Source organism: Pteropus vampyrus, unplaced genomic scaffold (genome assembly GCF_000151845.1).
Source record: "Pteropus vampyrus isolate Shadow unplaced genomic scaffold, Pvam_2.0 Scaffold335, whole genome shotgun sequence".
NCBI classification, from domain to species: Eukaryota; Metazoa; Chordata; class Mammalia; order Chiroptera; family Pteropodidae; genus Pteropus; species Pteropus vampyrus.
In genome coordinates this window covers 4,369,033-4,494,343 of record NW_011889116.1, presented here as the reverse complement: position 1 = coordinate 4,494,343, position 125,311 = coordinate 4,369,033, and the positions used below count along the sequence as shown (strand labels likewise).

Below are 125,311 nucleotides of genomic sequence, written 5' to 3'. Positions count from 1 at the left end.
TGTGTAGTCGACTGTCTCCCGCGCCGACGCCTTGCCCACCTTCGGGGCCCCCTGGATCCTGTCGTGGCTGGACCGCGGCAAATCTCCTTTCATCTTCCATATTACCTTATTTAGTATTTAAGTGTCAATCTTGTTTTTACCGTCTCCAACAAGATTAATCTAAAAATGACTAATAAGGTTTAGTCAATGCCTATTTAGATTTATGAAAGTTTCAATAATTTCTTTGGTCACCATTGCTTCTTGCACCCCACTCCTTTCATATAAAAAGCACATCTTTTTTTACAGCTTTATTGAAATATAACACAAAATGAGATTTTTTTCAATTATAGTTGGCATACAATAATATATTACTTTTAGTTGTACAGCATAGTGATTAGAGATCTATATAACTCACAAAGTGATCACCCCACTAAATCTAGTACCGCTTTGCCTCCTTACATATTTATTACAATATTATTGACTATATTCCTTATGCTATATATCTCCATGACTATTTTGTAACTATCCTTTGGTACTTCTTAATCCCTTTGCCTTTTTTAACCAAAACCCCAAACACGCTCCCATCTAGTAACCCTCAAAATATTCTCTGTATCTATGAGCTTGTTTCCAGTTTTTGTTGTTGTTGATTTTGTTCTTTAGATCCCACATGTACGTAAAATCATATGGCATTTGTCCTTCTCTATCTGACTTACTCCATTCAGCACAATACCCCTAGGTCCATCATGCAATATCTTTTTCCATCCCTTTAGTTCTAGTCTGTGTGTGCCTTTAATCTGAAGTGAGTCTCTTGCTGTGCTTATAGGTGCCTCAAGCAGCCATGCCAGAAACTGAGGCCAGATGCCTCCAGTGTGGGGCTTGGGGCTGCTCAGTAAGGGTCACAGGGCATGCCAAGTATACCACTGGATGTGGCTTGGGTGGGGCCACGAGTTGGGAAAAGTGAGGTTTCAGGGAATCCTCTGGGTGGGGTGATTTCTAGTATTCCAATTTGATGATGTCTTGTCTATGGCAGTACCTGCTTCCACATGCTGGGAGTGTGGAGGGCTCAACAGAGGAACAATGGATACCACCAGCACTTCTGCCTGGGTGCCTGGGTGAAAGCTGTGTCTCCGGCCCTCACTCCGAAGCCAGACAACAAGTGGCCTCTCTGTATGTTCCTGGCACCCCTGAGCAGCTGACCCAGCACTAGAGCTCAGAATGAGTGAGTCCGTCACCCTGAAAGTCCAGTTGCAGTCATGGCCCCTTTAAGAAGAATGTCTGCACCTACTGGCTGCAACTGCCATTGCCTCTGTCTCGCTCGGCCCACATAGGAATGGGCAGCCTTGTCTCTTCCCCCTCCTACTGTTGCAGGGTGATTTCTTATTTCTCTCCCTAGTTGTAGTACCTCAGTTCATCCAGACCCCAGGCAACTCTGCTTGATGTTTGCCCCGTGGTTTTGTCACAATTCTGGTGTCATCGCAAGAGGAGATGTACAAAGCCTCTATACCAGCGGTCTCCAAAACTTCTGACATCAGAGACCAGTGCTCCTATGAGAATCTAATGCCTGATGATCTGAGGTGAAGCTGATGCGGTGATGCTAGCTCTGGGGAGCGGCTGCAAATACAGATGAAGCTTCACTCCCTCGCCTGCTGCTCACTTCCCGTCGTGTGGCCCAGTGCCTAACCGGCCATGGAATGGTACCAGTACGCAGGCCAAGGGTTGGGGAACCCTGCTCTATACTCTATGCCATCTTGCCTAGTCTCATAAAAAACCACATTTTTAATGGTCTGCTCTGCATCAATAAATTACAAATTAAATGAACAGAATGTTTCTGGTATTATAAAAAACCCAATTGTCCCAAAATACACATCCTTGGATGATAAAACCTAATGATCAATTCTATGTAGGAATTGTATATACTGGTCTAGAACAATCAGCTTTTCTAGTCTACTTCAATTGTGAAGGAAATGATCTGTTTATTACTGCCTAAATAAGAGTATGTTAAGGCGAATACAGGATCCACGTACTTAAAGAGTCTTGAGGCTTTCATGTTACTCTTGTCTTTGGTTAAAATATTTGATCAAGTTATATTTAATTTCCTCTTAGAATAACCAAATGCAAAACCATGTTAAGCAAGACACTTGATAATCTTAAACCTTTTATAAATTATAAAGTATATTAAGAATTTAATATTTTTAAAAGCTAGATAAAAGGAAAAAATGTGCAGTATCTTTCTGCCTCATAATCAGAGCTCCTTAATTCAAAGATGAATTAGAAACAAATCTTTAAAATATGCTAACTCTACAGACTATTGCAGCTAGTGTTTTAAGATAGAAGCCTCATTCATCATGTAGATCTGATTCTAAGAAAATTTGCCTTCGTTTTTGTGTTGTCTTTAAAAATCTAACAAATTCCATACTGTCCTTGTTAGGTATGTTAACCATTGTGAAGAATTTTGAGACGACTAATTATCTTTAAAAGTATTTTCACAAAATATAAACATACCAATGATTTAAACAAATCAACAAACAATGGAATTGATGTCTTTGTACTTAATAAAAATTTTCTTAATTGTCTGCAAAATGTTATTAAAAATAACTTCTGACATCTAGTAATTAATCAGAAGAAAATACTTTTTATGCACAGCAGGAACTTAATCAGGACAAAACAGTCAAATACCTAAAAACTCACTCTTTGATATTTATATTGTTTTCAACTTAATGCCTCATTAGCTACTTAAGACTGATTAAGAAACATGAAGAAGATTTTACCTCTATGTTAATGGACACACAATGTATAACGAAGTAATTTGTGACAATAACTACATAAAGGAGGAGGGATGGAGGTGTATAGGGGCAGAGGTTTTGTATATTACTGAAGCTAAGATGGTATTAATTTGTACAAGTCTGTTGTAAATTTAAGATAGCAACTGCAATCTCCAGGGTAACCACTAAGAAAATAACTAAAAGATACACACACAAAAAAAAAAGAAATGAGAAGAGAATCAAATGGTATATTACAAAAAAAAAAATCAAACACAAAGAAGGCAGTAATAAGGGTATTGAAAAACAGAAAAAATATGAGACATATAGCAAACAAAAAGCAAAATGTCAGTTCTTTCTTAACAGTAATTATGTTAAGTGTAAGTGGATTAAACTCTCTAATTTAGAAAGGCAAAAGTTGAAAGAATGGATAAAAAACATTAACTATAGGCTGTCTATCAGAGACTTACTTTTGATCCTAAGACATATATAGATCAAAGGAGGAAAAATGGAAAAAGATATTGCATTCGAATAGTACCCAAAAGAGAGCTAGGGTAGTTCTACTAATGTCAGACAAAACAGACTTTTAAGTAAAAAAGTTGTATTATTACAAGAGACAAAGAATAACAATATGTATTAAGAAGCCAATCCATCAAGAAGATAAAACAATCATATACATACATATTCTGACAGAATCTCAAAATATATAAAGTAAAAATTGACAGAATTCAAGGGAGAAATAGACAGTTCTACAATAATAGTTGGAGAATTCAATACTCCACCTTTCAATAATGGATAGAACATCAAGACAGAGATTAATAAGGAAATAGAAAACTTAATACCATAAACCTATTTGACTAAACAAACATGTGCAGCACACTCCACCCAAAACAGCAGAATACACATTATTCTTAAGTCCGCATTAAACATTCTCCAGGATAAATCAAATGTTGGGCCACAAAACAAGTCTCATTAAATTAAAAAAAAAAAAGCGAAATCACACACAGTATCTTCTTTGACAAGAATAGGACAAAATTAAAAATCAATAAGAGAAAAAAAAACTGGAAAATTTCACAATATGTGGAAATTAAACACACTCTTAACCAATAAATGGAAGAAGAAATTAGAAAATATTTTGAGATGAATAAAAATGAAAACAACATATCAAAACATATGAGATGCAGCAAAAGCAGTGCCCAGAGGGAAATTCAAAGCTGTACATGCCTCACTAAAAATAAAGTTTTTAAATCAATAAGGTAACTTTACAGCTTAAGGAACTAAAGGAAAAAAAAAAGGCAAACTGACCCAGAGCTAGCAAAGAAAAGTAAATAAAGATTGGAGTGTAAATAAATAAAATAGAGGACCAAAACCCCACCCCCCCAAAATCAAAAGTTGGTATTTGAAAAGATCAACAAAATTGACAAACTTTTAGCTAGACTAAGAAGAGAGTAGGCTCAAATTACTAAAATCAAAAATGGAAGCAGACATTCCTATCAACTTTAAAGAAATGAAAAAGAATTATAAAAGAAGGCTATGAATAATGGTACATCAAGAAATTAGATAACCAACATGATATTGACAAATTCCTAGAAACAAAATACTAAAACTTATTCAAGAAGAAATAAAGGTAAGAAACCTAAAAATGGCATAGATGACAAAGGCTTGGTTCATCCCTCTTGTGACCACATCAAAGTTGGGATGGAAATGGAGAAATAAACAGCAAGCAGAATCAACTGGGATCTAGATGTACAGAGCCCTACAACTAGGGAGAGAAAGGAGAAATCACCCTGCAACAGTTGGAGGTAGGAGGGGGCGAAGCTGCTAGGCTGCCTGGTTCCGAGTGGCTGAATGGAACAGAGGTGACGGTAGCTGCAGATGTCTCTTAAAGGAGCTGTGCCCACAATCGGATTTTTGCAGTGATGTACTTGCTCGCTCTGAGCACCAGTGCCACGTCAGCTGCTCAAGCGGCACCAGGGATTTACAGGATGACACTGAATTGTTGGAGCAAGGGCTGGAGGTGGGTTTTCTCCCAGGCAGAAGTGCTGGTGGTATCCATTGTTCCTCTTTTGAGCCTTCCCCCTACCCCCGCCTCCCACCCCAGTGTGTGGACGCAGTGCCGCCATAGCTGAGATGTCATGGAACTGGATAACAGAGGTCACTCCGCCCAGAGGACTCCCTAAAACTCCACAACCCCCAACTCGTGGCTCTACCCAAGCCACATCTAGTTGTATCTTTGGTGAGTCTGGTACTCTTTACTGAGCCAATCCCAAGACCCACACTGGAGGCAGCTGGTCTTGGTTTCTGGTGTGACCTCTTGAGGCAACTATAAGCACAGCATCTGTGGATTGCTTGCAAATCTTAACAGGTGGCCCAGATGGGCACAGGTTGGGACTAAACTTGGCCTGCAGCCGAACCTCTCTCAGGACTGTGACACTGGACACCTACTACACAAAGCCATGCTAATAAGACTGGGAGACTTAGGACCTTTGTTTAGTACATAGAAACAGACACGGAAAGAGAGCCAAAATGGGAAGACAAAGAAGCAGAAATCATATGAGAGAACAGCACAGAGATCCAGATATAATGGAGTCAAGTAATCTAACAGATGCAGAGTTGAAAACACTGGTTATAAAGATGCTCAATGAACTTAGGAGAAGTGCAGATGAACTCAATGAGGACTTTTACAAAGAAATTTAAAAAAAAACATAAAAATGGAAATGGAAATTATAAAAGGGAACCAGTCAGAAATGAACACATTATCTGAGATGAAGAGTATATTAGAAGGAATCAACAGAGTGAATGAATAAGAGGATTCAACCACCAACACAGAGTATGGGGAAGCCAAGGACACCCAATCAGAACAGCAAGAAAACAGAAGCCAAGACATAATAATAATTTAAGAAGCCTATGGGACAAAATTAAATGTAAAAAATATCCAGGTCATAGGGGTACATGAAGAGAAACAAGAAGTTAAAGAGCTATTTGAAGAAACAATGATGGAAAACTTCCCTAACCTAGTGAAGGAAATAGACATAAAACACAAGGAAGCTCAGAAAGTCCCCAGAAAGATGAACCCAAAGAGGTCCACACCAAGACACATCATAATTAAAATACCAAAGGTTAAATACAAAGAGAGAATCTTAAAAGGAGCAACAGAAAAGCAGTTAGTTATCTACGAGGGAACACCCATAAGACTGGCAGCTGATTTCTCAAAAGAAACTATGCAGGACCGAAGGGCTTGGCAGAATATATTCAACATGATGAAAACTCAGGATCTACAACCAAGAATTCTTTATCCAGCAAAGCTATCATTTAGAGTCAAAGGACAGATATGGATTTTCTCAGATAAAAATAAGCTAAAGGAATTTATCACCACCAAGCCAGTATTACAGGAAATGTTGGAAGGACTTCTTTAAGAAGAAAAAAAACATGTATCAAAAACAGGAATAAAGAATAGTTACAACTACATTTTTATCAATAAGTACCTCAAATGGAAAAGAATTAAATGCTCCAACCAAAAGATAGAGTGGCTGAATGGATAAGAAAACAAGACCCCTACATATGCTGCCTACAAGAGACTCACTTTAGATTAACAGACACACACAGACTAAAAGGAAGGGGATGGGAAAAGATATTGCCTTGATAGACCTAGAGGGTATTGCGCTGAATGAAATGGGTCAGATAGAGAAAGATAAATATGCATGATTTCACATAAATATGGAATCTAAAGAACAAAACAAACAACAACAACAAAAAAAACAGAAATAAACTCATAGATACAGAGAATATTTTGAGGGCTACTAGATAGGAGGGGGTTGGGGGGTATGGGAAAAAAAAGGGCAAAGGGATTAAGAAGTACAAATGGATAGTTACAAAACAGACATGGAGATATAAAGCATATCAAAAGGAAAATAGTTAATAATGTAATATGTAGGAGGGAAGAGGAGTACTAGATTTAGTGGGGTGATCATTTTATGAGTTATAGAGATCTCTAATCACTATGCTGTATAACTGAAGCTAATATATTATTGTATGCCAACTATAATTTTTTAAAAAACTCATTGAATTGTACAATGTAAATACAAGCAACTAATTATCTATTATATTTAAGTGAAGCTGGGAGAAAAAAAAATCAAAAATCCAAACTGAAGAGATTGAATCAAAAATCATAAACTTCCCCATAAAGCCCAGAACCAGATGGCTCCACTGGTAAATTCTATTAAATATTTCAAGAAGAATTAACATGAATCCTTCTCAAAGTCTTCCGAAAAATTAAAGAGGAAGAAACACTTTGTCTCAGTCTATAAGGGAAATGTTACCCTGATAGCAAAGCCAAAGACACCAAAAGAATACTATAGACCAATATCAGTTATGAAAATAGATGTTAACAATCCTCAACAAAATACTAGCAAATAAATCAAGCAATATAGCAAAAGGATTATACACCATGATCACGTAGGATTTATGTTAGTATTGCAAGGGTGGTTCAACATATGAAAACCAATCAATGTAATACAGTACTTCCCCTTTATCCCTGGGGGATATGTTCCAAGACTCCCAGTGGATGCCTGAAATTGGATAATACTGAACCCTATATATGATTTTTTTCCTATACAAACATATCTTTTTACTTAAAGGATTTTATGGTTTCTCTTTGGCATATCTGAATTGCCAGAATCACTACTCTTATACTTTGAGGCCATTATTAAATAAAATAAGGGTGACTTGAACACAAGTACTGCAATACCATGATAGTGGAACTCATAACCTTGATGGCTACTAAGTGAATGACAGGTGGGTAGCATACACAGTGTGGATACACTGGACAAAGGAATGACTCATGTCTTATGGAGGGAGGGAGCAAGATAGTGCAAGATTTCATCATGCTACTCAGAAAGGCACATAATTTAAAACTTACGAGTTGTTTATTTCTGGAATTTCCCATTTAACATTTTCAAACCGTGGGTGACTCTGGTAACTAAAACCATGGAAAACAAAACCGCAGATAAGGAAGAGGAAACTATTGTATACCAATTTAATAGAACCAAGAAAAACACTGCATGATCATCTGAATTGATGCAGAAAAAGCATTTGACAAAATGCAACATTCTTTAATGATGGAAACACTTAAAAACTATAAAGTTTTCTATTTATAGTATTGTATATTTATATTCCTCAACATGATAAAGGGCATATATGAAATACCCATAGCTAATATACTCAATGGCATAAGACTGAAGCTTTCTCCCTAGAAGAGGAACAAGACAAGAATGCCTGCTTTACCCACTTTTATTCAACATTGGATTGGAAGCCCCAGTCAGAGAATTTGGACAAGAAAAAGAAATAAAACACACCTATATTGGAAAGGAAGAAGGAAAACTATTTCTTTTCTGTCAACAAAGATGCTATATATAGAAAATCCGTAAAAATCCACAATATATTAGAGTTCTGGTAAAGATAGTGGAATAGGTAAATGCTGTGCATGCCTCCTCTCACAACCACATCAAAATTACAACTAAACTACAGAACAACTATCATTGGAAGTCTCCTGAAGTATAGCTGAACAAAAGTCCTACAACTGGGGACACACAGAAGAGGCCACCTCGAGACTGGTAGGAGGGGTGGAGATGTGAAACAGGCTGGTTGCGCACCTGTATGTGGTGAGTGAGAATTGGAAAGGGTATCTCAGCTCCCCCAGAGGAGTGAGGGGTCCCAGCCCCACACCAGGATCCCAAGCTCAGGGTACCAGTGCCAGGAAGAGAAATCCCCACAACTTATGGCTGTGAAAACCAGTGGAGATTATGGCTGAGTGAGATGAAGGGTGGCTGAAGTCCCAGACATTCCTCTTAAGGGGCCCACACAGACTTACTTGCTGATGGACTCACTTGCTCTGAGCTCCAGCACTGAGACAGCTGCTCGAAAAGAGCCAGGGACATACAGAGAAGAACTGGGTTGTCTGGCTTCAAGGCGAGGGCTAGAGGTGCAGCTTTCTCCTAGACAGAAGTACTGGCAAAATCCATTCTCTTTGTTGAGCCCACTCCCCTTCCTGGCCTGCAAATTCAGGCAGCCACCATATCTGAGTCTCTATCAACATAACACTGGTCACCCCACCCTGATGATTCCCTGAGATCCTGCCCCACTCAACTTTCAGGGCCATCCAAGCCACCTCCAGTGGCTTCTTCATTCAAATGGACTGACTTGGCTCATGCTGTGGACTTTCCTAAAATTTCTCAAAGGTTCACAAAACCCAACGAAGCAGCATCTGACTTTGGTGTACTCAAATGACTTGCTGAGCAGTCCCAAGCCCGGCACTAGCAGCGACAAGCCTTGGTCTCGAGGCACCTCTAAGCCCAGAATGGGTGACAGCCATGTTAGGACTGCTTGGCGACTCCTGCCAGGTGGCCCCAGGCAGAGCACAGGCTGTGGCTGAACTTGCCTGCAGTGGGGGCCTCCAAGGAGGCCCTGGAGCTGGCATGCCTGGTAGCTGGCTTTTGACCAAGCCAGAGCATTGCCTGGGGCTGCTTCTGTAAACGACCCACCCAAAGGGCAGGCTGGGCAGGCACCAGAGCCCTGCTAAAGTGAACCTTGCTTCCGAGGGTCAGCCCCTCACCATCCAGTCCTCACAACCATTTAACCTGCGGGTCAACATCTCCCACAGATGTGCAAACAGCAATCAAGGCACAACTACAATAGGAGGGCACACACAATACATACAAGAGACACACCTGGAGCACCAAGCTCAGGTGACCAGTAAAGACTGAGCCACTGGGCCCCACAGGACACCTACTACATAAGGCCACTCTCCTAAGACTGTAGCCCTAACTAAGATACAGTAACAAACACAAAACACAGGGAGGCAGTGATCATGGGAGACAAGAAACATGTCCCAAATGAAAGAACAAAACTCTAGGAAAAGAACTAAACAAAATGGAGACAAGCAATCTACCAGATGCAGAGTTCAAAACACTGGTTATAAAGATGTGCAATGAACTTAGGGGAGGAGTAGAGGAACTCTGAAAATTTCAACTGTAGAAGTGTAGATAGAAAACATAAAAACCAGTCAGAAATGAAGAATACAATAACTAAAATGAAGAACACATTTTACATCAACAGAATAGATGAAACAGAGGATTGAATCAGCAATTTAGAAGGTAAAGTAGCAGAAAACATCCAATCAGAACAGCAACAAGAAAAAAAGATCCAAAAAAAAATAATAATTGAAGGGGCCTCTGGGACAGCATCAATTGTACAACATTCGCATCATAGAGATATCAGAAGAGAGAGCGAGCAAGGAATTGAAAACCTATTTGAAGAAATAATGATGGAAAAATTCCCTATCCTGATGAAGGAAATAGACATACAAGCCCAGGAAGCACAGAAAGTCTCAAACAAGATGAACCCAAATATACCTACGCCAAGACAAATCAACATTAAAATGCCAAAGATTAAAGGCAAAGGGAGCATCTTAAAAGTAGCAAGAGAAAAGCAGTGAGTTACCTACAAGGGAGCTCCCATAAGTCTGGCAGCTGATTTCTCAACAGAAACTTTACAGGCCAGAGGGATTGACAGGAAATATTTAAAGTGATGAAAATCAAGGACCTACGATCAAGATTATTCTACCAAGCAAAGCTATCATTTAGAATTGAAGAACAGAGAAAGAGTTTCCCAGACAAGAAAAAGTAAAGGATTTCATCATCACCAAAGCAGTATTACAAGAAACGTTAGAGGAACTTCTTTAAGGAAAAAAAAAATCAAAATTATAAATAATAAAATGGCAATAAAATACACATCAACAATTGCTTTGAATGTGAATATATTGAATGATCCAATCACAAGATAGAGTGACTGAATGGACAAAAAAACAAGACCCTTACATATGCTGCCTACAACAGACTCACTTCAGATCGAAATATATAAACTGGTAGTGAGGGGATGGAAAAAGATATTTCATGAAAATAGAAACAAACAAACAAAAAATCCTGGGATGGCAATACTTATATCAGACAAAATCGACTCTAAAACGAAAGCTATAACAAGAGACAAAGAAGGACCTAGTAATTGCACTTCTGGTTATTTATCTGAAGAAACCCAAAACACTACTTTGAAGGGACATGTGAATTCATATGTTGACTGCAGCATTATTTACAACCTCCAAGATATGGAGGCAACCTGGGGGTCTATCAAAGAATGAAGAAATGGTACATATTTAAAATGGAATGTTACTGAGCCATAAAAATGAAATCTTGCCATCTGCAACAACATGGATGGATCTAGAGGGTATTGTGCTGAGTGGAGTCAAGACAGAGAAAGACGAATGTCCTATGTAGAAACTAGAAAACAGGATAAACAAACAACATAAACAAGGTCATAGATACAGAGAACATTTAGATGGAGGGTGGTGAGATGGGTGAGGTGGGGAGGGGATTAAAGTTTATAAATCGGTAGTTACAAAATAGTCATGGGAATGTAACATATAGCATAAGGAACATAGTCAATAATATTATAACAACTCTTTATGGTATCAGATGGGTGCTAGATTTATCAGGGTGATCACTTCATGTTATATAAATGTCTAATCACTATGTTGTACACCTGAAGCTAATATCATATTGTATGCCAACTTAATTGAAAAACAACAACAAAAAAGATATTGTAAAAAAATCCTTAGTATATTAGAGCTAGTAAATAAATGTGGCAAACTTGCAGGGTACAAGATTAACACACAGAAGTTGTTAATTAGCAATGAAAAATGTGAAAAGTAAATTAGAAAATTCCGTTTACAATATCATCAAAAAGAACACATATGAATGCATTTAACTAGGGACATGCAAGACTTGTATAGCAAAAAGCATAAAGCATTACTGAAAGAAATTTTTTTAAAGAACTAAAACAAATGGTTTTAAAAAATGGAAAGATATTTTGTGTTCATGGGTTAGAAGATTTAATATTGTTAAGATGGTAATACACCCAAAGCGATCTGTAGATTTAATGTAATCCCTATTAATTCCCAATGGCCTTTTCTGCTAAAATCCATATGGAATAGAGGGGACCTGAATAGCTAAAACAATCTTGAAAAAGAAGACTCACACTTCTCAATCTCAAAACTTACTAAAAATCAATAATAATCAAAAGTTTAGTACTGGCATAACAATCAATATATAAATCAATAGCATAGACTTTAGAGTCCAGAAATAAACTCAGATGCCATATACAAAAATTAACTCAAATGAAATTAAAGACCTAAATGTAAGGAATAAAACTATAAAACTCTTACAAGAAGATATAGGAGTAAATCATCATGAGTTCAGATTTGATGATGGTTTCGTAGTCATGATACCAAAAAGCACAAGCAACAAAAGAAAAAAAAATAGGTTAACTGGACTACATTAAAATGAAAACTTTTGTGCATTAAGACACTATCAAGTCAACTAATATTAAAAAATAAAATCTGAAAAAGATACTTTCAAGTGAGTGAAAAGACAACCCATGAATTGGAGAAAATTTTAGCAAACCATTATATCTAAGTGTCTAGTATCGCTAATATATAAAGAACTCTTACAACTCAACAACATAAAGACAAATAAATCATTTTTTAAGTGGCCAAAGGACTTGAACAGATGCTTCCCCAAAGAAAATGTACAAATGGCCTTCAAATACATGAAAAGATGCTCAACATCATTAGTCATTAAGGAACTGCAATTCAAAACCTACTTCACATCCACTAGGACAGCTATAATAGGAAAAACAGACAGTAACAAGTGTTGATGAGGGTGTTAAAAAATTGGAACCCTTGTTTATTGCTGGTAGGAATATAAAATGGTGTAGCTACCATGGAAAATTTTCGTGGTTTCTCAATAAGTGAAGCATAGAATTATCATATAAACTAGCAATTCCACTCCCAAGTATATACCCCAAAGACTTGAAAACAGGGAATTGAACAGATTCTTTTATACAAATATTCATAGCAGCTCTCTTTCCAATTGCCAAAAGGAGGAAACCACCCAAATGTCCATCAACAGAAGAATGAACAAAATGTAGCATACATACATAGCATTATTCAGCCATAAAATTAAATGAAGTACTAAAACATGCTACATCATGGAGAAAACTTGAAAACGTCAAGCTAGGCTTAAGAAAACAGAAACAAAAGGTCACATATTGTGATTCCATCGATATGAAATATCCAAACTAGGCAAATCTATAGAGATTAGAAAGCAGATTAGTGTTTTCCAGAGGCTGGGTAGAGGGGTAATGAGGAGTGACTGCTTAAAGTGTACAGAGTTTCCTTTTGGGATAAAAATGTTCTGGATCTAGAGAATGGTGATGATTGCACAAAATGGTGAATGTACTAAATGTCACTGAATTTGTATTGTACACTTTTAAATGGTTAAAATGGTAAATTTTACATTATGTGTATTTTACAATGTTTTTTTTAATTAAAGGGTTTTAAAGATTTTATTACAAGAATTAGAGGATATAAGGAGGATCTGTTTTAATAGTTTGCAAAACTATTAAGTTCTAATGTGTCTCTGCAGCACTCTTATATTCTACGTCGAAAAAGGTCTACAAAAGAAAAGTTAGATTTAATTTTTTACTATGCTAGATATAAGTTCTAAGGGCTGTTAAAAATAAAAGTATATTACATATCTGTTCAAAAAAAGAAATAACCTTTTTAATAGCAAGGAAAAACGTAAAGTACTTGAACAAAGTATTAAATTTGAACCAAGTGCTTCCAGGTGAATGAATCTGTTCATTATTCACACGTGAAGCAAACTTTCTTTGTAGGAAACTGAAAAACATTGATTAATGAAGCATCAGCATGGATACCATATAAAGCATAATTATGCAAATTCCCATTAGCAATCCTTATTTCTTTTAATAAACAATGTTTTTGGTAATTTTACGTAGATGAAAGAACAGAACATGTTTATAATACTCCTTTCATTCAGAGCAATAAACAGAATGATCTTTGAAACAAAAAATAGCTACCGTAAAAAACAAAACAACAAAAACAAAAAAACAAACTTATGGTGCTAAAATTTAAAAGAGAAACTTCTGAAAATTTTGAGATAGATGCCTAAATAGAATAAAATGATTTTCTGAACTGTACACAGATCAAGAGCCAAAAAGGGAGATCAAGAGCCATAAAAACAAAAGTACTTAATCTTTTATTTTCCCCTCAACGTAAATCTAGATCAGTTTCATAGTGACTTTATGCAACTATTTGACTTTGAGGATTTGAATGAAACAATGTTTATACTTGTACTTGATCTAAAATGACATCAAAGAATAAATATCCACCTTGAGGATTCCTGGGAATTTTACTCACCCTTTACCATACCCTCCTCCTTCTTCCACATTCCTATAGCATTATCACTAAACCACTACAAAAATAAACGAGCATTTTAAAAAAATAACAAAATCGACAAAAGCGAATTCAGTAAAATAAATCATTACAAATAAGATTTTATGGTCTATGGTTTTATAACTTTTATAACATTTGAATTTTAAAGGTCTTCTCTAGAAACTTTTTTTTTTTAAATAAAAGTTTTATTGGAGAAAAATAGAACCACCACATACACAGGGAAAAGAGCACAAAAATTCAACTGATACAGAACAACAACTGAAAAGTCACAATTATCCAATGTTGTTTGCAATTACTTTTCAATTTTTAAACAGCTCCCTTCAACTTGTTTTTTTAATAGTCTTGCCAATTTTTCACCTGACACATCAAGTTTTCAAAAAATTAAGAGCCTCAGGAAAGGGACCAGCTTTCAAGATAACAAGAGTGACACCAAGAGTCTCCTAACAGGACCAATTCTACCTAAGAATTCCTTAAGAGTAACTATCAAGTCTTGTGGAACAATTTACATATCTCAGAGACCATTGGGGATGAGTTAAAACACTGATATAGATGGTCCAGTATGGAGAAAGGGCAAACAAAACAGTTGCATTTCCTTGTCAGATGAGTTCATGTAAGGAAATACCAGAGGAGCTGAGAAAATATAGGTAATGGCTGCTCAAAAAGAAATTAGGAAGGCATTTGAAACACTGCATATATTTAAACAGTGTACACATTGACAAAATTAGAGAGGAACAGACAATTTTGTTTAAATAGCTGGTAACAGGTCTTTGAGAACTCAAGAAAACAACCAGTAGCAGACACAAGAGCCAAGTCTCCTCAGTTGACCAGCTAGGACCTAGGTATACTTCCTAATGGCTCCAAATAGTCAAGGAAATATACCGCTACAAAAAGCATTAAAGCAGTTTTGATTTTAAAAAATCAAAACAAAATTTTCTGCTTCTCCTCCAAGATCAATTTCCTTCAAAGCTTCAAGGATAAACGAACAAGGAAGAAAAAATATACCCCCAAACAAAAAACCCACATAAACAAGAAAACCACTGATGGTAAAGAGAGGCTTTTTACTCACATTATCAATTTGAAGAATAATACTTTTGTTATTTTCTATGTCTGAACAATCCTACATAGAATTGTTCCTACATAGAATATTGGACACTCCCCTGAAAAGTAGGTGTCCAGAAGCTATGAGAACTCTTACATTCAAGCAATTTTGAAAGGAATAAGATCAGCATGATATAGAATTTGAAATTCCCAACTAGGGGTTGTGTAGAGAAAATGAGGGAGGACCTTTACATCTAGAGCTTTAGGAAATTAGAATAAGGATGATAGGAAAGGCTTGTTTACCAATAGTTGGGATGCTTCCAAAAAAAAAAATGGTAGAGAAAATAGGAATGCTAAATTCTAAAAGCTTGTAACAATCTATAATTGGTCCAAGTTAAAGACGAAACTGTCCCAACAACATTAAAGTTTAAAGGAAATTGAACACTAGCTGAATTTTCGCTCATGTAAAAATTTACAAAATATGTGGGTTTTGGTCTCTTTTGCGATGTTCATATTGTATTCATTTTTAATATGAAAAAAGAGTTGGACTTTTCTCACCTACTGTGTTCTTCTAGGACAAATGATCAGCAATTTTTCTATTTCAGCTATTTTTATAAGTACCTGTTAGTCAGCACAGTAAACTCAGGGCTAAGCCATACATACACCTCCCATAGCCATAAATGGAACATTTGAGGATGGATATATACAAGAGATTATATAAGTAACTGTCCCTCTACTTGAAAACTTGTTTCCAAATAATTTTTTTCAAAACATCCCTTTCAGTGTAACAGAACATTATTTAGTAGATTATCAATAGCTATGACAACTTATTTTTCTTTTCAAGGGAAATCACAAAACAGGTGAACAACCAAGTCCAGGGTGGTTTTTCTATTTGATAAATACATCCAGAACTCTGTACAGTAAATAAAGTTTCCATGCAGTTTAAGTATTTAAATGACATTTTAAGCAAATAAACCTTTGCTTCATAATTAATGATGTATAAGAACCCCCCTTTTTTAATAGCCATAGGGACCTCTTCCCCAGTTCCAAAGAAGAATCATGAAGACCAGGTACTTTCTTAAGAGCTTTCTGCACATCATACTAAATAACATGCAAAGAGTTCAACAACATTCTTCTTAAAGGTAAGTATTACTCTTTTAATGGGCATGTTAACCACCGAAAAAGTCCACTCCACTCAACTATTTCCATTAAAATGCTTCATTTCATTTGTTCATCGGTAGTATAAAAGAAGTCAAATAATATAGGATCGACAGGTTAGTTTATCCACTGGCTACAGCATGAAGACACAAAATGCTCCAAGGCCAAAATTTTATGCAATATAGTTGTACTGGTTTGGGTTTTCTTTATCTCTTTCCATGTAGTCCCGGTCAATTAAAGATTCTATTCTCTTCTTAAGATCAGCAGGCTATAAGAGAAGGCAAATTTTCAATCCAAAAGCTCATATTCATTGGCTCAAGCCCATTTACCAATATCCCATTAAAAAAGAGCAGTTTTGGCTCACTGATTTAATGTATTTAAATTCCTTAATTTTTAATTTTTTTATATTTTAAAATATCCGTAATTTTTTAAAGAGAAAGTATAATGAAAACAAACTAGGTTAAGAAATGTTTTTATACTATACATATACTGTCACACCTTGTCATATTATTATACTATTACTTTTCTAGTTTAACAAGGTCTTCTAAGAACCAGCTATTCTCTGCACAAATACAAAAGACTAACTCATACCTTCACATGAGGAACACATTGTAAAGATAAAAAGTGTACTGCAGAAATCACTATTTATAAGGACACTGCAACAAATGGTTCGATAAGTGAAGTATCATCTAAAAATTCAGATATTCATATTCCAGGTTTAATGTAAGATTTAACTGTTACCTACTATAAATGATTTTAATTTTTGAATCCTACTTGTGGTTAAAAAAATCACCGTGAAAGCTGATAAGCTTGTTCTCATGACTGTATTATTAGCTCTTGAATGACAAAATTCCACTGCCTTTTGCATCTAGCCAATAAAAAGAATATAATCTTGCTTGCTAATAGCGTTTTTCGGATTGTGTAAAATGGCCACTTGATCAACAGAGTTAGGGAGAGTAGTCTGATGGGGTAGCCAAAATTTCAGCCATCATATCACCCAGTAATTCCGAGGTTTGAAAATCAAAATGGCTTTCTCTTAATTATGGTAAAAGACCTAGAATATCAGCATGATATTTATTATAGTGATCCTCTTATCTTCTCTAGCATCAGTGATCTCTCTGGCTGGAGGTGAAATGATTATTAGGCAGAGCATGAGAGTGAGCATGTGGTAATGAGGCAGTATTAAGTTTGGCAAAGACAAAAAAACCTACCTTATTATTAGCAATAACAGCTAATGAGCACTTATTATGTGCCAGGCTCAGTGCTAAGTTTTTTACATATATTTTCTCATTTAAGCCTCACAATCCCCATTTTAAAAAGAAAAAAAAAACAAGCCCAAATATCATGAGAACCCCAACAGCCAAGAGTCTAGCCAAACTCTATCAAGTATTTATCCAAAGGTTTGGGAATCTTCTAACACTTGAAAAACGGTGCAGTACACCATCACACTGTCTATGCCTCTTTATTATTGGGCATTTACACTGGAATGTCCATTTAACAACCAATTTCAGTTTGCCAGAACTATCACTAAACTTTTCAAAAAGATGGCTAATGATGGCTAATTATCTGTATAGTGTTTCTAATGGACACCTATAGAAGCTAACAAAAGATTTAATTTAAAATAACCAAATCTGTCAAATATCAAGGTATTTTGAGAAAAAGAAAAAACAAGCTCAAAAAAAATAGTGTCTGAACTTGAAATTTTCAAAGACTCATTTAGCAGCTAAACTTTCAGGTATAAAAGCTTTTTAAAATTGTTTTCTTCCTTTTGTCACAGCTGCCCACATATGCCAATAAAGGTTCTTTTAGAATCATATATATGAACTTGAGAAATTAAAACTGTTCCTCCAAATGATCTTGAGGCTTTATTCTGTTTGTAAGATTTCTGTTTAAAAATCTAATGTATTCAGTCCCTTTTATAGATAACAAGCTCAATGTAAAAACACAAAAGTACCTACCTTTACTGGAAATTTCAACTGGTTGTATACTTCTGAAACAAGGAGATTGTGGCTAAGTGTCTTTCTCATCTTCATAATTCGAACAATTGCAGCATCAATTTGATACTGCCTGTCTTGAAATACTCTTTCTGTAGTGCTTGCTTGTTCTTCGACCTAACAAAAAAGTTTTAAACTTAGGAAATGTACCTGACATGGAACTTGCTTACTTACAGAAATTGTACATTTTAGAGACATGACACACTGTTAATGCTTAAAATATGCTGAATTCTCTAAAGGAATCTTAAACATACAGAAAACGACAGAAAAAAAAACCCTACTAATGTAATTCCTTTCTGTCCTAATTTATATTGCCCGGTACCTATGCGGTAATGCCAATATTAGTTAATAGAAAAGAGCTACTTTTCTAGAAATAGAGACTAGCTGACGCTGAATTTATCATTTTCTTTTACTCTGTTCTTGAAATCTTCTAAATATGTCACAAGGGGTTATTATTGACTAGATTTCTGTCAATAGCTTATCTCTAAAAATGATTGACTTTGACCTCTGATTCAAAGTACAGTACTAACTAGCTAAGAGAACCAATTTTTTTAAAAAAATATTTTTGTACATATGACGTATTACTGAATTATACACTTGAAACCTATTTGAGTTTAATGACCAATGTCACCCCAAATTTTGAAAACTAAATAGAAGAGCTACTTTAAAAATAAAAAAAAATGTTAATATGTATATCAGAAATGCATACTGTTAGTGCTTATATTCATTCAAGACTAACAGAAATTTAGATGTTTATAAGTCAGTTTACCAATTTTAATGCTAAAGCAAAAATATTCATCTTTAGCACCTAGAATAATTTGGGCTTTTTGCCATCGGTTTTTTTTTCTGTTACAGCATAAATGTTTTAAAAGGACACAGTAATCTTCTAAGGGAATGTCATGCCTTTGATGTGAATGTGAACAAGACAGGACTTGTCTGAGATACTGACTTCTGTCCCACATTCAAACTTTTTCTCAAGCCCTGCATTAAATCTACTGGAACTGAAACCAACTGGTTTCAAGAAATGCTGCAGTTCTTGATTTTCTTAATAAAAGTCTCTTACAAATTCAAAAGGCAAAAACCAACAAAATATTCACTGTTAATCAAAGAAATAATAAGTCATTCAGATTTTTCATCAAGCAAGTTGGGAAGATTTTAAAAAGAAAATATCTTTAGTGCTGGTAAGGACACTGTTAAGACCCGCAAGTCATGCTGCTAGACAAAATGTAAATTGGTCCAGCCTTTCTGGAATACAATATGACATAATGTATTAAGACTCTTAAAATGTTCATACTTTTTGACCCAAAAGGTCTACTTCCATGAATTTATCATAAGGAAAGTCTCAGAGAGATCAAGATTTAGGTACAAAGATTTCTTGCAGTCCTATTTATAATACGAAAAAGTTATGAATTTAATTGTCCAATAATGGACACTGGTTGAATAAATTATAATAGCCATGCAAAATAATATTGTGTGGTCATCTGCCATTTTATCAAGATATTTAATGGCGTGGAAAAAGTCTAAACATTTAATGTTAAACAAAAAAAGCAGAATATAAAACTATTGAGTATCAAGCCCAACTATGTCCACCTCCTCCACAAAAATGTGAAATCAAATACTGAAATACACTGAGCCAGATATAGGCATGGAAAATAATGTTAGTGGTAGTATTCTAGGTAGGCATAAAATCTTCTTTATAAATTTTATTATGAACACAATTCCAGTGTATTAGGACGAGGAGAAAGCAAAAGATATACCGTTTCTTTCATCTGGATTTGATTGATTTTTATCCTGAAAAGTTTGTGTTTGAAATCATCATTACAAATGAACTTGTCACCATCTTCGATATCTTTGCCCTTTGGATTTTTTGCCAGAACTCTAGCCTTGCCACAGGCCAAAGACTGCAGTGTTCTCCTTAACTCTCCATCCTCTGAAGAAGAAACAGTGGCTTAGTTGTTACTAGCTCATCAACAAGAACAGCTACATTCAACTTCAATCTAGCTTCAACCCCATCCCTCTATTAAAACTGTCCCCACCACCCCCCAAGGTCACCAATGACTTCCTCTTTGTTCTATCTAATGGCTTTTTTTTCCCTGGTAATCCTTTAACGGCTTCAATCATCATTCCATGTAGATAACTACCAAATCTTCAGAAATGACATCTCATTTCTTGCCACTCTCACATTTAAAGGACACCTTCATTCACTTTGTTGTTTTATTATCATCACTCCAGTATGTTCAAAGTTTTATTCATTATCTTCCCCATAAAACGGTGTCCTCTTTCCAACTGTTAGTTGTGAAGCTACCAACCTACTCAGGTGAGAAACCCTGGAATCATCTTTAAATCTTCCTTCTCCTTCATCCTCCAAATACCTAGTAAGTTGTTACTTCCTTAGAGATGCTCCTTCTCCATTCTCGCTGGCCTCATTTTAGTCTAAGCCCTTTATCACTTTATGCCTGAATTACCCCACTAGGAACCTCTTCATCCTCTAAGCTGCCCTATTGTCTATTTACCTAATTACCTATTCCAGGTTAGTTGTCCAAATAAGTCACTTCCATTATATCACATGCTTGAGACTCTACAACGTAGGTTTCATGTGCTAGATTTGTAAGGCTCTCTATGATCAGGCTCTACCCATCTTATCTATCTTATTATCTCCCTGTTCTGTGCTGCAGCAGTTACTCTTCATGATTCCTGCCCACATTGTGCTCATACCTGCCTCGAAGCCTTTTCTCACAATATTTCCCTTGCAACATATGCCTTCTCCTTAACTCAAGTCCCACCCTTTTCATGAAGGCTTTTCCAGTGGTGCCAGTCCACAATGATCTCTTGCTTTGCTGAATTCCTAACACACTCCTAGTCAGCACCACAGATTGGTACTTAATGGCTGTGAAATTATTTCAAGTGTCATTTCCCCCTTTCCCAGTGGTTACATTATGAGTGCTGAGGAAAGGGATTATTCCTTTGTATCCCCCCAGAGCTCTTAACTTAGTGGCGTGTACATCATAGTGGACACTGAATAATGCTTGCTAATTAACTGATTCAACACAAACCTATTCCGGTAGCCTGCTTGATCTCTTCTAAACTGAACTCCTCTCCCTCATTAAACATTAGCAGCACCAGTGTTTGAAAAAGAGACACCTGGAGTTCTTTTTTACCCTGTTGGAGAAACAGCAGTGTTTAGCCATCATTTAAAAAAAACACACATGAAAAATTAATCAAATGACTAATGTCTTATAGAAAAAGCATTTTTTCAATTAGCGGATTCAATTAGTGGATTCAGAAACATGGATTAACATCATCCAGAAAAGCCAGTATGTTCGGTGTAGGGCTTAGGTGTGATCCTACCTAAAACAGGAGGAAGGATCGGGTTACCTTTCTACAGGTCTTTTTTTAAGCCTTTTAATTAAAACTGAACAACAAAGTAATGAAAATTAATAACTTAGCCTTATGTGTCATTACAGATGTTTATTATGAACAGCAATGAATCACTATTTCAAATACATTTTTGACTTTTTTGATTTAGGTAAGTCATGAAAAATTGAAGGAACTCTTTGACATTAGATATGAGAACTGTTCCCCTTAACACTTACTCTATTCTCTAGCCCCTGTCAACAAGAAAAGAAGTTTCCTGCCCAAAAGAGAGCAGTGTAAATTCTGCATCCACAGGTGGGAAAAGGGTGGGAAAAGGGTGGGAAAATGGGTTATTGTTTTCAGTTTGCGCCAAGGCCAAATCAGCCGTGGAAAAGACCACATTCTTATAATACGTAAAGCTGTGAGAAGCTATCACTGTCAAGCAGATATTTAGGATAAATTTATAAATGAGTTAAGAGCGGTGACCTCAACATCAAAGACGAAGGTGAAAATTAAGTTTGGGGAACATCCACTTACCTCTTTAAATTCTGCCTTTAGCACACAGTGTCCTAGAGTCGACTGCCACTGAAGTTTCCTGCCACTGTGTTTGCCTAGGTAAAATGTCTTGAAAATCTCCTGAAGTTTTACCATCTACGGTAAATAAATTAAAGCTTTATTTAAGCTCTGTATCCAATATTGCATTCACCACTCTTTATATATACCTCATGTATAATAATTTCTGGACGTTTTTAAGACCACTCAGTAGGTCCACTGATCACTGCTGTAAGGTAATGATCTCCCAACTACCAAATCTAATGGCATTTATCATTCTTCACACTCTTTACTCTCTCTGCAATATTTATTCAGCGCCTTTATTAAAACATTCACCTCAAATGCCTTTTGTGCCTCTGCACCATGCTGGTTCCTTTATCTCACTATTGCTTCTTCATTGGTTTCCTCCACAGTTTCCTCTTCCTACCACCTGCCAAATGTGAGCCCTTTCCAAAGTTCTGCCTCAGGCTTTTTCTTCCTGTTTCTATATTTTTCCTCTTAACAAGGGAGATCTACTTCCTGGGTGCCCATGATTATCTCCATGGAGGATTCTTAGTATCTGTCTCTCTAGCCTTAACCCCTTTTCTAAGCTTCAGTCCTGCATTAGACAGTTCCCCTCATGAATTAGGATAAATTTATGCAAGCACTCATCACTCAGCAATCCAACCCCCAGGTGACATATGGGCAAGAATTTGTGATAGCTGGGCAGAGTGGTGAATACAACCTGGGGAACTGAAAGAAGAGTCAGGGAAATTAGCCCTGAAGCCAGAAACTTGGCATCATTAGCTATGCTGTAATGATATTAGTATAAGAGTAACATAAGTAGAAGAGTGAATTATTAAAACAGTCGGCATTTGGTGTGGGTGTGCTTACTGACACAAACTTTCAAAAAGTATCTATTTTTCAATGACAAGCAAAATAGAAGTGTCGTATATTTCTATGCTTATAACTCAAGTCAACAATCAGCAACTCTTACCTCTGGTGGTAAATGGACTTCCATAGGCACATATGTTGGCCAATAACCCATTGTCAGGATATTCACAGTTAATTCAATATTCCCAGGTACATTCTGGTTCTGCATATACTACAGTAAGATCAAACGCACATACTGAGATCTTAAAACTAAAAGTGCATACATTTCATGTCATAATAATGATCCATTCAAAAAGTTACCCATTATACAATTATATGTGAATACTGACCATCTCTAAAATAAAGGTCAACTATTAAAAGGAATATAAATGAAGCCTTTATTAAGTGTATTAGAAAAACGTATTGGTTACCATTTTGTTACAATGGCACAAAAGGATCACATGACCTCATTAGAGGCATTATCGACAAGTAATTTCTCACATATAGCTGGGCTGTTATAGGATCTCTTCTCCATTCTTTTCCCCATACCACCTGCAGTCTCCACCTTTAGAGACCCTTATGTGGCTTAGAACACCTAGCAGCAACCCCCATTCCTCGCCCCACCAGCCAGCCCAAGTATCTGGTTTTTCATTTGCTCCACTAGCTGTTTGCAGGGGGTGACCTGAAGTGGGGGAGAAAGAAAATGTGGAAAGGGCAAAGCAGATAAACCCTATTCTGTAGCTACTATAAGACCCATGATCCCACTGACCCTCATCTTTCTCTTGAGTCTTCTACTTTCATTTCTCACCACAGCAATATAGTGGTAAAGAAGTCATTATTAAAACCCTGAGAGGAAAATCTAATTTGCTATCACTATATCTATTCTCTTAAATATTTCAAAACCACCTTCTACCAACATCTGCAAAACTATGGATCTAGCTTTTCATTTCCAATGTCCCCAAAGGCTGTACACAACCACTCTATTGCTTCTCCTCATTCTTCATTGCCACCTTTGAACATGCAAATCATCAACAGTGATTAGATGCTGGAGGAAGCCCTGTTCTCACTATCTAGTTACAGCTTTTCTTGCCCTGACTTCAGTTCAAAACATTTTATTTATAGTTTTGTTACCTTGGGTGTACATTGAGAATAAATTCTGAAGTAGGTCAAATATATTTACATTTCATCAGTGATTTTTTTCTCTATTGTGATTATCATCTAAGTTGCTATGAAATATTTACAACAAAACATGCTTCTATTTATCCTCTTCAGTACAAAGGAGATAACTAAATACATTTAAGTTCAAGGAATTAAGTAAGAGGTTAACTCGCTTTTACCTGTTTGAACTGAATCATGATGTCTTTAGAAAGTTCCATGTCTTTAAACATTCCTTCAAGTTTGCTGGTGAAAGCAGCTCCACATTCTATTAAAGATGTTTACACATAATATATCAAAGTGGTTAAAAATAGAGAATTTAAAATTGAAAACATGAAATGCAAAAAACTTACTTTAGCATGAAATGTGATCTTAACTATTCCTAAGAATAAGAAAATCCTTAACCAAAAGTGTATGCCCCCACTAATTCAGAGTCAAACTCTTTAATCTTACAGTAACCTTAGTTACTATTTAGGCATAACAAAAATGGGAAACTTTTATACAAATAATAAAAACAAGAACAATGCTTTACTTTTTAAAAAAATCACAACAGCTCTGGATATGTACAATAGGTTGGAAACCTAATGAACTTACTCAATTTATGTTTTCATCATATGAACATACAGTGACTGACAAGAGTCAAAATTAAGCTAACACATTTTCTCTCAGAAATCAAAGAAGGAACGTAAAGAATGAGAAACATACCATGTTTAAGTTTGGACAGCATTGATTTTTCAGCATCTACAGATGCACTCTTCCCAACTAACAGGCGCTTGGCTAAATCTTTCTTATAGAAGGCCTCAAAAACATCCTTGCCTATGTTAAATAATAAAACACAACTTCACAACATTCCAATAAAAAGTTCTGACAAAACTGCTCCAAAGTATTTAATAAATCATACCATTACTCCAAGTTATTTAAATTCTTACATTTTATCCAAGTTTGTTAAATATAAGAAACATCAGAGGCAGACTTTTGTACCAGACATTTCAAAAGTTCTTTGCTATAAAAAATTAAGAGTGCATAAACTTTGCTTTAGAAAAGCTTTAGTCAACCAGTAGCTTTAATGTCAATACTCTAGGGATTAAAACAGGTAACAAGAAACGAGGCTTTTTATAGTGGAAAAGTCAAAACACAAGGCAATTAAATAACATTCCTCAAAGTACCCCATTGAATTAAATGCAAGCAATATAATAGAATTTTAAATATTTAACTCCCAAATAATACTTCCTCCAGGTTGATTATACTTGCTAATTTCTCTGTTGAGTGCTTTGTTTTAAAAGAAAATATTAAAAGAAAAATAGACTTACCATAGATAAATCTAAATATGATCATAATTTTATCCAACATTTTTTCAAGTTCCTCATCTGTAGCTTCTTTGTTGCCAGCACGAAGCTTTGAATCTACATACTTAGCTAAAATGGGGATAAAGTTTGCTGTTTAGAGATCATGAGTATCCATGAGGTAATGAGCATTACACTTAAACAGAAAGAAGTATGATATACTGAGTATTTTCAGTGCTTTAGAGGTATATATGCACTTTTTAAAGTCTCCAAAGTAAGGCAAATGAAATGACTTGTTCAATGTCACAGAGCTAATAAATATGAGAGCCTGAACTCAAACTCAAGTCTTCTGGCTCCAGATCTAATACACTTTCCACTAGGGTATCCATTTTACAATGATGGTAAGCAATCTTAAATACTACTTTTCTATTAAAACAAACCAGATCCATTACAGAGTTGGAGGCAAAATCTGCAAAAATATTAAGGATAAGCAGTACACCAATGAAATTTCATCTTTTTTTTTTTTCCAGAGGATGATAGACCTTCTCAGGGTACCTCCTCTTCTGACATTAAGGGGTACTTGGGTAAGAATACCTGAAAAGCATTACAGTATATAACACTCTTACACTAAATGGGTTCAGACTATTAGGTTTGTTTTTGTCCTGGACATTTTCCCTGTCTCACTGGAAACTGTAATTTCTGCTATCTTTTCTTGCAGCCCTAAGTGTGGCCCTCTAAAAAGAGCACCCTGCCTCACCTCTAAATTGCTGTAGGCTTATAAAACGGACCTAAAGGTAATTATAAATAAAAGTAAATAGTGTCCAAGGTACTGTCTTATAGTGAAAGAACATTACGTTTAACAGGTGGGCTTTAGCTTGAAGGACTTATCCAAAGTTTTTAGAAACTACCAGCTAAGCAACCTGGAATCAATGAGGTGTTAATATATTACAACCCTGTTGAAATTTCAGATTAACTGAGAATGTTATGAGTAAAAGAAGACCATTAAAGAACTGGAAAAAGGGACTGGAAAAAATACCTATAAGCTCAGCAGGTTTGTTTGGTCTTTTATTAATGAATGTTTCAAATGCTTCTTTCATGGCGTTGATAAACTTTTCATTCTTCAGAAAACAGATATCAATTATATGGTCAACCTTATCTTTAAAATCCAGCAATTCTTGAACCATGGTTTTATCTTTTTCAGGATTAATAACAATAGTACTGCCAAATGCCTAAAAAATAAAAATTACCACATTTTACTAGAACTGAAATATCTATGATGAAAACAATCCCCAAATCATATTTTTAAATAGGTATACATATTTTTTAAATCTCAAAAAGTAAAGTAAAATAAAGCTATTTTTGAAATCAGGAAAAGAAAGCGACAAAACATCCAGACTGATACCATTCATCTATAAACACGAAATAAGGAATGACCACTGGGTATACAATATCATAATGGGATATAATTATAAGTCTCTAGGCTCTTTTCCCTACTTTTAAAAAAGTCAGCTTTGACTTTTTAAAAAATGACAATCTGGCTTCTATGTAAGATTTAAGAAGGGAAAGAAATTTTGGATCCAAAAAAGGTTCCCTTTATTTTTCCACATTCACTGCTATAAGTATTGGAGCTAGGAATCACAGCAGACATCAAGAAGGTGTCTAATTGCTAATTTGCCACACAGTTATCATTCTTAGGTTGACTGCTCTCAAAACTCTCATTATTTAAAAAAAAAAATGGATCTAACAAGAAATGTTTGCTGATATGCACTCTGGGTGTACAGATTATAAGCCATGAACGAGAAAAAAAATTCAGGTTAATTGTTAATACCTTAATGTATTCAATCCACTGCTGCAAGAGAACCTGAACTCCACCTCGAACTCTACTGAAGAGCTGATACAGGAGAGATAAATCTTGAATTCGGTTTTCATCAAGAAGGTTATTTAAACCTGAATTTTAAAACATTTTGGTATTAAAAAAGTAAACAAAAATGTCAGGTATTTTAATGAAAATTAAGTTAAATTATTATTGTAATACTAGTCTGAACTATGACTAGTCTGTGAATTTTAATAAAGAGATTTGCTTTGAATTAAATCCAAATACATAATCACCTTTCCAAGTGAAAACTAAATATAGGGAACTTAAGCCTAATTAAAAATAAAAATAATTGTCTAATGGTTTGTACAATTTAACATGGTAGATCAGATGTACAAACCAATTTATAAAAACTGGTTTACATAAGTACATATTACAAATATTTCATATGTGCAGCCATGTTATATCTGGCATTAGTGTACATAGCTATATTTGACTACTGGATATGGGCTGTGATATAGTAAAACCATACATTAATAGGCCAAGTTTAAATGAGGTTCTAATGTATTTGATTTTCGGAATGAAATAATAGTATAACTACAACAAAGTTCTAAAATATACCCATTTTATACAAAAGAAAAGATGGTTTGAAAGAAAGGTAAGACTTTTGCCTATTTGTGGCACGGTCAAAGTAAATGCAGGGTACATTCTAAGATCACTTAGAAATGCTTGGTAGAAGTGCTTGGTTTTATATGCTATAAACAAAACATTTTGGTGCAAAAAGGAATGCATTTCTTTACTGTAGTCTTACAAATTAAGAATTCCCAAATTCCCTGTTTCTTTATTGTTGTTGGTGGACCCCTCTCATCTCAGTTCCTGTATCTTTAAGTTAAGGAAAGAGGCACCTCTTTGAAAGTTTACTGTGATGAATAGGGAAAAAGGGTTGTGTCCATCCTCAGAAATGCAGCCACCACATGCTATCAAGCTATTAAAAGGGAAATCTTTAAAATTTGTTTCTAATTGTTCCCTGTTGCCATTTTAAAAATAATCTGATTTAAAAGTTGCCAATTACCTTTCTGAAGAATTGCTGTTAAGTGTTCACCAAGAAGTTGTTTTTCTACAGTAGCAATTAATGACTTCCTACAAGGAAAAAAGTTGAGAATTATTGAGATTTGACTTTGCTGAAAATTTAAAGCCTCTTCCTGGCTTCAAATAACTTGTTTTATGTTCACTGTAATATTCCTATCCTGTGTATAAATTTATTGGTGCTCAGAGTTAATCTATGCCTAAAAGAAGAGAAATAGTGCATATTCCAGAATTTGATTTACATCATGAAATAAATATTTCCAAGGTCTTCCCATGACTGCCTTTATCTAAATTTCTCTGCTTTTATTAGGAAGGCAAAGAAGTTACTTATGCTGCTTACAGGAACTCCTTGTTTGGTAATATTTAAGAAAGCACAAAAACAATTTCTCCTATGAACATCCATGAAATTTTAATTGGCCTGAAAATTTCAAAGATCACATCAGTTTCTAATACTATTTTTAATTACATCTTAAACACATAAACACAACCAATAATCAAATCCTTGATCAAATCTAATAAGCTAGGGAAAATAACAACTTGAAGTATGCATTATGAAATCAATTGTTAAAAAATCTCAAATCACACCTGAAAATAGTTCCTAACACATTTGGGGAATGCCTAAAATGCCTTAAGCGATTCAACGACACAGGTTAAGGCTATTAGGCAGAGCATGTAATACTTACTGGGTAGTCTGATCTAAGTAAGTAATAAGTCTGTCTGTTTCTTCTTCTAGACGTTTGTTAACATGATGAAGATATTCAGGAACCTACAAAGATAGTTTTTTATATTATTGTTTTCCTCCCCATAAATCATTCAGAAAATGTCAAGTCCAAAAGATCCTGGGAGCAGCCCTGTCAAATGTGACAGGGTTGAATCATATGTAAAATTATAGGTAGAGCTTATGATCCAGAATTCTGGCCTTTAAGAAGAGAGAAAAGAAAGGAGCAGCTAAGTGAGAGAAAAGCATCACAATGTTGGGAAGATAAATGCAAAGGGCAGCTTATGTTCTATAAAGTTAGGTCTATTGTGAGACACAGTGGATTTATTAATAATGATTTTTAAATACCTCTCTTTCCTGCATTAATTTTTGGCCTTCAGCTGCGTAAAGCCGGTTAGTTTCTTCCAAAAATCGTTGTTCAAAAGAATCCTGATAAATCTGGGAAGGAGAAACAAATAAAGGAGTTTATTTATTTATTAATTATGTATTAAATATCCTCCATGTGAACATCACTATGAATCTGGTTTTGAACATCAAACTAGGGATAGCCATCAGCTCTGTAGTAACTGAATTAGTTAACTTACTTGCAAATCAGAGAGCATGCTTAAAAGGCTTCGGAGTAAACTTCTATCAATTGCTTCACCATTTCTTTCCCTCTCAATCAAGAGAAGAATGCCATCAATTGTCTTATTCTGGACTTTCTGATCACTTATAATATGAGCCCTAAATAACTCCAGTCCCATGTCCCTAAAATAAAAAAATATATATATATAACCTAAATTAATTGACAACAATACCACTTCTGGAGAGGCTTAACTTCTCACATGTTAATTATGACTCCAGGCTTTGAAGCAGCAATTGTAAAATAATAAAATCCACACATTTAATCTTAAATAACATTATTAAATTAAAGCATGTAGGAAACTCATTTTTTTTCTTTAATGAGACCTGAAGCTAAATTTCTGTCTTCCTCCATAACTAAGTTTTTCATACTGTCTCCTTTGGTGGATTTCTTTCTTGGTCAATTTAACAGACAAATTTAGTTCTAAGTTAGAAAATGGTCTTCATTGTGCTGGTAACAAAGGCTTAATTGGTCATTTGTTATCTGGCTTTAGTACTCAAAAATAAGCGAGCTCCAATAATTGCTATAGGTAGATGCTAAGTACGTGGTGGGAAGAGCTCATTATACTATTTTTGTATCTACATGGACTTGTCCATAATAATGTTAAAAGATGAGCAAACTCTTCATCAGCAATAAAATGTTATATACTCATATAGTTCAGAGCTAACTTTAATTCCCTTAGCTGACAAAAAAGAAAAAAAAAACTTCATAAATTATTATGGGCTCAGAGAATGTTAGCTATCTCCAACGTGAGCATAGGTAAAACATAAGAAGGTAAAATTGCTATAAACATAAGTCTAGAAGCCAAATGTGAGTTTTTAGGAGAATACTCACAGTATCACTTACTCTCTTCAATTAGTGTAATTAAGATTTGACTATGATTTGTAACAAATCTTTTCATATGTTTTTTTCTGGCATATGCTTACCAAATGGAGGGTAGCATTGAATTCTGAAGAACGTAAGTTCTATCCAGAAACAAAAAAATGCTCCTGATCATGATCTGCCAATGAAAAACAAAATCAAACAATTTTTATATTCTGTGAAGCTAAAAAACTGCTCTCGATAAAATAATAAAATTGCAGGATTCACTTGAATATATACTAGACTACTAGGATCAAACATAGAGATAAACAGATCTACCCGAGAATATGCCCACACCATTTTTTATTAAACTACTGTATTGTCTTAATCCTTCCTGTACTTTCCAGAAAAAGGACACTTAAAATGGTCCAATGACTTCTCTGCATCTTGAGAAGTAACTGAAAATAATAATTAAAAAAATAGGGAATCAAGGGGGCACACACACAATTCTTCCTCAGCAACAGGGCTCAGAGTGAAGCTGCCTTAAATTTTATGTGTAGGGTTTTGGGCAGGGGGGATGGATTTAAATTTTTTTAATTTGCAGAACATAAGGTATAAAGTAATACCAGATTAGGGAGAAAGGAAAAGGTCAGGATGTGAGTAAGCTAAAATGTAGGACCATCAGGCACCTTTACAGGTAATCAAATAGTGGGTGGGATATTCATCATGACTGGATGTAACACTTTTTGGTTAAGTGTGGCAAAAATAAAAATGATCCTAAGGTGCTACTCATTCTAAAATGCTTGTTTACTTATGACTTACAGTTTTAAAATAGGAAACTCAACCAAAACTAGTTTCCAATTCTGAACAAGAACAGATAGTGAGGCAGGCCCTTATCACAAAACTTTTAAAATTACTATCCCTGTGTTTGAAGAAGTGTATTTTTTAACTACACTATTTAGCTGAAATGCAATACTTTTTACAGCTTACCATTTGTCTACAATGGTTCTGCCAGCATCTATCAATCTTCTTTAGAAAAAGAACACTATCCAATGAATCCATGAGATGTGCGTCAAGGATATCTTTAAATGTTTAGTACAAGTAACATATGCAATGTAAGAGCACATTTGTCTTAATTATGGAATACTCTACATACTTAATATGAAACTAAATAGCACTTAATTATTTAAAATATGCTATTTCTTAAAATGTAAAAAAAATAGATCCACACAAAAAATACCTTTAAAAACAAGTCTTAGACATAACTGAGCATTGTTTTCAGTTTATGATTTCCCTTAGAAGATTATCTTTCCTCAAATGGAAATTTGTTAGGACAAAAAGGATAAAGATGTATTTACTCTAATACCACAATGTTGATTAAAGCTTAAAAATCAAAAATTAGTTTTTTCTTTCTCTGGAAGCAGAATGAACAAAAATAACAAACCTATAAAACACAAGTATTCCATTTCAAGCTGGATTAAATACTGAGGGATACGGAGGGAGGGCAAGATAAAAGTATATGATGTTTTGTTTTTAAAAGGATATTCTCTGAACTGATGAATTTGTGCTTTGATGTGATCTTCACAAATCTGTCTCAGCTGTTTGTACAAGTTTGCAGAAATCTTGTAAGAACAGAGGTTTTCTACAGCCTGCAAGATTAAACAGACACTTGCTTAAGGAAAGAATGGAGGAGGAGGTTGTCAATTATCTACATCAAATTCATATTATTTTGGTATATCTACCAAGTCGGCTTATTAAAAAGGGTTATGGATCCATTTAAAACACAAAGTCAAACAACAAAATATCAATGTAGATGGTGAACATTTTTATAGCCAATGTACTGTACAAAAAAAAAAAACCCACAAAAATTCACGTATTGATTACGGCTGTAAAGGTTAAGGATGGAGGCAATGAAGCCAAGTTCTCCCTGTGAAGACACTGAATTTATAACAACTGCTACATATAAATGCTGCCTTGTTCTTAAAATGTTAATTGTCTTCATAAGCGGAAGTCCATTTTGAGTTTAAAAAATAATTTCACCAATTGTCCGACCACCACTGAATTAAAATTTATACTTTCTTCGGTTTTCCTGAACAGAACAATGCAGAAATGATTGCTAACAGGATTATAAGTATGATATAATTAAACTCGAAATATTTTTCTCCAACATTTCAGTTGGAGATAAATATAGGTTTTAAATTTGTACAACTGAATAAACATTAATTAGGAAAGAAATGACTATTTTTACTTAATTCTAATAGTTGAATTTAATAGTTGAATTGGTCTTCTTTTATACTCAGATCCCAGAAGGGCAAACTTCAGATTTCAGTGACTTTTTCTTGGTATGTATATCAAAAGACTTTCAAATTTAAAACAGCCAGTAAAACTCCTTGGATGAACTCTGATATAATCTACAATTCCAACTAGCAATGACTTAAGTATAACACCAGGATTCCTTTCTCACCACAACAGAAGGCAAAAATTCCATTAAAACTGACTGTGAGGTAGCATGCAAGTTCTGTTGGTCGAAGTGGTTTTCATAAATATGTAGTCAGAATATGCAGGTCCAGTACATGAAATAGCAAATGAAAAGAAAGCTTAAAGGAAACCGCTTATACTATTGGAGGAAAGACGTCACTACACCATACCAGAAAATAGCAGGCCAATTAGATCCAGAAGCTAAGGAGGAATAAGAAGGCTGTTTCCAATGGCCAAACTGGTCACTTTTCATGGAGCCTTTGGTTAGGCCACAAACACCTAAAAGGTGTCTTTATGTTGATTTCATGTGCCTCTGTGTTCACTCTGTGCCTCTGGTCCTCTATGGACTATCCTCCTTCTTCCTTTAGTATTCTTCTCATGGTATCTCAATATTCCTTTTGTGTGACTCATTTTCTCAGCATTTGTCATTTCCCTCCTTAGAGTCTGTTTTCCTACTTCATCTCCACATTTCTCACTTCCAGTAATTCTCCAAGTCCTACTTCCCCATTCCCTTGCACTGTGTTCCCCTTTCTCCCATCTAGTAGTTCTGAACGCATCTATTTATCTTCTCAAACAAGATACCATATTTCCTTACCATTCATCAAGGGCCCACTTCTTCCATACCCTTTCCTTAATTGCCTCAGCAACAAGTGACACTCACCTGGCACTATCACCAATCATATCACACTGACTTGTCACTGGGTCAACACTATCCCTTTGTGTATTCCGTCCCCCAATTCTCCTTAATGACAGAAAAAGACCATGTGCTCAATTCTCTCTATCAGGGGTTCCCAACCCCAGGGCCATGGACCAATACTGGTCCATGGCCTGTTAGGAACCAGGCTGCACAGCAAGAGGTAAGCAGCAGGCTAGCAAGCAAAGCTTCATCTGTATTTGCAGCCACTCTCCAGTGCTAGCATTACTGCCTCAGCTCCACCTCAGATCATCAGGCATTAGATTCTCATAGGAGCACTGATCCCTGGTGCCAAAAAGGTTGGGGACCATTGCTCTATACATTCTTTAATTCCTTTTAAGCTTTGAACCAGGTGAATATAGTACATGCTCAAAAAAACTAACATACCTATAACTAGCAACTGTCTTGTACATAGAAGGGGCTTTTATAGTATAAGGAAAAAAACTAGCTAGAAAACATACAATATACTGTTCTAGGTGCTATGATAGAAATAAGCAAAGAGGCAAGGCCCCTAACCCAGTCTTTAGGGCAGGGGCAAGACAGGAAAGGCTTCCTGAGCAGAGATAAAGAAGTGGAGTCCCAAAGATCCAGAGAGAAATGGATAAAGAACTAATGGGAAAAGTGAGAAACAGAGAATTAAGCTGGGGTTTATATACATACAGCATAACCTGCGTTTACTTGGAGGATGGTTTAAGATGTCTGAGGAAAGAAAAGTAGGAAAAGCAGGCGCATCTAAGGTTAATTTTGAAGGTCAAGTTGGAAGAGAACACTCTGCTTCTCTAACTTAGCCTTGACTGCTTCTTAACATATAGACTAGATCTAGTTCCTTCCCCAACAACCTTCCATCAAGCTCTTCATGTACTGTTATGAAGAAGTCCCATAATTGGTATAAAAAAATACAAAGGTCTGAACAGGTTAATGTGGTGCATGGTCTACTAAAATTTATATAAAAAAAGAGAAAATGAATAAAAACACACAAAGTTGCTTTTACATTCATAAAACATCTCTGGATATCCCCCAAACTAATAATGTTTGTGGAAGGGTAACTAGCTGGGAATTGTAGGATGGGGTGGAAGTGAAACTGTTTACTACATGCTCTGTAAAATTTGGGGGACTTTGAATCAGGTAAACCTATTAAGTATTGAAAACACTTAAAAACTTGCCTTGCCTAATAAAACCCTTTATATCTTTCCCACCACCACACTTTTTTAGCATAGCATTCAAGGCACAATCTTACCATTTTAGTTTCATGTCTGTTTATAATCTTCTATACACCTGTGATCTAAACACTATGCTTTCCTCACTTTTAAGCAAAGTTTGTTTGGAGCAATCATGTGTGCCTAAAACAGTGGCTTCCAGAAAATTCTAACAAGCCACAGTAATAAATACATTTTGTCATAATCCACTGTACACAAAATAAATTTATGTACCTGAAACAAAATCTTCATGAAACTACACTTACCATTACTATGTTTGATATAATCTGATATTTTCTATTTTATTTCTTAAAAAAAATGCTGGTCATAAACTACTAATTTCATGAATCTCCTAGATTATAAGCATCTTAAGGGCAAGCACTAAGTGATCTCTATATGCCAATGGTTTCAATCCAGCTTTGCACAAAGCAGTCACTGATTCAACAAAGATTGAGTGTTTACTAAATACTCAGTATCCTGTTAGGTGCTGGGATAGAAACATGAATAAGAAAGTTAAATCACTACTTAGGAGTTTGAGACAAGCTGTATTTTATTTTTGAAGTGCACTTTTAGAAATGTATTAATTATTTTGCATTTCACTAAATACTTTAAAAATCCCTGGAAGTCTGATTTAGTATAATACAAAAATAATCTCATTTCACTTGTAACTATATGTATTAAACAGATTCTAGATAGTTACGCAAGTCTCTCAAATAAAACAATCTTTTTACTTAAGCTCACGATCATTACTGGTAAAAATGCTACCTTAAATCCTTTTTGAAGGTAATCAGGTATAAAATGAAAACATTCTGGAAAGGTTTTAATCTTTATTCCTCCAAATCCCAGACCCTCCTCTCCAAAACCCATACATGTCATATCAAAAACACTCCAAAGAAAATATAAACATGTAACAGATGGAATACAAAACTAGAGATCATGAAATTTGATGCTTTGGGGAAGAAAGAATTTAAGAAACAGGAAAGGCACAGAAAGCTGCATTCATGACGAGAGAAGGAGTAGAAATGAGGGTAAGAAGACTAAAATAAAAAATTAAGAAGATTAAAATAAGGATAGTCAATACAAAGTGTAAAAAAAAATAAAGAATTAAACATGGTAAGGTAGGAAATTTAGAAAATTTTCTGATTTAACAATGTCAGACACTAGGAAAGATATTAAATTCCCACCAGGGTGCTGAACTCTGGTCGTTGGCCTAACAGATTGCATCTTATTTTTCAAACCATATGCTTAAAGAAAGAAAACACACCACAAAACTGTTCAACAACTGACACGGCAATAAAATCTACATTAACTCTTTTTACATCTAGTAAAAATGGCTAAAATAAGATATTCAAAATATATCAAAAACTAAGAACTTGCAAAAAAGAAAGCCAGACAATGAAAACTAAATTATTTTTCTTTTTACAGCTGGTAAAAAGAGCTTAACTAAGACTGAAATTACCAAGGCCTAAGTATCTGTAGTTGTACATCTTTTAAATAGCAGAGATAGTACTGATTAACAATTTGGTAAAAAGAAGAGCGATACATTTATTGATGGACGCCTACGTTATTTCCACATCTTGGCGACTATAAATAATGCTACAATGAACACAGGGGCGCACACGTATTTTTCCAAATAAATATGTTCATTTTCTTCAGATAAATACCCAGAAGTGGAATTGCTGGGCTGTATGGTAGTTCTATTTTTTAAGTTTTTGAGGAACCTCCAGACTATTTTCCATAGATGCTGCACAAATTTGCAATCTCCCCAACAGGGCAAGAGAATTCCCTTTTCTCCACATCCTAGCCAACACTTGTTATCTCTTTTTGATGACAGTCATTGTGGTTTTGATTTGCATTTCCCCAATGACTAGTGATGCTGAGCATCTTTTCGCATGTAAGTTGACCATCTGTGTGCCCCCTCTGGAAAGTGTGTGCGTGCGTGCATGCGTGCGTGCGTGTGTATGTATACCAGACTACTACTCAGCCATAACAAGAATGAAATCTTGCCATTTGCAACAACATGGATAGACCTAGAGGGTATATTATGCTAAGTGAAATAAGTCAGACAAAGATGCCATATCATTTCATTTGTATGTGGAATCTAAAAACAAAACAAAACAGAAATATACCTAGGTACAGAGAACTGATAGTTGCCAGAGGGAAGGGGGATTGGGGATGGCTAAAAAGAGTGAAGGAGATTAAGAGTTACAAACTTCCACTTATAAATAAGTCACAGGGATATAATGTACAGCATAGGAAATATAGTCAATAATATTGTAATAACTTTTTTTGGTGATGAATGACAACTAAACTTACTGCGGTGATCATTTCATAAGGTATATAAATGCCAAATCACTATGTTGTACATTGAAACTAACATATTATGTGTCAACTATAATAAAAAAGAGGAGCAATACATAATGATAGACTAAGCTTAAAAACATCAACAGAATGATAACAGTTAAACTTACATAGAATACAATATTCATCTCTGCAAAGAATTTAACTGCTCTCCTATAATCACTGACTGCTTAATTAAGCAATGATTTTACAATGGATAATAACCTATAGTAAGATGCTTTATTCTGTGATTCATCTACTCAATAAATGAATCATTAATAGAAAGGTTTATTATTTAAGATTTATTTCACAAAAAGCTAACGAAACAAGATTTCCTATTATTCATACAGATAAAATTCTTTTCATCAGAATTGAAGTACAGACTAGGGTTGCCTGCAAAGATAATAGACTGACATTTATGTTAAGAATAAATGTTATACTTTCATATATAAACAAACATCGAGCTACAAAGAAAGGTAGCAGATTTAAAAAGATTACACAGCTATCAGAAAGACTGAGAATATGAAGAAAACGATCCTATAATTTAAAATATTGCTTAGTAAAAAAGTCACAAGCCCAACACCAAAATTCCAATTATTAAGCTACCATATGTAAAATCAAGATACACTCTTGAGATGGTGCAGAAGGACAATATTCCTAGAGAGTTCCTCTTTTTTTCTATTATTTATTTCAAATTGGTTAATGGTGTCTACTAATACATATTTAGAATGTAATCTATCAGCCAGCTGCTCTGGCTGATAGAATTTAAAAACGTGTGGCTTTGAAGCTGTATAATAAAACATAATCTAAGATAAAAATATCTTTATTTAAGACTCAAATATTTATTACCACCACCAGCAGTATATATAGCAGGCTCTGTGGTAAGTACTTTTCTGTATTTTATTTACAACTAAACCCTGCCATATAGGTAGTGTTAGTTTCCCCATTTTGCAAATGAGGAAACCAAGGCTTAGAGAAGTAACTCACCCAAAGTTATCACAGTGACAGACTTCTAATCTAAAGCAGTCCGATCAACTCAAAAGTCAGTGCATTTAACCATATTCCTATCTGTAGTCAATCAAAAACAAGTAAACAAACAAAAATTCAAACCAAAACAACATTAACTATTGCCTCACTGATACAGGATTTCAAAGTTGTCAAGGAAAGATAATTTTTAAACTCATTTTAAACTATTCTCATTTAAAAACCACTTTTAAAAGACAATCTTTGCTTACTACAATTGTACTCAGAAGAGCATGTTCTATTCTAAAAATTTAAAACTTAGGAGGCAGTACATGCAATCCACACAAGGGACTTTCATGCTTAAACTTTAAAGTGAAATGGTCTTGCGCACACACACAAAAGTCGAATATGCCAAATAAGTTTACTTCAGGGATAACGGATTGGCTGGGAGAATGAGAGATTTGGAGAACTTTTGTTTGGTATACTACATACTTTTTTAAAAACTAATTTTTTTTTATTTTTCAATTATAGTTGACATACATTATATTAGTTTCAGGTACACAACAGTGATTAGACATTTTTATAAAACTTACGAAGTGATCACTCTGATAAATCTAGTGCCCACCTGACGCTGTACAGTTATTACATTAACTATATTCCCTATGCTAAATTTTACATCTCAATGACTATTTTGTAACTACAAATCTGTACCTCTTAATCCCTTCCTCCTTTTACCAATCCTTTAACCTCCCTCCACTCAAAATGTCCTCTGTATCTGAGTTTGTTTCTGTTATGTTTGTTCATTTATATTGTTTTTTAAAATAACACATATAAGTGCACTCATGTGGTATTTTTTGTCTGACTTATTTCACTTAGAATAAACTCTAGGTCTATCCATGTTGTCACAAATGTTAAGATATTGTTCTTTTTAATGGCCAAGTTAACACTGTGTTATACATATGTTCTACTTCTTTTTTATCCAGTCGTTTATCGATGGACACTTAAGTAGCTTCCATATCTTGGCCATTGTAAATAATGGTACAATGAATACATGGATGCGTATGTCTTTTCGAATTAGTGTTTTAAGTTTCTTCGGATAAATATCTAGAAGTGGAATTACTGGGTCCTTCTTTATCTCTTGTTATAGCCTTTCTTTTCAAGTCTATTTCATCTAGTTTAAGTATTGCTACCCTAGCTTTTTTTATTCGCATGTTTCCATTTCCATTTTCCTGAATTATCTTTTTTTCCATCTATTTTATTTCACTCTGTGTGTTTTTCAATCTGAAGTGAGTCTCTTGTAGGCAACATAGGTAAGGGTCTCGTTTTCTTACCCATTCAGCCACCCCATGTCTTTTGATTGGAACGTTTCATCCACCTACATTTAAAGTACTTATTCATATATGGAATTATGGCTATTTTATTATTCACAATTTTTCCTCCTCCTCCTCCTTCTTCTCCCCCTCCCCCTCCTCCCTCCTGTTCTTAAGTCCCTCCAACATTTCCTGTAATACTGGTTTGATGGTGATAAAACCCCTTAGCTTATTATTGCCTGGGAAAGCTCTTTTATCTATCCTTTGATTCTGAATGATAGCTTTGCTGGGTAAAGTAATCTTGATTTTAGGTCCTTGCTGTTCATCACTTTGAATATTTTGTGCCAATCCCTTCTGGCTTGCAACATTTCTGTTGAGAAATCAGCTAGCAGTCTTATAAGAGCTTCCTTGTAGGTAACTAACTGCTTTTCTCTTGCTGCTTTTAAGATTCTCTCTTTGTCTTTAAGCTTTGGCATTTTAATGGTGACGTGTCTTGGTGTGGGCCTCTTTGGGTTTCTCTTTTTTGGGACTTTCTGCTTCCTGGGCTTGTGTATCTATTTCCTTCACCAGGTTAGGGAAGTTTTCAATCATTATTTCTTGAAATAGGTTTTCAATTCCTTGCTCTCTCTCTTCTCCTTCTAGTATTCCTACGATGTGAATGCTGTTATACTTGATGTTGTCCCAGAGGCCCCTTAAACTATCTTTTTTTTTTTTTTCGATTTTTTGTTGCTGTTCTGATTGGGTGTTTTCTGCTACCTTATCTTCTAAGTTGCTGATTCGATCCTCTGCTTCATCTCATCTATTGTTAATTCCTCCTAAGATATTCTTCATTTCTGACTGGTCCTTCTTTATGTTTTCTATCTCTGTTGAAATTCTGAGTTCTACTCTTCCCCTAAGTTCGTTGAGCATTCTTATAAGCAGTGTTTTGAACTCTGCATCTGGTAGGCTGCTCATCTCCATTTTGTTTAGTTCTTTTTCTGGAGCTTTATTCTGTTCTTTCATTTGGGACGTGTTTATCTCATTTTGGCTGCCTCTTTGTGTTTGTTTCTATGAATTAGGTAGAACCACTATGTCTCCAGGTCTTAGTAGAGTGGCCGTATGTAGTAGGTGTTCTGTTGTCCCAGTGGCACAGTCTCCCTGGTCACCTGAGCTGAGTGTTCCAAATTTGTCCATTGTGTGGGCTGTCTGTGTCCTGCTGCTGTCATTGAGCCTTGGTTGCTGTTTACATGTCAATAGTGTGGATTGACCCATGGGCTAATTGGTTGTGAGGACTGGCTGTGACTACAGGAGAGGAGCTGTTGTACAGAGCAGGAATTTGCTTTAGCAGGGCTCTGTTGCCTGCTGAGTTTGTCCTTTCACTGTGTCATGTGTGGAGTTGGTTGGGTGGTGCTCTGGTGTGGTCTGAAGCTGGCTGTTAGATATGTTGGTTCTGGGGCCTCATGGGCAGTACTTCCATGCAGGCCAAGGTTAGTCGCTGCCTGTGCCCTACATGGGGCCACTTGATATGAGCTACAAAGTGAACTGTAGATGGGTACCACTTGTGCTGGGCTTATAGGTACCTGGGGGAGTCTAAGATGCAAACTGAGGCCAAATACTGCTAGTACTGGTCTTGAGGCTGCTTAGCCAAGAGGTATGAGCCATGCTGAGGCCAGATGCTGGTTGTATGGGGTTTACGAACCTTTGACAGATTTTAAGAAAGTCCAAAGCATAAGCCAAGACAGGCCATTTGCATGACAATGCTACTGGCAACTGCTTGGGTAGGTCCTCAAGTTTGCTGAGATAGGGTCTCAGAGAATCAGCAGGGCAGGTCAAAAGGTATTAGCTAGGTTAATGGAGACTCAGACTGAGGCGGAGGAGGGCTCAACAAAGGAACAATACCCTCTGCCAGCACTTCTTTCTGAGAGAAAACTGCCTCTCCAGTCCTCGCTCGCCCTGAAGCCAAGACAATTCAGTTCCTCCTCAAATGTCCCTGGCACCTCTCGAGCTGCTGTTGGAGTGCTGGAGCTCAGAACGAGTGAGTCCATTAGCAAGTCTGTCCATGCCTGGTCCCTCTAAGAGGAGCACCTGAGAGTCTAGCAGCCCTCCATCTCACTCAGCCATAATCACTGCTGTTTTTCACAGCCAGAAGTTGTGGAGACTTCTCTTCCTGGCACTAGAACACTGGGCAAGGGAGCCTAGTGTGGGGCTGGTACACCTTTCTCCTCCAGGGGAACCTCTGCAGCTGAGATAACCCTCCCAATATTGAACTGCCACATGTGGGTGTGGGATCAGCCTTTTTCACATCTCCACCCCTCCTACCAGTCTCTATGTGCCTTCTTCTGTATGTCCTTAGTTATAGGACTTCTGTTCAGCCAGACTTCAGGTGGCACTCAATGATGGTTGTTCTGTAGTTTAGTTGTACTTCTGATGTGGTCATGGGAGGAGGCTAGCACAGCTTTTACCTATTCTGCCATCTTAACCAGAACCTCTTGGGAATCATCCACTACATACTTCTATATTGCTTCAATTTTAGGAGAGTACTTTAAATTACATTTCAACCAGTCAAAATCAAACAAGCACCTGAAATCTAGATGGTACAAAATAATTTTACACCCTTTATCCTTTTACCCTCATTTGTGAATTTGAACATCTCAAAATAATCTTTCTGAGAACAATCCAAAAGGGCACTTATAAAATTAAGATTACAAACAACAAAAGAGCTAGAATCAAATACTTCTGAATTTATTACAGCAGATGTAGTAAGAATGAATAGTTATAACACTGATTTTTGGCTAAATAAATATAATTGCGTATGTCGACTATACTATAAAAAATGCAACCGAACAACAGCAGGTAATAATTCTGAAGTACAAGAAAAGAAAAACTCAAAAAATGTAAGTTATGAGCTTTTGAAACATAAATGAATTTAACAGAATCAACTAATCTACCAAAATATTTTAAAACCCAAAAACTCTAAAAAATATTGAAGGTAAAGTAAATAGGGTTCATTAACCACAATCAATGTTATGAATATGAAATAAAGTAGCACATTATTTAAATTAAATATACTGTTCTCCAGTGTATTCAAACACTCTATATATGCACAGATGAAAAAAATCACCTTCTTTGGTGACAAGATTTTTTCTCCTAAAGGAAAACTATTTATTCACTTCAAACACCACACTACAGAGGTATCTGAAGTGCTATGGTGTATTAGTGAGACAGAAGGAAGGAAAAAGTGCCCTGAACCAGAAACTTTGGCATCTCAGTTTGAGTCCCCTACTCTGCCAATACATGAGTCTGGACACGTAATTTAATTTCCCTGAGACTCAGTTTCCTCATTAGTATAATGGGGATAACAACTATTACCCTATTTACTTCATGAAGGGTTTCTATAATGCTTAAATGAGATAAGAAATTAATCTTCTTTGTAGGCTGCCACATACACTATACGAAGAAAAAATATTGGATCACTTGATCTCTTAAGGCCTTTCCAACTTTAAGTCTGTAATTCTACTTTTATTATCGTACAACTTGGGAGCCATGTAATATACCAACCTAGCCAAATCAGGTGGGTTTATCCTGAAATAATACCTTAGGTTCCACTGCTACTTGATACTTACATAGCATTATAATGCTTATGATATTATCAGCATTGTAATGCTTATGATATTACACAGGCATTGTTCTGAGTGTTTTGCATGCATTGATTCAATTTTCATAGCAACAAAAACTGGTGATCTCAATGGACAAATTACAAGTGAAAAAGCCACACTGTGGCTTATGAAAAAGTTTAACTCACATTTCTCTATTGTAGTGCTTCAAGATGTTTTTCACATTTTATTTGATTCCTTTAAGCAATCCCATGAGGTAAATAGGGCAGGCATTCTTTCCCTATTTTACAGAGGAGGAAATTGAAGCTGAGGGAAGTTTAGTTCCTTGCCCAAGATCACAAGGGTAAATAGCAGTCAAAACAAGAATCTAAACCTCTGTCTTCTGACTCCTTATCCAGGGTTTGTCTATTCCCATACAACCTCTGCAACTAAAGTAAATAGATGAAATATACAAATTCTGATAAACTGAACCAACTTAATTCCTTACAAAGTACCCACCAATATAAAAACTCAAACTATTGGACTCTGACATATTTCTTTTTAAACGAAACTGCTGACGCTAAAATGAAAAGTAACTTCTTGAATCGATTGTGTCAAAAATACAGTAGAGCAAAATATCTTGGTAGCAAGAAGTCTAAATCAGTAATTGTCCTTAGTAGTGTATTTAAATTAAATACTTCAAATACAGACCTAATTTGTTGAGCAAAAGGAACAAACCTGAACCTCAGACCAAGTCGCTGGACTACAACCCGCTGCTCAGTTTTTGGCTAAGGTGTGTCTTGTAGCCCAGGAGGTAAAACAAACATAAATAGAAAAAGAAATAGAAAGGAGGCAGAATAAAGTATATGGAGAATATCTGCATTTCTTGAGACCTTTCCTATAGGTGAGTAACACAACTTAGCAAGAAGTATCACAACAGAATGACATGTCACCAGAAATCATCTTTGGGATTCAGGCTATAGGATTCTGTTATAGGTAAAACCTCTATAATGCCAAGGTACGTCCTAACTGTAAATTCTAATTAGAAGGGTCCAAGTCAAGTCCAATTTATACCAACATGACTGTACTCACAGTTTATTAAAGTGTATATAAATTAATCAAGAAATTGTAATTAGATGGGAACCAAAAGTCTACATAAGGACCCATTTTCAAAAAGTAAAAGCCATATACATTCCACTTCAATTTATGCTAATCAAATCTGGTTATCTACATTAATACATACCTGATAGAGTTCTTCTAAATTGTACTTAATTGAAGTACTATTCTGGATAGCTTCCACTGCTTCTTTCAGTTTTTGCCATGTTTCATCTGTGTAGTTTTCTGGTAATTTAGGCTTATCTAGGCAGTACGTAAAAGGCTGATGTCAGAATAATATGTAGGATGCAGCAACAGAAAGATCCATAAAAATACAATAATATTATTACTGCTTTTTAAGGATAAATTGTGATCTTTATGATGATTATACCAAAATATTAAAGGAACCACTGCATTTAGGCTTAGTATAAATAAAATTTGAAATGTCAGAATACTATTTAAGTCATTTTGACTCACCTATTAAAATTGAAGGTGAGGTTTTTTTCTCCTATTGACTGTATTGCTTCAAAAAATAAAAATTCAAGAATGACAGATAAAAAATAACAATCCTGATCTTATTCCATCATATGTAAAACCGAAGTCAGTCAACATAAATTTTACACCTGAAATTTCAAATACTGAGTACCTACTATGTACAAGGTACTTTATAAACATCTTAATCTTCCTAATAATGTCTTGAGCGAGGTATTGTTATCGCTAGAAACTGAGGCTGGAAGATTCATTTAGTAAGGTTTGCCCAAGGTCACTACAGCTAGTTAGTTGCAAAATTGGGATTCTAATCCAGGTATGTTTGACCCCCACATTTATGCAGCATCTACAGAAATGGAGAGAAATGTTCTTAATTCAGGTTTCAATTTAAGCTACATTTACGAGCAGAGTGAAATTTTAAAAATTAAAACACTCAAGTGACTCCAGAACCTATGTAGCATTTTTAGAATGTAAAGGAACATCTTAATCCAGTCTTTAGATTTCCTTGACCAGCAACGAATATTTTTTTAATTAAAACATCCAAATGCCTTGATAATAGGTTTTTAGTTTAGGAGAAAGAGGAAAAAAAAACCCAAAAATCTCTGAAACCAGTATGCAAATGTAATTAGGATCATAGCTCATCTCCTTAAAAATCCTTTGCTATTAAATTGATATATTTTAAGTGAAAGAGTGAACATATTAGTCAATTACAATTTATGTTTACTTCAGAAAGGTCTATTATTAAATCAGAAATATTACAACACACTTGACAGCCTGGGAATGGGAGAGGAGTGATAGAAAAACGAAAAGGTTAAAAATAAACAACACTATAACCTTATGGTTGAGACAAAATAAGAGCATATTCCTGATTTCCACACTAATGCTGAAAACACAAGCATGAAAAACCTAATTTTGTCAATATTGATATTTAGTCACTAGGCACTTATCTGGTAAATACTACTTTAGTTCATTCATTCTCTATTTAATAAACCGGTTAGCATCTATTACCTGCCAGTTCACGGCGTTGAAAAAGTCAGAAAAATAGAAACACAGTCAACAGATAAAAAGTAATTCAGCTCAATTAACATTTCTTAAATTCCTAATTTTACATTTGCATCAATGCATTCATAACCCTCTCAATCACATATCTCAAACACGAAAATGAACAAATTTTCCAAAAAGCTACGGGTTGATACTTTAAAAACCATTTAGTGATAAAATATAGAAGTAGTAATTGTTCCTATCTTTAGACTAGTGGTACACAGAGTTACTACTTCTGTGTATACACAGTATTTTTTCACTTCCAACTCCTACATCTGGAAAGAAATGCAGAGGTCATAAACATTTTTCTCCAAATATTGCATCCGCGAGTTTCAATAATATAGTATTGAACATTATAAATCTAACTATAACTCTTCTTTGAGCATGAAAAGATCACCATTGCTACCTGCATTTCTAGAGACTGGAGAACATGGCCTACTGAAGCATAAAAATAAAATTCCCGGCAGAGCCAAGGCTCACTATGCACCCGAAATAAATAAAGCTCTTTAGAATACAAATTTCTCACCTGTAAAATCCGGATCACTCATACCGATTGTCAATGTTATAAGGAATAACAGATTAGATACAATAGGCTGAGACAGATCTCAAAATATTGCACAGAAATACCCAGTGTATGCTTCAGCACAAGTATACCATCCAACCACCCCCGGAAAATGAACCCTCTACCCAAAAAAGGACCTCCCTCCACCTCATTGATTATGCGTAAAACATTAGGCCACCTCTATACTGTTTAATATATTTACATAAATAGAGCACGTGACCGCTCAAGTGTCAAATCCTTAGTAGGTGATTATGAATTTTGGCCTTGGTTACCTTTAAAGTTCTTGATCACTAACTTCTTAGCAGAGCCAGGCTTGCTGTTAGCAAAGCTAGAGACGGTGGTAGAAGATTTGGCCAGGCCGTTTGCGTGATGCACCGAAGCCACAGAAGAGATTAATATACTCTTATTTTTAAGTTGCTGCTGCTGAGATGTTGCAGCAGTTGGTGAAGATGAAGAGGAGGAAGAGGAGGATTCCTCAGCCATCTTTGCGTCAAACCCTACAAACTCCAGGGTGTCTTCAAAACGCAGCTTCTTCTGTATAGGTACGTGGCTGGAAGCAGCCACCGAAACCCCCAGGCAGGAGAAAGACGAGGTTGAAGGGGATGCCGAATCCCTGGGTTGTAAAGGAGGAGTGGAAGAGGAGGAAGAGGTGGAATCAAAGTCTTCTCTCTCGTTACTACTGTTACTGCTGCTACTGCTACTGCTGCTGCTGCTGCTGCTGCTGCTGCTACTGCTGCTGCTGCTGCTGCTGCTACTGCTGCTGCTGCTGCTGCTGCTGCTGCTGCTGCTGCTGTTTAACTTTCTCTTCTTGGCAGAGGTGGGCGGAGTGGTGCTGGTATTACCATCAGTGGCAGATCTGACCTCCTGAGCAGCAGCAGCAGCTGAGGGATTGGGGGAAGAAAAACCTGTTGGAAACATGAAAATAGCGGGGTCAACAGGCAGAGGAGCATCAAAAATCTACGTTTATATGCCTACGTGCGTGTAGGAGAGAAGGTGGCAATGCTAGAGGGGGAAGGGAAGAAAGAAGAGAGGAGAAACACAGAGGACAAGAAGGAAAGTGAAGGGGGGGCTACACTGGGGGAATGGGAGGGTTTGGGAAGGCGGATAGGCTGACACCAGGAGTGAGCAGAACAAGGGGGGAGAGCGAATGAGGAGGCAGACAGGTAAACGGCCGTGCCGTTCCCCTTTCCTGCTTTTCGGTCTCTCTCCCCCCTTTCTGCAGGAGCGACTCAGTGAGTCTGTGAGGCTACAGCTCCTCCTCCTTTTCTCTCTCTCTCTGGGAGGGGAGATGCCGTGTTTTGGGGGGAGGGGGAGAGAACCAGGACTTGTTATTGTCAATAGCACAAGAGACTAAAGATGGCGCCACTTCCGGTCACGCGGCGGCGAAGGCGGGGCGGTGTCTGTCCTCAGGAGTGGGGGGTGGAGAGAAGCACTGTGGGCGCCCAGTGGGGCGGGGGAGCAGGCTTTGAGGGGAGGTAGCGGGAAAGCGGCGGCTCAGGCGCCCCAGACACTAGTGCTCCAGGTCTCTCGCTTGCTCTCCCCTTCCCTTTCCCGCTCCCCTTCCCTGGCAGCGCTCTCCTTCCCCGACCCACCGTAACGCCCACCCCCTCCTCGAAGGTCCCGCGGGAAGCTTCTCGCCGCATCGCCCTTACCGGAAGTGACTGGGCCGACACTTTTCATAGCGCCCAGATCCTGAAGCCCCTTAGGTCTGCAGGACTTGGGGGGAGGGAGGGAGGGAGGGGGAATGAGAAGTGGACCAGGAACAGGGGGCGGGCCTTCGAGACACCTTTGGAGCTCCTGATTGGAGCTTTCTGACGGCGGGTGAAGGGGCGCGGAAAGGTAGTGGGAGCTGGAGCGGGAAGGAGCCTGAAGGGGAGGGAAGGTGGTGACGGTGAGGGGCGGGGTGAGCTATCTGGGAAAGAAGAGGAGGAGGGAGAGAGGGACGGAGGAAGGGAGGAAGTAAAAAGTAAGGGAATGGAGACTGGAAACTTTGAAAGAAAGGAATAAGGAAAGGTTGCAAGACGAGGGGAGTAACCCGTAATGGAGGAAAATATAATCATATCATTATGCCTACTGCTAGTGAGGAACGTCATGAGGTTAAGATAGAAAAGGAAAAGAAAAAGAGCTTAGATAACAAACAAAAAAAAGGAGTTTTTGTTTCGATTGAGCTATAACTTGTTTCCTTTTTATGTCAAGGACACCATTGACCCAATATTGAATAGGGCCTGAGTTTTGATCCCTTTTTCAGTAATGTAGCTACAAGTCCATTTCCCTTCCAATCAGAAGCATTTTCTAAGCTGGCTGGCCAGAGTTAAGGGTGCATTCTAAGGCCAAAAAACAGGGAGGCAATTGACTCTCCCCCTCCCCCCCGCCACACACACACACACACACACACACACACACACACACACACACCCCACAATTCCCGGGACCAACCCCGACTCCATCAGTCATTAACCCAGTAATTTAGAGACTAACCAAAGCCACTTCTTTTTTTTTTTACCAAATCTCAGCTTATACACTTTGTCTCAAAGAAGACATTTTAGGATAATGTTTGCAAAAGTCAATGTTTTCTACCAATGTATTCCAGGAGTCCAAATTTCAAAATGGATTACTCATAAGAACAAATCTCTAAATTTGGTCGAATTAGCAACAATAAACCTTTTAAATTCCACTGGGAATTTTTCTTTAACCCGAGGTCATTGGGGAAGGGGCAGAGAACTCAATGTCGAATGAAACTACGTTCGCCAACCTGTTGATCATTCTAAGTGCAGAAACATTCAACAAGCATGTATTAAAGACTGTATGCCAGACACTAGACTAGGTCCCTGTCATCGAGAAGCCAGTGGGGGAAGATAGTTACAAAACTAATTTCTATAGCAGTACTATAACAGATGTACAAAGTGCTGTGGAAACAGGTGAAACAAGAAATTTGGGGGGATTGTGGAATAGTCAGAATTTCACAGAGGAGTCGACGTTTATGCTGGGTCTCAAAATGGGAAATGCCAGAAAGACAAGCTAAGAGAGGGTGAAAGGCATTCTGAGTAGTGGAAGCAGGCAAAGCAAGGAGTTGCAAAAAGGCCTGGCCTGATTATAGAAATATGGAAAGTGCGGTGAAGCTTGAAATTAGGATGTCTGGTTGGAAGTAATGAAGATGAGGCTCAAGAGTGCCTGACACACAAAGACAAAAATTGTGGTGTCTACCTTGTAGACAAAGATAGACAGCATGGACATCAGCAAGCAAGCTGGGCTTTTAAAAGCAGAGGAGTGACAGTGACAGAATTATGGGTGGAGACAAAGCAGTTTGCACCCTGTGGTTTGAGATAGAACCCTAAGAATAAACCAATTTTCCAACTTTGTTTACACAGGCCCACTTTGTTTTTGTCTTGAAAGTCCTTGATTAAAATGCAAATCCTCCTAGAAAAGCTACCACCGTGGGCCATTACCAGCTTAGTGCTGTTTGATGACAACCTGCTGAGAATAAGGCTCTACTGGAACTTAGGCTCCAGGGCCACAAAGAAGGGAGATAGAGGCCTGAAAGGGGGGTATGATGGACTCCTGTCTATTTTTATTGTACCATATTCTTGCTGCCTAGTATGAGACTGTAAACTCTTAAGACCAGAGAAGGTATCCTAAAATATTAAACCCTCCCATATTGTGTCTCACAATGCACACGATGCTGAAAAACTGTGTAAATGCAGAGTAAATACTTATTGAATAGAATATATCATTGAATGAGAATAAAATGATGCCATGCCTTTATAAGGGAGGATTAACTGGCTAATTTTCAGGATTTAATGAACAAGGTTGTTCTAATTCATGTAGTTATATTACTAAGGGTATATGGATGGGACACTTGATAATGGCCCCAAAGTACCTCCTCTAGGAGGATTTCCTTTTTAACCAAGGACTTTACAAGACGGGGAAAATGGGCTTTGCTCTTATTCATGTAATTATATTCCCTAGAATGATGTATGGAAGTGCTAGCTATTTTTAAAATTACAAATATTAGTGCAACTGAATGGCAATGGACATAATGATAAAACTGCTTTTGCCATACAAAGATAAATTTTTATAATAACATAAAGGATAGCTGAGTCCTCATAATGTTCAACTGCATTCTAGTAATAATAGCTCTTAATCTAACATGGTTATCTAAGCCCTTCACTCTTTCTAGTTAAATGTTAGTTCTAAAAGCACAGATGCTTGGCTCTTGATCTCTGGCTCACTTTCATTGGCCAAGTAGTCCAACATACTATTTATGTTTTCTATGACATATCCTCAAGTGAGTTTTGTGGAAAAAGTATTTTTTTTCTTAGTGATTAATAATAATCTTCCTTTTGACATTTTACAACCTCATTTTACTTTGTGCCACGTCAAGCCTTGCTAAATAGCACATCTTAATATGGATATGTAATTTTAAGAATGGTTTTTTAATTTAACATTTACATTGTGTGGAACAAACCAACTTAGATATTATATGTGTGAGGACAAGAATGCTGTGTCTTCTTGGACCTTCAGACCTATTTAAAAGAAGAAAAAACTATATTACTTTGTAAAAGATCATTTACATCAAGAATCAACTAATTGGGGCTAGCTAAAACATAAGCATATATTCTGTACACCCAAATGTTTGCCAACCAATGTTAAACACATTCTCAATATAAAAATACATTTTAAAGGTTGAACTCACTGAAACAACAATAATTGAGGCATGCAATGTAGGACACCATACAGTTATGACCATTATCAAACTGAAATAGATTGAGCACTTAACACATACCCCATATATTAGAATCTTTCATCTTGTGAGTTCAACACATATCTTTGAAACGTTGATTAAATTTTACAATGCTGCCAAATGAGGTATAGTTATGATTGGCTTTTTAATCAAGTAAATAAATAAATCTGTAGCTATTTATAAAGGTAAACATGTACATAAAGGAAGAAATAGAAACAATGATAACTAGTTTTTCTAATGTCCATTCCCCTATTTCTGTAGGCATCTCTCTAAAAAGGTGGTGTAACCTGTTTCCCTTTTTTGATCACAGGTATTTCCCTGGGTGCTTGGTTCTTCTCCAGACATGTCAGAGCAGGGGCTTATCAATGGATAAACACTCCTGAAAACTTTGTTATCCATCGGTGGGATTTTCCTTTAAACTGGGAGATACTGCTTGCTCAGGAAAATACCAAAGATGTTTCTGCAGCAAGCATTGTTTAAGAATGTGTACAGAAAAGACTACTGCTAATTGAAAGGTGGTCCATGTTCTCTAACCACGTTTCTGAAGGATCACCTTAGAAGCAGGGAAGTACAGCAAAGACAAACCAAACAGTGATGAGAAACATATAATGAAGGCTTTGTTATGCTATCAACAGTAAAGCCCTGCTGTGGGATGACCAAGGAGGCCAAAGTTTAAGCAATGTAAACTTACCCTTTACCCATCCTGGAGTTGCTTTATAAAGCAAGGAACTAAATAACAAATGCTGAACCTACGATGTTTAGTAAAATGCAAATAAATAACACAGATCTCATATTCTTAGCAAAATCATTTATCTTCTATGTAAAATTATCTCATCTACTGGAGACTTACTTACTTGGGTACATGACCATTTGAGGACTTAGCTCCATAGCTCAGAGATTTTTATCTATTGTCATACCCAGGAACCATATGGAAAGCAGATTTAAGGACCAATAGTTAGGGCCAGGCCATTTTCTCTGGGGATGTTGGAGTGGGGGACCAGATCAGCCACAGATTGCTTCTTCCTGTGGAGCTGTCAAGCACTTGCTTATTATGCAGTTGCTGGGCCTATTTTTAACCTGTTCACCTTATCAATGATTCTCACAATCCCTGCAACCCCATCCTGCTTTAAGGTTTGATCTTCCAAGGGCATTCAGCTTTTTTCTCAAGAGCTGGGACAATTTAGATTTAAGTCAGTGGTTCCCGGCTTTGACTGCACAAAAGAATTGCCTGGGTAGCTTTAAAAACAACAACAACAACAACACCAAAAACCACCTAAGTCTGAACCTAGTCCAACTGAATTAGAATCTCTCTGAGTAGTGTCTCAACTTTCAGTATTCTTAAGGAGCTCTCTGGGTGTTTCTACATACCTCCAGGGATGAGACCACAGATGCAGGTGAAGGTGAAATTAGTCCCATTGTGATTTAAAGGGAGTTGATAAGCCTTTGTACTCTAATGCCTGAAATTTCAATTATTCATTCCTTTTGATAAAAATAGCCTCCTTCTCCAGGAATCCTTTGAAGTGCAAATTAGCCAGGGAAACTTTGTTCCTGATTCTTTAAGGTGAATGCTTTTTGGAAACAAAGGTTAATATAAAAGTGCTAAGTGCCTAGAGGTAAACAGAACAGGAATTGGCTTTGCAATGGAGAGTTGGGTGGAAGGAGGAGCCGGGGGTGGGGGGGGAGGGGAGGGATAAAGTTACCATCAAGAGAAGAAAGGTTACTGAGAGTACATTTTGCTGACCTCACAGTATTGCCTGGGGCCAATCCAGCTTCGTGGACTGTATATTTAAGATCTAGTCAAGTTTGACAGCTTACTTTAGCCGCCCAAATCATGTTACAAGAAAATTTAAATATGTTTAATAAGTAAAACAAAGAGCAGACATTAGGAATGTAGGTTTGGAACTATCCATAAATGCCCAACTTCTGAATTATCACTCACCATATGGATGTTCCTACTGCCTCCCACCCCCCACACACACTCTCTTATTTTGTCCTCATAACCACACTGTGAGATAGGTCAGGTACCATCCCATTTTACAGATGAGAAACAGGCTCAGGGAAGGAGATTAAAATGACTTACCAAAGTTAAAAAGCACAAAGACTTAAACCAAACCCAGTTTTTCTCTAATTCTAAATAGAGTATTTCCCATAGTCTACAATTTAGTAAGGAAACGTGCCATAAAATCATCTCAAGTAATAGACAAGTTAGAAAAAGATGTTCATAGCCCCACTTACCAGGAGAAAAAACATGAGGAATAATAAAGCAACTCTTTTACTGAGATGAACCAAATCACAGCGCCCAAAAGGAAGCCAAGCTTGGATACAGTTCAGGCCATCATCAAGCGAGCAGGGTGCAGCAGCAGTGTACATTCAAAGAGAGAGTGGCAATTTGGTTCTAGAGAATCATCAGTACCTTCTCTGGCTGGACCCTCAGCCAAGTGGCTGATCTTCACTGTAAGTAGAAACCAGCTCCTTCTGCTAGCCAAATCCGGGCAAACACTGAATAAACCTTGCCTAAGGACCCGTTATGATCCTGAGTATACAAAGACAACCCTTGCCCTCAAACAGTTCTCAACTGGCCTAGTGGGTGAGGCAGACAATTACTGAACCAAATTTAGATAAAGGCTACTAGAGGAACACAAAGGAGAGATACCCGCACAGTCTAGGAAGAAAAGGTGCAGTCGGAGTGGAGAAAGTGTAAGGGTGGGGAGTTACTAAAAGCTTCCAGAAAGAGTAAATCAATTTAAATCCCTAAGGGTAAGTGAGAATTAGCCAAGCAAAGGGAGTAAGAGGGAGCAGGGGCACAAGAAAGAAAACAAGGAGCACATTTAAATTCTGAAGATGAGAGAGAATAAGGCATATTCAGGAAATTGCAAGGAGACTGGTTCTCAGGGAATAGTTTCATTCCTAACCAGAACTCCTGGAGTGCTAAGGAGGGAAACTGAGGCAGCATTCCAGTCTCAAATCCCATACAGCAATTCTTAGGCCTCTTAGCACCAGGCCTTACTTTACTCCTATACCCTACTTGTTGGAGTCGTGGCTACTGGTTATAATTCTTGCTTTGAGCCACATAAATTCAGGAATTGAACTTACAGGTTGAGTTTTTATTAGATACAGGAGCTCAGAACCACAAAGGTGGGGAGGTGTGATGAGGTATGAGAAATAAGGCAATAAGAAAGAAGTGAGATAATACAAATGCACATATGACCACAAGACTGGACAATGCTACAGAAATTCAGATGAACGAGAGCAGGGTTTGGGAAACGACGGCCAGTGGACCAAACCCAGCCAGCTGCCTGTTTTAATAAAGAATGTTTTATTGGAACACTGCCATCTTCATTCATCTATGTATCTTCTGTGGCTGCTTTTATGCTAAAACAAGAGAGTTCAGTAGTCATGCTAGCCCTTATGGCCCACAGAGCTGAAAATTTTTCCTATCTAGTCCTTTACAGAATAAAAATTTACTGACCCTTGCCCTCGAACGTACTAAGTGCTAAAAACAGAAATATGGAGAATGTTTAGTGGTAGCATATAAAAGGAAGTAATTCAAAACATGCTAAGGATTTTCTGCATTTTCTGAGACTGGATAGTCTGCATCACCTTTGATATAGTCTTAAAAGAATGGCAAGAGAATTTTTTTTGATAGAATGGCTAAGTAAATTGTAGTATAGTCACACAATGAAATACTACACAGCATTGAAAATGAATTCCAACTACATGCATCAATAACAGAAATAATGTTACATAGAAAAAGTAAATCACAGAAGAATACATGCGATTTGATAAATTTTTCCCCTTTAAATCTAACTTTATTCAAGCTAAAGGAACATAATTTCTTCTGAGATGAAGGTGATAGAATGTGATAATTTATTTTAAGAATTTATTTGGTTGAATAAAATTTTGTTGGCCAAACCTGTGTTTATACCTCAAGAATTTTTGGAAATGTTACTAGTTAACGGAATTCAACTCTGGTAATCTTTGTGATGAGGACTTTGGTCAACAAAACTTTTTACAGAGATTACAGAAAGTTTTAATATAGCATTTGAATTTGTTAAGCAATTAAACTGGTAACTAGGCATATACATACAGATTAACGACTCTTTAGTGCCTAGAGGCTTAATGATAACTATAAGATTTCAGTTATTTGTTTTGTTAGTTATATATATTAACTTTGTTGCTACATGATTTCTTGTAGGGGATCTTACAGTTGGGGAGTGAGGCTCAGTCACAAGTGGTCTGTTTTCATGTGTTATGGGTGTTATTGTTCAGAACTGTTCTATTATGGATGCTGTTACTACATTTCTGTCATCAACACAGAATGTACACATATCATTAGGTGATGACAGAAGTGAGTTTATCTCTGGGCACAAAAATTTTAGAAATCTGATGTTTAATCTCCAAAAATTAAGAAAATATTTTTGTAGTTTCTGAGCCTGATTAGTCTTTTTTTTTCTTTTTCTTTTTTTTTTTTCAGTTCAAGTGCTGTGGAGTGATATACTTCACCGACTGGTTGGAGATGACAGAGATGGACTGGACACCAGATTCCTCTGATAACTTTTTTGTAAAGCTCAAAAATAGGGAAAACTTATGGGTATATGTGGAAAAAATATTAAAATATAGAAGGGAAAGAATAAACACAAAGTCCAGGAGAGGGGATTTCTCAGGGGGAAGTAAAGGGGAAGAATTTAGGTAGATTCAAAAGCATTGGTAATGCTTTAGTTCTTAAGCTGATAATGGGTTCAAGAACATTTGTTTTATTATTATGCTCCAAAAATACATCAAAAATATTCTTCTGTATGTATTAAAATTATATAAAAAGTTTTAAAAATCAAAGACAGTAAGTGGTGATTTGTTGAACTCTGGAGCATAGCAGTTTGTAGAAAATAGCTGGCAGAGACAGCAAATGACAACTAGGATCAATTTTTGGAACTTTTAAACATTTCTTTTGGGTTCCCTGAAATTGCTCAGGGGCTGGGGGAAGCACCCTCCAACCTGGCTGAAAAATAGACCTCATGGTCCACAGCATGGGGGCTTAGAGTTGTCATAATTTGTATATTAATTATATAAATCTGAACTTAGTTTACAATTTTGGGATGTAAGATCTGGAGACCTGTGAGATCCTTGAAAATGAGTAGAGTTTGTACAAAGACATGTAGGTATGAGAAAAATCATGGCCGATTTAAACAAATTCAGATATTATCATGCCATGTGACTGGCTTGCAGTAGGCCAGTGGAGGGTATGGTGGGAGATAAGACAGAGAGGCAGGCAGGAATCAGATCATGGCAAACATTGTATGCTATGTTCCAGTTTGTATTTAATCCAGCATTAAGGGCTTCAAGTAAGGAAAGGAGTAATATGATCACCTGTACATTTAAAGATGTCCAGGTCTAACCTTTGACTACAAAATAAGGTAACATCTCTCCTCACTCTTTGCCCCCCAACGAAACTCACTCCCTAAAGGTAACTTCAGTTAACAGTTTTCTAACTAAAGATCTTCTTTTATACATTTAGCAACATGCAGAGTTTTGGCTTTTTTAAAAAATGGATTATACTATATGAATTGTTCTGTGACTTTATTTATTTTGCTTAATAGGAGATCATGGACATCTTTCCTTGTCCGTATACATAGATCTCTACCTCACCATTTTTAAGGGCAGCATAGTATATTGTATACAGATGTACATACAGCTGTCAATTTTAAAAAAAAAATCTAATTATAACACTTGATTGTTGTTTCTTTTTCCCCTTACTTTTGCTGGACTGACTGAATTTCCTTTTTTCCTTTTCTTTAAACTATTAGTGGAAGTTGTACACACTCTTTACATTCTATTGATGGTTATTTTTCAGTTTTGTTTACTTATACAAATGACACAAATACACATCTTTCTTGTAAAAAAAGACAATATAGAAAAATAGAGGATAAAATATGAAAGTGTCCCTTCACTGTTTAGTACAGTACATAGCTTTCCTCAGCATTTGTGTGTGTGTGTGTGTGTGTGTGTGTATACACACACACACACACACACACACACACACACATATATTATGCTTTGGAGAACTTTCTATGACAGTACATAGAGATTTATCTCATTCTTTTTAAGGATTGCATACTACATTATATTTAATCATTCCCCTATTTTTGGATATTTGGTTATTTTCAATTTTTTGCTCCTACAAACATGTAACAATGAACGTCCTATAACACAAATCTTTGTGCCTGTGTAGAAGTATTTCTCAAGATATATTTGAAGAAATAGAATTGGATCAAAGAGAAGGTATATTTAAAATTTTGATAGACTGCCATATTATTCTTCAGAAATGTTGTGCATACATTCTCACTTTCAGAATGACTGTTGATTGCCCACACCATTAGTAACACTAAATATTATCAAACTTTAAAGTTTTTGCCAAAATATTACACAAATCCATTCTCACTATAAAATAACCACAACAAAGAAAAAGCAGAAGTGCCTTTTTGACCACCATCACCTGATACTTCTTTCAGGAAATTTATTTCCACCTAGCTATTAATTTTTTACTAATGGTTTCATTATGCTTGGTCTTCTTAGGAATAATTTCTTAATAATTTACTCAAGCTTCCTAGATATGTTCTTAGTAATTATTTGGACTTAATTCTAAGTTTTATTAGTTCATTGACTCACCATTGTCTTCTGTGAAGGCCTCATCATCACTCTCATCCCCTGATCTAGATGACTGTGACATGGTCTATCCTTGGGAGGCTATGTTAGAAAACAGAGAATTCACTTTTACAGAGGCCCTCTCCCATATCTGCATGATGTTATGGATTCATTGATTCTGGTTTCTCAACCAACTTTATCCTATTTGTTTCATATCTTCAAGAAAATCCTCACAATTTTGACCGGCTAATCACATCCTTCTCTGTTATCCCTTGTGGTTATGGCTCTATTCTTATATTTATTTTCTTCTTTCATTTAAAGCTAATTTGGGGATAAAAATACATTTGTTTGCACTAACACCTTAAACTAGTAATCTGACTTGCCCTTTAAAAATTACCTGCTGGTTTAAATACCAAGAGATAGTTTCTCTTCAAAGTGTTCTCCAGCTATTTTGGAGGGTTCTCCAAAGTACAATCTTACTTGTGATCTGAACCAGATCTTTAATGATCTTCTATTTTGGTCTTTTCATCAGGCTACAGTGCTATGGTTGCTGAGATTCCTCCTATGGTCACCACTTTGCTGGGGAGGGTTTTCACAACAGATAACTATGGCTCTAACATGATTTTTCGTAAATTCTCCATATCACAGGTAAGCAAAAGCTATAACTTCTAACATACCTTTTCTAAAGTTTGGGGAATAATGAAAGGAAGTACAACATAGAGAATAACTTAAAATTGCCTAAAGATGTGGTGTCGCTTAAAGCCTTGGTCAATAAGTTCCTAAAAATACCCTCCCTGCGTTTCACCCTGTCCAATGCGCCCGGCGGCTAGCTCACCGTCCCAGGAAGAGCAACAGGATTTCTTTTTGTTCCTGTTGTTCTATATGTAGTCCAGTCTGAAACCAGAGGGCTCAGAAGAGCTTTCGTAAACAATAAACACTATAGCAACGCAGGCGCCCTTTCGTCATGAGAAGTTCTATCCATGGATTTCTTGTGTATTTAATAGTTTTCAAGAATGAGTGACGGCAGGTCTGACCAATCCCTTCAGGGGAAACCCCACTCGCCTACCAGGGGCCTGGTTCGCGCCTGAAGCAAAAACAAAACAAAACAAAACAAAACAAAACAAACAAACAAACGAAAAACTCAAAACGATCTGAAATTGATACATTTCCTATAATCTAAGTTATTCTAGTTTTAATAAGACCACCCATGGGACATTGGCAAGTCATCCACGGTTGTTCTGCACCAAGACTGGCACAGTACCTATGCTGACACTACTTGGGACTCCCCTGCCACTCTGACACCACTTCAGAGAGGAGGGGTTGGGGCTTCAGTCTCCCCAAGTGGTTTCCAAGAGAGTAGGGGATGGAGATAGAAATGGGAGCCCGCCAAGGGTGGAAGGTCTAGGCTCTCCACTTGGCTATTCCTGGAATGTGTGTGTGGGGGGGGAGGGGCGGGGTATGCATTGCCCCCGCCCCTGCAGTGAGTGGCTAGAGTAAATCAGTTATCTAAAATTTCTTACTAGGTTGCTCCTTTCCTGATTCTTTGTCTAGTGAGAGCAGAATTTTGTGGGGACTTTATTTGTCTGTGCTGGTTAGTGTTTCACACATCTCTTTTCCACTATTGTGAATGGAGTACATTTTTTTTCTGCTTCTATTTCTGTTATTTCTAGACTAAAAGAAAGTTACCGAAATATAATAATAGAATGTTAATTGTAAAAACTAGGTGGTGGGTTTATTGGTGTTCACTGTAAAATTCTTTTTTTCTTTTTACAGTAGAAAAGAAAAGATTTATTAGAAGGGAAAGTATACTTCCAGAAGTGGAAGTGGGATTGAGCAAGAGAAGCATGGCTCAAAAGGCCCATAAAATTCTTTGAACTTTTCTGTATGTTTGAAAATTTTTATAATAAATGTTGGAAAATAAAATAAAATAATACTTTTTCAAAAAAAGAAAAAAAGAGAAAGCTTTGAGATTCAGTATATCTTACATGCAGCTTGTATCAGTTAAAACTCTTGTTTACAAGTGACAGAAACTCAATTTGCATAAGCTTAAGAGGAAAATGGAGTTTATTGGTATTTATAACTGGGAAGGACAGGGCAGATCTCAGACACACCAGGATCCAGAGACTCAAATAGTATTGGCTGTCACTCATCTCTTTATGTCTCTTCTTTGCTTCTCTCTCTTCTGCATTGCCTCATTCTCTAAGATTCTTCCACATGGTAGAGGGAGAGCTACCAGCTGCTTTGGGGGTCACATCCTTAACAGTTCAAGATTCAAAGAAAAGAGAAAGCTACTTATTTACTTCTGATTTGAAATATTTCAAGGAAGGTCTTTTATTTCTGGCCTGGGTCATATGCCTCCCTCTTGGAGCTGCCACTGTGTCCAACAGAGTTTGATATTATGATTAGCCCAACCTGGGTTAGATGCCCAGCTGTGTGTGTGTGTGTGTGTGTGTGTGTGTGTGTGTGTGTGTGTGTGTAGGGTGGTGTCATTGTCCATTTTATCAGGACTATATTGAAAAGGTAGTGAAAGAGGAGCAGCTCTCCAAAGGAAAAGAGTGCTATTATCAGAAGCAGGGAAGAAGGAATGCTGGGCAAACCCAAACAGCAGATGTCCACTACATAGACTTCTCAGTTTTAATAGTTTTTAAATTGCATTTCGTGGATTCTCAATGCATATAATCATACCATCTGCAAAAAATTATACTTTTTTCTCTTTTTATGTTCCTTTTAGATTTATACAGCTAGTTTCTTGGTTTATTACATTTCAGGATCTTCAAAACACTATAGAGGACATCTTGTCATTCCTGAATATCATGAGAAATGACTTGATTATGATGCTTGCTCATGGATTTTTGATACTCTTTAGGAAGTTCTCTTCTATTTCATTGCACTTAGAGTTTTTATAAGGAATAGCTGCTGATTTTATTAATTAATTTATTTTTATTGAGGTAACATTGGTTAATAACATATAAATTTCAGATGTAGCATATTATAATTCAATATCTGTATATTCTATTGTGTGCTCACTACGAAAAGTCTAGTTTCCATTTGTTAGCATATATTTGACCCCCTTTACCCATTTTGCCCTCCCCTAACCCCTTCTCCTCTGGTAACCGCCATTCTGTTTCTATCTATGAGTTGGTTTTGTTTTGTTACATTTGCTCATTTGTTACTTTTTTATGTTTTATATTCTACATATCAGTGAAATCATATGATTTTTGTCCTTTTAAAATTTAATTATATTATTAGTTTCAAGTATACAGTACATTGGTTAGGCATTTATATAGTTTATAAAACGGTCCCCCCAATTGCTCTTTCTTTCCTCGGGTTCTCCACCCAGCCATTACATTAATGCTGACTGCATTCCCTATGCTGTACTCCCCATCCCTGTGTCCATCTATCAATTACTAATTTGTACTTCTTTAGTCCTTCACCTTATTCACCCAGGCCCCTAAACTCTCTCCCCTCTGGCTATCACCAGATTGTACTCTATATTTGTGAGTCTGTTTTTGATTAGTTTGTTCTTTATGTTCCTTAGATTTCGCATATAAGTGAAGTCATATGGTATTTATCTTTCTCCGTCTGACTTATTTTACTCAGTATAATAACCTCTAGGTCCATCCATGTCATTGCGATTGGTAGGATTTCATTTTTTTTTAATGACTGAGAAATATTCCATTGTATATATGGGCCAAACTTCTTTATCCAATCTTCTGTTGATGGGCATTTAGGTTGCTTCCAAATCTTAGCTATTGTAAATTGTGCTGCCATGAACATAGGGGTGCCATCTGATTTATTTCATAGCTGCTGATTTTTATCCAGTACCTTTTGACCATCCACTGACAGATAAAACTACATAAAAATCAAATATTTTGTAAGGAGTACATAAGTGAAGTATAGAAACCACCCAAAAGCAATAAGGAAAAGGAAAGACTGGGATGCAGACTATACCTTCTCTGAAACTATAAGATAAATGCTACATGAGAGCACAACTTATGAAAATGGAAAGCAGGTGATCAGGTGCCTGAATGATGATAGCTAGCACTAGTAGAAGCACTCACAATATGTCATGGACTGTTTTAGGTGCTTCGTGTATGTTACCTCAGCAAAAATTTTTGTTATTTGTAGAAATTGAACCAGAGAGATCTGAATGCTCATAATACAGCCGGTTCTGCTTTTGAGAATTCATTGAACTATACACTTATCATTTGTGCTTTTCTGTATTTATCAATAATAAGCCTTTAAAGTAGATTAAAAACAATTAAATGAAAATGAACCAGAGAAGTTATAGACTTGGAGACAAATAGGGGTAGTAGAGTGTGTCAGATTGAAAAGAAGGGCAATAGAGGAAAGTCAGGGATTCTATTTTCCATATTAAGTTCCCGGAATATAGGCAGCCAGGCTTATATCCCAAGTAGGAGATTTAAACTGTTCTTCTCTGGAGAACTGAAACACCGCCCCCCGCCCCAGTGAAAAACTACTGATACCCAACTAAAAAGCATCCTGCCATCCAATCACCATACAAAAAAGTCCCCCCCACACACTAGGCACCCAGAACTTCCAATCAGCTTTTTAGTGTCTCACTACTCTATATGACAGGATGATCAAGGATTTCAGACAGTTCAGGGAAAGTTCCAGTGTGAAAGCCAGAGGTCAAAAAAAAAAAAAAAAAAAGTGGGGGGTGGGACTTGGATAAAACAGAAACTATGCAGGGAGCAGATGAAAACATGACGACAACTGGTGTTATTCTACTCCAATTAGTATATTCAGAGGAATGAGAGACAATATTATACTCACAAAACATGAAACAGGAATGAGTAAAAATGAAGGCCACATAAAGGCACACCACTGCAAAATTTCAGAATCTCAGAGATAAAGAGCTGACCTTAAAAGCTTCCAGAAGTAGAAAAAAGTAAAAGGTCCCATGCAAAGGATAAGGTATAAGAATGACATTGGACTTCTCAACAGAAATTGGTAAAGCTGAAAAGCAACAGAGTCATGCCTTCAATATTCTTAGCGACTATAATTTCCAACATATAATTCAATATTTAGCCAAATTACCAATTGAGTGTTATAATAGAATAAATACATTTCAGACATATAGTGTTCAAAAATTTTCCTCCCATGCACACTCTAGCAAGAAGTGACCAGAAAACATACTGCACTAAATTTAGACAGTAAACCAAAAAAGAAGACATAGCATCCAGAAAACAGAATATCTGACACAAGAGTTTGGAGTATGAAGATGGGGGAAGGGAGTCTGAGGAAAAAGAACCTGATAGGTTTTTAATTTAACTGTGCTGAAAATTAGACTTGGCCATAGGCACAAACAGAGCTGCCATGTCAGGCTGTGCACTGCACAACTCCATTGAACACCATAGAAATCTAAACAAATGAAAAGGAGAGACAATGATTAAATCCAGGAAAATAAAAAGTTGTTTAAGAAAGGAAATGTAATTATAATATACTATGTGCCTCATTGGTAAATTATTTATACATAATCATAGTGATATAAACATAATAGTTCATCCAAAAGTTGCTATAACTCTATGGAGAACATGGAGAGGTGAGAATAAGGAGAAATTTAAGAGAGCTAAATATTCTACAGCCATATCACCCTGAACGTGCCAGCTCTTGTTTGATCTTGGAATGTAAGCAGGGTTGAGCTTGGTTAATACTGAGATGAGAGAGCTAAATAAATTATGGTACATCTTTGAGACAGAACACTATGCAGCCATTAAAAAGCAAGTTATGGAACTGTATGTACCCATCTGCAAGGTGTCTATGATGCATTAAGTGGGAAATAAAATAAATTGTAGCCCAATGTGTATTGACTAATCCCATTTTTATTTAAAAAATATAAATAGATATATTAGCCATATATATTTATGTAAGCATAGTAATAAGTCAAGAAAACAATGCAGCAAACCATTGGTATAGGTAATATCTGAGAGATGATATTAGAAAGACAGAAGGGCATATGTATTCCTATATCAATATATCTTTATCTCTATCTCTACCATCTCTATCTCTATCTCTATCTCTATCTCTATCTCTATCTCTATCTCTATCTCTATCTCTATCTCTATTTCTATCTATCTCTATCTCTATCTATCTCCTGCAGGACTGCCAAGAGAATTACTTCTGGTAGATATGTTGATGGCCTAGGTTGGCTGAGTGGGGTAAATTGTGGGAGTAGGAGAGGGAGGTCTAGTGGTGGTTGGTGATCTCTGAGTGCTATTGCTGGCATTTGCATTAAAGACTTCTCTTGGTGCTGAGGGTGGCTCTATTAAAAGTGAGTGAGGACCAGTCTTTTAAAAGAAAAGTCCCTCAGCTGTTGTTGGCAAGATCTCTGGGCTGCTCTGTAATTTTGGTTCTGCAAGGGATCAGGGAAGTCAGAGGCCTATCTCTTGGGGAGATGGATGGCAGAGAGCAAAAGCTGCTGTCATAGGAGGCCCACTTGAATGAAGTCTCTCTAAATTTGAATCTGACTTCTCAGGCTTGTGTGTGAAATTGAGAGAAGCCCCAGAGGGTGCTTTATCTTTGGGCATTGTAACTGGCACTGGCAGAGGCCATTGTTCACTATATGTGGTTCTGCAGGATATGCCCTGACAAGGGTACATGACTGAAAGGGTATGTGTGTGTGTGTGTATGTGTGTGAGGTGGGGGATGAAATCTAGCCTATACGCTGCTAATCAACAAGCGTGTGCCCTAATGCAGGGATGCCACTGTAAGCAGAAAAAGGCAAGTTTTTATACTCAGCCTACCCAAAGGAGTACCTTTTTCTAATTTATTCAACCCAAGGGGGCACTTTTTCTTTTGCAATTTTTTTCTGCTTGATGGTGGTGCCTGTTAGTTGCTGCCTTGACTCTCTCAGAAGCACTGATATGCAGATACTAGATTTCTAAATCCTAATGGGCTTCTATTTGAAGTCTTGAGTAATCAGAAGCCAGCATTAGAAGGGGCCCTTTCCCCTTGCCTCTCAGAGTGAGCCCTGGTTACTATCCTTGTCTTGGGAAAATTGACATAAGAAAATAACTTTGGTCAGATTAGATCAAGATGGTAGCCTAAGAGCTTGTAACTTTGTCCCCATCCTCCCTTCCCTAAATCTCTTAAAAGATCAGAATAGGAAAAGGACCAAGAGTGGTGTAATTGAAGGAAAGTGTACAATGAGCAGTGCAGAAATTGAGATGAATCCCTTGAGGGTAGAAATCAGATATGATCATATCGATAAGAGATAAGATAAAACCTGCAAGAGAAAAATTACTGGAGCAAATTCATAGAAAATTAAATCTTGGAATGAATAAATGAAGAGCAGGGGTACTCCTGTGGTCAATTAAAGAATTGTATTCAGAAAAGAAGAAGCAGTTGGGCCCCACTGTGATTATACCTCTTCATCCTTCCCACACAACTCATCCTAAGGTTAAATCTTAAAATTTTATTATAAAGAAAGTGAACTGTTTCTTCCAAAATTTTGCTAGTGTGAGTGTAGGATCCTAGGGGGAAAAAAAAAGAAAAATAGAACAGACCTTGGTGAAATCTGGACTTCCACAAAATACATGGTAACACAAAAAAAAGAGAAGCAGCTTTGACCAGGAGAGAAATACACTGGAATCCTCCACTGCCAAAGTAAAATTGTTTTGGCAATTTGCAGGGAGCAGGGAGAACAGTCGTCCTGTCTCCTGCATACCCACCCAATTTAAAGCGAAGCCTGACAGGTCAGCACATGCAACCCACTTACACAAAACCCTCCTGCTCAGGAGATAGGCCAGCTGGGGACACATAAGGCAGGGGAAAACCAGGCAAGCTATCTTTGCTAATGTACTTGTCCCTTATTTACTATGTCAATATGCATAGACAACAAAGGAGCACTAGAAATATTTGGAGAAAAATCTATAACATAAAAGAACCAAAATGAATAAACAGAACAATTGACCCTGAGTGGTGAAGGGGTTGAGTGAAATAATACACAGAACAAAACTCCAGTTTTCAGATTCTAATTTTCCTACATATTCAGAACATATTGCAGACATATTCAGAACCTCTATGAATTACTCAGGTAAGTATTATAGCAAAATGAAAAATGAATCCAAAAAATAACATGTGGAATACAAGAATAGTGGTGAGCAAAGAAACAGTAAAACTTTGAGTTGTCCAAATGCTAGAAAAAAAAGAGCACTATGTGAATCAGAAAAAAATAGAATTCAGAGCTAAAACTATTAAAAGAGACAAAGGGATATTTAATGCTGATAAAAGGTACTTTTCCTTAAGAACATGTGACAATCATGGACCTTTATGCACATAGTAACATGAATTAGAGATATATAAAGCAAAGTTTGATAGAAATACAAGGAGAATAAAAATTTATAAATAACCAATCACGAGAGGAGATCCCTTTGCCTGCTTTTCTTTTCCTCCTTCCTCCCTTTTCTCCTTATGCCGTTCTGGCCTTTTCCCTCTCTACTGGCTCCCTCTCCTCAGACTTTTCAAAGGAAATACATGAATATGCCCACATCATATAACATTAAACAACACAGAAGTATGACAATAATAATAGTTAGCATCTATTGAATATTTACCTTAAGCCAGGCATTGTTGCAGGTATGTTCATGTATTAATGCATTTAATTCTCAGAGTGACTTAAAGTGAACATGCGAAAGGAAAACAGCATGCATAGTATGATCCCATTTATGTTTCTTAAAAACGCATATGTACAATATATAGGGTAATACAACTAAAAACTTCTGGAAAGATACATACAAAACTATGTATCTTTTAAGTATTGTGATTTAATACTTAAATATTGGGACTTTTAGTATTGTGATTTAGAGAGCAGAGTTGTGACTACTTGGGTTCATGGAAGGCAGCTACGCTCACCACTATGCCACAAATGTCGACTGTGACTATTTGGGTTCAAATCCAGATTCTGGTACTTCTTAGCTTGGTATCTTGGACAAGTTACTTAGCCTCATTTTCCCTCAGTTTCTTCATCCATAAAATGGTAATACTAACAGTATTTACTTCATAAAGTTACTCTGAGAATTAAATGCATTAATACATGAACACCCTTGCAACAGTGTCTGGCTTAAGATAAGTATTCAATAGATGCTAACTATTATTATTGTCATACTTGAAGATATAGGAGAGAGGTAATATAGGAGATTGAGTAAGGTTACTGAGGACCCATATGTGAATAAGATCTGGAACACAGAAGGAACTAGACCTAGATTGGAAGAGGGCTATCTCTCATTTTAACAGTAGAAAGATGGCTGTGAATATATTCCTAATTTGGTAGTAGTAGGTAGTAGGAAGTTGGTTTCCTATGTGAAGACTTTTGAAGGGATTAAGAAGTACAAATTGGCAGTTACAGAATAGTCATGGGATGTAAAGTACAGCATAGGGAATATAGTCGATAATATTGTAAGAACTATGTATGGCGTCAGGTGGGTACTAGTTTTATTGGGGGGGGTCACTTCATAAGTTATGTAAATGTCTAACCATTATGTAATACACTTGAAGCTAATATAATATTGATTATCAACTGTAAATGAAAAATAAAAAAAAGGTGAGTTATTTTATAAGATCGAGGATTTGGAGTTTTGAAGAAAATGGAGAAGCTTTGAAAGAATAGGTGGGGAGAATGAGAGAGTGAACTGAAAGTATGGAAGGATTCGCAGGAATATTGAAAGTCCAATTGAGTTTGGCAACTATGAATTTAGAGTGGTATCAATTATTCAACTGTGTGATTATTTTTCTTGCAATATTCAACAACAACACTAGAGTGGAGAGGAAAGGCTGTGAACTAGATGCTAGATCTTCAATGAATGAGTAGAGGACAGCAAAGAGGGAGTTGGGGTGTAATCAAATGGAAACTCAGAGGAAGAAGAATCAGGGTTTTTTCTTTCTTTTCTTTTCTTTTTCTTTTTTCTCTTTCTTTTTTTTTTTTTTTTTTTTTACCTGAGGGTGAAGGAGGAATTGTCTGGAAGTTGTAGTGTGGCTGGAAGAGGATGCTCACCTCACCTCCTGACTCTGCAGTACATGCACTGCGTTGGTATAAATCACTTTCATTTGAAAGGGTTGTAAGGGAAGTTCCATCCTCATGGGAAAGCCAGGAATATCAGTGGATAGTCAGAGATGAGTTGGAGGATGGTTAGGAGAATTTGTTAATCATGGAATGGTGTTCCAGGAGGCACAGCAGAAGCACCTGGAAGTTAAGGTAAAAGTGACAGGTCAGGTGGGGGAGAAGCAGCACAGAGGGATATGGGAATGATGTTAGAGGAGAAGAATAACAATAACAGTAATCGCAGTAATTTAATAATAACAATAATAATTTAACAGTGCCGTGCATAGATTATCTCATTGAATCTTCTTAACCTCATGAAGCAGAGCCTTTATTACATAGACAAGAAGACAGGTACAGAGTTTAAGTGACTTGCCCAAGGTCACATAGCAAATAAGCTGAACTAGGTGATTACATATTGGGTAATGACAAAGGAAGACAAGAATGTGTGTGAGGCATGGTGGGTTTGGCTTATCACAAATTTGGTAAGATGTTTAGTCCTGATAGTCTTCTGATAAGGTTCTCAGGTCTCCATAAATTTAGCTGTATTTGAGACTGGAGGTGGGAGCTGCATTTTGTTGGTGTTCTTTATATTTCTCAGTATGAAAGGATCCAGGTGGTGGCCAGGGCAATGTATTTTCTTACCTGTGCTCTCCAGAGTAATTGGTGGTGGTGATGATAGTGATGTAATTCTTAGATATGTCTTGCCCTTGTGGAAGATATGTAGCCAGCTGTAGGAGGCTCTAAGGTGTGAGGCTGAGAGGCAGTTTGTGGGAAAAGTGACCCTAATGAAAGATTTCACAGGCTGTAGGTACTTAAAGATGTGAGGCCCATATGCAGGGGTCTGGCAGTGGCCCAATTCTTTCTTTCTGGGGAAAGTAGCTCCTCCAGTATTCAAAACTGTGACCTAGCTCCTGAAGAAACTTTTCTTTACCAGAGACCTGAAGGATTTTGTTGTCATGCTTATTGCTCAAAGAAGCTTATGAAGAAGAAAAGGAGGCCTTACTGCAAACATCTGGGGCAGCATTTTAGAACCTCATGTAGAAATGACCCTATAAAAACTCTCAAAATTCTAAAAAGGCAAATACAATCACTAAATAATTAATGCTTGTTAGAGCTAGGTTAAATATTTTAGTAAGATGTATGATAGACTTGGGTTTTCTATGTCCTGTGCTGAATGTACATTGAGGACCCTTGTGAAATAAATTGCATAGAACACTTATGCACAAATTATAGTACAGAACATGCATGTCTAAAGCATAAGGGTCCTTTATAACTTATTCATTGCATGAATAAGTAAAGTTCATTATTTTAATTTTTGAAGAGGTTTGTTTTGAAGTATTTCTTCTTTAATGGCATATTATTTTTTGTAGCAATGATTTATTTGAAGATGAGTTCTTTGTCAGGAGCAAACCCTCAATTATAACTTTGGAAAAACAGAATCCACTTTATGATGATACTGCGTGCAACACAAAACTAGAAACAGATTGCGGTGACAAGTGGGCCCTGCTTATGTATCTGTATAGATGGGTTATTAATGAAGGCATTCATGTACACATACAGAACTTAATACCTCATTAATACTAATAACCTGACTTGGCATTTTTTATAATTCAAATTCAGTTTCTGTGATTATCAGAGTGTATAAAAGTGGATTAAAATATGTATGTACAACACCTGAAATTAATATAATATTGAATATCAACTGTAGTTAAAAAGTTAAAAATTTAGCTGTATATCTATTCCCATGCATGTGGGATTTGTCATAATTTAGATAGAGTATGTCTAATTTTTGTAGAATTAAAAGTTAGCTATCATTTCTAACTGCAAATATTCAGTATAATTATTTTATTTATTTATTTATTTATTTTATGCCTATAGCACCTGGTCTTCCTAGGTGGTCTCCCATCCAAGTACTAACCAGTACTGACCCTGCTTAGCATCCGAGATCAGACGGGATCAGGCTTGTTCGAGATGGCATGGCCATAGACTCAGCATAATAATTTTAAATGAGTCTAAAATTAGTAGGTTTCTCAAACCAAAAGTTCAAGAAATTAGGAAATCCATCTAGGTGTTATTAATTTTGGAGTCCATCAAGTTAAATTTTATTTATTAGTGGAATATATAGTTATTACATTGTGTATCAATATGTAGATCGAATACAAATTATCTATTTTCACTCATCTCAAACTGCTTAATAGTAATTGTTTATTGCTGTTATAATTTATTTATTTTTACATAGTAGATACTCAGGGTGATATGAGATTTGCCAGGGGAGTAGAGCTATTTGGCAAGGAGCCTGACAGTGTAGCACTAACCACAGCTTGGGGTCTGGGCTTCAGCTTTGCATGTTCCTGAACTCAATATTCTAAGTGTCACAGAACTGATTGATGCTGGGAATGCGAAGTCACACTAAGGATGTTCACAAGAGTACTATGTGTAAGCCAGAATGCCAATTTATTAATTTACAAAGACAAACAATTGTTCACGCAGATTTGACAATAGCAAATTCTTTCCCAGCAGATCTTAATGGGAAGCTATAGTATAATCAGAAGATTGCTACCATAGAATCAAGACAAGGTGAGTTAGTTACACAATTTAAATACATAGTAGTGTTTGATATGATGGCTCCAACCACCCATCTCCCCTATGGAGACTAGTTTTTGCTCCCTGGAGAGATTGGTGTATTTTACAGGTCAGTGCACATCGACCCCAATGCCTAGGGGTAGTGCCTGTTTAGCTTTTGTATTTTTCTATACCTTCTTTGATGATCAAAACCCTTGATTCGCTCTACTTTAAAAAAATTACACAAGTAAAAAGTTTATTTAGCTGTTATCTCTTCCATCAGATTAGTCAAGTGTTATTCTCCTAAAGGCCATTCTATCACTCAAAGAAATTATTCTCTTGATTTATAGCTCAACTTACAGGTATGGAGGTGAGGCAGGGGATGGCAACCTAGTGAATAATTCTCTGGGGGTAACTTACTGTGGCCAGTGAAAATGGTTGCCGGGTTGAAATACAGGATGCCCGATTAAATTCAGATAAGGAATTTTTTTCTATAAGTATGTTCCAAATATTACCTGAGGTATAGTTATACTTTAAAAAGTATTCATTGTTTATCTGAAATTCAAATTTAACTGCGCACCCTGTATTTTTATTTGCTAAACTCGGCAAGCCCAAGGAGTGCGTTACCGTGACAATATAAGGCTAGCCTGGGTTCATGTAGGTTGGTAAGCATCAATCCATTCGGTTGCCTCAGGGAACAAAAAACCTTTCCCACTAAAAAATTGTTTAACAGCAGGTCGCAACAAAACACGGAAGAATCTTGACCCTTTGAGGAACCCGTAACTGATACTACTGCCAATAAGTGCTGTTTTGATTGATTTACCCGCCCCCTCCAGTCTTCTCTTCCTGCAACTAGCATGATTACTTTTTCTCTTATTCCTTCTCAAGTCTCGCCCTTTCAGCTACCCGCTCTGCAGAGCTACCGGTTGCCCAAAATGAGCCGGCAAAAACGCCGACGTGTTCAAAAGAGCGGAAGCAGACAGATTTCACTGAGAATCGTAAAGTGCGGCTTGGCTGGCTGTCTCCCTTTCCGGATAACGACAACAGTTCCGACTGTCAGTGCCAGCCTTCCTTGTGTATGGGGATCTGCCCGACCCTTGCTAATTCAATTTTTTCCCCATTCCGAGCCCTTCCCTATCGTCGCCCCCTTCACCTTGGATCATGTTCAAGAAGTAAGGACATGCTGTGGCCTCCATCGGCTGCTCACAAAGGTGGTGGGGATAGGAGTGGAGAAGAGGGCGAGAGCCAAGATCCTCTTTCTCTCCCCCGTCCCTGCCATACTTACTCCCTAAGGTTTTCTATAGTACTATGCTCTCATTCGCAACTTGCAACACTTCTTTAAGCTTTCCATCCTTAACCCTCAGTCGAGTTTCTGTTCTCTCACTCTTATTTTCTTTTTCCTTACCCCTTTCTCTTTTGCCTTCTCTCCCAATCTTAACTCCGTTCCGAGGGTTCTACCAATCAAATACTTGCACTGTGTCTTAGGGGCATATCCTCTTTAGTTAGGAGGAGAGCTCTTCACCCACTGCCATATGTTTATTAGTTATGAACTGAATAAAGGAAGGCTTGACTTCCTAGGTCATAGGAGTGAAGGAGTCTGGGTGACAGGAAGCAAGCGGGCTGTCATGCCTATTGCCTAGCTGCTAGATGATTAACCTTGTCTTGAAAACTGCGTGATTGCCTGCCTCCTTCCCTCCACCCCCCCAGGCTATTCAGTGTAAAGAAGACAAGAATTCCTTGGGAACCTATCTAGTGGGTTTGCCTTCCAGATATGGTAGACGCAAAAAGCAAAGTGGGAACATGGGCGAAGGAAGGTGGGTTTCGTTCATGACATTTTGAGCAAAAATAAACAAAGATCTTAGAAATCATCATCATCATCATCATCATCATCATCACTTAAAAAAAATCTCAGTAGATTGCACAGCCTAGCAGAGACTGATTTTCTGTTATATTTATTTGGGTTGGTCTTTTGTATCTCAACGCTTGAGGGCTCTTTTATTTTGATTTGCTTTTGTTTTTTTCCCACAGGTTTTATTATAGGTGGGAATCTGTGTTTCTTCCTGGGTAGAGATGAATAAGATATTACAGAAAAGGCTTTTTTTGGGGGGGTAGCTGATTAAAGATTATAATGTGAAATATGCCTCATATCTCCTTCCTGTTAATTGTGTGTACATGGCAGTTTATTTTAATATTGTATTAAGATATTAGTTGTGCTGGACAGAATAAAAGGGAAATACTATTAAACAATTTATTTCATAATTATTTTCAGCATCTAAATACTGCTTGGGAATAGATGACTAATTAAAACAATACCTTTACCTCTTCTGATATGTCTACTTATAAATGTTTTTTTTTTCCCTGCAAAAATCATTTGGCAGATTTGATGAAAAAGAAAATGTGTCCAACTGCATCCAGTTGAAAACCTCAGTGATAAAGGGTATTAAGAACCAATTAATAGAGCAATTTCCAGGTATTGAACCATGGCTTAATCAAATCATGCCTAAGAAAGATCCCGTCAAAATAGTGCGATGGTAAGTCTTCATTTTTCTCCATGTAAGTAGCTGAATGTTGTATGATTAGTTGCACTCATAATAAGTGGAATTATTTTCACATTAAATAATGATAGATTAATTATGGGGTAGATAAATAGAATAACTCTAAAACTAAACAATATTTGTATTTTTAAGTGTTTTTCTGTGTTTGAAAAGTGTGACTTTACGTACTGATTGCTTTATCAAGGAGCTAAATATTTTTATTTAGAGTTGGATTTAGTTTATTTCAGCCAGTACTTTAGAGGTTTGTTTTATTGAATTATCTAACAAGGAAATTAAAATAATAATATGTGCAATAAAATTGATTGTAGTAAGTTGTATTTTTTCTTTAGTGGACTGGTATGATAGGTAAGACAATTTAAACAATTTTTTTTACTTGAATCTTTATTGAAATGTAAAAAGAGCTCATGTATGTCTGTATATGCATGTTTCATATAATATATTATTTAAAGGATGTTTGGCATATTCATTTTTGAAAGTATTTAACTTGGTACTTTGTGACATTTGTCTTACAGCCATGAACATATAGAAATCCTTACAGTAAATGGAGTTCCTGTTTTTTAGACAAAGAGAAGGGCCTTTTTATCCAACCCTAAGATTACTTCACAAATGTAAGTCTTGTTAGAAAATATGCATTTGAGAATATGGGGAGACATGAAAGGAGCTGAAAGTTACTTCTGGTAGTTAATTTGTTTATTAGTACTAGATAATGAGAAATATAAAACTAAAATGAATCCTCCCATCTGTAGTAAACCTGTAAAATGTGCATTCTCACATTATGCATCCTAGAAAGCCCAAGAAAGAACATTCATTCACTCATTCGACAAATATTTATTGAACTTAATGTGCCAGGCACTGAGCTAGGTACTGAGAATATGATGGGAAGCAAAGATAGACATGGCCCCTGTCCCTATAAAACTAATACTCTAGTTGGGAGAATAGACTATAATTAGATAATTACACAAATATATATTCACAAACTGCGATAAGTGCTGTGAGCAGTGCATAAGAAGTTTTTAACTGTGAAGATTTCTGCTTTTCAAACCAGTATGTATCTGGCATTCTAGCCAAGAGGCAGAAAGGAAGGTAGTGACTAGAGGGTTCTGTAGGTGGTACTGGTGACTTAATAAGTTTGGTTTTGGGTAAGAGGACATAAATTTTGACTTACCTGGTGAAGCAGTAAAGCTGTTATGCAAGTCTTGAAACAGGTGAAGCAATTTAATATTTATAAAGGAATATTTATAATTATTTGATCAAGTGTTGATTTTATCAGGTGGAAAAAAAACTATGATAGAGAGAAATTGAGTCCTGATGCAATGGGAAAAAGTTTAAAATAAAAATGTTTCATGACATTAAGACATTTTAATGACATTAATTCTTACTCAACTAAAAGAGAACAGAGACAAAATAATCAAATGTATTGTATGAATCTAGATTGGATCTTGGTTTGAAAAACAAAATTCAAGCCCTCTTCCTCCCCCTTAAAAAAGATATGAAATACTTTTTTTGGGACTATTAAGGAAAATTTGAATATAGTTTGACTATAAGATGATATTGCAGAACTGTTGTTAAATTTTTAGGTATGATAATAGTGTGATTATATAGGAGAATGACTTTATTCTTAGATGATGTGTGCTTATGGTGAAGCATTATGTTTGAAATTTACAATGGTAGAGGAAAAATTATGTGTGTTTAAATAGATAAAGCAAATATAGCAAAGTGTTAATGAACCATCGTTGAATCTATGTGGATGGTGTCCAGGTGTTCATTGAATTATTACTCCAGTTTTTCCATATCTTAAGCATTTTCATAATAAGGTGGAAGAAAAAGATGTTCCTATTTAGTAGTATTTTGCTGGGAACCAACCTTTTAGAACATCTTAAAGTTATTCTTGTGCAAGAAGCAGGATAATATGGTGGTTAAAAGTATGAACTTGGGAGTTTGGCAGACCTGGGTTCAATTCCCAGTGCATGTCACTTTTGTCAAGTCACTTAACCTGTTTAAGCCTGTCTCCTTATTTTTTTTAAAATGGATATAGTTGTATATTACATCTCCCAGGGTTGTGAGGATTAAATGAGATAGTGCATGTAATGCACCTAACACTATGCCTGGAACATAGTAAGTGCTCAATATATGAATATATGATAGCTATTATAATAGTGTAGTAATTCTTTAATAAATGTTCACTATTACTACATATTGTCATCATAATTATTATTAAAGGGCAGATAGTAATGAAGGTAGAGACATAGAAAAGAAATGATAGCTTGTGAGTAGTAAATGCATTCATTCATTCAGGTACCTTTTTATTAGTAAGATGTTTAAATTAATTTGTAGTCTTGGTAGGAAAAAAGACTCACTTGTTCTCTGACTAGAGGGAGGGCTAGTGGTAAAACATTAAAGTGAATAAATTTTACCAATTATTGTTATTCCTAGAGAGCCCTGAGAGGTATAAAAAGTCCCCCTGCCCACCCCAGTCATTGTTTTAAATCTTCCAGGGATCCTTTGTTAGATTATGAATTATTTGTAGACACACATACACACAAAAAACAATTTTCTAAACATTATAAAAGGAATATGTTCAATCTAGAGATTTGGAAAATACAGAAATAAAATCACTAGTATTCCCATGACCTAGAGATAACCATTGTTAATATATCGGCATACTTCCATCCAATTATTTCCTGTGTTGTGTATGTGTGTATGTGTAAATGTATATATTTTCCTTTTTAAATTGGGCTTTGTTATGTAGTTTTAAAAAAAAATAATAGACATTTTTAGAGCAGTTTTAGGTTTACAGAAAAATTGAGCAGAAAGAGTCCCCACATACTTCCTCCCCACCCTTCCCTTATTAACATCTTGCATTGGTGTGATACATTTGTCACATTTGATGAACCAATATTGATACATTATTAACCAAAACCCATAGTTTACATTAGAATTCATTCTTTATGTTGTACATTCTGTGGATTTTTCCAAATGCATAATGTCCACCGTTTAAGTATTATACAGAATAGTTTCACTGCTCTAAAAATCCTTTGTGCTCCACCAATTCATTTTTCCCTCTTCTCTCTCGCCACCAACCCCAAGTAACCACTGATATTTTTGGTAGTTTATTCTGCTTTTTCCACTTAACATAATATTATGAACATTTCCCAGGGTGTTATGTATTCTTCAAAAACATAGTTCTATTACATAGATATTGCAGCTCCACCTTAAGTCATTTATCTCTTACTTTATTGGTGGGCCTTTTAAGTTGATTCCAGTTTATTTCTATTATCTAGTGCTGCAATGAATATATTTCTACCTAAATATGTTATACACCTCTCATTTTTTCTTAAGATAAACTCTTAGGAATAGAATTATTGAGTTAAAGAATTTGAACCTTTTCAAGGCTGTTGATACATGTTGCTAAGTAGTCCTAAAGAAAGGTCGTACCCATTTATAAGCCTCTTAGCAGTATACGGGAATGCCAGTTTTCCTACACTCTTGCTAGCACTGGGAATAACTTTTCTTAAAAATATTTACCAATTTGATAAGAGAAGGATGGTGTTTCAGTTTTATTTTGCATCTGTCAGAGTACTGTCATTTTGGGAAATATTCGTTCATGTCTTTTGCCTTTTTTCTGTTGAGTCATTAGTCTTATTAATTTATGTAATGTATTTTTCTTCTAGATCCTTTTATCCTGCCACATCAGCAGGTTGATAAAGGGGCCATCAAATTTTTACTCAGTGGAGCAAATATCATATGTCCAGGCTTAACTTCTCCTGGAGCTAAACTTTACCCTGCTGTAGTAGATACAATTGTTGTATCCTTCTCAGGCTGTAACTGTTGAAAAATATATTTATTGTATTCTTGTCATTACTGAAAGATCTATCATCCAAAAGAACACTAGATGTATTTTTTGGAGGTTATCATTACTGTTATCTCATGCCTTTGTGGTTATATTTGAAGATGTGGGAAGTAACATTATTTCTTGAGACTAAATTATGTCTCATCATAGAAGTTTAATGAAAATATGTAATAAAAGAGTCTCAGCTGCATTTCAGCCCAGTTAGGGTCCAATGTTATCAGATTCAGAATACAGTATACAACTCTCCATTGTTAATGGAGAGGATATATTTGATATGATCGGATCACATCAGCTTGCTACTTTTACGTTTGACTTACCCAGATACACTGGAGCAAAAAGGAAAAGAACTTAGGTACCAGGTAGAACGTTAGAAGCAGGTGGTGGGAAATATTGGCAAGCCCCAACTTTTATTTTTAAGTTAGTTCATTTTTAAGTTGGTTATTTGGGCCTCAGAGCATAATTTCTCACAGAGAAATATTAAAGTCCCAGATAGTCCTTAAAGATCTATTCAACTCATGATATAACTGAATAATTCTGTATTATTTCCATTTTTATGGTGCTGTTTCAGCTATATTCTAGATTAAATAGGTTTTTGTCAATTAGTCTGGACAGGAGAACATCTTCTCCTTTGTCATAAATAAAGTGGCATTTGCCTCATGTTGAGAAAAGGAACCATACTTGGTGGGAATGGAGAAATCACTGTGGAGTGGAGAGACCATTGGAATGAGCTTAAGAGTATATTCTGTGCTCAAAAGGAGGGTGTCATCTGTTGTGTAATTATATCTAAGGGGTGGTATAAGTTGTATGTTTATATCTTAGGAACAGCTTGTATTGACATAGATACTGGTCATATAATAGTCGCTCAAATATTTGTAGAACACTGAATGAATGAATTGAAAGTCAGTGGAGAAAAGTCTTCAGTTAAGGCCAGGTTACTTTTTTTTTAATGATTTTTCTGTGTTTTAAGTTTACAGTTCTGGAGTTCCTTTAAATGGAAAATTTTCCTAGTACCTAGCCTTTACTTTTTGAATAATTTTTATTTTGAAATAATTATAGACTTTTAGGAAGCTGCAAAACTAGTACAGAGAGGTACTGTGTACCCTTGAACCTTTACTTTTAAAAATATGTACTGCGGTGTTTAACATTGTAGATGCTTCAGATGATAACCAAGAATGTTCTGGTTGTTCTAGAAAGGTTGACATTTACATTGGGCTCTTAAAGATAGATTGGGGATATACTTCTTGTTTTACTGTGATCTTTACATAAAACCACCATTCGGTGATTGAAACACTAGAACAATTGATATCTATTTCACACTTTTTATGTGCAAGAAATATTTCCTTTTTTTTTTTTTTGCATGACTCATTCTGGTTTTGTTGGCTTTGGGTTATATTATTAACATTTGACCTAAAAACCAAGAATGATTATTTGATTTATTCATTTAGCATTTAATGAGCATTCACAATGTACCCACAGGCTCTGCTAGGTCCCTGCCCTTAAGGAGTTAATAGTCTAGGTGAGGGTACAAGAGGGGCTCAAAGTGGCTTAACTAGTAAAGTTTGACACCTCCTTTGCAAGGCATTTTGATAGTTTTCTTAGCTGTGTGTTTTCAGGCCATCATGGCAGAAGGAAAACAGCATGCTGTGTGTCGGAGTCATGAAGATGTCTGCAGAAGACATGTAAGTCTTATGTTAGCCCCCCTTAGCTTTTGAGATATGTGTAACCTGCTCAGGAAGCATAAGAATTACAGGTGAAATTTGCTCTCATTCATACCAGATCTTACAAATATGTAAGTACAGAAGCTTCATTTCTGATTTTTCCTAACACTTAAGAAGCCATTGAAACCTATTTTGTCTCCGGGATTGCATTCTTTCTTAAGTACTCTGAAAAGAACCTGTGTGCCAACACAGCTGTTTTATATGTATGGATGTGGTATTTTAGGAGTTTTTTATTTAGTGTGATTTAAACTGGGTGAGGAGAGATATTTTGCTACTAATTTTTAAAACAATGACATAGTTCAGCACCACACAATATTTATTTTATATTTTGACCTGGTGGTATAGAATATTAAATAAGTAATATTACCAACATATAGTCAATATATTTAAAACCTCTGGAACTCATTTGATGACCAAATTATGTGTTAATTTTGATTCAGTATTAATTGTAACACTTTGATGTTCTCCTGGTATGGTGACACATCGTAACTCTGTTTATATAGACCCGCTAGTTAGTTTACTAGAATCACTTTAAGATATGAACTGCAGCAGAATAATGTAGTTTAATGTAGACAGTAATGTTAATGTATTATAAATACTTTCCCTACGTGTGGCTCAATAATTGCTAAATAGCAATGCACTTTGAATTATATTTACCATGACTAAGCCTATAAAAATGCATAACAATATGTTTATGTGAATTTTTCCTTCTATAGTGAGAAAGTCAACAAAAGAATTGGCATTGAAGATATCCATTATTTAAATGATGGGCTGTGGCATATGAAGACATATAAATGAGCCTCAGAAGGAATGCATTTGGGCTAAATATGGATATTATGCTGTATCTGTGTGTGTCTATGTGAGACAGGATGAAGACAATACCTCTGTGGTTATGCTGAATAAATTCAACAGATGCTAAAATTCTGTTAGCTTCCAAAATTATTTGTTTTTCTTAAACTCAAGTTAAAATTGGGTAACAAACTTGGACATTAAAAGGTATCTGGTAAGTAACCAAACTCAGACAACTTCATGTCCTTTCTTAGGCTAATAATGAAGGGCTGGACTTGGTCAAGGAACTTGCCAATATATGGCTGACATTCTAGAGAATCTGACAATTTAATGGGCTGGAAGCTAGACTGGGAATTTTATCTGATTATCCCAAGGCACCTAGAAGTGCCCCTTCCCTCTTGTGTGTGTTTTTTGTTTGTTGTTTTTAAACTTTTCATTATGGGAAATTCTAAACATATACAAAAGTATGGGGAAAGTAGTCTAATGGACCTTTTCTGTATGTTACCTAGCTTCAATTCATGGCCAGTTTATTTCATCTATATCTCACTTATTCTTTTCCACCCCACTCCCTAAGTATTTTGAAGCAAATCTCAGATATATCATTAAATCCATAATTACTTTAATATGTATCTTTAAAAGATGTGTTTTTTTCTTAAAAAAACACACGATATCATTATCACACCTAAAAAATTATATCTGGACTGTGCTCAAGTACGTGACAAATGGACTTTCTCTCTTAGTTTTGTAATCATTGGTTTGCTTGAACTAGGTATTAGACAAGGTCCATATATAGCATTTGGTTGTTATGTCTTTTTATCTATAAGTTCCCCCTTTTTCCTTTTCCCTTTAAATTATTTAAGAAATTTAGTTGTTTTGTCTTAGTTTCTTCCCACATTCTGGATTTTGTTGATTATATCACTGTTAATTTAACTTGTTGTATGCCCTTGTATAGCTTGTAAATACATAAGCTTGATCAGATTCCGGTTGTTTATTTAGTGTCCTTTTGAAGCTACACAGATGCCCAGAACTTCCAGGTTTGGGTCCCCACTATATTACTCAAATAATGTGTATCTCCTATCATAAGTAGCATATGAAGGCCATGGACCTACTTCAGTAAGAACAGTAAACAGATGGGAGTTAAATGAACAGTTATGAATTTACATAGTGATAATAGGCCTTTCTTCCTAATAACTTTGCCATTATTCTAGTGTGTCAGCCATCTTCATTTGGTTGTTTACAAATATATGACATGTAGTTTTATTTTTCAGATAGATACAGACATTTACAAGATTGTGGTGACCTGTGTTTCAGTTAGAAGTTGGTGAGAAAGGTGAGGGTGGAAGTAAAAAAGACGATTCAGCTGGCTGTTGCAGCTGGGCCTCCCAAAATATAATATAGGTGAAGGTAACAGATCCAGGGTTTAACACTCAGATGGAGAAACTATTTCCCACTAATGAAACTTGTGAGACTTAGAGATTCTCATGTTAGAATGTAAATATATTAATTTATAGTAATAAGCCTGCTTAAAGTAAACAATTAGTAAACAAGAAGTTTCTTGGTGAACATGGCTAAGAGCTAAAAAAAAAAAAAGGAGGTAATTTGGGGGAATATTTCAGTTGGGTTGGGGTAAGGCTTGGAGAATTTTTCCTGTTTCATTAATTAGAATGCTTATGTCTGCCGTAATCTTCCTATCCTAGCCCATAGAGTTTCCCTGATATTTTACTTCCTACATCCTTTTTAAGTTCTATGTAGAAATTTTCCTGTAATGACAGTTATATTCTACAGTTTACCATATTTTTACATTTTATTATTTATTCCTGGTGGATAAAAGTGTCAATAGTCTCATCAGCAACTCTTATAAATCATCTTTTAGGGTAGGATTTTTTAATAATTTCATTTTGTGCTGATTTACTGGTTTCAAATTCTGATATCTCCCCATTTGGAGGAGGAGGCATCCTATTTGAGGCCTATAACTAGCTCCTCATAGACTTAAAAAGAGAATACCTTAGTCATTTATGTCAAAACTAAACTTTGAACCTTTTTTTTTTGTGTTAAGATAATGTTAATTGACCAAGGTAGTCTTTGGAGTGTTAGCAGTGAAAAACAAAGCACACACATATATTAGAGAAGTTAAAACCTTTTATTGCCTGGTTTCTGAAATAATTTATTCTTGTTTCTAACCACTGTTACAGTGGGTGTAGGGAACACTTTAAAAATATTCAACATCATCATCTGTGCTTGTTTTTCTACTATGCTGAGGTACATTGACTGTGTTGCCTTGGTGATGTGGACTAAATATGTATGTTTCCTGCTTGTCCTGGGTTTGAGGCCTCAGGTAATCGATGTTAATCAGGAGTGTCTCTCTATACATGGGAGACATCAGTTTCTAAACATTAGGTCATGCAGGGACCCAAATTCAAAGAGGTTAAACTAACATATCAGCCCCTTTAGGTACTGTGCTTAAAGGAAATTTAGTTTACTCACATTCCTGAGAGTAGGAATACAGGGAGAGCGTGTTTTCTCTCAGGCAATGTGTCTTTGTTTCATTTTTAGTTTCAAAGGTAATTTTGTGTCAAGTCAACCTACAAGGTAGCCATTTCTTTTATGTGACACACTTTTACTGAGGCAAGGTCATTTCAGCTCAATGGACATTTATTTATTGAATATCTACTAGGTTCTAGGTGATGTGGCACAAAGATGAATAATACACAAGTGGCCCTTGTCCTTAAGGAGCTTCCAGACTTGTAAATTTACATTTTTAAAAAATTGGCTAATGGTGATAGCCCAGTACCAATTTATAAAGCCAGTTGGAAGTTACTAATTCTTTTCCAGTTTCAGTCATCAAAATTTTCAAATTACACATCAACCAAATATAAAAATATTCCTTAGATTGTATCCAATGTGAGGTTTAAAAATCCAGATGTCTTGGAGTTGCAGCAATTCAGCATTCCAACTCAGATGGTTGTCCCATTGTGCTGTAATATAAAGGCCTGATCAACCCTCTTCTAGCAGACTGTTACAGTGGTTTGGTGTTCTGTTGGCAGCTGCATTTTCCCTTTTTCTTTTTTAATGTTGTGGATCCAAAACAAGCAGCTGGATTTATCCCAGGGGTAGTCATGAACATTTCAGTTCGAGGAATCTGATAGTCCCCAAACAGAAGGTCATATGGCATTTGTCAAATAATTATATCCAAGTTCCCCCTCTGTATGTAAATCAGCTACTGAGGATACAGTATTTCTAAGCATAGTACTTCAGAAAAAGATATAAGAATGTCAAATAGCTAAATTTGCAGAGATATTTCATTATAATAAATATTTCACTTTTTTCATGAGAATATTAATGTAGCAATTATATATTAATAGGAATATGGAATTAACATATGCCCAAACAAAACGTAAATGTTTTAACTTTGTTTTTCTAGGTTCCATAATTTTGAGACTATATCTCTCAAGGCTCTTCAGAAATTCAAAATGTTCCAATTTCTAAAGGAGTATCTACTAAAACTGATTTATAATGAAAAAATGAAAATGTATGCATCCTATGTCAATATAACCATCACTTCTGAGGTCTCAAGCAATCAGAAACTTACTCAACTTATTCAATAACTTGTAAGAATTAGGCCATTAAATATATTTTGAAAGGCCTTCAGAACACTTATATTTAGTATGTTATTAATTGTATTAAGGCAGTAAAAATTAGACTAAATGTTATTGTATTCTTAATATTCCAGTCCCTCAGCAATAGTTCCTAATGAAATCTTGCCTGTCCAACAGGGAGACTGATGCATGTAAATGTATACTTTGTATATGTTTTTATAGTTCATATATATACTTTATTATACTCTTTATAGCAGGTAAAAGAATGAGTAGATATAATAAACTATAACTAATTTGTTTACTATAGCATTTAAACTAATTAGTACTTTTAAGGGACTATACTGCATCAGAACAGGAGTGAATAAACAAGATTGAGAACCAGTTTTTAAATCTGTTGAGACTACTAGGCAGGTTGGTTGGTTAGTTGAAGAGGATATAATTTATATGTGGAAAGAGATACAAGAGATGATTCACTGGAAATTCTTCTAATAGTATCAGTTCATTAGAACAGGATTAACACATTTTATCCTTAACACTTTGAGAAATAAGATTAGTGAAATAATTTCTACTTAAAGTAACAATTGTTACAGAGAATGACATGCCTCACTATTGTGCAATTCTAATTAAATGGATTGTTTTATACATTAAAATAATCCCATTTTAAAAGTAAAGCATGACTTCTACAAAATAATTTTTTTCATATTTTAGGTTTTTAATCCATATTTTACAGTAAGTCCACATCATAATTTTTATTGCTCTTGTCCCATTTCTTAACTTTAAAATACTTTAATTTCAGCAGATGTTAATAAAGGAGACTTTTAAGGCATAATCATTTACTCCCCTCAAGTTCATTGTAAGTGTTCTCAGAACTCTACCATGGGGGAACCCCTAAATTTAAAAGATACAAAGATTTACTTTTCTTTCCTTCTAATTTTAATTTTTTATCACAAGGCTTGATTATCAATGATAGCTACGAACTTTATAGTGAAATGATTTCTTCTGATTTTCATAAGCATAAGAGCAAAAGACTGGGTTTTAAGCAATAAATCACTTGTTTTAACTAAGCACTTGCTTAGTTGGAGAAAGTGCCATTTCTACAAGCATGCCTTGAAAACAAATCAAATTCAGTTCCTTTGGGAAAGCCATATCAGGGAGACTTGGGCACTCTAATTTTATTCTTAATAATTTCTATTTTAAAAGGGGACACTTTCTGTCTCTGACCCTAAATGCTGGGGTTGTCCTATGCTAATGAAGCCTTGAGGCTTGGAAACTTGCAAGATGATTTTGTGATGAAACTGCATGTTAGATTGACACTATTAATAGACCCCAAATGAGCTTAAATTTGAGATAGCTTTTAAAAGCACAGCATGCACTTTCTTCTAGTTTTACTTCTCTATCAACTGGACTTGAAATGTTTGTTTCTGCAAATTGACATTTTAACATATTTTTTCTGAAAGATTTTGCATGTACTTTTTAGTCTGGATACTGTTTTCATTAGTTCGAATAATGCCCCATTCGAAATTCACTTTTAAAGCCAAAATTCATTGTTTACTTAAATATCTGGGCTAGATTGGGCAGGGTGAGGAGGAAGAGAGGAGAGTCCTTTATGCCCTGTAGGCTCTGGACAGCTCTCTTAGAGTTGACTTATCCAGGATTAGGAAAAAACATGCTTTTGCATGACTAAGATCATTCTAAAGGTTGCTTGCGTAAGCATTTTATATTTAAGAAAATTCAACCTGAAACATACTTGAATATAGAGGTAGAAACAGCTTCATTTAGTGGGATAACAGCAATCTCTAACCCATCAAATTAATATGTACCTCCTAAATAGCTTTCAAAAAGAACATGACTGGAAATTATTTTTCACTGCAATGCTTTATTGTTTTAAAAATAATAAGAGCTAAAATGTAGTAAAAACTTGGACAGTTACACTGCACTCATTTTATGTTGTGTTTTACAAGGTAAAATTTTTATGTGTTGTAAAATGTTTTAAAAGGAGTCCACAAAATAATTCTGCTTTCTTGCTTCCAAATGCAGAGGTCTGAGAGAAGGTGCATGGCCTCATTAGCTTCTGGGTGCTGTTAAACCCAATTCTCTCTCAAGTACTAAATGCCCAGATACAATTACTAGGGATGCAGTAGTCTCACTTAACCAGTGTTTTTTTGGTTTTTGTTTCTGTTTTTGTTTTTTTTTTCAATATAAAGAGAAACATCTTGATTAAAGTGTCAGGAGATAGAAACCATACTGACCTGGCAATTTTGGCTCCAATGATGTCTAATTTGCTGTGAAAGGGGAACATGATCTAAGCTAATGTTCTTGAAGGCAACTTCTGAATTTCTCCTTAAAAAAAATCTTTGCGTTACAGAAAAGCTGTTCAAGGAAGAGATATTTTATTGGATAGGACAGATTAAATGCACAGATGTTATCTTAAAACCATTAATTAGGGAGTTCCCTTGTGAATTTGAATATTCACTACCAGCTGTTATTCACATCAATATTTTAATGTTTTACCATCAAGATATTTAATAAAAAAAGGTTGGTACATATTACATATTTAACTGTGTAAAGTACTAGTTAAACTTGTAAAAGGGAAAGGGAAATAACATTCTCTGAGCGCCTACTATATGCACAAGCTCTACTTTCATATCGTTTAATTTTTACGATGATTTCATGAGGTAGATTTTAATTATTATTTTACAAATGAGGAAACTAAGGCACCAGAGGGGTTATATAACTTTCCTGAAGATACATTGCTAATAAATGGCAGAACTGGGATTTGAACTGAGTCTGACTGCAAAGCCTGTTTTGCAGTCTTCCCTCATTTTTCATAAAATGTTAATCTCAGCGCACAGTTGCATCACCATCTTTGTTTTTGGGTTACCGAAGAGAAGTATAAGTTGGCCAAGTCTCTGTTCCACAATGGGAAAATACGCGTAGGATGTGAATGCATGAGTGGGTTGCTTGCAGAGTCTTACTTGTGCTTCTGAGGGAATGTTTTTCTCTTTCTCTCTTCATTAGCAGGGTATACCTTTTGAAACTGGACTCAGTCCTGAGGTCCGAACTCTGTCTGTTATTAGTTCCCTTCAAGCCAGGTGATATGTGATCATTTAAAGGTTATGCCATTCAAAAGCTCTTGCTGGATCTTTTTAGAAAAGGGTAATGGGGGAGGGTTAGCTAAGAGGTGGGGAGATGAGTGTAGAGTGTAATGTGCAAACGCAGGACTAGCAGCTGCTTTATGACTATCAATATAGCCAAAAGATAGATGGGGAGGATTAGTGAATATTAAAATTAATGACAGGAGTAGTTTAGTTCAGTTATAACTAAGAAAAAAGCTGAGGGGCTTAATCTGTATTTTGCTCCAGATCCAATGACTTAATTTTGAGGAGGAACCAATGATTTAATTTTGGTAAGATCCCGTGATTGAACTCTTGCAAGGAGATGGCCTGGGGCCAACCTTGAAAGTCAGGTTGCAATTTCCATAGCATTCAGGACAACCAGAAAAATAAACAGGACTTTTAGAAGAAACCACATTTTCTCCCATTCTCATGTCAGCCCTGGGGTTAGGGGTGGGGGGTCCTCACACTTCTGGAATTTAGACTTGTGCTATAACTGTAAAAGACATACTGGATTTCAAAGACTTAATAAAAGAATGTAAAGTATCTTAATTTTTTCTGTTGATTACATGTTTAAAGGACAATGTTTTGGATATATTGCATTAAATAAAATACTGAAAGTAATTTCACCTGTCTTTTTACTTTTTAATGTGGCTACTAGAAAACTGAAAACTACACACATGGCTCACGTTGTATTTCTATTGAACTGCACTGGAATGGAGAATGGGTAGTACTCCCTGAAGCTTCCTTCTAGGGGTAAGTGCCTTAGGGTGGTAAATATGGAAAAGATTCTGCCAGTATTCAGTCTTCTGTCAAGCTAAGATCAGTTTTTTTTTCCTTTTCTCCTCAGATAGTAGTGGTGTTTTGACAATTAGAATGTCCCCATTCAACAGACGTTAAGTACCTATGTGGAAGTCTCATCACTAGATCAAAGCATTTAATTTTTTCAAATGCAAGCCTGTCATATATTAAGTGCATCCTTCCTCCCTCGCTCCTATCCATCCATCGAAAATCTGAGTCTTATTTTTAGGTCTTGCTCTTCCTGTCAGGGCTTTCGCCAAATTGCCAAAGCAATGGCATAACCAGCCTGGCCATTCTTGCATGGCATCAGTAAAAACTACCAAGTTCATTATGTGGGATAAAAGAAATAGCACTTATTAAATTGAGGCCTTTTAAGGCAAAATGACCACCATATTCTAATAATAACCTATGGCTTGTTTTATTGCTCAAAACTTACACAAAGTGAGTGACTCCCTGTATGAATCATGAGTTTGGGCTCCTTTTGCTTTCCACAAAATACCAGGCCTAGTTTTGAGCTCATAGATACTTAATGTATACAAGGAATAATATAGGGTATAGATTCCACACTAATAAAGGTGTATTTCTCTATTTATGAGAGATCCCAGATATACACCATCATTTCATCCTTTCTAAACAAGTCATTTTTCCCATTACCCTTTAAATACTTTATAGTGTTTTATCTTTGATGATATTGGAATTATTTTTAAATTATACTTTGAGAGACTCCTTCACTGAGATGTTGGCAAACATTTCTAAATTTCTTTGTATGCCAAAAGAAATTTTTTTACAAAAATGCTCTTCATTAACTATTCAAACAAGCATTGAATGCACCAATCTAAGCCATCTGGCACTAACAGGACAACAATATTCTTAACAAATGAAGGGCTAATTAGTGGTACATCATCACTAGACTCTGCTTTCAGTAACTTTTCTAATACAGGTGTGTCCTGTTTTAAGAAAGCCCAATAGACAGGTTTGTTTAAAGGCATTACAGAAAAATCTGGGCATTATAAATCAGATTTGAGAAGCAATGTTAGCTAGATAAAAAAAAATGTCAAGGGGTCTAATCTGTAATTTTTTCCAAATCCAATATTTTAATTTTCAGGAGGAATATCTAGTCATTGAACTTGTGTAAGAAGATGGCCTGGGGCCTACTAAGAGTCAGGTTGAAGTTTTCACTGCATTTAAGACAACCAGAAAGATAAACACAACTTTTAGAGGAAACTTCAAGTTTTCTCTCATTCATATTTCAGTCAGTGGGTATCACATTTTCGAAAATTGTTACACCTTTGTTGTCCAATATGGTAGCCACTAGCCATATGTAAAGTATATTCACAATTATGATCAATTTCCATTAAACTTTCATTCTTCCCGACTCGTCCTCCAATAACAGCGTGGGGTTAGAGTCACAGTTTTTGGCTATTAAATGCACGGTGATCAAATCTGTAACCATAACCTCAGTAGTACTATTTTCCATGTTACTGATTCAGATTTTATTTACAAGACTGGGTACAAATAATTTCAAAGAGCATATTATTTAAGACAACATTTTATAAAGAAATACTCATGTATAAAAATATAATCAACAACATCAATGTGATTTAAAAGGCAATTGTTACCTTAGCACTCACTAGGAAATCAAACAATGGAATGCATTCTCTGATATATTTATTACAACTATACTGTGATACACTAATGTAATTGGAAGTGATAAATAAAGCAGAAATTTAATATACTGGTATTGGGGGCAAGGTGCCACTTATAAAATGGGTGTCACACTCAGTGAGATACTGTTTATCATTGTACTCACATTGAACATGATTTGACCCATAGTAATTGCACCTGAGACCACATATTAGGGTGCCTGATAAAGGGGTTTTATTATTTTTCAAAACTAATAACCTTTCATTTTAACCAAAAGTCCCAATAAGGAAAGTCAGATAAATTAAAATAGGGATTTTACACAATATTCCGATGAGCGGTAATTTGAAGCTCAAGGCCCTCTTAAGGAAATTCTTTTTCTAGTTTGTGAAAGCTGTAGGAGACCATTAACTTCATGAGGCCAGTTACAGGAAATATTGAACTCTAAAATGTCTTACACCCTATGGGGGCTTATGGACCTGACTCAATATAGCATGTGCAGGCCCAATTATAGGACAAGTTAGCTTTAAGTATCGCACAAATTTATAAGCACAGGCACTACTGTATTCACCACTGGATAAAGCTTCTAAGTAGCCACTGAAATTAGGCAAATAGTATTGTAATCCAAGGTGAATGGTGAAGTTAAGGCTTCCACAACAAAAACAGTTGGAATATGGTACAGCCATGAATGTGGGGAGATCTCAGAATTTGAACAGGTAAAGAAAACCAGGATGGACTCAACTCAGGCAAGTGAAACTGCCAGATTGCCAAAAGAAGTTTTTCGAAGGAGACTTCAACAGAACTCATTTGCCCACCATGAGTAACTAAATCTCAACTGATATATTTTTATCCAAGCCACAGTTGAGAGCTTGATTAACTGAGAAACAATGCAGTTAAATGACATATTCTTCACAGTCACAACTCCAATTTCTGTGTCTGCATAGAGAAGTACAGAGAGTTACACTGAAATTGTGTATGCTGAGGAATGCCCTAAATTAGCTCCCAGGAAAATTATTAACCTTTATAAGTAATTTTCACTTTTTTTCCTCAAGGATAGATTTTAACTTTCATGTTTACATTGGTTGGTAACATTTCCTTTTTTACTTGGTTGTGTATTTTGAGGAAGCAAATCCATTGGCACTGGTGGAGGCTTAGAACATAAACCAACATTAAAAGTAATGGAAACACAGCTAAAAGTTTTACTTTACAAATTCACAACTAGAGATTCATGTCTTTACATGTTAAATTTTTAACCAAATCAGCAAAAATATGTGCCACAGATTTTTAATGTTCGTAATTTAGAATTTACCACATAATATTTATAAATATATCCTTTATTTTCAAAATTATTCTTAAAACATCTTTCCAACATGTTTGAAATTTTCATGTGTTTTAAGGAAAAAATAGCCTATTTTAAAATTGCTACTAAACTTTAATGTGTGATTAAACCTTTAATGTATAATTAGTGCCACCAAACTAAAAAAAGAAAAAAAAAACATTACTGTGTTGGCAATGTAGTCGTTACTACAAATAATAACAACACATGTCCTATACAGTGATCATATACATGCTCTTGTTTCACTTCTCAGTCATTGTCAGAACCATTTGGAGGTAAGAAAACTAATGCATCATTGAAACTATGCCCAAATGCCCTAAGACGGTATACCCCATACATCATCACATGCATCTGATTAGGAGTCAGTCCATTAAAAGTAACAGCCATATCTGAACAACATCCTTCTACTACCAGGTTGGGGTGATTTGTCATTGCCTCTTTAATAAAAAGCCCAACAGATTTGGTATTAAATACATCTTTTCCTTCAGAATCTTCTGCATTTTCTGCAAACACTCCGGCATATTTCAGGCAGACTGCTAGCTGCTTATCTTCAGATATCTTCCAAATCATCCCTCCCTGTTCAGGACACTTTTCAGGGACATCGAGAAGGCTATTAAGTCTTTTCATTGATTCTATACTTAAGACAATTCCTCCTTCCACACTCACATATTCAAGGTCTCCAGATTTTATAGTGTGGCCTAGATAGAAAGGTTGTGATGGATCCTTTTTTAACAAAAAATACTTTAAGTTTTCAATAATAGCAAACGTTGAGGGGCGTGCAAGGAAGAACCAGTTGTACTGGTCTCTATATTTATCAAAGGCGTATTTGTAAGCTTTTCTCATCATTAACCACATGTCATTTGTTTCCATGTTAACTGACTCAAACACTTTAACATTTTCAGAACTGAAGAACTCCACTTTGTCACAGTGTTTGGTCCAAGTCTCCTTCACTGCAGCCCAAAGACTCACATCTTTGGGTTTTACAAGGATGATACAATATACCCGAAAGCTCTTACTGAGCTCCATGCGTTCATCCTCTGAAATTTTCAAAATATCTTCTTTATTAGGAGCTTGTAGGTGATGATGCTCATGGTGGTACATTCTATTTCCATAACCAATCCTAATGTGTCCTAGCATAGTGATCAAGGCACAGAAAATGCTTCCCAGCATCACACCCTTCAAAAATGAACTGCTTTCAGAAAGCATTTTTCCTATAAAGAAGAAAAGAATCCTTAGGATACTTAATAAAGAAAAGATTAGTCTAGTGATTTGATTTGGTATTCTTTATAGACTTACATTTTGCTCTTAAATTAAAAAAGGTTCCCAAGTTTGAAATCAAGTTAGTTGCATACAGTACCAAGGAGTCTAAGAATCATTAGCTTCTAATTTATACTGTTCAGTATAAACTGGAACTTTGAAGCAATATCTCTATGCAGTATAATTTTCTGGGAGGCTATTTTTGTACTTCATTTACAGGAATTTAATCAACCTAGTAGTAAATTTAAGCATTAACCTGAGAAACCAATGTTACAAAGATTATCCATCCATCATTCTCCTTAAAGGAATTTCATTTCAAAGGCTTGCATTATATAAATACATCTGCATATGTTAATAGACTTTTAAATCAAAACCTTAAATTGAACACATAAAACCATCTACAATTGGTAAATCACCAATGGTATCTGTATTGGCATTTTTGTTTTCAACCTAGTGCTTTATTTAACTGATAGCCGCTGTCCTTGGGTGTTTTGAGTACATCTAAAGCAAGTTTCTTGAAATTGACACCTTTTGTTCTTAAGACTAAATAGTTTCCAACACAGTATCCAAACTAACTGATGTAATAAAAGCCCATAATGAAAATAGTTAAATTATTTGGTTGAGAACTGAGTAAATATAGGCATATCTGGGGACCATTAATGAACATTTTTATTTCCTTCTAAGGCATTTTCTTATTCTTTGGAGAAGTAAAAGGGGGAAACTCCACTTTTATTTCAATTAGAAATTAAAAGAAAAGCTAACATTAAATACAACTGTTGAGATTTTCCCAATCTCTCCTGTATCTCCACAAGGAATGGCTACTGAGATTTCTCTTTTGTCTCTTAAAGTTGAAAGGGGTCTTAGAGATACCTAATGTCATTTCTCTCATTTTACAGATGGGGGAACAGAGGGTACCGAGAGTTTAGGTAACTGACCCAAAGTCACACAGTTACTCAGTGGTAAAATTGAACTAGAAATCAGATCTCCTGATATCAGTTTAATACTTTTTCTATTACAGAAATGCCTCTACCTGCATTATTGAGAATTTAATTAATAAGTTACTGAATAACCTTGTTTTACTACAAATGAAAAAAAGTGGTATTTGTTACCCATAATTTACATTTCACACACATCACCATACTGCTACATGGAAACCATCCTTTGATTTTCTTCCAGAGGAAATAGACTTTGGCGTCTACTAGAGGGACAAGGTGTGGAATAGCTTGGCAGATGTAATTCCTGAATGAGGATAGGGACTGGGGAAAGAGGCAGGATGGTTTTCTGGTGTCACTCACAGAACATAGTCAATAAACACAGCTCTAAGAAGGAAAAGAGAACTGACAGGAAACAATATTAGAATAGTCAGGTGCACTCTAAAATTAATTTTAGATAGGATTTTGGTATTTCATATTATGCAATTTTCATTATTTCTGGCCAATATATAACACACCTGTCTCTTAGCTTGATAATGCATGTCAGAATTCTTCCTGATATGGATACGACTCATGGATCACTTGCACCAATTATCCTAAGGAGCAGATCTTTTTTTCCATTAGGGTAGGCAAACAAAATGTAACACTGGAGATGCACTCGATATGAGATTTGGTGTAGAGGAGGAAACATAAAACTGCCAGGGGCACAAATGAAGCAGAAACTACCAGAGTGGTTTTTCAGATGTACCTTTTTAGAAGGTGAAGATGATTGGGGTGGAGTATGAAAAAGGGAGGAGGAAGAAATGGAGAACAGGAGAGGGTGGACATGGTTATCTCAAGACCCCACTGAGGGGCCAAGGAGGAAGGTGGCTCTGAATCTCCCTCCCCTCTCTACTCCTCCCGCTGCACCTGCCCGGGTTCCTCACGTAGAGCATGCTGGGAATGGGTTAGGGCCCAAGTCATCCCCCGAAGAGGGGCGAGGTAGGGCTGCTCTGGGGGCCGCTCCTGATGCAGGCCGATGCCCCCGGCACTCACCCGCGTCTAGAACGGATCAGGGGCAGGAAAGCGCAGCTGCTCACAGCTTTCCTTTCACGTTCGTTCACTCCTCGGTTACACTCCCGATCGGCTGCTCTAGATGCAAGAGAAGTCCTCTCGTTGGTTTCACTAAAGGTAGATAGAGTCAGGAAGTGGACGCCGCGGGCACGGGGCGGGACAAACGAGCCCTCAGCCAAGCGGAGCCACAAGCCCGCGCAGACGTCGGAAGGGCCGCGCACACCCTTTCTCTCCGCCCTCTGCCGAGGTCAGAGAAGCACGTCCTGCTGGCGTGACCCACACGCTCGCCTATACCCAATGGGACGGCCAGAGAGGCGTGCGTGCGTAGGACCCGCTGACACCTCCCAGCTTCTTGGTGTGGAAGCCGCGAGAGCAAGGAAGGCGCTTGCTTTCTGCAGCTCTTCCGTTAGCCCTTTCATTGGCTTCTCTAACATATTCCTCCGTCATTGCACTCTCCAACTGACAAGAGGGTGTACTACCCAATGCTCCTGGGCCGGTACCAAAATGCAAGCCACTGAAATAGTCACCGAATTATGAGGGCAAGGATTCGCTATGGTTATTGGAATGGCATCTGAAACCCCACTGTCTGGAATTCTGTCTTCACTGTGTCCTTTGGTATGCTGGGAAAGTTACTTTACCTCGCTATGACTCAGTTCCCTTCTTTGTGAAATACAGAAATTATCACGGTAGTGCTATCATAGGAGATAAAATGAGATAATGCTTATGACTCCATCAGTGAAAGACCAAGCATAAAGTAAGCATTCATTAAATGTTGGCTATTATTTTCACTCCTGTATCACTAGCGTTTAGCCTAGTACTAGCGTCTAGTAGACAATACATGTTTGTGTAATTAATGAATGCTAGAACTACCCATGAGGAACCAGGACTAGAAAGCATAAGACATTTTCTAAAAGTCACAGAGAAATAAATGGCAGAGGTGAGACAAGAATCCAGGTCTAATAACAAGCACAGAGCTCTCTTTCTGCTAAACATGTCATATGTCTTTAAATTCATTTTTTGTGTAGACGGGTTTTTGCTAAAAAAGCACAAATTCTTACAAATATTTAAAATGTAGTTACTAGGTTCCATCCAAATAACATCGAATGGTGACTTACTCAGGCCTGAGTTCCTAAAGACACACGTATTTGACTACTGGAAATGATCCAGTTGCAGTAGAAGGTTTCAAGAAGCACTGTACCAATGAACAAGTAAATTTTAGGCAATTAATATCCTGACAGCAGTACCCTAAGTTCTGGAGATAGAGTGCTGAGCAAAATTAGCCCCCTTCATGGAGCTTTCAGTCTAGCAGGGAAGAAAGACATTAAACAATTCATTACAGATAGTCATAATGGTGTTATGTTCTCTAAAGGAATACAAAAATGAATCTTAGAACTGAAAGGAACTTAAGACTGTGAGTATTTTCACTATATTGTGTTAATATATATATATAGTCTTTTCACATAACGTATATAAATATATGTGTATGCATGTACGTATGCACATATATATAGTTAAGTGAAACAAGTTGCAGAATAATGTGTATGGTATGATTATACTTTGATGAAAACAAGCACAATTTTATATATGTATATCCATATGTTTGATCTGTTTGTAGGAGCAAGGAGAGTTGTGGAAGATTCCTCAGCAGACTGTTATTATTGATTACATCAGGAGGTCAAGTTGTGGGGTGGTTAGCTTTGTCTTTATACATCCTCATATTTCACAGGTTATAACAAGCATTTGTTACTTTTGAAGAACAGCAACTAAAGGGATCTTTAAAATTAGAGGGACAAAATGGATGAGGAAAAAATACCAATAGAAATTCCTTTTAAAGGTTGCAGAGAACCAGTCTCTCCTTGCAAAAAGGGACCAAGGAAGGACACATAGAAATGGCACTCAGAATTCAGAGACAGTGATAAGTAGGCAATTTAAAATGCATCTTATATATTTCGTACAGGGAGGTATACCAAAGTATTGCTACAAGATGTTCTGAAACAGAATAAACCCCAGGATTTTCAACACCAGAAGCACTGTTAAGAGATTCTCTAAAAACCCTATTCTCTACTTAAAAAAGAGCTTAAATATACTTAGCATTTGAAGTGATGTTAGTGAGATGATTGACTTGTAGATAGGTGATTGCACTTTTAAAACACCATTCCACATTATAGCTTTAATTAAAAAATGCATGCAATTAGTCTCTTAAAATTAAGAATATTCATACTCGTTGGACTAGCAAACTCGCTTCTTGTACTCTCTCCCCCAGAAATTAAAGCACCAGAATGTAAGGCTAAATGTATGAGGACAAATGTATTGTTTATAATAGCAAAAGTGAGGAACATCCACCAATAAGAGAATGGTTGAATTAATTATAGTACATCCATGTAGTGGAATATTAAGCATAATTTTAGTAACCTGCACTAAACACTTCCTTATACACACTAACCTGCACCTTGCGGTGGAGGGTTGCTTTTGATTTCGGTTGCCTTCATGTACCCAGTAGGTAAGGCAAGATTGCATTCAAAATTGACAACACTGCAGTTTTGGTAAAGCCCTCATGCCAAGTGCACACATTATTCAGCATGAGAAGTCATTAATTTCTAGTAATTGGCAATTAATTTGCATATGAGCAGTCAGATTTTCGAAATCACTGCAAATGCCTTTGGGAAATAAGTATAGCTTTCTATAGTTCACTGGAATGATAAATGTTGAAGAAAATCAAAGGTGAATTGTTTTTTGCATAACGTCTTTTTGGAGAGTCAAAAATGCCCTTCGTGTTTACCAAAATTAAGTACCTGTAATAAATATATTTACCTTTTTTGCCCAGAGTTTCACAACTGTTCATCTTCAATAAATACATTTCCTTGTTTGAGCAAATTCATTATTGTTTCCATTTCAGTGCAGTTTGGTCCCTAAATGAAACTCATTTGTGTGTTCAGACATATTCATGCTTGCATTCTTGTTTCACAATTGTTTTTTTCCATTTGATGGCCGTCTGAGAACTTTCCTTTTTAAAAAATTAACAGACCCATTTACCTGCCAACAAATATATAATAAGTGTTTACTGTAGGTCAGGCACTGTGCTAGGATATTGTTTCTTTTAAAAACTTTTTTTATTATGAGGAATTTCAAACATATGCAGAAATAGAGAAGTATAATGAAACCACATGTACTTTTTAGAAAGCTTTAACATCAGTTCAAAGCCAATCTTGTTACATCTCTACTGCTTCCAGATTATTGTGAAGCACCTCCAGGACATCATGTCATTTCATTCATAAAAATTTCAAAATAGATCTATAAGAGATAAGGGCTTCTTAAAAAACCCCACAATACCATTAGGCAACTAGAAAAATGAATAATTCCTTAATATAATAAAATATCCTGTCAGGGTTCAAATTACCAATAATATGAATATCATGATTTTTTAATAATTCGAATCAAAATAATAGTCTACATGTTGTGATTGGTTTTTGTGTCTCTTAAATCTCTTTTTAGTCTATAGATTTCTTCTCTGTGTGTCTCTCTTTCTCCCTGCCTTGATATTTCTTTGTTGAAGAAATCTGGTTATTTGTCTTGTACATTTACCCACAGTCTGGTGCAGATAGCTTCATCCTGTTTCCTTTAATATGTTTCTCTGTCCTTATGTTTTTTATAAATGGATAGTTAGATCAAAAGTAAGGTTGCCAGATTTAGCAAATAAAATTACAGGGTGTCCAGCACAAATAGAATTTCAAATAAACAATGAATACTCTTTAGTATAAGTATATCCTGAATATAATGCATGAGACATGCTTACACTAAAATATGTGTGTGTGTGTGTGTGTGTATACACACACACACACACACACACACACACACACACACACACACATATATGAAAAGCAATTTTAATTGAATCTAAAATTCAATTTTAATTAGTAATTGGTGATTCATTTAACTGGGCATCCCAAGTTTTATCTGGTAACCCTAATATAAGAGCTCTGTTTGATTCAGTTTCAATTTTTTTGGTGGGGAGCAGAGTCAAAATTACTTCAAAGATGGTGACACGTGCTTCCTTCAGGAGTCACATGTCTGGTTTTTTCTCTTTGTGATGATAGTTGCCATTGATGCTTAATGCCTCAATCCATAACTCATCAAGGTTGCAATATAATGATATAATTTTCCAAGGCATATTTCTAAGAGGAAGTTTGGGGTAGTGATTAAGAGGTCAGGCTCTGACATAGGAAAGACTTGGTTTGACCTCTAGCTTAGCAGCTTACTAGCTGTGTGATCAGGGACAAGATAGTTTACTTCTCGCAGCCTTAACTTCCTCATCTGTAAAACAAGGCTAATAATAGTACCTGTTTCTTAAGATAATGGATATATGTGGCTTCAATACCCTATTCTCTTTCTTTATGTTTGGAAATGTGTGTAATAAAAATGTTAAAAGCTTAAATAGGTCAAAAACCAAGTTGATTAACCTTGCCCGTATCCATCTCCTGACAATCATTTTTTCTGTTAATGTCCACTTACCTTCCCAGTCACTTATTACAGAAACTCAAAGCTCTTTTGGGTTCCTTTTTCTCCCTGACTTCTGTACCCAATCAGTTGCTAAGTCAGACTGAGATTCCCTTCACAGTGAATCCTGCTTTCTTGTCCATTCAAATTGTCACCCTTCTATTAAGTCCCTCATTACTACTTGCCTGAACTAGTGTAATGGCATTCATAAATTTCTCCCCATTTATAGTTTCTTCTCACTTGGTGTATGTAAAGCATAGTGCTTGGAACTTAGTCCCTTCTCCCTTTCTCCTGACTCATGAATTCATCTTCCTTACTGCTTAACCCTCTGATGACATCTTCCCCTGTCCCTGAGAGAGACTGTTCCTCACTCCATTTTAAATTGCTTTCCTTCCTACCTCTACTGGATTCTGCAACTTCATTGCTGCCTGCACTCCACCCTAACTGCCGAGCTTTGTGGAGGAAGCATGTATGACTGAATAAAGACTGATTTCTCAGTTTCAAAGTTAGATATGAGCAGGATTTTTTTTCTAGCTATAGATGAGGGGAGCCTTTACATACAGACAAAACAGGCATACTAAATGTGAGTAAAAGAGAAGCAAGTTTTAGAGCTGCCTCTTGTCTCTCCAACTCAGTGGGAAAGAAAAAGGAGGATCTCTAGTCCAGGGGGATCGGCTTTTAGATCCAGGCAGGAGAGAGTAAATGCTGATGGCAAAGAAGGAGCTGGATAGATATTATACTAGCAAGGTGGGGGCTTCTTGAGGAAATACATCTTGCCCAGTCTGGCTGAGGGAGGAAGAGCAAGAACTGCCTCCTGTAAGTCTCAGGCGCAACATCAGCAGTATGGATTGGGCAAAAAGGTCCTATAGCCCAGGGCTGTCTTAGAGAAATGGCTATAGAACCCTTGCTTTTGGTGGCCTGTCTGGGTGTCGTTCTGCTATGGAGAGGAGCCAAACATTCAGGGACCGGGCTGGGCTGAAAAAGCACAAAGAAACCCCCTATTTTTTAAAAAGAAAATGTAGTAAGTCAGTTACATTCTTACATTTTGAAGATAACACTTGCAACTGAAACCAAACTGCTGTATTATAATCAAGATGCATCTGCCTGTTTTATATTTAAGGCCCACAGGCTTCAACTAATTTAAGGGACCATCTGGTAGGTAAAAGAGAAAGTCTTATTACAAAGTGGCATTTGTTCGAATGCTCAGGCCTCAAAAGAAATTGTACTGGGGACACTAACCAATATCCTGTGCCAGTAGCCAGTGCTCCTGACCTTAGGGAGAAAGAGCATGGCTTTGGAGTCAGATAACATTCAATTTCTCCTCCAAGATTCACCAACTGGGTGCCTCGAACCCAGGACTTTTGAGGTTTGAGTTTCCTCATATAAAAAATTGGAATTAGATTATACCTGAAATTGTCAAGAAAGTTGAAAGAAATAAAGTATCCCAGAGGTAACCTAGAACTATTGCTTTCTTTCCCATGATCCATAACTTAATCCTCCATTTTAGTCCCTCTGAGCTTTGTTCTTCTTGCCTTCTTTGCCTAATATCTACTTTCATATGCATAGACATGAGCATAACTTTAAACAGATCTTTGTAAAAAAGGTCTAAAAAATAAGTTTTCTTCTCATACTGTTATTTGTTTACTTCTTCCGAAGGTAAAGAATTGAAATGAAATTTCTCTGGGTAGACTGGTCAAAAGGCAATTTTCTCTCTTCTGCAGTAGGCTAAGCAAATCTTTTCTCAAAGTCCTCCTGTCCTACATCTACATAGTTGAAAGGATTAGACCAGTTAGCTGGGACAAATGCCAGTTGCAGCTCAGGGCCAGGAGGAGAGGGAGTTGGGGAGCAGGTTGGTTAGAGATAGAAAATTTAGGAATAGAGATGCTTTTAGATTCTAACTAGATAACTACTACTTAGGTGACAGTTTTGTTTCAAGTTAGAATATGAATTTGGCTGTATTCCTAGTTAGAATCTAATGTTCAAAAATTTCTCTAAATCAAGAAACAAAATGAAAAAGTAATTATTGAGATTGGCAGAATGTAATTACCGAAGCTGAGCAATGGATATGTGGAACTTCATTGCACTATTCTCTATACTTTGTGTATGTTTAAATACATCCATAAATAGAAGTTTGTTTTTGCTTATATGAAAATTATGGGACAATGGAGGTCACTCAAGAATTGGAGAGTTTGACCGTCACATTAGTAAAGCTTGTAGGGGATATTTTAACCAAAAGAATTCCTTAGAGGAAATGTGGTGATTTCTATAATGCTCATCTAGTTAACTGGATTTATTTGAAGGATTAAATAGCATGCAGTTAAAAAAATTGCTGGATATAATATGAATTGACCTCCAAAAGCTTTTGGCAAGATGTCATGATGACTATTTTTAAGGGAATTGAGTCACTATAAGAGTGTGACCCTCTTTCCTCTGAGTAGATATTGCCTTAGAAATTGGAAACAAAGGTAGAGATAAAGGAGTTTAAGAACATTATTTTGACATTTCAAAAACATGATTTCTTAGTGATAAGAAGTGGGTTAGTTTTTTTTAAAAATAAAACTTTACAAAAGATGTAAAGGGAAGAATTGCAGTGAAATCTCCAAGTAGACATTTATGTGAAACTCTTTCTGACAATAAAAAGCTTAGTTGAGGATTTCTGGTTAAGATGGTGGAGTAGGAAAATGCTGTGCATGTCACTTCTTATGACCACATCAAAATCACAACTAAAATACAGAACACCAATCATTGAGAATTGCCTGAAGTTTAGTGGAAGAGAAATCCTACAACTAAGGACATACAGAAGAAGCCACCTCAAGACTGGTTAGAGGGGCAGAGACACAGAATAGGCTTGTCCCACACCTATACCTGTGTATGGCAATTAAATATTGGGAGGGATACCTTGGCTGTGGAGGTTGTCCCTGAGGAGTGAGAGGTCACAGCTGACACCAGGATCCCCAACTGAGGGTTCTAGTGCTGGGAAGATAAGTCCTCACAAATTCTGGCTGTGAAAATCAACTGAGATTGTGGCTGAGTGAGATGAAGCCTGCTGGAGTCCTAAGTGTTTCTTTTAAAGGATCCAAGCATGGACTTACTCAGTGATGGACTCATTCACTCTGAGCTTCAGCACTGGGGAAGCAGCTTGAAAGTTGCCAGGGTCATATGGGGAGGGAGGAACTGAGTTGTCTGGCTTCAGGGCAAGGGCTGGAGGGGCAGCTTTCTCTAAGACAGAACTTGAAGAATCCATTATTTCTTTGTTGAACCCTATCCCCTCTCTTCCTGTAGACTTCGGTAGGTGCCATATCTGAGTCTCCATCAACTTCACTAACTCTGTTTGCCCCACTCTAGTGATTCCCTGAGACTCCACCCCGCCTAACTTGTGTGCCCATTCACGCTACTTCCAGTGGATTTTTCATACAAACAGCCTATCTTGCTTATGCTGCAGACTTTCCTAAAATCTCTCAAAGTCTCACAAACCCCAAAGAGCATCATCTTGCCTCGGTGTGGCCCACATCTTTTGCTGAATAGCCTCAAGTATGGCAGTAGCAGCAGCTGCCCTTAGTTTGCAGCTTGGCCTCTTGAGGCACTACCAGCATGTTTGGTGGCCATCTGCAGGTTGTTTGGTGGCTTATGCCACGTGGCCCCAGGCAGGACACAGGCTGCAGCTGAACTTGGCTTGCAGTAAGGCGCCTCCCTGGAGAGCTGCATCCAAGGATGGTGCACTGAAGAGCAGACTGGGAAGGCATCAGAGCCCTGCTAAAGAGAATCTTACTCTGTAGGGTCAGCCCCTGCACAACAGCTCCTCTATAATAGTCACTGGCCAGTCCTCACAACAAATCAGCTCATGGGTCAATCTCTCCCATTGATGTGCAAACAGCAACCAAGGCTCAACTATAACAGGAGGGCACACATAACCCATACAAGGAACATACCTGGAGCACCCAGCTCAGGTAATCTGGGAGACTGTGCCACTGTGCCTCACAGGACATCTACTACATAAGGCCACTCTGCTAACACTGGGAGACATAGCGGCTCCCTTTAATACATAGAAAAAAATACAGGGAGCAGCCAAAATGGGGAGACAACAAACATGTCCCACATGAAAGAACAGAACAAAGCTCCACAAAAAGAATTAAACAAAATGGAGACATGCAATTTACCAGATGCAGAGTTTAAAATTCTTGTTATCAGAAAGCTTAGTGAACTTAGAGGAGCACAGATGAACTCAGCAAGAACTTCAACGAAGCGGTAGAAAACATAAAAATGGGGATAGAAAACAAAGGACTAGTCAGAAATGAAGAATACATTAGGGGGAATCAACAGTAGATTAGATGAAGCAGAGGATTGAATCAACAATTTAGAAGATAAGATAGTAAAAACATCCATTCAGGACAGCAACAAGAAAAGAAGAATTAAAAAATAATGAGGATGGTTTAAGAGACCTCTGGGACAGCATCAAGCATACCAACATTCACATCATAGGAGTACCAGAAGGAGAAGAGAGAGAACGAGAAATTGGAAACCTATTTCAAGAAATAATGCCTGTAAACGTCCCTAACCTGGTGACGAAAATTGACATACAAGCCCAAGAAGCACAGAGAGCCCCAAACAAGGTGAACTCAAAGAGGCCCACGCCAAGACACATCATCATTAAAATGACAAAAGTTAAAGACAAAGAGAGACTCTTAAAAGCTGCAAGAGAAAAGCAGTTAGCTACCTACAAGGGAGCTTCCATAAGACTGTCAACTGATTTCTCAACAGAAATTTTGCAGGCCAGAAGGTATTGACATTAAATATTCAGAGTGATGAAAAGTAAGAGCTACAACCAAGATTACTCTACCCAGGAAAGCTATCATTTAGAGTCAAAGGACAGATAAAGAGCTCCCCAGACAAGAAAAAGCTAAAGGAGTTATCACTACCAAACCATTATTACAAGAAATTTTAAAAGAATTTCTTTAAGAAAAATAAAACAAAAAAGACAAAAAATATGAATAATAAAATGGCATTAGGTACATGTCTAGCAATAATTAGTTTAAATATAAATGTATTAAATACTCCAATCAAAAGATAGGGTGCTGAATGGATATAAAACAAGATTCTTATGTATGCTGTCTACAAGAGACTCACTTCAGATTGAAAGACACACAGACTGAAGGTAAAGGAATGGAAAAAGATATTTCATGAAAATGAAATGAGAAAAAAAGCTGAAGTAGCAATATTTATACCAGACAAAATAGACTTTAAAACAAAGGCTATAACAAGAGACAAAGACGGACCCAGTAATCCCACTTCTGGGTATTTATCCAAAGAAACTCAAAACAGTACTTTGAAGGGACATGTGCATCCATATGTTCATTGCAGCATTATTTAAAATAGCCAAGATATGGAGGCAACCTGGGTGTCCATGAAGAGATGAATGGATAAAGAAGTGGTACATATATACAATGGAATATTATTCAGCCATAAAAAAAAGAACAAAATCTTGTCATCTGCAACAACATGGATGGACCTAGAAGGTATTGTGCTGAGTGTAGTAAGTCAGACAGAGAAAAAAAAAATGACATGATTTCACTTATGTGTAGAATCTAAAGAAGAAAACAAACAAACAAAACAGAAATTAAGTCACAGATATAGAGAACAATTTGATGGTTGCCAGATTGGTATAGGTGAAAAGGGAAAGAAATTAAGAAGTACAAATTAGTAGTTACAAAATGCTCATAGGGATGTAAAGTATAGGAATATAATCAATAATATTGTAATAACTATGCAGGGCCGGATGCGTACTAGATTTAATGGAGTGATCACTTTATAAGTTACATGTCTAAATAGTATGTTGTACACCTGAAACTAATATTGTATATCAACTGTAATTGAAAAATAAACATTAAAAAAATACTTAGTTGATGAGAATAAAGGAAATCTCAGGAGCATGGGCATGCACTCATTATTGAATGACCTAAAGATAATTTACATATTTTACATAATTTACACATTTGCATTTGATGATAGAGTAGTGGCTGGATTGATTGTGGAACTCAGAACAGAATTTTCTCTTGCTGGGATTGACATTTTGGAAGGTATGGGCAGATACTCTAATATGGACACCCACAATCCATCGTGTCAAGCTCTGTGAGAGAGTGTAAAGCTAAAATCTAGTAGGGGAGAAAATAGTCTGCCCTCAGAGGTTTCCCCTTCCCCTTCCAAGGAGAGGGTTGATTGGCTTGATGACAGTGGGAAAAAATGATTCACCCCACCCCCCCTCTTTTGAGAGGTTTTACTTTTCTACTTTAAAGAAGATAAATGAGAGTGGCAAGTTTTCCTAGTGGTGGTGGTTATAGATCAACACACTTCAGGATGAGAGCTGAAGAGGCAAGCTATACTGCAAGCTATACTGCTGACAGGACCAGCTACATATTTTGCAGAACCCAGTGCAAAATGAAAATGTGGGGCTCCTTGCTCATGAGTTATTTAGAATTTTAAGATAGTGACAGCAAAATATTAAACCAAACATGGGCTCTCTAAGCTCAGGACTCTGTGTGACAGCATAGGTTGTATTCCCATCAAGCTGACCTTACTTTTAGTGATAGCAAAAATTCAGAAGGCATAATAGATAGGTATAAAACATAAAACCAAGCTCATCTAAAATCCCACTACCTAGAAAGAACCATTGTTATCATTTTGGTATATATATATATATATTCTCTACTGCAGCCTTTAAAAAACATATTACATTTTAGAGAATTTTCTATGTTAGTAAATATAAATCATTTCAATCTTATTGTGGGGGAGGAAAAATAATTTTCCTTATTCCTTCCTAAGTTCTTTCAGCTGGTCTAATAATGAAATTAACATGAGACATTAATAGGAGAAGATGACCAAATTTATTATGGATGTACATAAGAATGTGAGACCTGAGGACATATTAGGCAGTCGAGGCCATTCTGGATTAAGGAGACAGAGGAAGGGGTCTGGAATTTCAAAGGGAAAGTAGGCAATTCACAGATAGGTGAGAAAGAGCAAACATGTGGTAAACAAATTTGCGCCAGGCCACCCAGAAACAATGGAACACAGAGGAGGGTCTAACAGACATTGCTTGGCTTCTCCCTGTCTGCCACAGTTAGATCATATTATGCTAAGGTGATAGTTCCCTTTCTTTAATCAGGTTTTCTATCTGAATTCTTTTAGGTAGGTACAAGGGGGAGGTTCAAAGATTCTTTCTGAGTCTTCTGTTTCCTAAAAATAACCAGTTTAAAATACTAAATATCCCAAAGAGGCATATTTTGGGGAGGGAAACTCTATTCCCCCTCACTATTATATAGAGGTTCTATGTTCCATTCAACCAAACCCTACTGTTGGGTGTTTGAAGAGTCTTGATCCTTTCATTATTAAATATGATGCAAATTATATGTCTATAAATTTGAGTGAGGACTGAATAAGTCAATCAATGCAAAGCACTTCACAGAGTATTTGGCAAATAGCAAGCTCCTTATAAATATTAGTATTATATTGTCAAAATTGCCCCCATGTCAAGGTAAATTACATTTTAAACAGCAGGGTGAGAGGGCTTGGTTTCCCTAAATCCTTACCAATTCTTTCAATTTTTGCCTTTTGTATTTGTTCCTGTGTGAATGACCTGGGTATGTTCTATAATGGTTCTATTATTGGATTACTCATGCTTTGAAATTTTTAATTAATATCTGTTTTGGGGCTATCATTCCTTGGTAATAAGAATAGCAAGTGCTTTTTTCCTAGTATTCTGTTCGATGTTTGATTTCGTTTTACTTAAGTACACAGATGATTTAAGGTTTAATATAGTACATTTAGGAGTGACATCAAAAACATGGTAGAGTGAGAGACATCCCTAGATCACTCCCCTTGAAACAACAATAAGCTAAACATCCAAAACTCAACAAAAAACACCCAAACAGCACAACAGCCACATCTGATCGTGGGATCTTCACGTAAGAGCTACCACAGGTCAGAACTCCGGGAGTCCGGTGCTGGAGTGGGAGAAACAAAGAAGCTGCCTCTTGCAGCCAGAGCTCTCTTCAGGAAGAGAGGGAGGGGTGAAGATGTGCTGGGTTCTCTGAACAGCCCTGCCTGACAAAGTTGTGAGCTCCATGTGGCTGGCGGCAGTGCCCAGGGTTCAGGGCAGAAAGCAGAGAAGTGGGGATGGCAAAGAAACAACAGTTGATTATTACCAGCCTAGGTTGTAAAATGCGAGGCTGAGCCACAGCCCCAATTCCTTAAACCAGAGGAACCCTCCCACCATTTCCTCTGAGACTAAACATCGTGGAGCTGCAGGGAAATCCAAACAAATGCTACCAAACTGTCACTAACACAGAGAGGGACAGAAATGGAGGGTAGCAAGCATGATTTGATATCTATAAGAAAAAAAGGCATTATTAAGACTTTAAATAAAGCAGGGATCCAAGAAGTTTGTTTATATGGGTTCGTTCTTGTTATATGAGATAGGCCTGTAATGATATGAACTTTCTTCTTATGACTGCTTTTGCCATGTCCCAAAAGTTTTGATATGTTGTACTATCATTATCATTCATTTCTATGTATTTCTTGATATCTCTTTTTATTTTTTCTTTGACCCAGTTATTCGTCTACAGTAGCATGTTGTTTAATCTCCATGTATTTGTGGTTCTTTCTGCTTTCTTTTTACAGTTGATCTCTAGCTTCAAAGCATTATGATCAGAGAATATGGTTGGTATGATTTTAACTTTCTTATATTTGTTGAAGCTATCTCTGTGTCCCAGTATGTGGCTGACCCTTGAGAATGTTCCATGTACACCAGCAAAGAATATATAAGCAGCAGTTTTGGGATGGAAGGCTCTGTAAATGTCAATTATATCCAGTTGGTCTAATGTGTCATTTAAGGATGTTATTTCCTTATTGATTTTCTGTTTGGATGATCTGTCCATATCCAAGAGTCGGGTATTTAGGTACCTTACTATGATAGTGTTTTGGTTTGTTTCTTCCTTTAGTTCTGTTAGTAATTGCTTTACATATTTCGGGGCTCCCTGATTAGGAGCATAGATATTAATAAGTGTTATGTATTCTTGGTGCATGATTCTCTTTATCATTATGAAGTGTCCCTCAATATCTTTCTTTACTTTTTTTATTTTGAAGTCTATTTCATGTGATATTAGTACCGCTACTCCTGCTTTTCTCTGAATGCCATTTGCTTGAAATATCATTTTCCACTCTTTCACTTTGAGTCTATATTTGTCTTTGGAACTGAAATGTGTCTCCTGGTGGCAGCATATGGTTGGGTTTTGTTTCTTGATCCCATCTGCAACCGTGTGCCTTTTTATTGATGAGTTCAGTCCATTTACATTTAGGGTGATTATTGAAATACGAGGTTTTCTTATAATCATTTTCTGTTTTGCTTTCTGATAGCTCAGTGTTTCCATTGCTTCCTTGTCCTTTGTGTATTTTTTTTAAAATTCTGGTTGGGTTTTGTGAGTTTTCCCTCTAGTCCTTCTTGTTTTATGTTTCATACTTCAGTTCTAAATCTTTGGTGTCTGGTTACCATTATGAATATATAAAGGATAGTTACATATATATAGTCATCCATTTTCTTTTGTGCATGCCTTATCTCCATTCCCCTTTGTGAATTTGGATCTTTGAATCCTCTCCTTTTCAGTCATTGTTGTCTCAATTTGTCCCCATGTATGCTGAACGTTCATTACTATCTTGCTATAGCAAATCTCTTCTTATTGCTTAAGCTTACAATGCCCTGTTTTTAGTAAGGGTTGCAGTCCTCTGCTTCTATCTGCCTGCTAGTCGCCTTACTCATAATTATGTTGTTTTTTTTTTTTTTGGTCATTTTATTTTATATGAGCTGACCCCTTTTAGTATTTCCTGTAATGCAGGCCTCATAGTGGAGAATTCCCTCAATTTGTGTATGTTTGCAAAAACTTTTATTTCTCCTTCATATCTAAAGGAGAGCTTTGCTGGATACATTATTCTTAGCTGCTAGTTCCTTTCATTTAATAGTTTGAATATTTGATTCCACTCCTTTCTTGCTTGTAAGGTTTGTGTTGAGAAGTCCGACAATAATCTAATGGATTTTTCGTTGATAGGTGACAATCTTCTTTTCCCTGGCTGCCCTGAGAATTCTATCTTTGTCATTGATTTTTGATAATTTTAATACAGTGTGTCTTGGAGAAGGCCTTTTTGGGTTGATATAATTGGATGTTCTGTTGACTTCTTGAATTCCAAGCTCCAGCTCATTTCTTAGATTTGGGAAATTTTCATCGACAATTTGTCTGAAAATGCCTTCTATACATTTTTTTGCAACCTTCTTTGAATGTACAATTATTTTATTTTATTTTTTAAAAATCATTATATAATTTTATTTTTCCTTTATCTTAATCATATACTTTAAATAAAAAGATATAAATGATGTTAAATAAAATTTGGGAAATTGGAACAGGCAAGCATCATTAATGCCCCAGACACAAATTCCAAATGGTTTCTTTCACATAGCCACATATTTAGATGTATCCAATTTTCAAATCCACCTGCCTGATAGAATGCACCCTGGTCTGACAGAAATAGTGCCATGTTGTCACCCAAGGCCAACTGTATACAAAAATGGCACTGAGAGAAATGGCACTCTTTGGAGGTGCTGTTGTGAATGTACAGTTATTTAAAAAAATAGTACAAGAAGTAGATAACCAGATATTAAAAGGAGTACAAGTGTTAGATACATTTATAAATGCAAACCCATAAATGGCTACCTTAGGAGAAGCTGAGAATACAACTATCCTTTGATGTTATAAGGAAGACTAATAGTCCTTCTCAGGGATTATTAAATTTAAAAAATAGATAAGTTTCATTGCTTTTTCCAATTAAAAAATTATTTATTGTAGGATATTTAGAACATTTAGCTCAAGAAAAGACATTAGTAATTCTGTTATTTTAAGATAACTATTTTTTCAACATTTAGGATATATCTTTTCAGTCTTTTTTCTATGCATAAAATTAAAACAAAAATTTTCATACTCAGCAAGAATTATATTCTCCTGTCTTTAAAGAGTCTTTTATTAATATGACTTTAATGTATATACACTATTCTATCATAGAGATGCAGAATGAATTATTGACCCAATCTTCTATTTTGGATATTTAGATTATTTTCAAGTTTTTAGTATTATAAGTAATGCTGCAATGCACGTCATTGTACTTACATCTTTGTATATATCTTTGGTTACTTCCTTAGTATAAATTCTTAGGAGAAAAATTACTGAGTCAAAAATTATATAAAAATTTAAAGCTTTTGCTATGTTTGGCTAAATTGCCTGCCAGAATGGTAGTATGAATGTTTCGCCCCTGTTTTTTTCCAGAGCACATTCTTTGTTGCTGATGTTAGCAACTGGATAGTAGGCTGGATAGGCCCATTGTGGCAATTCTTCTGTTCCTTTGTATGGCACAGGATCTGGCACAATACAGGGTACACACTAGGTACTCAGAAATATTTACTGGTTTAATATCCTTCATATTGCATTCTTTGAAACTCTTATCTGGGGCTGGTGGGAAACAACATCATCAAAATATTAGTGTGCTTTCACTCCAAATTATATCAGTGACATCTAGTAAAGAGTAAGGACTTGAGGAAATGGACAGGCACATTTTGTTAGAGAGGAAGGACTTGGAAAATGTCTGGAGGCTCTAAAGTGGGAAGCAGAAAGCATCTGAGGTTTCTGGGAATAGACCGAAGTGGTATGAAAAACAGGTTTGCTGGGAAGGGAGGTGGTGCCTGGGGCATGAGTTGTTGGGAGGGTGGGAGAGAGGAAAGCTCTTGTCCGCTACCCCACTCAGATGTTAACAGGCCTGGTGGCTTTTATGTAAAACATTGGTGTGCACGTTTCTCCCAGCATAAGTCTGGGTATAATTATACTATATTGTGGTTTTATTTTGGGGCACAGTTTTCATCTGTCTTTCTAAGCTCCCTCTTTGTGTCCTGCATGTGGCTACTACCAGTCAAATGGGACCGGTGGCCAGAGGTCTGGGCTTCCCATCATCACTGCTTCTTCCACTCTTTTCCTGAAATACAAACAGGGAGGGTGATCACACGAGCCCCAGGGCTCTCTGGGAGGAGCCAACCATGGTTTCAGAAAAGAGCAGGACATGGCCAACTCTGTTTAACAACCAAATGTGATTAACTAATAAAAATATGTGAGCTCTTGAAAAATTATACCAGACTCTTCTTGGTCGACTTTACATCATCTCATTTAATCTTTCTAAAAACCTGGTGATATAGATCCTTATTATCCCCATTTTATAGTTAAGGAAATGGACTTAATTAACCTACCTGGACTCCATCCCCTCAGCTACTATGTTGCAGATCTAGGATGTGAAATCTCACCTGTCTGATTCCAAACACTTGCTGCTAACGACTGCCTGATTTGAAGCATGCAGGGTAATATGCTCTTCCTGAAAGTATTTTATGTTCTGCATGTCTTATTTTTTTAGATTCTGCCATTTGAAATTGAATTCCTTGGATGGTGAAGGCTTTTCCTACCCAAAGATCCTTTTTAAAATGGTGTCTAGCTGAAGGAGCAGCAATGGCTTAAGCACATCAGATAACATTTGAGTGGAGGAAAATGGGCTCTTACCTAACTAAGTCCCCCAAACAAAAGACATGGACAATTAATTCAGTTTCCTCAGGGTAATAAGTTTTGGATAATCAAGGATTGAAATGTCCAAAGAAGGATAGATGAGGTCAAGTATAAATTTTATACTGGTACCCTCAGAGGTTTGCTACTATTTAGATAGCCAACCCTTTGGGGAATCCTCCATTATTTTTACATTCCAGACAATGTTATTGGCACAGTAAACAATATATTTTAATTCTCAGAAGACCCTGACTTAATCTTCTGTAGTCCTTCTTGCCTTCTCGAAAGTTTCCTTTAGTTCTCAATATTACAGGAAGATTCAGTCATGATCATATATAATGAGGGAATAGTTTTCTCCAGCAGGTTGGGACAGCATGCTGTCACAGGCCCTTTGATATTCTGGTTTTGCTATGCATTTTAATAGGTACTTGTTCAGATTAATCAACAATCTGTAAAATGTAACAATAATGTTGTTGAGTGCATATTATATTTCAGACACTGTGCTAAGCACTTTCCATGCATAATCTCATTAAGTCTCATGAATCTGAGAACAAGCTCTGTCCCAAAAAGGCTAACTTGTTCGAAGTCACAAAGATAGTAGCAGAACAAGGATTTAGGTCTAGTCTGACTTCAGAGTCTCATAACCATGCCTGGTGGTAGCTATAGTTAGATAATAATAATTGATCTAATACAGATATAGAGGCTCTTAAAAAAAGGTGGTAGAGTACTTACTGACCAACGACATGGCCAGTGCCTATTTTGCAAAGAGCTGGTTTCTGGAAAGATAGCTATCAATGAAATAGCACATTTGTAATAAGAATAATAATTTAATATAATTAAATAATAATTAATACTTATCATTACTATTGCTATTTATATTACTTTTATTTGTAGTAGTAGCTAACATCTCCATAATTTAATCAAGATATTCATTGAGTGCTTCCTATATGTAAAGCATTGGACAAGGTTCTGGGGATGCAGAAGTAAGCAAAAAATGTGTTCCTTGCTTTCTTGGTGCTTATAGTTTAGTGACAGAAACAGATATTAAGCAATCCCACTGAAGACTATGTAATTACAGAGATACGTAATCAGAAGGAAAAGAATATCCTCAGTGGGCAAATAACAAAATAACCCAAAATAGATGATGGGCTGGCATCAGGGAAGTCTTCCCTGAAGAAGAGAAGTAAGGATGAGTTGTAATGAATTAGATAAGTAGTGGATGGGAGTCCAGAACTGAAATGGACATCTCAAGGAGGGGAACAGCATTAGCATCTGTCTTAAGGATTTAGTTTCTATCCTAAGGGGAGTAAGAAGTCACTGAAAGATTTTAAGCAAAGGTGTGCCATGATCAGATTTACATTTTAGTAAGATCATTTGAGTTGCTGCAGAGATAATGGATTGGAGGGGAGCAAAAGTGGAAGTCAGGAAACCAGTTAGCAATAGTCCAGGCTAGAAATGGTGACTTGGACTAGGGTGGTGGCAGTGGAGACAGAAATGAATTTTGGAGGTGACGAATTTCTTGAAGGTGGTGCTTATAGAACTTGGTGACATATTCAATAAGGAGGTACAAGATGGAAGAGGAGAGTGGTGCCCTTTAATCTTCATAGCTACTACCCTATGAGGGAAGTGTTACTATTTTCCCTCTTTTACAAATAAGGAAACCGAGACATCTCATTGCTTTAGCATAAAGTTCACAGGCTTCACAGGGCCCTCTTAGTGTGATGATCACGTCATAAGATAAATAAATGTTGAATCACCATATTGTACACCTGAAACTAACATAATATTGTATACCAACTATACTTAAATAAATAAATAAAATAATTTAAAAAAGATACTATATAACCTAAGCTCTGTTGACTCTTATAACCTGGTCTCCTCTCTGCCCTTATCCCCCTTGTTCTCTGTGTTCCAGCTACTGTGGCCTTTTAGTCCCTTGATATGCCAAGCTCCTTATAGTTTTAGAGCCCTTTCACATGCTGTTCACTTCACCTGAAATTCTTTTCCCCTCTTCTCCGCTTGGCTCATCCTTCCTTGGGGAAACCATCTCTGACATCCTAAACTGGGCTAGACCTTCAGGTTATCTGCTCTCAGCACTTATTACAATTGCATTTAGTTTCTTGTGTGATTATTTTTGGACTGTTTTCCTGACAAAACTATAAGCTCCAGAGAAGTGATCTTGTCAGTTTGTTTAATCTCTCTATTCCCAATGACTAGTATAGGGCTTAGCATATAGTATGGTGTTACATACATATTTGTTGAATGAGTAAGTGATGCTTATAGAGGCTAAGTTAACTTGTCTACTATTGAACAAATGGTAAATCACTGATCCAAGACTTGAACCAAGTGTAGCTAAAAGTAGAGCCCAAGCTGTAACCACTCCTATAGACTGTCTTTGTTCATATTTGCAACAGAAACATATCAAAGGCCATAGGAGAATTGCTAGGAAACTTAGAATCAGTTTTCTTTTTCCTTTCCTCCCTTCCCCTCTCTTTCCCTCCACTATCCTCCTCTTCCTTCATTCCTCCCTCCCTTCTTACTTCCCTGCCTGCCTCCCTATATTTCTCTCATTCTTTTATAAGATTTGGAAAGTCTATTAGAGGTCATCTTATCCAATCTGAACATTTTACAAATGATGAAACTGAAGCTAGACCAAATTGCCAGCTCAAAGGCTATGGTTATTGGCAGACTTAATAGTTAGCTTTTATGGTGGGCATCATTCTAGCAAAATCAATGGAGATCTAATATATTTCAATCTTGTTTACCCAATATCCATTTGTTATAACCAGGTTAGTGTCATCACTGACCTGGCACATGTTTTGCTCATTTCTACTTTAGTAGCATGACTCACACCAGTTCTTTTGCCTGGGATTTATTCTTTCTTTCCAACCTCTTTTATTCATCCTTCAAGCCCCAACTCAGTTCTCGTCCCCTCTATGCAGACATCTCAGCCCATTCCGGCTCCTCATGAACTCATACAACAAGCAGTCTCTATCACTCATTTGACCTGTAATCACATGTATTTTCATTTAAATGTTCTCAGGCATTTTTCTTCCCAGTAGACTGCTCCTTCCCTCAAGCTCACTAAAGGCAGGAACCATATCACATAGTGTGCCTCTTTTGTAATCCATTTGATTCCTAGAAAAGCACTAGACACATAGTAGACACACAAAGAACAATTCTTCAATGAATGAATGAATGATGTAAGCAAGAAAAAAATGAAATGGTAAACTCTGCCATCTTGTGGCTATCAGTCTTTAGTGTTGCCATTTTCACTGCAATTTTTAGTGTTGTAAGTAGAAAAGTGGCACATAGTAAGGAACAAAGGTGATGTTGATGGAGTGGAGACTTCTCATTTCTCTTTTGCACAATATACCAACAGCATCATTAATGAATATTTAGAGAAAACAGAGATAGAGGGAAACCGAAAACAAAACTAACCATGTACCTAAGGACTGAATGTAGACCTGGAGAATATTGATTGGATTTTTCTCAGGTGCAATCCCTACTTTAAAAGGAAGAAGTAAAAGAAATTGTCTCAACATGTTCAACAGTTCAGAGCTCTGATAAGATGCCAACCTACTTTTTTTAAGGGGAATCTATTAATAGAGCTTTTATGAGTCATGTGATAAAAAGAATCTGCCTTTTTGTTAATAGTCCTAGAATCCAGTCTTAGTTTTGCTGAGTAACCTTGTGTGGAGCACACAACCTCTCTTGTCTCAGCTTTCTTATCAGTTAATTTGCTACCCAATTTACTTACAAGGCTATTGTGAGAGTCTGTGAGACCACTGGATGAAGATTTGTAGAAAGTGTTTAAAAAGTGATATATATGTTTAACATATTCATAAAAGAAAAATAAAGTGTATACTTTCCATTTGTACAGCACTTAAACATTTATAAATTTCATTTACAGTTATTATCTATTTTCAGTCTCACAGCAACTGTAGGAGGTAGGCAGACAGACAGACATTATTACTCTCAATTTACAGATAAAGCTGAGAGATTCATATTCAGAGTTAATAAAGATATATTGGGGACCTGTTACATTCCAGGTATATTGATAGATGCTTTCACGTGTTAGAAAAGTTAAGGTAGTTGCCCAAGAGCACCTGGCTGGTAAGTGGCAGAGACTGTAATCTAACCCAAAGAATCTGACTTCCAAACTCAGTGCTCAACCACTACTATCTTTAGGTCAGTCTAATTCCTCTCCTGGGGCCATTTGCCTGTCTTATGGGAGGTCCCTTGTAGGTAACTGCTTTTCTCTTGCTGCTTTTAAGATTCTCTCTTTGTATTTGACCTTTGGCATTTTAATTATGATGTGTTTTGGTGTGAGCCTCTTTGAGTTTCTCGTTCTTGGGACTCTGAGCTTCCTGGGGTTGTATGTCTATTTCCTTCACCATGTTAGGGAAGTTTTCTATCATTTTTTCTTCAGATAGCTTTTCCACTTCTTGTTCTTCCTCTCCTCCTTCAGTTATCCCTATTACACGGATGTTTTTACACTTAATTTTGTCCCAAAGACTCCATATATTATTATTATATTCTTGGCTTCTTTTTCCTTGCCATTCTGATTGGGTGACTTTGGCTTCCCCATTCTCTATATTGGTGGTTCAATCCTCTTCTTCATCCACTCTGTTAATTCCCTCTAATATACTCTTCATCTCAGATAATGTATTCTTCATTTCTTACTGGTTCCTTTTTATAATTTCCATTTCCATTTTTATGTTTTTATCTCTTTGTTAAATTTCTCACTGAGTTCATCTACACTTCCCCTGAGCACTGAGCATCTTTATAACCAGTGTTTTGAACTCTGCATCTGTGAGATTGCTTGACTCCATTATTCCTGGATCTCTGTTCTGTTCTCTCATACGGTTTTTGCTTCTTTGTCTTCTCATTTTGGCTGCCCTTCTATGTCTGTTTCTACATACTCAGCAAAGCTCCTAAGTCTCCCGGTCTTATTAGTGTGGCTTTGTGAAGGCACAGTCCTGAGAGGGGTTCAGCAGCAGGCCAATTTTAACCCCAGTCAGTGTCCCTCCGGGGTCACCTGTTAAGATTCATCAAGCAATCCACAGATGTTGTGCTTATAGTTGCTTCAAGAAACCATACCAAAAACCAAGGCCAGCTGCCACCAGTGTGAGTCTTGGAGTTGGCTCAGCAAGGAGCACTGGACTTACCCAGGACACAACAGGATGTGGCTTGGGTGGGACCATGAGTTGAGGGAGGCAGAGTTTCAGGGAATCCTCTGCAACCTCTGTTATCCAGTTTGATGACATCTCAGCTATGGCAGTGCTGAGTCTGCACACTCGGATGGGGGAGAGTACAACAGAAGAACAATGGATACCACCAGCACTTCTGCCCAAGAGAAAGCTTTGCCTCTGGCCATCACTCCAACAACTCAGCACCCTGTAAGTCCCTGGTGCCCACCCCAAGCAACCAACCGGGTGCTGATACTCAGAGCGAGCAAGTCTGTCACTGCAAAAGTCCGGTTGCAGACATGGCTGCTTTAAGAGGAGTGTCTGCAGCTGCTGGCTGTCCCACTTAGCCTCTGGGGATTAAGCAGCCTCATGTCTTGGTTCCCTCCTACCTCCTTTTGTTGCAAGGCGATTTCTTATTTCTCTCCCTAGTTGTAAGGCTTTGTTCATCTAGACCCCAGGCGACTCTGCTTGCCATTTGCTCAGTGTTTCCATCACAATTCGATGGGATAATGAGAGCAGATGAACAAAGCCTCTATCTATGCCATTTTGACTTCTCCCCCAGGAAAAAAAATTAAAGCTAATTCTAAGGTGTAGCCAGTGTTGAGAACCATGCTGCTCAGAAAGGTCAGTGATTCAACATTCTAACAGAGTCAGCCCAATTTTCTGAGACTGGTCTTGGCAAATATCAAGAGTGTTCAATGAGGAAGAGGAGTAAAGAAATACCTTAGAAGTGTCATTTGTTGAATCTGATTTTAGCAGTGCATGCAACCTGAACAGCAGTGACAGAGGTAAATCATTAAAGAAAAAACAAGAAAGAGAAAGACATGGATCCTAATTTGAGGTAGAGAAGGAGATGGCAGATACCTCCTTTTCATTCCATAAGAACAGACATTATAAGTCCTTATTCATCCATCCACTATCCATCCAATCCATCCATCCATCCATCCATCCATCCATCCATCCATCCATCCATCCATTCATAAATCAAGTATTTACTGAGCATTTACTATGTGTCAGGCACAATTCTAGGTATGGGGGTTATAGAAGTGAATAAGCCAGATACAGATTTTCGACTCATGCTTTTATTCTAGTTGTGGGTGTAGGGGAATGGTTCTGTTATGGTGTCCTGGTGACATCGAATGTTTCCACATAGGCCACATAGCCAACGCTCAACCATGGTTTGATTCAAGTCTTGCAGGCATGCCCTGTAATCCTCTTTGGAACATGGCAAGATAAGCAATATTGTAAAGAGATGTTATAAGACAATTTCTCATCTAATTTCCTGCCCAGTTGTCAGCTCCATGTGAGCTTAGAAGTCACCTAAACATTGAGAAGAAGGGACAGGCTTTACTTACAGATGAATTCCAATTAAGAAATTGAGAAAAAAATGAGAAAAAATACCACAATAATAATTGTTGTGGACAAGATGGATGCCAAAATCAGTGAGTGAAAGTTTGAGAAGAAAAGAGATATTTGTAGGGTCTCAAAGTATCTCGTCCAAGATATTAATTACAAGGGGAAAAATAGTAACTTTACAGTGGAGAAACTCAACTCCCTTTGTTCAAGAGAGAACAAATGGGGGTCAGGTAATAAATGGAGTCCTGGCCCAGAAGTAGTTCACTGTGGGTCTGTTGGGTCTATGAATATATCTGATGGTCATTTTCCTAGTTCCAGGCTGTATAATTGGATTAGAGAAACTTACCAGTTGGCAGAACCCTCACATTGATTCCTTGACCAGTAGTAAGTAGAGTAAGAGCAATTGTAATAGGAAAGTACAAGCAGAAACTTCAGAAACTCCTCACTCCCACCTACCAAGATAGTAAGTAAATAAAATTTAAAAACCATATTAAATATCAGGGAGAATTGCAGAATTTAGTGCTTTCGGAGACTTATACAATACAGTGCCCATCAGGTACCTATTTAATTCACTAGTGTAGCCCCTAAAATAAAACAAAAACAAAACAAAACAAAAAACAGATGAATCATGGCAGGTAACAAAATGAAGTACCACAAATTTTACTAAGTAGTAGTACCAACTGCTGTTTCAGATGTGGTGTCTTCACTAGAGCAGATTAACACAGCCATGTGTATGTGGCTATTAACATGGTGAATCTCAATTCTTTTTCATACCTATTAAAAGGCAGATCAGGAAGTTTGCATTCACATAGTATGGCCATGAGTACATGTGGCAAATGCTGTAATGTGTCACCCAGATCTCCCTTAAGCAATGAAGATGTTATTCCTCCAGCTGCTGGTAGCACATCTAGAAGGTGGTCCTCAATTGTCAGCCCTCTTTAGGGATTGCCTTGGCTAAAGAAAATTATCTCACTCAAGATCATGCTTCCTTTCAAGGGAAGCCTACATTCAATGACTAATCAATTCAGGGGTATAAAGACCCAGTCCTCCTAACTGAATTTGGGACAACCAGTCATTTTAGTTCCAGTGTTGGCTGAGACCTCTGTTGGGACTGCATCATAGCTTTACTTCTCCCTCTGCCCAATGCTGTTTCCTCCACTTCCTTTCCACAGATGTTGATCCCAAGGGCACTCCCTAATAAATATTTGGTATACTAGTCTTCATCTCATAGTGTTTCCTAGAGAACCCAGACTCTATGACAGTTGGTGCCAGGAGTGGTCTTAGGAAGCAGGTATTATCATAGACTTTCATACCTGGATCACCATTGCCTGGTTGGCATTGAGGACTCCATACTGGTGGTAGGTGGAACATGGATATTCTCTGACACAAGGCAGTGGTGCAGTTAAAATGTTCATTGGTGGAAGGGAATATATCACCTATTGGGTCATATCAGACATTTGAGAAATATGGGAAGAATAGTAATATTTGAAAGAATGGAATTTGGTGGCTATTGCTAAGTTTGATTGACACTCTGGAAAAAGATAAAAAGCTAAAAGTAATTAGTTGACAATTTAAAATTAGGTGTAAAATTTATAGAACCTCCTTGGTGGCATATAAAAGAAGCTCTCACCTCCTGCAGCAGGATAATAGAGAAAGCAAAGGACTAGGCCCAGGACTTAATCATGAGTAGTCAATCTCTAAAGGTGGTTAAAATCCCAACCATTGCTATGCCAATGGCAGGGCTCTGGTTAGGAAATAATAAGAATTGAACATAAGAGAGAGGGACTTATGGGCCTTGAAAACCTTGAATTCCCAAATTTCTCGGAACACTCTGAGCCTATAGAAGTGGCTCACTCCTTGCCATTAATAGCTAGCATGTTTCACTTGCTCGAACACAATACAGAGGACTCTCTCTTGCAAGACAACATGTTCCTGCACTCTCAGGACTTGCCCTCCCCCAACTCCCTGTCTTGCTCTTCCTAGACAGTAGGCCAAGAACTAGGGTTAAATCTCAGTGTAACCCGGGGTGGCTCCATAGTGTAGTGGTTAGCATGTCTGCTTTACATGCAGAAGGTCTTGAGTTCGCACCCCAGGTGGAGCCATGAACCATACCCCGGGTGCGCCAGCCCCCCACCCTCCCCCCGAGTGCACCAGGTCCCTTTTCAGAGATCCAGTTCTTAAAGGGAAACGGCAACATCCACAGGTCAAGGGTGGAAGTGGGGGGGAATTTAAGAGGGAAAAAAATCTCAATGTAACCCAACTGGAGGTGTGTTATGCCTGGTAAGAGAAAGGGCACAATACTCTGATAAAAGTGAAGCATCTTGTCAAAATATACCAGTAGGATCTGAGACAGTAGGTATGGGCAAGGATTTTGCTGAACCAAGGGAACACAAATTTGGATAAAAGATACTTTGTAAATATAGGAGTTTCTCCAGAGATCCAGGATTTAACACCCAGGCAAGGACCCTGGAAGATGGTGCAAACACATTGCTAGGATGGATCCTAGAAGCATGGAAATCATGTTGGCTAATACTAAATTGGGTAGAAATGACTGAATTGCCATGACAGACAGTGATTAGAAGGATCAGAGTGGACCTTGCTGAGTGAATTAGATATGTGAGGCTAGATAATTCACTAGAGGATTATGTTGCACAGGAGGGCTCAGGGAACATACTGTTTACCAAGGCCATGAAGCATGTACTGCGAGAGAGCACCAGCACCACTAAGAAGTTTGTGTGCAGGCCATATGCAGCCCAGGGTGGACGGTAGGAGAGGCAATCACAGAGCTGGGTTGATAACTAGCAAGGGGGATGATGAGGAAACCAAAGTAATAGAGGCCAGGTGGCTATGCTCACTGCCAGAAGCTAGGTGGATGCAAAAATCATAATTAAGAGCTAGGTCAGAGTGGCAGCCAAGTGGGCCTGACTCAGTGGGAGCTATGGAGATGGTTAATAAAATATGATATCCCTAGGGGGAAAAATATGTGAGCAGACAATAAAAGCACTGCTTAATCTGCAAAATCAAAAGTAATCAAGCTTTGGATGGTCAGGAGGCTGAGGAAATTTGCCCCAATACAAAGTCATGACCTCTTGCTGAGTTTCTGGACAAGAAGTAGTTTTCAGACACAGAACCCATGGACTAAATGGGGTCTAAGTCCTCAGGGAGGAAAGACCCTGCAATATACTGCAAACATAAGGACTAATGATTCTGTCGCTCCTTTCCCAAAGGGACTCCTGGCCATTTCACTGGGTAAGTGTGCATTGGACAAAGGGAACTAAAACATTTTGAGAACTGTTGGACTGATGGGCATGGGGGTACAAAAGGTCTTTTCCTTAAATCTGATGGTGGGAATATTTGATACTGAACTTCATTCTCCAGAGAATTTCTGTGGTACCAGGCTAAAGCTAGTCTCCAGCTAAGACCGAATTCTTGCCTAGCTTTTTCCTCTGACCCTATCCTGTTTGCCTTTCTTCCTTCTCCTGAGAGCACCTCTCCATTAAATCATGTACACAAGAATCCTTGTCTCAGGTCCTGCTTCTGGCAAATCCAACCCAAGACCAACTGTGCCCATTTATGCATGAAACATTTATAGTAATCTACAGGATGATTGTGTCCTGGTACATTAAACCATTCTCCAAATGATGGACATTTGAGTTGATCTAGTCTTTTTCTATTACCAGGCATACCTCATTTTATTGTGCTTCGCTTTACTGCTCTTCACAAGTGTTGCGTTTTTTACAAATGGAGGGAAAGACCCTCTACCAGCAGAAAGATTATGACTTGCTTTATTGTGATACTCTCTTTACTGTGGTGATCTGTAATCAAAACCACAATATCTCTGAGGTATGCCTTTACTAGCTTTATTGCAGTGGTCTGGAACTGAACCCACAATGAGGTTTGCCTGTACAAACAATGCTTCAGTGAATATCCTCGCATCTGACTCTTTATATTCCATATATCCTCAAATCTCTTTATATAACTCATCTTCAGAAATGCTCATCTAGGATTTCAGGTAGTCTCAAGAGGGCTATGAATATTAGTTTTGTGAATTATGGCTATAATCCAGGAAATTAATTACCTAAGGTTAATTATAAAAGAGTTCATGATTTATAAATCTACACAGAGGTATTCACAAAAGATCACAGATTAGGGAAATGGAAATGATAAAGGGTGGTTGGAAAAATAAGTTGAATTAGTAAAAATAGTCCAGATAAGCTTTGAGAAAGTGATTAGATTTAAGTAGCATTTAGGAATATTTTTACTAGAGGAAAATTAGAATATTGAGGCTAGGTAAGATTAAATGGCAAACACAGGTTTGAATATTCTAATTACTAAGGAGACTGAAGAGATGAGGCAAAGGACTAAAGTAAGTATCTTAAAGTATTATATTGGAAATCGCAATCAAAGTGGTTAAACTCAAAGGTGCACCTAGGAATGAACTATTAATGAATATGAATGCCTATGAATCATTTTTCTTTCTTTTTTTGAATAATTTTTCTTGAACTCATTTCCTGTAGTGCTTTTCTGAAAAAACACTGTGCTCCTTTTTAAGCGTATTTTTTTTTGTTTCAGTTATCATTCTTCCCTTACTTCCTGTCTTCATTGCCAAGATCCAGGAGGCAAATATAGGCAAGAGAGCATGTCATGGACCATAACTGGATAAGCTGTGTGACACAGGAGGTCAAACAAAGGTTGGGGCACAGGAATCCTGCTTTGGCTATGCTCTTACACAAATAAGTCTTCTGGCCTATTTTTTTTTTAAAAATATATTAATTAATATGACAATGTGCATTTTCTGATTGTTCCACTCTATATGTTCCTATGGCATGCTGCTTTTACCCCCATTATACCGCTATTTTCATTCTGACTTGCATTATAGTTAAATTATTCACTATTCTGTGGTCACAAAGTGGTGGCTTATGGGACACCTCTGGTCCATAGATGTGCTTCATTAAGCTAACACATGTTCGTATTAAAAAATAAGAGGGTTCATATAAAAAGATGGATTCCTGACTTCTGAAAATGGAATCCGGCACACAGGGCCCCCATTTCCTCACTGACTGAGACTGGACAGTGGCTGCCCTTATTATCAAATTGACATTTAATCTGAAGTTGGTTACCAGTTCTCATGGAACTGGCATTGTTGTTCTTAAAGTGACATTAAAATTGAGACATTGAGATATTTTTCTTTGTCCAATTTCTATAAGAATCAAACAGACAAAAGCTAGACTGAGATGAGAGAGGACCAAGAATTAAAGGACAGAGGGATGAAGAATGTGTTAGATTAGGAATGGAGAGCTTAGACAAACCCACTGAGATGGCAGAGGGAGATAGTAGAGGAGGTAGATGGGTCATTTCTCTTACCAGGCTTCTACTGGGGGAAACCGCTTCTAGATAATATTGTATGGTTTCTCTGCCTTCAACCAAAATTTTCATTGAGGTTCTACATTATACCATACACTGAGGATATGGTGGTGAACAAAGGAGATATAGCCCCTGCTCTCCTAGAGCTCACAGTTGAGTGGGGGAGCCAGGTATTAATAAATACTATGAAGGAAAATAAGAGGGTGCTAAAAAAACGAACATGAAAGAAATATTTTTCCTCAAGTTCCATTCATGTTGTCACAAATGGCAGAATGTCCTTCATGGCTGAATAATATTTCATTATGTGTGTATATATATACATATATATATATTATCCATATATAGAGTCTATATTATACATATTTATAGTATATATACTATATCTCACGTCTTCTTTACTCTTGAGCACGTTATGCTAAGTGAGATAGGTAAGAAAAAGAAAGACAAATACTGTATGATCTCACTCATATGTTGAAGCTAAAAAAACCCAAATTTGTAAAAACAGAGTAAAATGGTGGTCACCAGGGGCTAGGGAGTGGGGGGTAGGACAGATGTTTAAGGGTACAAAGTTGCAATGAGTTGTAAAAAACCCTAGAGCTCTAATCACAGTACAGTGAATATAAATAACAGTATTGTATTATAATCAGACCATCTAAGAAACTAGACCTTAATTATCCCAACCACTAAAAAGAAATGATAATTATGTAATGTGATAGAGGTGCTAGTTATCTCTACAATGGCAATCATATTACAATATATAAATGTATCAAATTAACATGTTGTACAGCTTACATTTACATAATGTTATATGTCAAATATATTTCAATTGAAAAAGAACAAAAAGAAAGAAAAAATTTTCCCAATCTATGGGAAAAGGGAAGGCTTCCCTGTGAAAGTGACACCTAAACTGGGGCCTGAAAACTAAATAGCAAGGTAAAGAGGAGGAGATAGAGCTTTATAGACAGAGGGAACAGTATGTGCAAATACCACAAAACAGGCAGGAGTTTGGCACCACTGAAGACCTGACAGAAGGTCAAGTGGCTGTTGTTAGAGAGCAGGGAGGACCATGGCTGAGAATGAGGCTGGAAGAGTCAACAAGACCACTGCACAGCCTTGGAGACTGTGGGAAGGAGTCTGGATCTTATCATCAGAGCAGCAATAGTCACCAACAGGTTTTAAGCAAAATGCACTCTGATTTGAATTTTGTTTAAACTTTTGCTTCAGCCACCCAATAGTGAGTTCTTGGCCATAGAAGGGCTATTATTCTCATTATTTTCTATGATTAATACAGCTAAAGTTTTTTTCCTGTAGATGATTTTTTGATTTTTTTATTCAGAAATAATAATTGCAAGTAATCTCTGACCACTGTGGACAATATAGCTTTTAGGAGATGGAAAATACGTCTAGGAAAAAACTCCACTTTTCCCTGGCTCACTGGTCATATTTAAACCAATGTGAGTGGAGAGAGTGTATTTTTCATTCAATCATGCCAATTAATTTTAAAATTTAGAGGAGTATAAGCAAAATCATTTTATTAATTAATTCCTGTTCATTTCACCTTAGATATATTTTTCCTATACCTCTCTGCCATTCTAACCACACAATTACTACCCTCATTCAGGCCCTTGAAACTCACGTGTGAATTGTGGTCTCCTCACTATGTTCCCTACTATTCTTCCAACTATTACATGCTTGAGCTGTCATCTTCCCTTGATAGCAGGCCTGCTGTCAAAGTTCAAAAACCTTAACAGCTCTTTTATTGCCTACAATAGTTTCTAAAGTGTGGTCCATGACTCTGTTCGAATATATGTATTTGTTTTCACATGCATAAAACATATCTGGAAGGATACGCAAGGAACTGATAACATTGATTTGTGCAGAAATAAGTGGCTGGGGGTGGTAGGGGAAAGAGATTTTTCTTTTTTATAATCTTTTGTTCTTTTTGAATTTCGAAACCTGTAATATTACTACTTTTTTAAAGGAAGTATGGTTCATGAGTGAGGTAGTTTGCTAGGGCTGCTATAACAAAATGCAGATTGTCTAGACTTACAATGATTTGACTTTTGATTTTCAACTTTATGATGGTGAGAAAGCAATATGCATGCAGTAGAAACCATACTAGGAGGGAGGAATACCACTCTTTTCATTCTGCTCCTATTAACCTCTTGGCACAGGCCAGACCCTGGTGTGTGCAATACTTCTGCTTTGTATCCCTGGATGTAAACCCCTGTCCATCTACAAGATCAGAAAGTATGTACTGCTGTCTACTTTGTTTCAGTTGCTTTAAATTATATTTTTATACATGAGGGAACAATAATAGTAATAGTAATAGAAATACTATCCAATATTTATTGAATGCTACTATGTTTCAGGAATTGTGTTAAACACTTTATATAATCTTATTTAATCTTTACAGCAAAGTCATGGAGTTATAGTCATTTCCATTTTACAGGTGAGAAACAGGATTAGAGAGGTTAAATAAGTTAGTGAAGGTGGTACAGCTAGTAAATGGCAGACTCTGGATTCTAACCAAAGTCTGTATATCTCTACAGTCCATGTTTTTCTACCATGATGGAGATTTTTGCTTCTAGGTTAATGAGAAATATTGGCCTGTAATTTTCTTGCACTTTTTTAGTCTGGTTTTGGTATCAGGGTGATGCTGGCCTCATAAATGCATTGGGAAGTGTTTGTTCCTCTACTATTTTTGATAGAGAGTATGTAGAATTGATGTTATTTCTTTAAATGTTTAGTGGTGAAACCATCTGGGCCAAGATACTTCTTTTTTGGAAGTTTTTAAAATTATAACTTTGATGTCTCTAGTATTTATAGGAATATTCAGGTTATGTATTTCATCTTGGATGAGTTTTCATAGTTTGTAGTTTTCAAGGAATTAGTTCATTACTTACAAGTTTTCTAACTTATGGGCAGAGTTATTTGTAGTATTTCTTTATTTTCTTTCTTAATGTCTGAGGCATTTCTAATGATATTCCCTCTTTTGTTTCTGGTATTGGTAATTTGTGTATCTTTCTTTATCACTCTGTCAGGTTTATTAATTTTATTGATCTGTTAAATTAATTAGCCTTTATTTTAATTTAATTAATAATTATCTGTTTTCAATTTCATTAGTTTTTCCTCTTTATTATTTCCTTCATACTGCTAGCTTTGAGTTCATCTTATTCTTCTTTTTCTAGTTTCTTAAGGTGGGAGCTAGATTATTGATTTGAGAATTTTCTTTTTTTATGTGTATACATATGTATATGTATATATTTCCACCCCCCATCTGTGGCATCCTTATTATTTTCTTAACAATGTCTTTCAAAGAACAGAATAGAAATTTAAAATTTTGATGGAGTTTAGC

General features: G+C 36.6%; 3 protein-coding genes and 1 pseudogene across 4 annotated transcripts; 1 reads left to right on the top strand and 3 right to left on the bottom strand.

Moving 5' to 3' along the window:
• Nucleotides 1-15,040: 15,040 nt before the first annotated feature.
• CUL4B (cullin 4B) lies at nucleotides 15,041-48,074 on the bottom strand. 2 transcript variants are annotated; one of them, XM_011378241.2, is made up of 21 exons: nucleotides 47,922-48,074; nucleotides 46,542-47,174; nucleotides 44,326-44,441; nucleotides 32,075-32,178; nucleotides 31,520-31,589; nucleotides 30,655-30,728; nucleotides 29,691-29,853; nucleotides 29,455-29,544; nucleotides 29,072-29,154; nucleotides 28,375-28,442; nucleotides 27,318-27,436; nucleotides 26,526-26,718; nucleotides 25,517-25,621; nucleotides 24,912-25,022; nucleotides 24,383-24,474; nucleotides 23,176-23,283; nucleotides 22,185-22,298; nucleotides 21,347-21,452; nucleotides 20,051-20,223; nucleotides 18,258-18,410; nucleotides 15,041-16,567 (listed from the first exon to the last, which is right to left on the bottom strand). In XM_011378241.2, the coding sequence occupies exons 1-21, from the start codon at nucleotides 47,947-47,949 to the stop codon at nucleotides 16,472-16,474; spliced, it is 2,799 nt and encodes a 932-aa protein (XP_011376543.1). In that variant the 5' UTR covers nucleotides 47,950-48,074; the 3' UTR covers nucleotides 15,041-16,471. The 2 variants fall into 2 exon arrangements, with proteins under 2 accessions (XP_011376543.1, XP_011376546.2); XM_011378244.2 differs by having other exon boundaries at nucleotides 24,389-24,474.
• A 21,507-nt stretch (nucleotides 48,075-69,581) lies between these two features.
• On the bottom strand, nucleotides 69,582-69,700 carry LOC111730792 (annotated as a pseudogene).
• A 1,393-nt stretch (nucleotides 69,701-71,093) lies between these two features.
• Nucleotides 71,094-80,164, top strand: MCTS1 (MCTS1, re-initiation and release factor). The gene is given in 9 exon segments (XM_023522186.1): nucleotides 71,094-71,446; nucleotides 71,982-72,088; nucleotides 72,653-72,805; nucleotides 73,342-73,374; nucleotides 73,376-73,437; nucleotides 76,501-76,634; nucleotides 78,293-78,318; nucleotides 78,320-78,358; nucleotides 79,114-80,164. Coding segments are annotated over 9 exon segments (951 nt in total). The 5' UTR covers nucleotides 71,094-71,131; the 3' UTR covers nucleotides 79,196-80,164.
• Nucleotides 80,165-87,494: 7,330 nt separating this feature from the next.
• Nucleotides 87,495-93,157, bottom strand: C1GALT1C1 (C1GALT1 specific chaperone 1). Its single transcript, XM_011378246.2, has 2 exons — nucleotides 92,898-93,157; nucleotides 87,495-90,884 (listed from the first exon to the last, which is right to left on the bottom strand). Exon 2 carries the CDS (start codon nucleotides 90,877-90,879, stop codon nucleotides 89,923-89,925), a length of 957 nt encoding a protein of 318 aa, XP_011376548.1. The 5' UTR covers nucleotides 90,880-90,884; nucleotides 92,898-93,157; the 3' UTR covers nucleotides 87,495-89,922.
• Nucleotides 93,158-125,311: the final 32,154 nt, after the last annotated feature.

Bases quoted from the DNA above. Each gene is read 5' to 3' on its own strand.
- C1GALT1C1 (XM_011378246.2), bottom strand. From the start codon at position 90,879: ATGCTTTCTGAAAGCAGTTCATTTTTGAAGGGTGTGATGCTGGGAAGC.
- CUL4B (XM_011378241.2), bottom strand. From the start codon at position 47,949: ATGAAAAGTGTCGGCCCAGTCACTTCCG. The intron at 29,545-29,690 runs GTAAGTTAACTA...TCTCCTTCCCAG, and splicing joins GCATGCTCTCTGATTTGCAA to ATTTATCAGGATTCTTTTGA. The intron at 27,437-28,374 runs GTAATTGGCAAC...TTTAAAATTCAG, and splicing joins AACAGCAATTCTTCAGAAAG to GTTTAAATAACCTTCTTGAT.